The sequence below is a fragment of the Ostrinia furnacalis genome, unplaced genomic scaffold (assembly GCF_004193835.3).
Source record: "Ostrinia furnacalis isolate ACB-3 unplaced genomic scaffold, ASM419383v2 OfSCF4655, whole genome shotgun sequence".
NCBI lineage: Eukaryota > Metazoa > Arthropoda > Insecta > Lepidoptera > Crambidae > Ostrinia > Ostrinia furnacalis.
In genome coordinates, this window is record NW_021134894.1 from 70,583 (window position 1) to 213,725 (window position 143,143).

A 143,143-nucleotide genomic window follows, 5' to 3' on the forward strand; every position below is an offset into this window, starting at 1 on the left:
TACAATACGAAGCGAATTAAAAACGATACACCAGAGCTTTTCACACTTTTGTTGAACTTTCGTGATAATATTAAATTATTACGTTCTATACTACGAGTAATTATCCCGTTCCAATTAATTACCTAGGTAAATACTTCATTTGTAAACTCATAATGTGAACTAACTATCGAGTTTTTGCACATCGGTGAACATAACTAGCTCTATCCCGCGGCTTCGCCCGCGTTAATTTCGACTTGTTAAAATGTTTTTATCCTTCCAATTCCATATTTTAATAGCCTATATTCATCAGGTATAATGTAGAATTCTAATGGTGAAAGAATTTTTCATACCGCTTAAGTAGAGCCTATTCAATACAAACAAACGATTAGATCTTTCCTCTTTAAAATAAATATTAGCGTGGATTAAATGTGTTAACTTTTATTTTTAAACTCTGTACATTTCAAGTTAGCCGACAACCCTGTGTTGAAGCTTCATAACACTCACGACGCTTAAAACATGAGCAGCTAACAAAACAAAGTCCTCATCTTAAAACAACTTGAAGAGCCTCATGCAAAATAATGCAAAACTGGGTAATTACGAAAGAGTATCTACATACAAGACTTAAGAAGTTCCACTTTGAAGATATTAAAGAAAACTGAGCCAAAACTGGCGAGTTGTAATAGATGCGATGTTGCAAAAAAGATGTAGAGTTTTTAGGTTAGGTGTATATCGTACTGGAAACTTCACCTAATTGAAAGACTAATTTAGTAGAGTTCTGTAAAATGTATTTCTTAAAAGTGGGATAGAGAGAGTCGCATCTACCTTTTTCTTACATTTTTGTCAATCGTCAGATAATTTTAACTGAAGAATGTTTGATAGTTTCTATTAGCATGGGAAATATATCAAAATGACAAGCTTATTCTTCAGTTATAAGATATCTGACAATGAAAAATCAGCCCTTAGGTAGGGTACACAACCAAATATTTCTGTTTATACTTTTGCCCGCCCACTTGAAATTCAGTTTCTCACAGAAAGACTTCACTTGACACTTTTCCTTGTAATTTGACCAATAATCTCAATATTGTTTATCGCAGTCCATATTATATCATTCTGCTGCTGCTGTGCTGCTAATGCTGTGAATTTTCATCAAAAGCCGTTCAGTAGTTTTTTTCTGAAAAAGTAACAAAAATCCAACCACTCATCATCAAAAACTTTCACATTATAGGATAGCTTAGTAGGATATTTAGTAGAATTTATACGTCCCAAAAGAATCATAATGCACATCACTAGCGCCAAATGACGTCGTTCCCAGTCCCAGCGGTCGTAAAGGGCTGCAACCTCGCAACTGCACTAAATGCAAATGCACTCGTATAGTTTTAGGGTACGTGGCGAGGGACGGTGGACCGATGACCCTGGGTGAGATGCTACTACGGGTTGCAAACTCATCCGACTTTCTGTTAAAACCTTTTGAATAGTTGCAAGATTTTTCAGAATTAACTCCCCTAAAAGGAGGAAATGGGATGACAAAGTCAGATAATCACATACGATCCGTTAAAATACTAGTTACAAAAACAATACGCGATAAAAACTTGCTGTGACAAAACGAAATTTCACAAATTCACGCTGACGAAACCGAGGGCAAAAGATATTGCCATAATACCATGTATTCTTCATCACCATAATCATCAAATCAGCCACAGGACGCCCACTGCTGAACATAGGCCGCCCCCAACATTTCCATGGATCTGAAAGTCCCTATTTTTGTTTTACACTACTTTTGAAAATAAATCTAAGGTAAGGTAAGGGACCCGCAGCTCAATAACTTTAAAACAAGTTTACAGCTCGCAGCTGTAAATACGAGCAAACTAGAAGATAAACCGGATCTTTAAATTCTCTCCAGTCTTCCATTTTACAAACAAGATCCAGCGAAAAGTGATCGTGAATCGTGATAGCACATAGTGACGTTTGTTTCCAATTTTCCAACTTATCTAGAGTCAGTTTATTTTACTTTAGGTACACCATTATTATACTAAAATGTGCGGACTTGCTTACAATCTTGTAAACGTAAATATAAATCGATAACAACCTAGAGTCCTACTTAGATGTGTCATGGCAACTTCGTAGGTAGGTACTTACGCGTGAAAGTGAAACATTTTTCTTTACTGCTCCGCCTCTATTGGCTGTATGTTTATGATATTTATAGCCTTTCTCGATAAATGGGCTATCCAACAAAAAAAAGAATTTACAAGTAGGACTGGAGTACTTCCTGAGAGTAGCAAACAAACAAACTCTTCAGCTTTATAATATTTGTATANTTAGTATAGATTATAATATAATATATATATATAGAATATAATATATGCCGTATGGTGACGGCAGAGTAGAATACATTTGTCACCAACCCCTACTCTTCCCGCGGGTGTCGTAAGAGGCGACTTAGGGACTACACATCAAACAGAGAACGGGCAGCAGCGCTCTCTGACAAACATCAATCTTTTAAACTGCGATCTCCAACCCGCCTGCCAAGCGTGGGGATTATGGCAAAACCCTCCACTATAGTGGAGGAGGCTCATAGTCCAGTAGTGGACTGTAAAGGGCTGTTGATGATGATGATAGATTATAAATTATGGTCGTCACAACTACGTATCTTATCACTCTCGAGTGATCTACGAGTATGTAGGTTTAATAATAGTATTTTAACAATAAATCTATGTGTCATTTTAACATTTCACATTACGAGGTCTTACCGCAATTATTAACATCAGATAACAGCTATTGAAGATAGAGAACCTATTGTCCTTTATAGTACCTATTGTCCTTTTGTCAAACATTTTGCAATACAATAAGATAGTAGTACAATCAACAACAAGTAGGTAGATACAATCCCTAATTTCGAATGAAGTATCTATAATTTTACTCGTATTATTATATTATCAAACTTGGATTTTAGCAAAAATAAACAAAAGCAAATATAACTTTCTATGTTAATTTAATAAAAATTTTAAGATTAAACCATTGAAATTGTACTCAGTTAATTAGGATTATTCAATGGACAAAGGAAACTCAATACCTAACCCATCCTGGCTTTCGTACAACAAACTAAATAGAACAAAACCGCCGGCCATGTTTTAGAATAGGTACACATCGTATGCTGCTGCAGTCGGTGCACGTTTGCGGGCCGATTACAAAAGGCATTTATTTAACGCAATAGCAGTAGTCTCTATAAGTAATGTAATGATAGAGACAATTCAAGAAACAGTTTATAATGTGTGTGAGCCACACCTTTGCGTTAGGAATTAAGTAGGAGTAAGTAGATTGATCTGCTGCCTTCTCCACTCTCTGTCATACGGGTCCCCTACGTAGGTTCGCAACAGCGTTCGTCGCTACATTTTTCGAACCTACGTAGGGGACCCTTACATAAATATTATGTCAAATGATTTGCTTCTGCATTGAAAATTAGAGAGGCTGAATGCCCTGATAATTCTTTTCAGGTTTCTTTTTCCCTTAATACCTACTTATACGAGGGATTATAAACTCAACTGACCACTAGTCTCCTTCTATTTCCATAATACAGCCTCTGCTCCCCAACATGTTCTGTCTGGGAGTTATTGAACTTGTTGGTGCATTTTCCGATAGTTTCCAACAAATGACTCTGTTTTATGTATTGTTTATATCAGTTTGTACTCATGGGATTTTCTCTATTAACTCGTAATTAGAATTGGAAACGGCGTTCTGACCAAGCGACTAATTACGTATCTACTGTTATTCTTCTTTTTAAATGTTTAGAATGAATTAGAGCAGAATTTAGTTTATTTATTTTTACCGTTACCTTTAACGTTACGCTTACGCTACATTTATGAAAATAAAACAACGGAAAATGCTTGGATTACTTACTTCATTTTACGGTTCTATTTTCCCTCAGAACAGGTCTAGCGGAAAAGGGCTCAGCCGAGCGAGGTCTTGTCACATACAAATAAGCTACAAAATTATGTGTGTGAGACTGAAAGAAGCGAGGAATGCCAGCTTACGAGTACCTACAATGGTCACATAGAAGGTGTCTTTGGAACTTTCAGCTTTTTAGCATTCTTGTACAAACTTTAGTGGCATGTGTCACACTCTCACACTGTTTCACAGGTCCGCTGACCGCTACGCATTTTAGCACGAATTCTCTAAATAATGTAGGTAACTCACAGAGCACGGAAATTATGAAACATTTATCTTCCTTGAATCAAGACCATTCAAATGGTTTCTGCCTAAATGATATCAGAAAATTTTTGATAACTAGGAAGCTCTCAGCCTGCATTTCACCTAATGGAAAATGATCATCATCAATGATGATCAGGTCAAGTATACTTATTATTTAAAAAAGAATTACATAAAATGTTCATCTTTAATGATAATGTCCATTATCGAAATAAAGTATGTCCTACTCTAGATTTGAAGTTTCGTATCGTACCAGTTAAAAAAACAACCACTCACACTTTCATAGTTCATGGACCAGGGCCAGGTAACTGCTTTTTGCACTTTTTTCTAGTCACTCTGTGGTCATTAAAATCAATAAGTATTTTGAAACCAGAGCCTATTTTATGACAGTAAACAAACAAAAATTGGGTCAATGCCTCAGTGGCGACCCCTAGCGGTCGATACCGTTCAAGGGCGGGATACTGCATGCTGGGCGGAAAAGCCTGAGAGTGACAACTCACAGAATAACAGTGTGGTAACTAATTAAGAACGAATGAGGGTTACTGAAAGGTCGTCTTATTTAATAATTTTGTGTAACTTAAAGTATTTTCAACTTTTCAAATAATTTAGAAAAAATGTGGCCGAAATCTTTAGTGAACTTCGTAAAACATATTTTAAACTTTATTACACATAAGATACAGGAACAAGGAAAAATTTGCGCTATTGCGATATTATTATAGATTCAATAATTAAAAATAATGATAATTAATTTAATTATTAATTATTGGCATTTGGCACTGTACCTACGAGTAAGTACGTATAATTGTGTTTAATTGTTTTTAAAATTTTGAACATCTGCCACCCTTAAAATTTGCTTGGGTCTACTTGCAAAATCGGGACTATGTCGGCTTCGCAGCTGGGGACACCGGGACAGACTGGCTGAAACTGGGACTGTCCCGCTGAAACCGGGACGTATGGTCACGGTATTAAGATCTGTGTTCTCCCGGCAAAAGATCGTATTCCCCCGTTCAGAAATGTGAAGGGTTGTTCAGGCAACAGCTTGAGTTCGACACGACACGACTCTCCAAGAGCCTTGAATAATAATGTGCATTGCCCCTGGGAAATGCATGAAGCTATGACGTAGAAGTATCGTTTGGATTCGTTGTACCCAGTTTAAGTTTTTTTTTATATCAGATTATCTGCAATTAGAATAGTAACTTTGCATATCTTCATTCATTTCATAAAGGTAGCAGAAAAGCGGTGGACGCAGGCCGCTACCAACCGGGCAACATGGAAAGCATTGGGGGAGGCCTATGTTCAGTAGTGGACGTCCTATGGCTGAGAATTACTATTTATCTGAATATTAATTAATAATACATATCGCATTTATGGGCATAAACTGTGTGATTTGGTTGAAGTATAATAACGATTAACGTTATTCAGTATTGTAATACAACTTTTGAACTTTTACAAACCACATTACCGAACGAACGATTATGACATCTGTCATCTGTCAAACTTTGTTGTTTTAGATCCATGCTTGTTCTTGTCTAATTTTTGCATTCTATTTCTTTTCTGGATTTTATTTGGCCCTCGTTTATCAATGACATAAACCATGGATTTTATAATTGATACAGCTGGTGATGAAGAACTTCAAGTAAAAACAGAATTGCTAAATGAAGAGGAGACACCTTACTTTATAGGTTAGTTTTGTGTATCAAAAAAATAACATGAATCCTAAATTATGTTGAATTCAAGGGAAGTTGTAACATATTTTGACTTATTTCAGATAAAGAACAAAGAACACATGCGATCCTACAGTTGTTTGAGAAAAAGAAAGAAGAACTGGACTCCAAAGCTTCAGCAGAAGAGGAATTGCAAAACAAACTGAAGGGTTTGAAAATCGACAGCGTCTTTGATGAATTCTTCGATGAAATGAAATGGAATCATGCTATTGCAGTCAAAACAGCGAATAAACAAAGGCTGTTCCACTTTGAACAGTTGGATGTTGAAACTGGCAAGCTCAAGTCTAAAATAGGCTCGGTAGATGTTGAGAAGGAAATGCAAAAGTCAATTCTCCACCCGGGAATAGAAAAAGAACACAGTTTACCTGCATATTATGTTAGCCAGAGGAAATTAAAGGCTATGAGGAAGGTATGTATCATAATTTAAACTTACTTTGTCGTATTATTCTAACTTTCACTTTTGTACATTATTTTGCGCTTAAAACGGCCTCTACGTGTTGGATCTGTATCCCCACGCAAGCCTTATAAAGGACCGGGCCACTTTTGACCTGTGAGCTCCAAAGCGTACAAACATAATAATATTAGCCTTTATTCAGACATACAGTTTAAAATTGATTGAGTATAATATTATTCTAATTGACACTTGTCTGTGTGCCTTTTTTGGCAAAGGCCTCCTCCAACTGTTTCCACTCTCCTCTATCTCCTGCAACTGTTGTCCATCCACCTCCAGCTGTGGCCTTTATTTCATCTACCCATCTTCTTGGTGGTGGTGGCAAAAATAATTAACTTGTGCCTAATGAAGACCCAGCTCTATTCTATTACTGTCAATTTTAACATCTGTCTGTGTTAATTGTATTGTTATTGTTTGTTCTCTGTAGCTGTGCCTTAAATACATAAATAATTTTATTTACCGTATTTTACTTTTGTAATTTTCAGAAAGAACGAGAGAAGACCAAGGGTCCTGAATGGTTCAACTTACCGGCCCCTGAGATGACTGAAGAACTCAAGAATGACCTTGAGGTCCTGAAGATGAGGTCAGCCCTCGATCCTAAGCACTTCTACAAGAAGAACGACATGGAAGTGCTGCCTAAATACTTTCAGGTGTGTATAAAAAATCTATAGTTACTATAACAAGTATAAGCTAAGGGTTAGATCTGTATGTTACCTCTTGCTAGTAGGATTACCCTTCTGCCATGTTGCTTTATTGATTGCAATATTGACTCACCTATACTTCATTTTTAAGCGATTAAATTTTATGTACTTATCTGACACTATCTAATCTCCTCTTTTATTATGCAATGGAAGTAAAGCAGTAAATAAATAAAGTCATGGAAAATTTACAGGTTGGTCGTATAATGGATTCCCAACTTGACCATGTCAATGAGCGGTTAACCAGAAAAGAACGGAAGAGGACTATGGTGGATGAACTGCTGGCCGATGCTGAGTTCCAGAAATACAACAAGAAGAAATACAAAGAAATCATAGATGAGAAAAGGAAATCTGAGTACAGAACGTTTATGAGAGATAAAAGACAGAAGAATAAAGCTGAACACAAGAAAAATAAGTTAAAAACAAATAATAATAATAAGAAAAGTAAATAAATGTTGGTACCATTACTTTTTAATAGAGATGAAACGGATATCCGGTAACTATCCGGTAGGCCGGATATCCGGCCTAAATTTACTATCCGGCCGGATACCGGATAGTAATTCACTATCCGGCCGGATACCGGATATTAAAAAACTACATTTTCCTATTAATAAAATGAAATACCTACATTAATCTTTGACGTAAATATCAATAAAATGGCTTATAATAATGACTGCTTTTATTTAAAGTCCAAAAAGTTGCAAAAAAGCCATATTCAGGCCTTTAAAAAATTTTTTTTTCTGGGCTAATCACTCTAATGACGAATACATAAATAGTAAACATCTGATAATGTCGAAATATTGCCAAATAAAAAGGCGATTTTTTCTTCACTGATGGTCTGGTGACAATAAAATATGATGCATGCAGTTCAGTCAGATTACGCAGCAAGTAAACTAATTTAATTTTCGCTATTTAATCACACTCACTATAGCAACCACCTGAATATACAGGGTGTTTGGCGCATCGTGTGCCAAAATGATTTGGCGGATAGAATGGGTCATTTCCTATATTTTCAGCCCCCATAACACGTTCCATGCCAGGCGGCTACTTTTAAANTTTGTATAGATTACCTATAATTTATCGTCGTCACAACTACGTATTATCACTCTCGAGTGATCTACGAGTATGTAGGTTTAATAATAGTATTTTAACAATAAATCTATGTGTCATTTTAACATTTCACATTACGAGGTCTTACCGCAATTATTAACATCAGATAACAGCTATTGAAGATAGAGAACCTATTGTCCTTTATAGTACCTATTGTCCTTTTGTCAAACATTTTGCAATACAATAAGATAGTAGTACAATCAACAACAAGTAGGTAGATACAATCCCTAATTTCGAATGAAGTATCTATAATTTTACTCGTATTATTATATTATCAAACTTGGATTTCAGCAAAAATAAACAAAAGCAAATATAACTTTCTATGTTAATTTAATAAAAATTCTAAGATTAAACCATTGAAATTGAACTCAGTTAATTAGGATTATTCAATGGACAAAGGAAACTCAATACCTAACCCATCCTGGCTTACGTACAACAAACTAAATAGAACAAAACCGCCGGCCATGTTTTAGAATAGGTACACATCGTATGCTGCTGCAGTCGGTGCACGTTTGCGGGCCGATTACAAAAGGCATTTATTTAACGCAATAGCAGTAGTCTCTATAAGTAATGTAATGATAGAGACAATTCAAGAAACAGTTTATAATCGAAGTAAAATGTGTGTGAGCCACACCTTTGCGTTAGGAATTAGGAGTAGATTGATCTGCTGCCTTCTCCACACTCTCTTTCATAAGGGTCCCCTATGTAGGTTCGAAAAATGTAACGTTTGTTGCAGTGAAAACGTTTTTCGAAGTAGCGTCGTTCGCGACTAGGTACCTACGTCATTCGAGTCCATAAGCTTTCGGACCTATGAGGCAGTGGAAAAAAAATCGCAACAGCGTTCGTCGCTACGTTTTTCGAACCTACACAGGGGACCCTTTCATAAATAAGTCAAATATTTGCTTCTGCATAGTAAATTAGAGAGGCTGAATGCCCTGATGATTACGCTATATCTTTTTAGGTCTCTTTTTTCGCTTACTAAACGAGTTATATAAGCTCTACTAACCACTAGTCACCTTCTATTTCCATAATACAGCCTCTGCTCCCCAACATGTTCTGTCTGGGAGTTATTGAACTTGTTGGTGCATTTTCCGATAGTTTCCAACAAATGACGCTGTTTTATGTATTGTTTATATCAGTTTGTACTCGTGGGATTTTCTCTATTACTCTTAATTAGAGTTGGAAACGAATGCGTTCTGGCGAAGCGACTACGTGCTGTTATTCTTCTTTTTAACTTTTTAACTAGAATGAATTAGAGAAGCATTTAGTTTATTTATTTTTACCGTTACCTTTTACGTTACGTTTACGCTACATTTATGAAAATAAAACAACGGAAAATGCTTGGATTACTTACTTCATTTTACGTTTCTATTTTCACTCAGAACAGCTCTAGCGGAAAAGGGCTCAGCCGAGCGAGGTCTTGGCACATACAAATAAGCTACAAAATTATGTGTGAGAGACTGAATGAAGCGAGTAATGCCAAGTTACGAGTACCTACTTAAGTAAACGGTAAAGACAAAACCAAATGGTCACACAGAAGATGTCTTTGGAACTTTCAGCCATTCAGCATTCTTGTACCAACTTTAGTGGCATGTGTCACACCGTTTCACGGGTCCCCTGACCGCTACGTGTTTTCGCATGTACCTAACTCACAGAGCACGGAAATTCTCTCATTCAAGTGGTTTCTGCCTTTAATGAGAAAAGTGTTTGATAATAAGGAAGATCTCAGCCTGCATCTCACCTGATGGAAAGTGATCATCATCAATGATGATCAGAGGTGGAATTGTGTAAAGCAATCGTAATCATTTGACAGTTCATAACGTACGATTATTCTGTCAAACGCTTTGTTTAACTGACTTAATCGTACGTTATGAACTGTCAAATGATTACAATTGCTTTACACAATTCCACCTCTGGTCAAGTATACTTATTATTTAAAAAAGAATTACATAAAATGTTCATCTTTAATGATAATGTCCATTATCGAAATAAAGTATGTCCTACTCTAGATTTGAAGTTTCGTATCGTACCAGTTAAAAAAACAACCACTCACACTTTCATAGTTCATGGACCAGGGCCAGGTAACTGCTTGTTGCATATTTTTTTTCTAATCACTCTGTAGTCATTAAAATCAATAAGTTTTTTGAAACCAGAGCCTATTTTATGATAGTAAACAAAAGAAAATTAGGTCAATGCCTCAGTGGCGACCCCTAGCGGTCGATACCGTTCAAGGGCGGGATACTGCACCCTGGGCGGAAAAGCCTGAGAGTGACAACTCTCAGAATAATAGTGTGGTAACTAATTATAAGAACGAATGAGGGTTACTTTGAAAGGTCATCTTATTTATATAATTTCGTGTATTTCGACTTTTCAATTAATTTTGAAAAAATGTGGGCAAAAATTTTAGTGAACCTCGTACTTTTACTCGTATATTTTAAACTTTATCATACATAAGATACAGGCACAAAAACGACTGGCCACAACAAATAATGAAAAAAAAAACATACGGGTCGAATTGAGAACCTCCTCCTTTTTTGAAGTCGATTGAAAATATGCGCTATTGCGATTTTGCGATATTCTATTCTATAAATCATTCTTTTACAAAGCGTTTTGCAATTATTGTTCGTTTTTGACACTGTAATACGCATAGGACTATTATTTTTACTTTTGTTAATTGTGTATATCGATACCTCTGGGCTCAAAGGTCGTAAAGGACAAAATACCGAAAATGAGTTATTTATACAGTTTTACTCAGAATTTAATTCTCTATCGATCTGTATATTTAGTTTGTCGAAATTAACAAAAAAAGTGCCTTTACGACCCATCATATTTGATAAGCTAAACAGAATTCATCGTGAAAATTGGGATGTAAATACCATTTGATTTTTTAGTACAGTTACCATGGTAGTAAATAACAAGTAAACACAAATTTTTGGGCGTATAATGTACATGTAGTCTATATAATGTACATATATCTATTGTCCTATACAACCTTACATTTTCATACCCAAGTCTAAATAATTTGTCCTTTACGCCCTTAGATTATCTAAACAAATATTTTAAAAATCTACACAGTGAGGATATTAGAATAACTGTGAAGGTAAATTTTATAGACGTTTCATATAGTATTTAAGTATGTGCGTTTGGAACAAATGAAAGAACCTAAAAAATCATCAAAAATATATAATAAAACTATTTTAAAGTGTAACATTTATGTCATTTGTACATATAAAATGATGACATCTACCCACATCGGGTAAAGTAATGTTGCTTTTTATTATTTCTCATATTTGAAGAAACTAGGTATTTATCAGGTATAAGATAATTATTAAAAGATGATTTAAGAAAATAAAAACATGCTATAAAATAACGCATTACCTAATTAAGTTAGGATAGTCATCATAAAAATTTAAAAAATGAAAAAGCTATATTTGTTAAAAATATTATGAAATAAAGTCACCTTACTGTAGTACCTTAGGTGTCATTATTTTGTATGCACAAATCACACAAATACTACACTTTACAATTATTTTTAATGATTTCCTAGTAATTTTGACTAACGCCCTTGGTCAAAACCACTTTTGAGTTTTGACTGTTACAATTATAATAAATTAGTATACCTAGTTTCTAAAGTTATTTGGATCAGCTAATAAAGAATAACTAGTAGGAAAAATATTTACACAACATGGGAAAATATATGTTGAGACTTAATCTACTAAAAAGCGTGAATGCAGTTTTTTTCGAAGTTATATGTTTATATTAAAAATAATTGGCTTTTAAAAACGGTATTATGAATGAAAATCTTCCTACTTGTAATCTTACTTACCTAACTTTTTTACTTTTATACCAGGTACAATATACAATGACATCACTTTAAGCTACTATGAATTAATAATGTTTAGTTTATTTAGAATAATAATTATTCTAAATTCTTATTAAATAATATAATAAATAATTAATATTGTTTGGTTTTCGTTTGTCCTTAATAATTCTATTCTATCTGCATTATCATAAGGTCAACTGGTGGACAGTGTTGGGAACCGATTGGTGGACCAACCTCTTTTTTTATATTGTCTATGTTTTTTATACTTTTTTTATTACTTTTTAATACCTTTTGTTTAGTTTTGAAGTTGAAGTGTTTTTTGATAGCCGTTGTGGGCAATATTTTGCAGGAATATATCTTCATTTTAACCGAAGGTTTTTCTTATTTCCGCACGCCCGAGCGGCTGTCCGCAACATAGTTCGAGCCGGATCTACATAGCCGCCCCGAACCGAAGGATTTTGGTAACTATGATAACGCGGAGCAGAGGTAAGTCCACTGCGACAGCTTCCACACATCAACCTGTAGAGGCGACTCCCTCTGACCCTCATTCTGCCCATCATGCCATTGGGGAGGCGTCAGATCGCCAGTCAAATTCATCCCATCGATCANAATAAGCGACACACGGCACGAGCGCTCCTAGATAACGGGAGCCAACATTGTTTCGTTTCGGAAACATTTTGTAAACGAATTAAGTATACGAAGTTTTTACAGTCCACTGTTCGAATATCAGGTGTGGGACAATCGGTGTCACACTCTAATAAATTATGCGATTTGATTATTCACTCAAAGTTAAACGATTTTTCTACGAGCGTTCAATGTTTTGTTTTACCGCGTATCACGTCATTCTTACCGCCCGTGAGTATCGATGTTGANATGAAAAAAATACATTATTCCCAAAAAAAATTTTAAAATAAAAATTTTGCCTGGTTTAAACTGACTGTACTGAAAAAAAATTGTACTACGCGATTGTGGCAAGTGATGTCATAATTTGGCGCATTTAGTAAGGATTCCAAAATGGTATAACACTTGGTAAATGCCTGCTGTGATTGTCGACAATTTTTGTTTTGGCAGCGCGGCATTGCAGCTGCGGCATGTATACTGCAGATTTCATAGAGTTTTGCTGTTTGGAAGAGTACAACCCTTAAGACTCCGCCTTTATCCGAAACTATCCGTAACTTTTGAATCAGTTTCGGTTACGGTTATGGATATTTTTTTTATTTCGGATATCCGATAGTTTCGGTTACGGTTACGGATTTCCATAACATCCCTGCTTGGTAAGATGGCCCTCTTCGTTCCGCTCATACCTTTTAAAATGGCTTCTCCACCTCACTTAAGCCAGAAACTTGAATTTTGGGCACATTAGAATAATAATTTTTAACCAAGGTAGATAAAGTTAAAAACGGGATTATTTCAGAAAAAACAAAAATTGTCGACAATTACAGCAAGAATTTACCAAGTGTTATACCATTTTGGAATCCTTACTAAATGCGCCAAATTATGACGTCACTTGCCATACTCGCGTAGTACAATTTTTTTTCAGTACAGTCAGTTTAAACTAGGCAAAATTTTTATTTTGAAAGTTTTTTTGGAATTAATGTTTTTTTTTCATCCAAGTTGGAGCAGCTGGTTTTGTAATTTTGATAACAATTTAGAGAAGCATTATTCAGGGTTACATAATAAAAAAAAATTGGAAAATGTTAAGATTTGTGACAACACGAGTAAAAAGACCGTCACCGGGAGAAGATTTTTTTGTTTTTTTTTAAATGCCTATTATTTTGACAATATGACACATAGATTTATTTTTTATTTTTTTGATAACCAGCATAACTTGCCTCAACACCCAGTTCCGGCTTGACGTTGCATTACGGGACACCCTGTATACATTTACAAATATTACACATATACACAATTATTATTATTTTAATACGGGTATTATTTTATTATGTAGCATCTTTAATCTATATATATAAAAATGAAACCCGTTTCGCGTTGTCACGGCATCACGTGTGAACGGCTGAACCGATTTCGATAATTCTTTTTTTTAAATGTTTGTGGAAGTCCAAGGATGGTTCTTACGGAAAAAAATATTAAGAAAATCTCTACGCTAAGGCGGTACGAAGTTCGCCGGGTCAGCTAGTTTACAATAATTATGTTTATTCAACAAATGTTTGCACATTATTATTATTGTTATATATTTATATTTAAACGGCCTTGTTGATATGCAGTTTAGGTTAGTGTCTGTGACTTCCACTCGGCATGGGGCCCACTGAAAACCAGCGTCGTGGCCTTCCCCACCGTGGGCCACGGCATATGCTGAGTGGAATCTAATTGCGATGGGCATCGCTGTTGCGACAGGATAGCACTGCTCGCTCACTGCTCAGTTCACTTTTTATTTCCTTGTAATATTTATGTGCCATTTCTGTCTTTTTTTCTGTGTACATTCTCTGTCATGACATAAGTGATGTTCATCGTAATAAATTTTTCTTTCTTTCTTTAAACGCCACTTATATTTGGGAAAACGCACTTTACTTTATCTATACTAATATTATAAAGAGGAAAACTTTGTTTGTTTGGTTGTAATGAATAGGCTCAAAAACTACTGGACCGTTTTTAAAAATTCTTTCACCATTTGAAAGCTAGGTACATTACTCACGAGTAACATAGGCTAAATCTCGATAAAATGTAGGTATGAAATGAAACGCCTCCAATTCCATCGTCTGCTGGCGCGCCAGCAGACGATGGAGGCCCCTGGAGAACAGGGGCCCCAAGCACGTGCTTGTAGTGCTTATACGTTAATCCGCCACTGTATGAAAGTGCGCACATTACACCGATTTGGTATCGGCCGATTCTTCATACAAATTAGAATCGGACCCAACTATCGACCAACTAAAAGTCTGTGGTCTGCGCCTAGGCTTACAGTTTATTGTATTACGGCTACAACCTTTGTTTTACTACCAAGCTACGGATTGGCTGATCCAATTATTATCCCAGACATAAGAGTTTGCCAAATCTACAATTAAGATGTGAAACTGTGGCGTGATGCGATATGACGGTCGTTTTTCTATTGCCAAACGTTCTTCAACACTCATCATCATTAAAGTTTCAGTGTGCAGACATCCGACTTCTTTTTTTCACATCCAATTATCTGGTCCAGAAATTGTACGATGGCATTTAGAATAATTATTTTAGGTAAGTAATACTGCGCTAGATCTCAAGCTAAGGCTGAGTTGCACGACCTAACTTTGACCGTAACTTAACTTTAACGATAACCGGNAAACACCCTGTAGAAATCACCTGAATTGATCTGCCCCCTAGACAAGTGGCAAAATCTGACATTCTTTTCGGACGGATTCGATTTTCGAAAAGTGTGACTATAGGTCTACCAGAATCTCATGGCAAACAAAAATATTGGAAAAGTGTGTTTTTCATATGGCATTTGTCTATGGCTTTATTGTCATCTGTCAAAGAAAATTATGAAATCTGTCAGCCGCTGCAGAAATTTTGTGAAAAAGTCGAAAAAGCTCAAGCAAGTCATATTGTTTTCAATGTGAATTGGAAAATAAGGCATAATTCAAAGTCAATCGTTGATTTTATAGCACGTCGTCGAGTTGACAGTAAGTTGGACTGAAATGTTTTGATACATTTAGTTTACTACCCAACTGCGTCAGGAGGGTTGTGTTTTTTTTATATTCTTCTTACTTAATAGCTGCTTTATCGGGATTTTCAGGTGTATCTCACAAATTGGTGCAGAGGAATGGTGAAAATGTTATGACCATGTAAAGGAAATTGAAAAAGATTTCATCAAGCAAGATTGAATAATGGAGAAGTTTCAAATTTTATTATTTTAATAAAACTTGAAAATATAAGTAAAACTAATAATAATTGTGAAATAATCATGAAAATATCTCTACAAATAAAGAAGTTACAGGGCCCTACAGTTGCGCATAACAAATATTCGCGCCATTTTGATCGGTGTAGTCACGACAGTCATTCGGAGTACAAACCGTAAATCACCCCTGGCCCGTTCCCTGCTGTTGGCAGATCCATTTTTTTTAAATCTAGTAGTTCTTAATTTTTCAGCTAGGGTCACTCAAGATTATTTGTTAGTAAAATTTTGTAACCTTTTTTTAAAATATCCCAGACCTGGCCATATACAAAAAGAACGACACAGTAGCCTATGTTTGAGTTCCACGCGAAAATATGTAGGTATAGCCTNGACGTTGGAGGCGTTTTATTGCACGACGCGGCGCTCCATTGAAGATTTTTCCCGACAATGGGACGGTTTTTGTCGGCGTTTCCAACATATTGAAGTCCATGGCAGAAGCTGGAGCCAACCCTGGCATTTCTTGGTCCTTTCAACCGCCAGTGGCTCCGCACACAACGCCACGTAGAGACTGCCTTGTATGCCATGCTCTGAGAAAAGCAGAAGCTCTTATTAATAGCCGCCCACAGCCCACTGTAGAGATACCAGCCGACCCCGATTCATGCCATCTTAGGTGCTTCATTCATTCCCATTCCATCCAAGCTGATCCACCTGTCGGTGCACCCCTAGAGTAGTGTGGCTTCGCCACAGGAGGGGAGGATGTTGGGAACCGATTGGTGGACCAACCTCTTTTTTTATATTGTCTATGTTTTTTATACTTTTTTTATTACTTTTTAATACCTTTTGTTTAGTTTTGAAGTTGATGTGTTTTTTGATAGCCGTTGTGGGCATTTATTTGCAGGAATATATCTTCATTTTAACCGAAGGTTTTTCTTATTTCCGCACGCCCGAGCGGCTGTCCTTAACAGACAGACTGCCCTATGGAATTACATCCGCTATTTGCAGTTTTTCGAAACAATAATAATGATTAAATAAATAAATAAAATTAAATTGGTTTCGGTTTTTCCTATAAAGTAGACATTTATGAAGTTTTATTTAAAAGCATCATAATATTTATTTTCTAAATTAGCTTTTATATCGGAAATAGTTTCTTCTAGTTCGAAGATATCAAAACGTCTACTTAAATAGTTTCATAAATTGTGTGCATTAAATTATGAAGCTACGGAAAATCATTTTATTTCATTTAAAAGACCATAATTCATTAAAACTATGTGAAGAAATGGTATATTACATATGAAATACCATAAAATTAAGCTAAATCATCAATTTACCCTTTCATAATACCTTACCTGGGTGTCCCGTTACGACCCATGAAAACCTGCAAAACTATGTAAATTGACATTTATTACCTTAGTTTTGTAGTTTTGTGAAATAAAAATAGACTTACGTCCTGAGTAACTTGCCTAGGACGAATATTTGAGGGGCGTAAAGGTCTTTTTATTGTAATTTTGAGGGCGTAAAGGAAATCTATCTCAGTAAATAGAGCTCTAGTCCAGTTTTTCAACACCTCTTCGGAAAATGCCGTGAATTCTAAGCACTTTCTTCATAAGTCATAATTTAATAGCTCAAAAAACAAAAAAGTTATCTTCAAATAAAAAAACGTTTTTTGCTTCTCCTGAAAAGTCGTACTTTGTCCTTTACGACCTTTGAGCCCAGAGGTATCGATATTTCTTTTTTATAATTTTGAAGATCTGCCGGCCCTCTAAATTTGCTAAAAAAACTGTCGTAAGTAAGTAATGGGGTCTATTTTGGCTTCTAGGGACATCGGGACAGACTGCCTGAAAACGGGACTGTCCCGCCCAAACCGGCACTTATTGTCACGTCACGTTATTATGGGCTGTATTCTCCTGGCAAAAGATCGTATTTCCCCGTTCAGAAATGTGAAGGGTTGTTCAAGCAACAGCTTGAGTTCGACACGACACGACTTTCCAAGAGCCTTGAATAATAATGACATTTGTGCATTGCCCTTGGGAAATGCATGAAACTATGACGTAGAAGTATCGTTTGGATTCGTTGTACCTAGTTTAAGTTTTTTTATTCCAGATTATCTGCAATTAGAATAGTAACTTTGCATAACTTCATTCATTTCATAAAGGTAGCAGAAAAGCGGTGGACGCAGGCCGCTACCAAGGGCGACATGGAAAGCATTGGGGGAGGCCTATGTTCAGCAGTGGACGTCCTATGGCTTAGCCCTTTTGTACCCTTTGCACCACCGGCCTGCACCACTGGTGGTGCAAAGGGTATTTTTTAATCCCTTTTGCACCACCAATAGTGCCGCCCTACCATTAACTGTAAAACGATTATCTATAATCATATAATATTAATATTATAAAGAGGAAAGATTTGATTGTTTGTTTGTACTGAATAGGCTCCGAAACTACTGGACAGATTTGACAACATAACATAAAAATTAATAACAACCATTCATAGTCATAGTCATAAATGTACATACAACGAATAATTCCTAAAGTACCAGGGCAACATAATCATAAAGGAGCTATATCAAATTCTTCTTGGTTGATCCGAGAAATAAACATGCATCATAAAATAGCTCCTTTATGGTTATGTTGCCCTGGTACTTTATTCGTTGTATGTAGGATGTAGGCCCGGGGTATCGTGGGTACACAAATTAAAACTTTTAGGTAGGTTTTGATTTATTTATAACAATTAAATATAAAGTATTTTAGTCTACTACTAGTTTTACAGTCGATGGTAGCACAGCACTATTTGTTGGTGGTGCAAGAGGGATTTAAAAATACCCTTTGCACCACCAGTGGTGCAGGCTGGTGGTGCAAAGGGTACAAAAGGAGAATTACTATTTACATATCGCATTTATGGGCATAAACTGTGTGATTTGGTTGAAGTATAATAACGATTAACGTTATTCAGTATTGTAATACAACTTTTGAACTTTTAGAAACCACATCATTACCGAACGAACGATTATGACATCTGTCATCTGTCAAACTTTGTTGACTAGATCCATGCTTGTTCTTGTTTAATTTTTGCATTCTATTTCTTTTCTGATTTTATTTGGCCCTCGTTTATCAATGACATAAACCATGGATTTTATAATTGATACAGCTGGTGATGAAGAACTTCAAGTAAAAACAGAATTGCTAAATGAAGAGGAGACACCTTACTTTATAGGTTAGTTACGTGAATCAAAAAAATAACACGAATCCTAAAGTATGTCTAATTCAAGGGAAGTTGTAACATATTTTTTCTTATTTCAGATAAAGAACAAAGAACACATGCGATCCTACAGTTGTTTGAGAAAAAGAAAGAAGAACTGGACTCCAAAGCTTCAGCAGAAGAGGAATTGCAAAACAAACTGAAGGGTTTGAAAATCGACAGCGTCTTTGATGAATTCTTCGATGAAATGAAATGGAATCATGCTATTGCAGTTAAAACAGAGAATAAACAAAGGCTGTTCCACTTTGAACAGTTGGATGTTGAAACTGGCAAGCTCAAGTCTAAAATAGGCTCGGTAGATGTTGAGAAGGAAATGCAAAAGTCAATTCTGCACCCGGGAATAGAAAAAGAGCACAGTTTACCTGCATATTATGTTAGCCAGAGGAAATTAAAAGCTATGAGGAAGGTATGTATCATAATTTGAACTTACTTTGACATATTATTCTAAAGAATAGGCCTTAAAAATAATAAGTCTAACTTGTGCCTAATAAAGTCCCAGCCCTACTCTATAGTTATCACTATTAATTTTAACATCTGTCTACAACACTAATCAATTGAACGCTTTGTATTCAAGATTATTTACCGTCTTTTACTGTTGTAATTTGCAGAAAGAACGAGAGAAGACCAAGGGTCCTGAATGGTTCAACTTACCGGCCCCTGAGATGACTGAAGAACTCAAGAATGACCTTGAGGTCTTGAAGATGAGGTCAGCCCTCGATCCTAAGCACTTCTACAAGAAGAACGACATGGAAGTGCTGCCTAAATACTTTCAGGTGTGTATAAAAAATCTATAGTTACTAAAACAAGTATAAGCTAAGGGTTAGATCTGTATGTTACCTCTTGCTAGTAGGACTACCCTTCTGCCATGTTGCTTTATTATTGCAATATTGACACTCACCTATACTTCATTTGATAAAATTTTATGTACTCATCTGACACTATCTAATCTCTTTTATTATGCAATGGAAGTAAAGCAGTAAATAAATAAAGTCATGGAAAATTTACAGGTTGGTCGTATAATGGATTCCCAACTTGACCATGTCAATGAGCGGTTAACCAGAAAAGAACGGAAGAGGACAATGGTTGACGAACTGCTAGCCGATGCAGAGTTCCAGAAGTACAACAAGAAGAAATACAAAGAAATCATAGATGAGAAGAGGAAATCTGAGTACAGAACGTTTATGAGAGATAAAAGACAGAAGAATAAAGCTGAACACAAGAAAAATAAATTAAAAACTAATAATAAGAAAAGTAAATAAATGTTGGTACCATTACTTTTTAATCATTTTCATACTATGGAAAACCTTACACCTTACATAATTTGATGATATACATCTCTATCTTCACAATGACTATTGTTTTATAACACACTAGATAAACATTTTGTACACTGAATAATCTGATAAGATATAATAAAAAACCATACAATATTTTTTTAACTCATTTATTTGCAAACTATCACCAAAATGGCATAAAATATGACTCATAAAATACATTCTATTAAGTATCAAAAACCATCAAAATTAATATTTATTTCGTCGCAAGATAAGTAAAATATCACAGTAAGATGGAAGTTCACTTAGTTTAGACTTGAATATTGTAGCATTAGATTTATATTATTTTGTAATAGGTATGTTGACTTTGTTTAATGCCCATAGACATGATTTATTTAAATAATTTAAAATCCACCAGTCACATCAATTGCAGCACCAGTTACAAACGAACTCTTGTCAGATGCTAAAAACGTGATCACTTCAGCTAACTCTGAAATAAAAAAATCAATTATTAAAACATTGTTACAATATGTGTACAGTTGACAGCACATCAGAAATTATAAGAATACTAGCTTTCCGCCCGCGGCTTCGCCCGCATAGAATTTGTCTGTCACAGAAAAACTTTATCGCGTGCGTCCCTGTTTCAAAAACCAGGATAAAAACTATCCTAGATATCCTTTCCCAGGACTCAAACTATCTCTATGCCTTTCATCAAAATCAGTTCAGTGGTTTACGCGTGAAAGCGAGACAGACAGACAGACAGTTACTTTCGCATTTATAATATTAGTATAGATAACAAGATAAATCCATTCTTCTGCACTAACCTGAGGGTTGACCCATTCTACCCAGGGGCACCAATTTCAGCATGCCTTGTATAACTTTCTCAGGTACTGTATCTACCATAGGTGTCTTTATAAACCCAGGCAAAATTGCATTTACTCTGTAACAAAAGCATTTAATTGAGATTTCCCAATTAATATTAAATGACTTAATAATAGTTTAAGTAAAATTTAACCTTATGTTACTCTTCCCTAACTCTTTGGCTGCAGACTGGGTCATACCAATAACACCTGCTTTACTTGCAGCATAATTTGTTTGACCTGAAAAAATAGACCAAAAAATAATAATCACAGCCTTTTCAAACCAATTTTGCTTTTAGATATTTTATAAAAGAACCTAATAATATTTTGTTTGTTAGTTCTATTCTATTTAAATTAAAAGAAACAAACCCATGTTTCCATATTTTGCTATGATACTAGATATGTTGATGATGGAGCCAGGCAATGAGGCTGCAGCCATTGCTCTGGCAAAAGTTTGCATGACTAGGAATGTTCCCTGAAAAAATCAAAAGTTGAAATATTGATTTATCTTCACTTTCCCACCACACTTCGAAATAATAAAAACAGACCTTCAGGTTAACGTCAATTACAGCATTATAGTCTTCTTCTGACATCTTCAGGAGCCAATTGTCACGGGTGATTCCAGCGCTGTTGACCACAATAGTAGGTGGTGCCTTATACTGCTTCAAGATAGTGTCCAATAGGTTCTGTACTTGCTTTGAATCAGCCACATTCAACTCTACGGCACTGTGGTCTCCAGTTGCTATATAAAAATAATTTTATACATTAGTTCTCCACAGTCACTTTTTATTGTAAGTGTAATTTATCAAAATTTTTATCTAACAGGTGAAGAAGGCGTATACAATACCATTAGCTCCTGACGCCAATGCAGTATGAGTTTTGATGGTCTCCAAAGCACTTTCATAGTTCTTGTCTGCTGCAATAACCGTTGCACCTTCACGAGAAAGGAGCTGACATGCTGCACGCCCTAATCCAGACCCAGCACCTAAAATCATTAAAGGTTTGGAAAAAATGCATTTTCAAAAGAATAATGAAAGAACACAGGTAAATGCTCTTACCAGTCACTAAGGCTAGACGTCCAGCAACAATTCCGGCGACCATTTTCGTGAAATAATTTATGCTTACTGTAATATCTGTTAAATTTTATTTTTACCAAAAAACACTGTGCCCAAAGTTTGACTTTGAACTTTTGACTTTTATCAGCGAGTTCAGTGACGTTATCGCTTTCGTTCAGAAATCACAAAGAAACCGTTTAACGTGGTAACGTTATTAGTTACAGGTTTGTAGCGTTTGTTCTAACATTTTGTTGTGTTGATTAAGAAATGCATTGCTAAAAATCAATTTAATTACTCCAATTAATAGCTTTTTACGTACTTTCCAATGGGAAAAAAATTAATTTCCACAAAAAAAAATTAAATTAATTTAACAACTTTGATAAAATTACTTCTTTTTTTGTACTTTACCTATCATATTTTTCCACGTCCCTAATTTTGTGTATAAATGTAGGTAGATAGAGAATAGAGCACATCAGATCATAAGACTACAATATTTTTTTTGTAAAATCACCTTTGACTGTAAAAAATATTTTTACTTTTGCAAGTAATGATAATAGAGGGACAAAAATACAAGACAACTACAAGTTAATAATATTAGTTTATTGCTATATTTTTAAAGATATAATTTGTTTAACTTATTTATTTAACACAATCATTTTCTGAAAAGATCTTGTCACTTTTAAAGATAACCCTTGTATTTCACTTAACAAATTACAAATACCCAATCATATCAGGCATGTTTTAGTTAACAAGAAAAATCAAAACAATATGAATTAATAAAATTTTAAGTCAGGAGCGACCACAGGCTTGAACTCTTTCCAGAGCTTTTCAAATCGGGCCTTGTACTGATCCACAATAACTTCTTGTGAAGTGACGATTACATCTTCCCAATTCCCATAAAGAGCTTGGTTCGTCCAATTCAGAGAACCCGTCATCACCACCGGTGTCACTTGCTCATCATCTGTCGACGCATCTATCAAGTAGAACTTATGATGCATCAGTCTAGTGGATTTCATCCAACGGACTTGAATACCTTGTTTTTCCAACCTTCTAACCATAGAGCCTTGAGTGTAAGCCATATCTGCATCAATTAAGACCCTCACTTTAACACCTCTGAAGTGAAGCTTCATCACCGCATTTGCTACATCCATATTGGTCAACACATACATGCAAATATCCAAGGTCTTTTTAGCGCCATCCAGGTATCCCAGCAACTTGTCCATACTGTGGGTAATCTTGCATCTTGAGTGCTTGCTTTGTCTGAACTTTCCTTCCATGTATTCAAACATAATGACATCGTGTATCTCTTTACGGGTCTTCTTCTCCTTCTTTTGGTAGAACTTGTAAAGATAATGCGATGTAAATGCAAACGAAACAATTAACAGGAAAGGCCTGCTATAAAACAGCGACAGAACCATTTTGTGACTTAAAAATTACTGCGGTAGTAGAAAATATATGTACATTTTATTCTAATAAGTATTCTACACTACTTTACTAATTTCAACTAAATATTTTACATTTTCTAAACTTTGCCAACTTTCGGCGCGGTAGTTTTCTTTTTGGATGTCACATTTGACATATGTCATTATCTGACAGCCAATACATTTTTTTAAATTAAGTAAGTACTCATGGAATCAAATATTATACAGCTTNTAGGTACAGCTTTTCTGTATGTATATCGCGTCTATAATATGTTTTCAATAAATAAAACACAAACTACGTCCAGAAAATGTTATTTACTCACATAATTCATAATAATGTACATCTCATAAAGTAATATTATTTATACTAAAATCATGGGGGCGTAATCGTAGATTCAAGTTGTAAGAACTATGATGTGCGGGTTGTAAAGAGCCACTATAGCCACTAATAAGTGCGCACGAACCGTAAGAATTTTCCGTTGAGCCTCCGTAGCCCATTACACCTTGGCTCATCAAAGTATTTGAGTTAGGAACATATTGCCTGTTTCCCATATTTTGCATCATCAAGGAATAATCGTTTTGGTATAGCCCTGAGTTTGGGATGGGGATGCCGATGTTTAAGTTCAGATTATTAGCTTGAAAGTGATGTAGCCAGGGTTCTTTGGTGTTTCTGTTGTAATCTGGTCGGGGGTCAGCTTGGTTTGGGATTCCGATTGGAACTGGTATAGGTTCAGGAGATCCGTGACTTGTGGATGACCGGTGACTGGACAATGCAGATCGTTCATTTCTCCGGAACTTGGCCCGTCGGTTTTGAAACCATACCTAGAAAGAAAAATTAAAAGTAATGAATATCTTTATTTTTATACCTTGTAATTTCCCAGCATCAATATTAATTGACAGACGTACCTGAACTCTAGCTTCAGTCAAATTGACTCGCGCCGCCAAGTCCTCTCTAACAAAAGCGTCTGGATAATGGGTTTTTTCGAAAACCTTTTCCAATGCTGCCAGCTGTTGGCTCGTAAACGTGGTCCTGTTCCTCCTTGGCTTCTTTCTGTCGTCTGTTTTTCCTTCTTTTTCTTCTTCTGACTCTTTCTGGCTTTCTCTTTCTTTAGTGCCTTTTGCTTCATCGTACTTCCTTCTCATTTCGTCGTAGGTGTAGCCAGGTTTGATGTATTGTCGTTGGGTGTCTTTAGGGTACCACATTAGGTCGTTTTGGTAAGAAGGGTCATAGGTACCGTTCATCTGGCGTCCAGCTGTGAGGTGATGGAGCCTCAGAAGACTGTCTTCGTGGCATTTGATCATCTGGAACAGGTTGTGATTGGTCTCAGTGTAGTTCACGTGGTTTATCCCGTAGTTGGCTTGAGCTGCTGCTTTCATGTCGTAGTTTTTTACGGCCTCTGGTCTGATGCCGTTGGGAGTATCTGAAGAAGAAAAGGATATTTAAAATTTTGTTTTTCAGCAACCAAAATTTAGGTATCAATTTAATTTAATCTACTTATAAATTGGAAGGTATGTTCTTTGTAAGGAAATAAAATAGGAGTAGGTGTACCTACTTCGTAGTAAGCTACTAAAAAATAAATCTGTAATAAAAGTTCTCATCTGTTACTAGGGAATATTAATTACTTTTAATTCGTCGAGTTTTTATGAGATTTTTACAAACGGTATAATATGATTGATCAAAATAATACCCTTCAATTTTATTCTTAATTCCACATGGACTAACAAGACGTAGGCTACGGCTTACATAGGTAAAGTTTGCGAAGGTCTTCTATTAATCACAAACAAAGATCTTTGAGTGCGCACGCACCGACGATCGTTCTCAGTGGGGCGTTGTTGGGCGGCGGACGCAACCCTATCAGTTTCGCGGCACGAGGTAATGATTTGATGCTTGTTTGGACACGAGGTAGTCAAGAGTCTTTATAAAATCATATGTATTAGATCATTATGATTACCTAAGTAGGCGTATTATAGTTAAATCAAAGTCTTCTGCCGCGTTTGTGTCTGCTCGCGATAAACTTAAAAACTATTAAAAGGATTATATCCATGCAGTTTTCACCAATTACTCAGACTAATGATAAGGCATATAGGTAGGTCTTCAGATAACAAGTCATTTACTTGACTTAAATTATAAAATTATAATTCGTTAAGTTGAGACTGGCTGTGGCGTTCCTCAAGGATCTATCTTGAGACCGATTAACAAACCGGTGTTTAATTTTTTTATTTCTATAAGGGTTGTAGCTGGATAAATAAATTATTACTACCGAATACCTATTATGTTTGTGAAAAAAATAGTATTTCTTTCGTAAGTTTTCGTAAACGAATATAAATCTGCATAATAAACTTTATTTTTTAAACTATTAATATTAATAATGTGCTATGTTGTTGTATTATTTGTATTGTTATTGTTTGTTCTCTGTAGCCGTGTCTTAAATAAATAAATTCGTCATACTATCAATTTTTATTGAATTTTCCCAGCGGCTCCTTTCATGTGCATTTTTTCGCGGGAAACCTGATGCGGGTAGCGCAAGAACGGGTCGTTGTGGAAATACTCGGGACAAGTCTTTGTCCAGAAACGGATAATCTTTTAGTTGAAACGAAAGGAATATTTCATCTAGGTAGGTATGCAAAGATACAAGCCAACTCGGAAATCTGTTATACAAGCCAACTCGGAAATCTGTTACTTTGGCTGGATTGAAAACTTTTGGGGATTGTTAACCCATGACGCATACTTTGCTCTTCTTTGGTCTTCCCATACTAACACCTGAAATGCCCTGAATAAAAATCTAAAAGTTCAAAATAATGCTAAATTAAAAAATAGACACTCACACGACATAAAAGAATACCTAAACAACCTACTTCCTGATTTCTGGACTTTGTAAGGTAGTAGTAGGACAAATAATTTTATATTATCGCAGATAATTTTATTCAACTTACATTTAATTTATAGAATGAGTTAGGTAGGTTTAGGTCATAATAAATTTTTATGTCATCATGAGTAGGTATAAAATGCGGCCAGAAATTCAGCTTTAGGTACTTAATTTTATACATTTAATTTTTAACTATTTTTAAGTAGGTAAGTAAGTAGTTTTTCTCAACTTACCTACTTACCAAAGTTTTACTACTATCCGTTCGCGATAAGTTTGCCGCTGGCGATATGACGTCACTCGAAAAGAAGTGTCTATAACTATATTAAACTATATTGAAAATATGTTTTATTTATTAATATTGATAAATATTGTGTATTTGCGTAAAATAAGACACATTAATTGCGTTAATCTCTAACTAATTGCGTTTAATCGTGGTTGGGGGGAGGGGACGCGCATTCCACGGACCGGCAAACTTAGCGCGAACGGGTAGTACTTAATTTTCAAATCTTTAGGAGAGAAGTATAGGTAGGTACTATCCGTTCGCTTTAAATTTGTCGCTGGCGATATGACGTCACTCGAAGGGTCTATAACTATAACAAACTATATTTAAAGTATTTTTTATTTATTATTATTGATAAACATTGTGTAGGTATTTGGGTAAAATAAGACACATTAATTGCGTTTAATCGCGGTTGAGGGAGGGGACGCGCATTCCACGGACCGGCACAAACTTAGCGCGAACGGGTTGTACGAAAGGTTTCTGTAAGTACACACCATTTTTATTTGGCAAATTACTATCTGAACGACTTAAATCTATCTAAGTAATGTGAAATAATTACTTTATGATTTTTTAAGTAATAACCTGCTTTGGAAGTTCCGCGACGGCACATTTCCGTCAAGTGTGACAATGGCCTAAGTAGTTTAGTAACGGAAAGTGAGTTTTTAAATAACAAATCTACTACTTCATAGATTAAAAATATAGACATACCTTTATTCTGCTCCATCTTCACGAATTAAACTCAAAAATTAATTTAAAAAGTCGTTTCTTTCAATAAGTAATCGGGCACTGTCACTTCATTTCAAAATAAAATCTTCACTTGTCCACTTCAACTTGGATGAGAGCCGGCCGCATCGAATAATCGTTATTAATTCACTAAGTTATTCAATTACTTTATTTAATTAAATAATTCGACTAACTCGGCCTAATGTGCGAACTAATGGAGTCGGTGCCGTGATCTGGCTCTCTTTAGCACTGCTCTGAACATGTGGGGGTTAAAAAATGTCTTGTTAACATCTTGCCGCCTAAATACTCCCACAAACGCGCAAAAATTAGGAATCACAACCCTATTACATCCAGCTAAGATTGAAAGTTTAAAACTTTTATTGGCTGCGAGCCTTTTTGTTCTATCGATCGAAAATGCACTTTAAATTGAAGACGCAGAATTTAAATTGCTTTTGAGTTGATCTCGATGGGTGTTCCTCTTGGTTCTAATTTTGATTTTGTCTGAAACAGTGCAACCGCGAGGCGTGGTTTTTCTTCAGCCCGCCCGCGAGCCGATAGAAAAAAAAATTAAGCGGGAACGGATTTGAAGTAATAATTGACACGTCAACGCGTATTATTTATAGTGGGCGACGAGAAAATTAAAACAAACCTTTAAAGTAATTGGTTCTGATAAGTTTATGTCCGGGATTCCAACGCGGATGTGGAAATTAGTTTTTATGATCAACAAAATTATGCTACAATGTCGGGCGGGTGAGACATCGCGTTTTACGCCGACGGATTTGAAAATAGTGTTCCATTTATAATTTTGATGATGGAGCAGAAAAAAGTTCCGAATCCCGGCTGGTTTTTATTTTGTAGGCCTGTGAAGCTGGTAGCGCTGCAGCTCATTGCACTAGTTTACGATTTTCTACATTACGGTGCCGCGCTGGACCAAAATCTCAGGTAAACCTGCCTGTATCCATACGTTCCTATTTTTAGCAGGCATATTAGGTACAGAGTTTCACATAAAACGCCACTGTGCAAGAGTCCTTTAAAAATTTTACTCAGAGGTAAATGCAGGATTTGGCCTGAAGTCTTCGCGGTTGCAGGCTACATGGCTCTCCCGTTTTTAAACACACTCAACAAAAGAATATAAACCTTATGAGAAATTATTTTGTTCTCCATACAATCCCAATTTCACAACCATTTATGAATTAGGTACTAACTATCCCTTAATTTTGGAAAAAAAAACTAAAGCCTGAAAATAACTTATAGGAACTTTTTATTTATGATGTTTTTGTTTTAGCATAGGCGCACACCACCGACCTTTACTTGGCCGATAGTTGGATCGGGCTGTTGATCAGTATGGAGATAATATGAAAGTGCGCACATTACACCGATTTGGTATCGGCCGATTCTTCATACAAATTAGAATCGGACCCAACTATCGACCAACTAAAAGTCGGTGGTCTGCGCCTAGGCTTACAGTTTATTGTATTACGGCTACAACCTTTGTTTTACTACCAAGCTACGGATTGGCTGATCCAATTTTTATCCCAGACATAAGAGTTTGCCAAATCTACAATTAAGATGTGAAACTGTGGCGTGATGCGATATGACGGTCGTTTTTCTATTGCCAAACGTTCTTCAACACTCATCATCATTAAAGTTTCAGTGTGCAGACATCCGACTTCTTTTTTTCACATCCAATTATCTGGTCCAGAAATTGTACGATGGCATATAAAATAATTATTTTAGGTAAGTAATACTGCGCTAGATCTCAAGCTAAGGCTGAGTTGCACGACCTAACTTTGACCGTAACTTAACTTTAACGATAACCGGTGTTTTTGTATGGAGTTTGACAGATTTTTGACGTTTATCAAAGTTTAAGTAAGATGATGCAACCCAGTCTAGGTAAGAAAAACTTATTTAAGGTAGCAGACAACAGCAGCCGTAGCATTTAATGGCATAATATAGCATTAGTATATTTAATATTAAACCTAATACCTACTNTGAGTCCCGGGAAAGAACATAGGATAGTTTTTATCCCGGTTTTTGAAACAGGGACGCGCGCGATAAAGTTTTTCTGTGACAGACAAAATTCCACGCGGGCGAAGCCGCGGGCGGAAAGCTAGTACTTAATAAAATTAAGATAATAATTTCCATAGTTCGGTTCCGCTTAGAAACTATTAAGTTATGCATCATCACCATCGTTTCAGCCACAGGGCGTCCACTGCATAAAGGCCTCCTCCAATAATGTCCAGATTGGCCGGTTGGTAGCGGCTTATAACCAGCGCCTTTTACACTTTTATGAGGTCATCTGACCACCTTGTGGATGAACGTCCCATGCTGCGCTTGCGCAGAATATAACTTCAAACAAGCGACGATTATGAAATGGAATCAATGACAAAATTGTCTAGACTAGAAGTTCTCAGAAAAATAAGTAGACAAGTATTCTCGCCTGCTGAAGAAGGCAGATGAACTTAAAAGCATCATTGGCGATCGCGCGTAACACGCGCGGCATCCGCCCGCAACGAGCCAGCTCTCGCCGGGAATAGAACGGGCGACCCGTCGCATCGAATTAGCGGGAAACGTCCAAAAACCACTCGTCTGCGCCCGCGCGGCTACGAAGTCGCTCGGGGTTCTGTAGAAGATAAATTAAATCTCGAAATAAAAACGTTTGATTAGTTACGTTTTAATTAAAGGGTTTACTAGCTTCTGTGTATGGTTTCGCCCGCGCTGAACCGCTTATCATTCTTTATTCGTGGAAGCAGATTTTGAAGCGGTCGCCATTGACTGTTCTCAAAGACGCAAGCCGTGGCCAATCTTAATTTTCTTTATCCAATCTGATGCGTCTAATTTTTTAAAAACATCTTTATTCAATAGTTACGTTTTTGTCGAATCGGTTACTGATCTGTTCTTTTTTTCACGGGGAAGAATGTTGCTTCCTATTTATCAACTCAAACGATGACGCATTATTACAGTCGCTGGAAGACACTAGGCTTCACTGCCTTAGTACGAGTAGTGGAGCTCGCCATCATAGACAGGGCGGCGAGTACAGAAAGTTAACTTAATTGGTTAAAGTCATGTTGAAGAATTGTTGTTTTTAAATTAACCGTTGAATTTTCCCTTTGTTTGTTTTGCGACGTTTTGGTGAACGATCAGGGATCATTAAACTTTATTCTACCTACCTTCACTTTGCAAATGTCTTAAATATTTCAACAGCGAAAAATTGACAAAAAAAAATTATGATGTTTTCCATTCCAAAATACTCCACCATAAACAAATGTAACAAACCGAAAATTTTACAAGGAGCAACAACATCTTCAAAGCTTGGCAGTACGTTAGCAGATGCTGTGTCATTATTTCGTCGGGAAATAAAATAAAAAAGAACTGTTCTATATTCAAAAGCAAGCGCGCAAAACTGTCATGGACGCCATAATTGGGGGTGACAGTTGCCGGCGGAGCGCGCGCGTCTCGTTGGATGGCGCACCGCGTAACGAAACACATCTTGTTCTTTGATTATTATAAACGGATCAACATTAAAGCAATGTGATTCAATTTGTGTTTGTAACGGTGCCAATAGAGTCGTCGATGTATCTAGTTTCGTTTTTCAGACTAACAATATAATTCAAAATGGAGGAGGATATGTCGACGAACGGATAGCCGTCGTATTCGATTTGAAACTTCACTAAATTGAAAGCCAAAGTTTGTAGGTTTCAGACCATCTGGTAGGGAAATTTTGAGGGAAAATATCCCTGAAAACTGTAGGTGGAAACTACAATAAAACTGTAATATTGGAACTGTACCTGTGCCTCAATGCCCAAGTATCAGAAGCAAGTACCTACATAAGTAGTTAAAGACCACATAAAAACTTTAAAAAATTACAAATCCTTACCAATTTCTAGATAATGATAGAAGGCATTTGAATGATAAATGAAGGTAGCTAAACTGCTGCTTTCGTCCAAATATGTGAAATCACATACCAGTATTCATTGATCCTTTGTTTAGAAACCCTAACGTAAAGCTGTTTTTCAGAATTCACGTCCTAATTGGACCTTAGTAGGTCGACCCGCACTTTGCGGGCACACAAATCATCCACACGTCAGTTTCCGAAGTTTATTGTCGTCGGTTGTTCCGACACGGTGTGGTCTATTGCAACATGTTCATCCTCACGCAATAGCCCGTGGAAGAACGCATTTGTCACGTGTTCATCCGGTGTGGTGACCATGATTTGGGAAGGTGACTACGGTACTAAACACCACAGCCGCTGAACTGTTGGGACATTTTTTTCAGTGAATGTAGGATCTGAAAAATGCAAAACTCTAACATAATTTGCTCCCTAACAAAATGAACCAGAAACAGGAACACACGGAAGTAAAGTAAGCAGGTATCCCTGCAAATGTAAGAATTTTCAGAACAGTTAAACACTTGGGCAGATTTCCTTCCAAATGGAAATGATGAATCATAAATAAGTATGATGAAGAAATTAAATCTTTTACCTAGCTATAAACATATAAGAGATTGTTGCCTAGTTTTACGTCACCTGTCCGCCATAACCCTTAAATCGTGGTGACAAGCTCACGCGCATGACAATTACGGCAAGTCAGTGCGGCCATCGCTCATGNAGCTCATGTCTGCTCGCGCAGGCGCCTGACGATTAATTAACGACGATTTTAGCGCTCGCAAGAAAAATACCCAAAACACACAATTAACACGCAAATAGAATAATTGATGACGGATTGTGCGCACGATTCGTTCGGCTTTTGCGGGAACTCTATATTTGGATCAGTATTTTTGTTTAGTTCAGTTAGTTTTGTTTCATGCTTTTCACACACATCTATTAAGTAGTCTCTTTTAGATCGCAATTTTGGAACGTTACGTTTTTTATTAGTTTTGCAATTTCGTCGGCTTTAAACTTATTGACAAAAATTCTTCTTTCCTACTTAGCTAAATTATTACTACTGAGCATATTTACAACACCTAACCCAATTTGAGATGATAATGAGTAAACGAGTTCAAAAAGTAAAGAAAATGGTTCATTTGAAGTGTGTTCAGTTCTGAAAAAACAGTATTGTCTAAAATTTCTTAATTTTTATTATGTATCATAGTGGATTCGATTTCTCCATCAAGTATCAATAATTTGCCTACTTTAGTAACGTAGTTCAAAAAACCGCCTACACCACCTACGAAGCCCGACACATCCAAAAAACTTAATTGGTTGGAATATTCATCATTTTTGGGGTCACGGCTCATCGCTGCGCACCGCCGTGTTGACATGCGCGATAAATGGCGACGCTAACGGTCCGTGCGAATCGCGACGCACGCGCAACCGGAAGCTGCGGGCGCCACTGGTGGCGAAAAAAATGAACTTTTTGCGAGTGATACGAGAGGTGAGCGATAGCTTCACCTAAAAACTTTTACTACCATTAGGTACCTATATTGTCATAATCAATCGGGAGAACACAGATGCACAAAGTTGTTTTTTAATTTGTGCGATCCATAATAGGTATGAGAATCGAACGCAAGGTCTTCAGATTTCCGAATCGAAAAGTTGTTGACTCTCTGTTCTCATCCTATCCTTAAAAAAGTAAAGGAGTTGAAAATCTTAATGCAGAGTTTTAGGAAGGCACCACTTATTTCCAACCATGATTCAGAAATTTGAACGCAACAAACGAACACACTCAGATATTTTTGCATTAGCTAGTTTTTTATGAAATCCCAACGAGCCCAGAGAATTTGTTTTCAGACTTTCAAACTACAAACAAGTCGAGATAAAAGTAAATAGATAATTTGATAATTAGATGTTTCCTGAGGAAACATTAAATCGGTAACCTCGTAATTTGTAGACAGATAAGTTTAATTCAAAACACTCCACCGAAACTCAGAGCAATGAAAATAAAAAACTGTGTTTTTAAGATGGTCGTTAAGGTTTGACACTTTTTTACTGTTTTATCTGTAACCTATGTCACGTTAAGTGCATGTCAGTGTCATGGTGTTTTACCACATTTGCAGTTGTCATCCTCTAGAGATTTAAAAGTCCTGACGTACCTTTTTGTCCCGCCATTCCACTTTTTGCTGCATAAGTGGGTACTAAGTAGCTGAACTTAAAAAAGATACAAATATTTATAAATTAGGTAGGAGTCTGTAATTTGAATAATTCTCTTAACCATTGCATCAATCAATTTGTGCATTTGCACTCGATTATTTATAGAATTCATTCAATATTTTTTTAGTAATAACGTGAAAAGTCCTTTGCCAATCATATTAAAATACATTTTACTGAAAAAATAAACTGAAAAATATTTCCGTTTTTCTTTGTATCGCGAATTTACACGAGTGTTTTTCAGCTTTCAAACAGAACGTAACTTTTCACTCAGCACCACATTCAAATTTAGCGATTACTAAAGTTATTCAAATTTATGTATGCGAGTCATTTCTACTAGTACCTTAATATGTAAGTCTAGACATTAGCACGTCACTACCTTGTTTAATATACCACGCAATCTTGTATACCCATTCTTATGATACACCATACAAGAATGCATGGTAAATTCAGTGAACTGCTCCTGAATCGAATGTACCTACTACTACTATTTCTATTTATTTATATTAACCGGCAGACAGTGGTGACTGAGTTTGTTGCGGCGCTTCTTCTCAGCACTTGCTAAATGTTGGTCTCGAAGCGCTGGTAGGGTAAAAAGATTATGAGACATGTAGAGGCTCCTTAAGAGCAAATGACGATTTGTAAGAACAATTATTAATCTAAACAAATAAAGAAATTTTGACTTTGACTTTGAAAAAATTATTCAAAAATAAAAACGCCTTGCCATTCCCTAAACATTAATTCTCAATGGGTATCATTGTGCAGCAAGTGTAACCGAATCCGGCGTTCGGCGAATCGTTTAAAAACGGCGACCACCCCGCCTTTCGGCGATCTCACAAGCTCGTCTGGATGTCAGCGCCGGCGGGCCGTGACCTGTCACTTTGACTGACATGACATGCCACTGAAACTATGATACCCCTTGGATTTGCTTGAAAAACATTCTAAGAAATTAGCAGAATATAGCACTTACATACCTACATTTATTTTCAGATCTGTATATCGCATTTAATCTAAAATCCGATAGGTCCCCACGACTCCCGCGTAATCCACGTAAATCACCAATCTGCATCCTGGAATTCCTGGACTCCCCTACTGTTATTTTGAAAATTTTAACTTTAGTTAATGATTAGTACCTACTTACCTACTTCTTGTGTAAAATCGATTGCAAGTGTTTACGCATACGGGCATTTTACCGATCATTCAATAAATACATTATCTTTGATAACGTAACAAAAATGCCAGCTTGCCGCCAAAATAGCTGAGTAGTATTTTTGTACTTTGTACTATCAACACAATGTCTTAGTTCCAGGATCTGTCTTGCATGCTGATCATCATCATAGATTAAAGGGTAAGTATGTTCACCAATCAACAATGTTCCAGAAAATATCAGGGATATTTTATTTTGGTGTACCTACCTATAGTTTTTGAAGTACTGGATCGCTGAAATTGACAAATACCACCGGGCCGGGCATTTCCTAAACACTATTTTCTTAGGCCGATCATTTAACTGACCTGGCACCTTACCCTATTCATAATTTAAAGTAAGCTTATTTATTTTGTCTTTTAGCTAAAAAGAGATTCTTTCAATAATATCACACACAGACAATTGCATTACACGTGCAAGTAACTAAAAATCACGATATTATAATTACTTAAATGAGCATAATAATATTATCAGTCCCCTGTCAAAATTAAGGCCGGGTAACAGAGAAAATGGCGAAAATGAGGTTTTCATTTTTCATTTTTGAGGTACTAAACAGTAAAATAAAAGGCTAAGATTTTTTTTGGGCATAGTTGAGGATATTTTCTAGGGCTATTAACGGATGGAAACACGATTTGATGAAGTTGACTCGATAGAATAAATTCCCAAAGTTACCTCTATTCGTTTTCTAATANAATATCGGAATCTCGGAATCTCGTAATATCGGAATCTCGGACTGCGAGATCCGATATTTCAATTCCGATATTGAGCGACTCAATATCGTAATATCGGAATCAGATAAAAGTTTTAATTGAGATTTTAAACAAAGCGTTTTAACTCGCCACAACCTGCCACAAAGTACATGATTGGCAAATACCAATGATTTTCTCATGTCTCTCACCATCACTTTTTGTTCCACTGCAAATATTTTAATATCTTTACGATTTATGGTTAATTTAACTTGTTCTAAATCAATTTTAGCATTTGCCATAGGTACTTGGTCAACAAAGAACGACATCTCAACTCCCTTTCAAACATTAATTTTACTGGCCTATGGACCGTCAGTTCTGCGTTCTATGTGCCCTGCCCATTTCCACTTCAGCTTGCTAATCCGTCAGGCTATATCAGCGACCTTAGTTAGTTTACGGAGCTACTCATTTCTGATTAGATCTCGTAAAGAAACACCAAGCTTATCCCTCTCCATAGCACGTTGTGCCCTATATTCAAAGGCCACGTTTTCGAGCCGTATATCATCACTGGTAACACACACTAATTGAAGACTTTCGTCTTCGTATTCGACGATTTATTTATTTTTATTTATTTATTTTATTTACCTCATTCTCGAAATAGCATCTAACTACCTAGCTGATCGTTTGTCCGAGATAGACATACTTACTTGTCAACAATCTCGAGAATCGAACTGCTAACCGAATCTGGGTAAGGAGCAACATGGACATTCGACATAGGCTTCATTTTTTCCATATTCATCCGAAGGCCTACCTGTTGGGAAACTCTATTAAGGTCTTCTCGAGCATTGTGATAAGGTCTTCCAAAGGTTCTGCCTTAGTACGCAAAACAGACGGACGAAGATGCAGCAAGGTTCTGAAGTGGAGGCCACGTACCGGAANTACCTAGATTCTTTGCCAAAAAGTGAAACATCATGTATCAAGTCCCTAACCTATCAAAACCCAGACATCGTTGCGGTTAATTCTCAATTTAAACCCAATAAATCTGATCAAATCATCGGCTGAGCGCTCCGTTAAGTATTTCAAAGAGTCGAAATTTGTCCTGACAAAATTTACGACGCGCGTTCGGTAGCGATCAAAGCGGGCGCGCAGCCACGTGGTAACAGAGGGCGCTCCTCGGGGAGTTTAAAAAGAAGATTGTGTGTTTTGTAAATAATATTTTATTTGCGCCCTTTTGAACAACCCGACGGGAATGTTGTCATTTTTTTGTTGCCATTTCGGGCGCTAATGTGAAAGTGTAAAAACTAAAAAGATTTTAAGTTGTCGTTGAGGATGAAAGTACGTCAGGCTGAATAGTGTGCAATCTAATGTACCTAGTTCGTAATAAGGTCGTGGGTTCAATTCCCACCTAAATAATCTATTTCTGAACTACAAATTCCAATTGTTTTTAAGGAATGTTTTATAACAATTTGTATCTTACCTATATGTGTATGCCACAAATTACTAACAGTCCCGCTAACTCCTCGTGCTAAGCAAAATACCCACCAGTCCAGCAGCGGCGCTGGGTTCGAACCCGCGGTCCTCGGATCATGAGTCGGCCAGTCGGACACCCTCACTCACTCACCATTTGGGCTATTTATCGACTCAGTCCAACTATATAACAAATAGGGGAGACTGGCCCAAAGCGGGCACTCCGCCTAAAGCGGGCACCCCCCTCTAAACTTACACTTATTTGCTCGTCTTGTTGTCTTGTCTTGTTAACGTTATCCCCCGCCCCCGCCGCTCCCGCGGAAGTCGTGTGCGCCACCTCCGAGTGACAACACCACGCGTGGACAGCGATAAACGAAATTCGTCAATTTTATTTGAAAAAACAAAGGTATGTTCGTTGTGTATTGGATTAAACTGAGTGACGTACGTTATTATCAATGTATGCGTAATGTGTTGCACCTACTTTATCGTGTTTTAAGGATATTTCCTTGAAAATTATTTAAAAGGAATTATAGTTTATGCTTTATGAAACGTGGTGTGGCGCAAAAGGCAAAGTGAGCAGGGCATAATGAGCATGCTCACTTTACCCTCTTCATAGCCATATAAACTAACTTGCTTTTATTGTTAGTCCTCTATATTTATCGTGTAGGTATAGTCCGTTTTTCTTTGCTATTCGAACAATGTAAACAATCTTTTTATAACTTTTAAAGTGATATCAGTGAAAAAAATTAATAAATTATATGATTGGAAATGATATCGGTGTTCAACGATGACTTACCTATGATGTAGGTTGTGAGCTTTGTGTTTATCTTATTATAAAACGAATTATTTCGTTAAAAAGGAATATTAAGATTGTTTACAATATTGGACAAGCAAAGAAAAACAGACTTTAGTGTAGACATTAATCTCTTATTATTTGACTTTTTAGATGGTAAATAAATATAAAAGAAAATCACAACAAGGTTCTTGGAGTGAAGTTGTAATACTTCAGCTCAAAAGCTTCAAAATACTAGAAGATAATGATTCAAGACTGCATTATTCAAAGAGAGTTACTTCTGATTAGTTCTATGTTTTAATTTTTATGTTGTTTGATGAATTTTTATGTCTAGAATCTATTTTTTCGCAATAAAGAAAGTATGATTCTCATTCTGTGTTTGAATAGAGANATTATTCACTCAAAGTTAAACGATTTTTCTACGAGCGTTCAATGTTTTGTTTTACCGCGTATCACGTCATTCTTACCGCCCGTGAGTATCGATGTTGAGACTATACGAATTCCAAACAACATCGAGCTCGCTGATCCTACTTATTATCTACCTTCGGAAGTCGATTTATTAATAGGTGCGGACTTATTTTGGGAAATTTTAAACGATAATAAAATACGATTAAAAAGTGGTCCGTACCTTCAAGATACGAAATTGGGCTGGTTGATTTCCGGACCAATTTATACGAATAAAATGCGTTGTAAACAAAACATTCAATGCAATTTTACACAAACTATCGATTTACAATTACGTCAATTTTGGGAATTGGAGGATAGTGGCCCTCGCGAAAATATACTTACCTGTGATGAACGTAAATGCGAGGAAATATTTAAAAATACGACAAAACGGGAAATAGATGGTAGGTTTTCAGTTCGAATACCTCTAAAGGAGTNCCCTAAAAAGTAAGCTTATTTATTATCTTTTAGCTAGAAGAGATTCTTTCTTTCAATAATATCACACACAGACAATTGCATTACACGTGCAAGTAACTAAAAATCACGATATTATAATTACTTAAATGAGCATATTATTTATCAGTCCCCTGTCAAAATTAATCGGATAATGTAATAATTAGGCACCTCCCACCTACTTAAAATGCTATCATTTCGCGATGCTTATAAGTAGGTGTTCTCGTGGAAAACCCACCAAACGTCACAATGATCAGGCTCCTTGCTCTGTCTTGCTTGCTGACGCTGGTGGCTGCTGGCCCCAGGTTTATGAAGACCAGGGCTGAGATTGAGGAGTATAAGACGCTCCTGGAGAAGACTAGAGAAGGTAGGAACTGGATTAGATATTTTGAACCACATAAAACCATGATTTTAGACAAGAGTTTAAAGGTCCCAACAAACCTAGAGGAAGAAGTGGCGTGTACTGAACAGTTCCGCTATTGTGTATAATGACGTCATAATAGTGAAATGAACTGTGTGTCTAATGCCCGTTTTCACCATGAATCCGTAATTTTTAAGTGACCGCTATGAAAACAAAATTCCTGTTAAGTGTTACCATAGGGGTCACTTGTGAAAATGGGCATAAGACTCCGAACCTATCAAAGTTTGCACCTCTACTAAAAGTTCATTAAAGCTTTTGATATTAAAAAAATATAGGGACTTCCTTACATCATACAAGATTAATTGTAGATTCTAATTAACTATAGTTTTCACTTCTAAGTACCTACGAGTACATATTTAAGTTTGCATTTTGTGAATGTTCATGGTGTACAAATAAATAAATTCATTTTGAACAAAGTGTCCTTTCCCTATGTTGTCTGGTAAAGATTGCTTCCTAGTTTTTCCTCCTGAAATTAGTTTACACAGTTGCACATTATTTCAGACGATGGCCTTACTCTCGAGGAGCGCATGGAAGCGCATCCCCAATCGAATGCCTGGGAGAACAGTGGCAAGTTCCAGGGTGACATCTACCTGGATGACGACATCATTGAGGACCTGGTGGACAGCTATGCCACAGGAGATGAGGAGGGCCGCATGGCGTTCACCAGACCCAACAGCCGTTGGCCGAGCAACACCGTCGTGTATGAGTTTGGACACAACGAGTTTAGTGAGTGCAATCAATTTGTATATTCAAACTTTTAATTATAATACGGGACTATTCCCTCCCCTCGTTCCCACCGCTGCAACTCCTGTGTAGCCAGGATCTACAGCTTGCCTGCCAATAAAAACCCAACCAGTGAAGGTCAAGTTTGTCCCGGGGGAAAGTTAAACTGTCATTGGATCTGCAACGAAATTAATCAGAAGAACATAGGAGAGGAGTTCAATGTTAAGGTTCAACTTCCCTCCATTGCAACTTTTAATTATGAATATTATTAGTCTTATCATACTATTATTAGTAAATTCCACGGTTGGGGGTATACCACGACGTAAACATCAACATTATTCGAACCAAAAGCTATCGCATGGCACGTTTTAAAGTGCAAATAAGTTACGTCACGTGTAAAAAATTCAATTTTTGATTTTTTTGAATTTTTGACCATTTCCATTTTGGGCTTGCGCTATAATATTGCCATAATCTTGAGAGTGGTAACTAAACCTAAAACTCTATATTTTATAGTTTTTATTTTCACTTGCCAACAGTCTTATTTAATGGATGGGCTTCCTTACCAGTCATCTGCCTATATTATTGAAGCTTTTAATCACAATATAACTCGAGAGAGCCATCTAATTATGATGAAAGATGTATATTCTGTTACCATAAGAATTATTATCAAACTTAACCCATATTACAGCCTTGGATCAACAAAGATGGATCCTAACCACCATCGACACACTCCAGCAAAGAACCTGCGTCCGATTTCGCGTCAGGACCGCTGCTGACCGCAACTTCGTCAGGCTGACCGTAAGCACAGAATAAGTAATAGTACCAAGCCGTAAGTTAATGAATAGCTTACAAAATCAAAACAATCAGTTGAATCGCATTTCTTAGCTCGTTGTTCTCTTGTATTGGCTCTTGTTAGAAAGTCCGATGCCCTAATTTTGAAGTGACCCCTATGGTAACAGGAATTTTGTTTTCATAGGGGTCACTTAAAAATTAGGGATTGATGGTGAAAACGGACATGAAGCTCCTCCTCTCAGTCACATACGATTCGCTCAGCCCCTAGCGGCCATCCTTTGAGCTAAACTCAGGGGTTTCACACATTGATGCAGTCAAGCTGTCAAACGGCTGGGTCCTTGTCTAAAAAGACAATATTAAAACACAATAATCTTAAACCTACAGGGAAGGCCAACTGGTTGCTATGCCAGCGTCGGCTTCGACCAGAACAGGGGCATTCACACGATGAATGTGGCACGTGACCAGCCTGGCCAGGGCTGCTTGAACTGGGTCGTCATCGTCCACGAGTGGTACCACTTGCTTGGATTCTTCCACATGCAGTCCACCTACAATAGGGACGAGTACGTCCGGATCCACTGGGAGAACATCGAGAGAGGTACCTTTGGAAACAAAGTAGCATTAGGTCGCGCAGCGAGAATTGTATCTGTACTTATACGCTTGTCGCGCTGGACGTCTTGCGTAGTCTGACTGAAAAGCGCTTTCTGTCTCCCTTGCAAACGTTTAGCAAGCTATAAATCGTTTCATCCACGAAGACGCGCCCCACCATTCTTTCGCGAATGTTTGAATGTTATCGGTACACGCTAAATTATCAATGAATGCACACGCACACTACAATAATGACGCTCAGATTGCTTGGATAAAACTCCCCGCACCCCGCGCTTCCCTCGACCAAAAATTGGTGGGGCGCGTCTTCATGGCGTGGATGAAAATGATCTTAGTAGTGTAGTCGATATTTAAACTTGAATGTGTTATTTGTTTTCAAAATATTACATCAGTGTGAGTATCGATAAAATTATAGATTTTACTGCCAACGATGGCATAAAATTTAAACATATTCCAGTATACGCTGCTCATTTTGGGGGACTTTGGTAGGCAGGAGTTCGATCATGCAAGCATCATCTTAGACGTATAGTAGGCAATGCTCACCTAACATATGAGGAATTTAGCACTGTTTTAGTACTAATTGAAGCCATCCTGAATTCCCGTCCTCTATCAGCTATGTCTACAGATCCTTCCGACCTCTTACCCTTAACTCCCGCCCACTTTCTCATCGGCCGACCGTTGACCGCTCCAGCCTGCGAAGACATCACCGAGGTGCCGAGCAGTCGCCTGGCACGCTACGACCGAGTCGAGCAACTACGGCAACATTTCTGGAGGCGCTGGTCGACAGAATACGTGGCGGAGCTTCAACTCGATTACCAGCAAGAAAACACGAACGAACAACGGTTGTAAATTAATCTAAAAAGTAATCGAAATACACGAATTATTTCTTCAATCAGCGTTATTAATTCAAATAAACGTCGAAACATTGAAGCGAAATTGTGAATTGAAGCGAAAATTGAAGCGAACGCGTAGGCGTTCGCTTCAATTTTCGCTGCGCGACCTATACCTACTATAAAGGCAGATTTCGAAAATATTGCTTGATTTTGAATTGATTTACTACGAATTTTTACAGGGTACGCCTTTGCCTTCGACCGTTATGATAACAGCATCGTCTCCAACTTGGGACTTCCTTACGAATACAGCAGCTGCATGCACTACGGGGAACCCACTTCTTCAGTGCCAATGGGCGCCCCACTATTTCCACCACCAGGGTAAGAACTTGGTTACGAAATGGCACCGGTCGTCTGTCTGTATGTTTCTTTAAGGCGTCAAAGGCAATTTCATTTATGCAATAAATGAAATATTTTTGTTTATTAACTAAAATGGCATGTGACATCGAGGAGCGCAGGCCAGATGTACGGCGATTCATTTTATTTTTTGTTCAAGATGCAAACCAAATTACAATACATTGAGTAACACACAATTCTGATAAATACCTAAAAATTAATAGGAAAAATTTACTTGACCTTGCCTGGATGCGAGCGGCGCAGGACCGGTCTTTGTGAAAATCCTTGGGGGAGGCCTTTGTCCAGCAGTCAGTGGACGTCTTTCGGCTGAAACGAACGAACGAACGAACTTGACCTTCACTGGTTGGGTTTTTATTGGCGGTCAAGCATCCTGGCTACAAAGGATTTGCAGCGGTAGAAAAGAGAGGTGGGAATAGTCTCGTGGTAGGCACATCTCATCCCATTAAAACACCTAAGAGATCCAACAATTACTAATAATCAGCAAAGGAGGACCCCTACCCACTTTTTAACAGGCTATTCTTCTTCTTCCAGCACTATGGAGGAGTATTAGGCCAGAACTCAGTCATCACTGGCTTCGACATCTGGCGCCTGCAACGCCACTACAACTGTCCCGGAGCTTGGAGCGCCGCCGCCGAGATGAAGGCACGGACCACCAACTACGCGATGGAAGATGGAAAAGTGGTGGAGGTGCCTGCTGACAACAAGTTCGCTGATGAATACGAGCTGATCGAAGAGAATGAGGAAGAATAAATGTTGTAGTTCAAAAATAATGACCTATTAACCCATGTTTTTCTTTTCTCACCTGATCTTTGCAAACTTCCTTTGAACTGATGTTTATATCGAGCATGAATAAGACTTTTAAGGGCGCCAAACACAATAATAAAGACATGGATTAGTCCGTGATTCCCTCTATATTTATTAAAGCAATTTTCGCTCTTGTTCTAACTTAACAATAACAACTAAACGGAAACATAGTATCTACTAACTACTTAATACAACAGAAATACTAAGAAATACAACAAAAACATAGTACTTAATAAAAGTATGACTACTTACATTTATCTAATAATATCAGTACCTAGATTCTTTGCCATAAAGTGAAACATCATGTATCAAGTCCCTAACCTATCAAAACCCAGACATCGTTGCGGTTAATTCTCAATTTAAACCCAATAAATCTGATCAAATCATCGGCTGAGCGCTCTGTTATTTCAGACACTCGAAATTTGTCCTGACAAAATTTACGACGCGCGTTCGGTAGCGATCAAAGCGCGCGCACAGCCACGTGGTAACACAGTGCGCTCCTCGGGGAGTTTAAAAAGAAGATTGTGTGTTTTGTAAATAATATTTTATTTGCGCCCTTTTGAACAGCCCGACGGGAATGTTGTCATTTTTTTGTTGCCATTTCGGGCGCTAAATGTGAAAGTGTAAAAACTAAAAAGATTTTAAGTGTTCGTTGAGGATGATAAGTACGTCTAGCTGAATAGTGTGCAATCTAATAATGTACCTACCTAGTTCTCGGTAAGGTCGTATGTTCAATTCCCACTCAAAGGCAATCTTTTTTTTTAACTAAATATTCCAATGCATTTTTTTTTAAAGAATGTTAATAATTTGTACCTTATGTGTATGCCACACTCGTATGACACACATTACTAATAGTCCCGCTAACTCCTCGTGCTAAGCAAAATATCCACGGATCCACCAGTCCAACAGCGGCGCCGGGTTCGAACCCGCGGTCCTCGGATCATGAGTCGGCCAGTCGGACACCCTCACTCACTCACCATTTGGGCTATTTATCGACTCAGTCCAACTATATAACAAATAAATACACGTGTAAGTTTTTGCGTTGAGTACCTAAGTATTAATAAACAATACCTAATGTAATTCAGTTCTTAAGGCTTGTAGTAATACCAAACTGCGTGCGATATCCACAGTAAAATCTACGAACTCTCAATAGCAATTCGTATCAGTTTTGTGTACAAGCCCTTACGTAAATTCATATGAGTGCATTCCTGACCCTGACTGCATGACATGTTGATTTTAATCAATCAAGTTTCATTGATGTTTAGGATTCCGTACTAGTTTTAAGTAAACGACAATCAATTTTTGTTTCGTCGTTTCAGCCGAAAGACGTCCACTGCTGGACAAAGGCCTCCTCCAAGGATTTCCACAAAGACCGGTCCTGCGCCGCTCGCATCCAGACGCCTCCCTAATCGCCTAATGTTTGTTTATGAAAACAAAAATAAACAAATAGGTAGGTAGGTATATGAAAAATAAAAATAAGTCGGTAGCTACCTACCAAGTAATTTACCTGTAAAAGTAATGGATCAACACCCAATGTTAGTGAAAAATAACTAACAAAATATCTAATACCTACAAAATCACAGACAAACACTTAATTATTTTTATTTGTTTATTTTTATAGATAAAAATAATGAATTAGCTTTATCCTTTGCAAAAATGATTAATCAAAGTAGGTACCTAACAGATATTGATAAGATATTGTAGAATGCAAACTTGCCGCGATACACCTTTGTTTTGGTTCCTGACTCTGTCTTAAATAAATTTTATAAATAAATTCATTTATTTGCAATACTTACTTTCAGGCTGTATACTTGCAAAAATCTCTGGATTCTGGAACAAGTCTGATGATGGAAGAAGCAGCACTTGTGATGGGTAGCATTGCACCAACTTAATTCCCGAGGGCTGGTGTTAACTAATCTCTACAAAACGTGCGCACAGGACCAGAAAAGGAAGGTAGGTTTACAAATTGTCATTAGATAAGAAGTAACAGTACTTAGTTAAGTATTTATAAATGATTACACTTGTATTTTATCTGCGGTGCTTATAAACCTGGTGGTGGTGCGCACCTGTGCTGAAGTCTATTCAACGTAATTCAAACTTTATATTATGTACTTCTACGCTATGTGCCTTGCTGTGCTGTATAAGTACCTAATCACAAACAGACACTTTAATAAACTGACATTATTATATTTATAAAAATAACAATATACATAATTTGATTTATCAATCCCTTGGCATATTTAATCGGATTAACAATTAATTAGGTATAACAAATGCAATCCGCCGCCTTATAAATAGGTGTTGAGCTAAAATCCACCAAACGGCACAATGATCAGGCTCCTGGCTCTGTCGTGTTTGCTGACGCTGGTGGCTGCTGGCCCCAGGGTGCTCAAAACCAGGGCAGAGATCGAGGAGTACAAGACGATCCTGGAGAGGACCAGAGAAGGTAGGTGCAGTTTGTGGCAATAGAATCGGGAGATCTTGTGACAAAAGTGGGCTGGTACAGCAACTTGGATCATCATAGTCAACCGTCTCACACTATTTACCTAGACTGCATCTCGTGCACTTAACATCAGGTGCGACTGCGGTCAAATACCTGCCTTGTCTTGCAAAAAAAAAATATGACTTCCGTTTCCATATCGGAACTAGCCCCATTGCTTGTTTTGTAGGCTCACAAAATCATCCTAGCTTTTACCCACAAAGTAGACACGCAACACGAAAGAAATACTTAGTTAAAAAAATGGTAAAATTAGATAAAAATCTCCTTTTAAACAAAGGCTTAACTGTATCCGTCATTAAATAATATTTTCCTATCTCTATCTCTGATAGCAATGTTTAGACCAACGAAAAGATAGTTAATGTTAATTAGAAGCAGAAGTACCTATCATCAAATTCTTATTACAGACGATGGCTTGACCCTCGAGGACCGCATGGAAGCCCACCCCCAGTCAAACCCCTGGGAGAACAGCGGGAAGTTTGAAGGTGATATCTTCCTGGATGATGACCTGATCGAAGATTTGGTGGACAACTACGCCGCTGGAGACGACGAGGGCCGCATGGCGTACATCAGACCCAACAGCCGTTGGCCGAGCAACACCGTCGTGTATGAGTTTGGAGCCAATGAATTCAGTGAGTGCATGCACTTTTTAGCGATCAAGTAATCATGGCCACAAGGTGGATAGACGACCTCATAAAGGTTGCACGGAGACGCTCCGAGGACGTATCAACCGACCAATCATAAAATTATTGGCCAATGTTCAGCAGCGAACGTCCTGTGGCTATTTTGATGATGATAATGATCATTTTATCTAAGTTTTTTTTATGTAATTTAAAATTTCACTAAATTTATTAAATTTAGATGTGTGTTTTGTCTTTCTTACATATTTTTATTTTTTCAGACTTGGATCAGCAAAGGTACATCATCCAGACCATCAACCTGCTCCAGGAGCGCACGTGCGTGCGATTCCGAGTCAGGAACAACAACGACCGTAACTTCGTCAGGCTCACTGTAAGTACGGACGACAGTACGTCAAGCTACACACGGTGGCCTCGAATGTAACAATGAAGTCAAATTATTCGTATAATCTTAACAAGGCTAAAACTCTACGTTTTGGGAGATGGCATGTTATACTAGATGTTCGAGCTGAGAACGCACCTAACTTTCTTCGCCCATCCAGTAAATAACGCTCGTATACACAAACATTACTATGAGGTCTCACAGATCGCGTGGACGCTCAGGATAACACACGAACCAATCACAGAGCTCTATTCAACGCTGTGCGTTCGATTTGCTGCTTCACTTAAGCAAGCATCGTTTGTGAATACGGGCGTTAGTCAATAATTAAGCCTTGACTGCTAATGCGTTTGGAATATTTCACAGGGAAGGCCCACTGGTTGCTACGCTAGCGTGGGCTTCCACCAAAACAGGGGCATCCACACGTTGAACTTGGCTCGGTCGCAGCCAGGCTGGGGCTGCTTCAACTGGGTCGTCATCGTGCACGAGTGGTACCATGTGCTCGGCTTCTTCCACATGCAGTCCACCTACAATAGGTACAACTACGTCCGGATCCATTGGGAGAACATCGAGCGAGGTACGGAAAATAGAGTGATCAGATGAAGGAAATTATAGGGTTAGGTACCTAGTTAACTTAAACTTCAACCATACCAACACGTGCAGATCGCCATCGCTCGATGGGAAGCGAGGTTACGCATTCACATTTAAATATTACTTATCCGTGAAGCCACAGTCACAGTTCCGTCAACGTGTTCTTTCAGTTCAGTTACGGACGGGTAGTCACGGACGTATCACTAAAGAACGAAGTACTTCTGATATGTCAGTACACTCAGTTCTTGAATCATCGACGCTGCAGCACCTGAGCGAAACTTTGATTAACTGTGGCTTCACTGTATTTGTGAATAGACTTTTAAACGGTTCCATATTATGGATTAGGAGTGCATTTCCTTATTTATCTACTTGAATTAAAATATCTTTAAACAATGTTTCACAGGCATGGAACACAACTTCGACCGCTATGGGAACGACATCACCTCAAACTTGGGTCTACCTTACGAGTACAGCAGCTGCATGCACTACGGAACCCANGATAGTAAAAAATGGTTATTTTAATTATCACAAACAAGTCCTACTACAGCTACGAGCTGTATAACAGTCTAAACCAAGTAAACATAACAGCCTTTGGCTTTATAAATGACCACGTGTGTTCTATAAAATGATAGCTCTATAACATCGTACAAGTAGGCCGTTAAACAGCGGTTGCCGTATCTCTACCCTCCTATAATGCTCTTAGTCAGATGGCTGACTAAAGGATAGTTATTAGAGTATTATAACACCAACAATCGTATAGGTATAACTCTACTAGTCTACACTCCTATAAGTCCCTTAGACAGGTATAGGTGTAATTAATTGCAATAATACAGCTTATACATCACGAGTGAACTGTACTAATTCTTTAAGTACACATTGGAACTAAATGTGAACTCTTAAATGGAGTAAAATGCTACTTGGGAAAGTTTGCAGGAAGACGCTGGATGCATGCAGGCCGCTAGGACCAGTCAATCTTGAAATCATTGGTCTACTCGTATGTTCAGAAGCGGACGTTCTATGGCTGAAATTTAGATGATGATAATGATTCATTTTATAGATGTAAACTTTTACTAGTATAGTAGAACCTAATTACTTATTCTGTTCTCTTCTTCTTCAGACTTGGATCAGCAAAGGTACATCATCCAGACCATCAACCTGCTCCAGGAGCGCACGTGCGTGCGGTTCCGAGTCAGGAACAACAACGACCGTAACTTCGTCAGGCTCACTGTAAGTACAAGGTGGCTGCACGTCAAGCTACACACATTGACCTTGAATGTACCAATGAGCTCATGTTATTCATAAAATCATAACTAGGCTGTCTACGTTTTGGGAGATGATGAACTAGATGTTCGAGCTGAGAACGCTCCTAACTTCGCCCATCCAGTAATTAACGCCCGTATTCACAACCATTACTATGAGGTCTCACAGATCACGTGGACGCACAGGCCTTGACTGCTAATGCGTTTGGAATATTTCACAGGGAAGGCCCACTGGTTGCTACGCTAGCGTGGGCTTCCACCAGAACAGGGGCATCCACACGTTGAACTTGGCTCGGTCGCAGCCAGGCTGGGGCTGCTTCAACTGGGTCGTCATCGTGCACGAGTGGTACCATGTGCTCGGCTTTTTCCACATGCAGTCTACCTACAATAGGTACAACTACGTCCGGATCCATTGGGAGAACATCGAGCGAGGTACGGAAAATAGAGTGATCAGATGAAGTAAATTATAGGGTTAGGTACCTAGTTAACTTAAACTTCAACCATACCAACACGTGCAGATCGCCATCGCTCGGTGGGAAGCGAGGTTACGCATTCACATTTAAATATTACTTATCCGTGAAGCCACAGTCACAGTTCCGTCAACGTGTTCTTTCAGTTCAGTTACGGACGGGTAGTCACGGACGTATCACTAAAGAACGAAGTACTTCTGATATGTCAGTACACTCAGTTCTTGAATCATCGACGCTGCAGCACCTGAGCGAAACTTTGATTAACTGTGGCTTCACTGTATTTGTGAATAGACTTTTAAACGGTTCCATATTATGGATTAGGAGTGCATTTCCTTATTTATCTACTTGAATTAAAATATCTTTAAACAATGTTTCACAGGCATGGAACACAACTTCGACCGCTACGGGAACGACATCACCTCAAACTTGGGTCTACCTTACGAGTACAGCAGCTGCATGCACTACGGAACTCACTTCTTCAGCAGTAATGGACGCCCCACTCTTTCCACTACCAGGGTAAGCAGAAAATTAATAAATATTTTCCCTGTGGAGGTATAGAAGTTGCACGATTTACAGGCAGATAAATTGGTACAGCTAAGCAGATGTAAGAGCAGTAAAAGCTTTTGGTGCCCAGAAAAAGCTTAATCGTTTTATTCTACATTTCAGAATAGTTCAGTCAGATCATTCCAATCTTAGCAGTTTCTTTGTTGATTCATTAAAATGTCATCTTTAACATCTTATTCATTACTTATATCCTGGTAGATTCGAATAGGCATGCACATTTTGCCTTCATATCAGAAAACTGTCAACCACAATCTTAACTTGGACCCTCACTTCAGATTTCGGAGCAATCCGCTTCCTCTTATGAAATTGGGCCAGGTCCGATCTGAACGAACGAAGGTTCAGCGCATGCTCTGCTCCGCTTCGCGAGCGACGCAGGCTTGGTGGAAAGTCACCACAAACCCTTCGCCCTAATATTTCCATTATCATTCATCTTCATCATCATCATCATCTCAGCCATAAGACGTCTACTGCTGAACATAGATAGGCCTCCCCCAATGCTTTTCATGTTGCCCGGTTGGTAGCGGCCTGTGTCCAGCGCCTTCCTGCTACCTTTACGACGTTGTCGTTCCACTTTGTGTCCCACGCTGCGTTTTCCGTTACATTACCATTATCTTCAAGTAAATTGTAGTGTTTTCTTTCCTGTATCTTATTGTTCGAAATATTCCAGCATTACGGCGGCGTATTAGGTCAGACCCACATGGTGACTGGGCTCGACATCTGGCGTCTGGCCCGGCACTACAACTGTCCCGGGGCTTGGAGCGCCGCCGCTGAGATGAAGGCCCGGACCACCAACTACGTAATGAAAGACGGACAGGTTGTTGAGATTTCCGCAGACAACAAGTTCGCTGATGAACTGGAACTGCTCGAAGATAATGACCAGGTGTAATGTTAGGATTTCTGTCTGAATAAAAAAATATTCCACTCCATTTGTTTTTGCTTTTAATGTTCATAATAAAACTCTGAAAATAACGTTAGAGTCCCAATTAGAGTCCCTTCTTACAATGGTTTAAATAGCTAGATGCTGGAAATCCCCTTAAAGGTTAATAAAAGTGACTGAGTTTCTTCCGACACTTTTTCTTAGCACCAGCCAGCCGATGTGTTGTCCCGAAGTGGTGGTAGGAAGCTATCCAAAAATCCCTGCACTCAGTTCACATCTGCCGAACAAAACATATTGGCGACGTACTTACGATTATATTTCATCAAGAAAATGTTTAATTTTTATCCAATTCGAAAGCTTCACTCTTCACTATCTCCATCACTCAAAGCGATAAAGGACGAAACTGTTCCCTAAGATATATGTTCCTTTATCTCCTAGTGGCTAGTTTTTAAGATAAAAAGCCAGTCTAAGCAAATTATATGTAGCCAGAGTCTTCAGCATGACCGCCAATAAAAACCCAACCAATGAGGTTAGTTGGTTCCAGGCTGAGGTTCCAGGATTGGGCCCGCTATGAAAATAAAAGAAAATTTTAGGATTTTCCGGGACCTCTCGGCATAGTAGTCCGTTCTGAACCACTACACCAAATGGCCGACAACACAATGACATTTAGTGCGTACCTAGTTTCCATTTGCGATCTAGAAAAGTCCATATTCTACGAAACTTAGTTAACGAAAACACCATATTTTCTAATTAATAAAACAAGAATTATATCAAATAATTGTTTTAATTGTCAGTCGGTACAAAAATAACTAGTTAAATGTGGAAAGTTCTCAGTCCCAGGCATGGGGACACTCGTAGTGCCTGTTGATGCGCAGCCAGTCCTTGTCCGTGATGTATTCGCGCTGGCCCATCACGCCTTCATGTTCCTGTAATAAATGAAAATTATGAAGAACATCTCTTCTAAAACATTGGTCGAACTAAATTGCTTTTGTTTTACGAGCCTGTGAGGTTTAAATCCCTGAAACTGTGTTTCAAAAATACTTCTTAACGTTGAACCACTGTGACTGTGATGTCTCCTCTCCTCTCTATGATGCACTAAGCAAAACAGTAATATAAACCAATTCTGTGGTCTAAACAGTACTAAACACCAAGATCATCATGGATCAATTTTATCGACCAAGCCGGGCTGTGATGCGCGCCGTGATAAATCTTATCGATGATTTTATACGAATAATGTATGGGCTTCTCGCGTAAAATCGATAAAATGGCATTCAGATTAATTTACTGTTTTAAGTAGGTATTTCGAGTAGTTGAGTGAGCTCCGTAGCTTACGAGTGTTATTTAGTTGAGCTGTGCACCTTAGGTATGACCAAAATGTGTTCTTTTGTGTTCCTTATTTGGAAACTGACCTGCAAAGCGACGATGGTCTTCTCTCCGTTGTTGCTGAACGCGTAAGGCCCGTAGTGCAGGCAGCTCACGTAGTCGTACTCCACACCCAGATTGTCGACCAAGTCCGACGTGTAAATGTCGAAGTTGTGCTCAGTTCCTAAGAAAATATCATAGAATCTGTCAATAACATCATCTTACTGAGTGCTGAATACGTCTCTGACTAAATCTTAATTAAAGACAAATTAAATCGACTCAGAAAATTAGACGAGACTGTTTTAATAAACATCGGATTCCCTTTAACCTGCATCATACAGTTGTCTATTGGGGGTTGCGCTCGTTTCACACTGTGAAGTGAAATAAGTCTAACAACACTTTTTCATTTACTTAATTAAGCGAGGTTAAGGACGTAGCACATTTTATCAACCTGGAAAAGAATCGTAACGTAACCGTATCAACTCGAGGCGGTCAGTTCTTTGTATGAAACTCTATACTGCAACGCACACTGAAAAGCGATACCGTGGTCCGTGTTGATCCCTTTCCGAGTAGATAAGTCTGCCATGACCTTTACTCTGAAAGAAGTTTCGAATGTTGCCATCTCTCTCATCCAAAGCCAGATGCCAGGAGCGATGGTGACACATAGACCTGAAACTACTTAACCTTTAGCTACTGAGGTAGATTTAATTTCACGTAAACACTGACGTGGGGGCAAGTTAAAGCCACTCCAGCGCGTATTTTGTCCTACACGACATAATATATCAACATTCACCAAAATTTTCTAGAAAAAATGTTGAATATTGTCATATTTTTGTTGATTGTGTAAGGCTAAACATGGACTGGAGAGCCGGCTTAAACTTAAGTGATTTGTTGCCAAAAAATTGTGAAAAATAATTAAGTACAGAAAATATGGATGAGGATCTTTTTTAAAAAATACTTTTACCTAGATATTGTTGCTAATAACTGTAATAATTGGTATTTCAAATAATAATTTAACAGAAAATTAACAAATTGAAGCTAATATAAGCATTTATTTAAATTTAAATAGGTACAACGTACACGGTCCAAGGTACATCTGGTTTGTTGTACCTAGGACAGTTTTCCCTTTTTTTTTCTAGCAGCTAGTATGCCCAAATTTTTAAAATTATACACAATTTTATGAATGAATTATGTAGCTAATTAAATGATCTTTAAATATAACAGCACTAGACAAGTTTAACTATCACCATTATTTTTCAAAAAATCAAAATTTGAAAAACTGGCCTAAGTACAACAGGTTCCCCTACTACCTACAATAGGTACAACTACGTCCGGATCCATTGGGAGAACATCGAGCGAGGTACGGAAAATAGAGTGATCAGATGAAGGAAATTATAGGGTTAGGTACCTAGTTAACTTAAACTTCAACCATACCAACACGTGCAGATCGCCATCGCTCGATGGGAAGCGAGGTTACGCATTCACATTTAAATATTACTTATCCGTGAAGCCACAGTCACAGTTCCGTCAACGTGTTCTTTCAGTTCAGTTACGGACGGGTAGTCACGGACGTATCACTAAAGAACGAAGTACTTCTGATATGTCAGTACACTCAGTTCTTGAATCATCGACGCTGCAGCACCTGAGCGAAACTTTGATTAACTGTGGCTTCACTGTATTTGTGAATAGACTTTTAAACGGTTCCATATTATGGATTAGGAGTGCATTTCCTTATTTATCTACTTGAATTAAAATATCTTTAAACAATGTTTCACAGGCATGGAACACAACTTCGACCGCTACGGGAACGACATCACCTCAAACTTGGGTCTACCTTACGAGTACAGCAGCTGCATGCACTACGGAACCCACTTCTTCAGCAGTAATGGACGCCCCACTCTTTCCACTACCAGGGTAAGCAGAAAATTAATAAATATTTTCCCTGTGGAGGTATGGAAGTTGCACGATTTACAGGCAGATAAATTGGTACAGCTAAGCAGATGTAAGAGCAGTAAAAGCTTTTGGTGCCCAGAAAAAGCTAAATTGTTTTAAATTATTCTACATTTTTTGATAATTCAGTCAGATCATTCCAATCTTAGCAGTTTCTTTGTTGATTCTTCAAAATGACATTATCATCTTAAATTTTATTCATACTTAAGCTATATCAAAACACCTAATCCTGATAGATTTTAAGAGGCATGCACAATATCAAAAACCTGTGGTGACTGTCAACCACAATCTTAACTTGGACCCTCAATCCAAATTTCGGAGCAACCCGCTCCCGCTTATGAGATTGAGCCAGGTCCAATCTGAACGAAACGAAAGTTCGGCGCATGCTCACTGCTCCGCTGCTCGAGCGACGCCGCAGGCTTGGTGGAAAGTCACCACAAACCCTTCGCCCTAATCATCCATTACCATTCATCATCATCATCATCTCAGCCATAGGACGTCTACTGCTGAACATAAATAGGCCTCCTCCAATGCTTTCCATGTTTCCCGGTTGGTAGCGGCCTGTGTCCAGCGCCTTCCTGCTACCTTTACGATGTTGTCGGTCCACCTTGTGGGTGGACGTCCCACGCTGCGTTTTCCGTTACATTACCATTATCTTCAAGTAAATTGTAGTGTTTTCTTTACTGTATCTTACTGTTCGAAATATTCCAGCATTACGGCGGCGTATTAGGTCAGACCCACATGGTGACTGGGCTCGACATCTGGCGTCTGGCCCGGCACTACAACTGCCCCGGGGCTTGGAGTGCCGCCGCCGAGTTGAAGGCTAGGTCCACCAACTACGTGATGGAAGACGGACAGGTGGTTGAGATTCCCGCTGACAACAAGTTCGCTGATGAAATGGAACTGCTTGAAGATAACGACCAGGTGTAATGTTAGGACTGTTTGAATAAAAACTAATTCCACTCCATTTGTTTTTGCTTTTAATGTTCAAAATAAAACTCTGAAAATAATAGAGAAAGTTCCCTTTAGTACTCCGGACCTTCAATGGTCTAAAAAGCTATGCCAAAAATAAGATGTCAACAAAAGTGACTGGTGGTAAGGCAAGCTATACTGGGACGTGTCTAAAATTCCTACATAAGAAAGAATTTGAAATGTAATAAATTTTTTTCTTCCAAAAAATCCCAGAACTCAATTACATCATGTGCTGAACCCTAAGCAACGCACTATATGATGTTGCATTGAGAATAATATGGTTTACATATTTTTATCCTATTTGAAAGCTTTACTTAGATTAACTGTCTCCATCACTCAAAGAGAAATGCGATACTGTTCCTATGATCTAGAAAATTCCTTATCCTACGAAACTATGTACGAAACTTAGTTTACGAAAACACCATATTTTCTAATTAATAAAACAAGAATTGTATCAAATAATTGTTTTAATTGTCAGTCGGTACAAAAATAACTAGTTAATTGTGGAAAGTTCTCAGTCCCAGGCATGGGGACACTCGTAGTGCCTGTTGATGCGCAGCCAGTCCTTATCTGTGATGTACTCGCGCTGGCCCATCACGCCTTCATGTTCCTGTAATAAATGAAAATTATGAAGAACATCTTCTAAAACATTGGTCGAACTAAATTGCTTTTGTTTTACGAGCCTGTGAGGTTTAAATCCCTGAAACTGTGTTTCAAAAATACTTCTTAACGTTGAACCACTGTGACTGTGATGTCTCCTCTCCTCTCTATGATGCACTAAGCAAAACAGTAACATAAACCAATTCTGTGGTCTAAACAGTACTAAACACCAAGATCATCATGGATCAATTTTATCGACCAAGCCGGGCTGTGATGCTCGCCGTGATAAATCTTATCGATGATTTTATACGAATAATGTATGGGCTTCTCGCGTAAAATCGATAAAATGGCGTGATAAACGCTTATTGCGACGCGCATCCTAGGCCTACGGGGTCGTCGTCACAGTTGGACATTCTGTGCATAGTCTATTATACTCTCAACCAGAGTCGGCGCCTTCTTATACCAATGGCATTCAGATTAATTTACTGTTTTAAGTAGGTATTTCGAGTAGTTGAGTGAGCTCCGTAGCTTACGAGTGTTATTTAGTTGAGCTGTGCACCTTAGGTATGACCAAAATGTGTTCTTTTGTGTTCCTTATTTGGAAACTGACCTGCAAAGCGACGATGGTCTTCTCTCCGTTGTTGCTGAACGCGTAAGGCCCGTAGTGCAGGCAGCTCACGTAGTCGTACTCCACACCCAGATTGTCGACCAAGTCCGACGTGTAAATGTCGAAGTTGTGCTCAGTTCCTAAGAAAATATCATAGAATCTGTCAATAACATCATCGTACTGAGTGCTGAATACGTCTCTGACTAAATCTTAATTAAAGACAAATTAAATCGACTCAGAAAATTAGACGAGACTGTTTTAATAAACATCGGATTCCCTTTAACCTGCATCATACAGTTGTCCATTGGGGGTTGCGCTCGTTTCACATTGTGAAGTGAACTAAGTCTAACAACTCCTTTTTATTTACTTAATTAAGGTTAAGGACATAGCACATTTATCAACCTGGAAAAGAATCGTAACCGTATCAACTCGAGTTCTTTGTATGAAACTCTATACTGCAACGCACACTTATCCGTACCGTAACTTAAACGCCTCGCCTCGCGGTTGACAGCGCGCGAATGGCGATTACAGCTCGAAAAAAGCGATACCGTGTTAATCCCTTTCCGAGTAGATAAGTCTGCCTTGACCTTGACTCTGAAAGAAGTTTCGAATGTTGCCATCTCTCTCATCCAAAGCCAGATGCCAGCTTGAGCGATGGTGACAGATAAACCTGAAGCTACTTAACAGAGTACCCTTGAAGACTATAACAGGTGGTGTAGCAGTCTTACCAGCAATGAGGTTCTCCTCGACAATCTTGACGTAGTTGTCCCTGTCGTAAGTGGACTGCATGTGAAGGAAGCCCAGGATATGCATCCACTCGTGGACGATGGTGGCGTGGCGGAAGCAGGCCACTCCGGGGAAGTTGCGAGCCAGGTTGAGGGTGTGGACGCCTCGCTCCTCCCAGTAGCCGACGTGGGCGAAGCAGCCACCAGCTCCACCCTAAAGGAGAGAGAAGATAACCATTAGAGGATGCGCGTTGTTGATGGAACAAATAAGGTGTCCGCAGAAGATCAGCGTCCTAGTGTAGATCGTTTAATCCACGAAGACGCACCCCACTAATTTTTAGTCGAGGAAAGCGCGGGGTGTGGGGAGTTTGATCCGAGCAATCCGAACGTCATTATTGTAGTCTGCGTATGCATTTACGGATAATTTAGCGTAACCGATAACACTCAAACATTAGCTGAAGAATGGTGAGGCACGTCTTCGTGGATGAAAGGATCTATAATAAGTTAGGTATAATAAGCTGCCACGAATAATACTAAAGTTTTTTTGTCTACCCTTATTTTGTGACTTTTTTACAGCTGTTTCTAGCTTGGTGGTCCGCGTGCAAGTTCGTCCCTCTGGAATAGTTTAAACACATTTTCTGGAATTCACGGGAATTCTAGACGCCTAGTTCAAACTGGGCGGAGTCATGGTTGTTTATGTATTGGTACCTATGTGTATATTCTATTTATCTTTGTTAGTCGTCAATGTCATAATCTACTTACGGTAACTCTCACGAAAACGGTGTCTTCAGGCTCACGGTAGCGGAACTTGACGCAAGTGTGCCTTTCGATGTCCCTGATGCCTTCGAGAATAGCTTCCTGCTGCAGGGGTCCTGAAAATATTTATTAGTTTAAATGTACCAGATACAGCTAACTGTTCATATTTCATTGATACAAATGTACCCGAATCTGGATTCTGGAATCAATCGAAACTTTTACAAAACCAAACATAGACTTTGAAGTAACTTGAAAGTGCCTTGTAAGTCCTTAATTCAGGTATGGAATCGAAACTCCTGACTTTTAGTAGCTACAATTTTGTTACATAATATAATAATAATGAAAACAAAACTAGCCCATCATTCTCAATCTGATTATCAAAACAATCAATAAAAACCCGACGATAAGACAAACGACCTCATGTCTAATTAGTTTAATTACTGATAAAATAAATATCTGTTTAAAATCTAATTAATTTAAATTTTATTGTCATGATTTCGTCACAATAATGTCATAGTCCTTTTTCAGGTTCAAACGTAATTGTGACATTTCAGTATTTTAAAATACCTACGAATGTATGTGACATTTCAGTTATTGTGACGTTTTCATACCCCTGAACATAATTTTAAATGGACAATGCGCACTTTTTCAATTCCTACTCTGATGAACGTTAAATTCTGATACTTGAAAGATTTTTTTAAGGAAATAAACATACTGACAGTAGCTTCACAGTTCATTTATGAAAACCTTTTATATGTCCGCAAAAATATAGAGCAATTCACGAAAAAGAGCGATTTGCATAACTTTAATACAAGAAACAAAAATAAACTTGCCGTTCCAAATTTCAGATTGCATAAGATTGGTAATTCATTTATGGGAAAATGTNAAAGTATTTATTAGTTTAAATGTACCAGATAGAGCCAACTGTTCATATTTCATTGATACAAATGTACCTGAATCTGGATTCTGGAATCAATCGAAACTTTTACAAAACCAAACATAGACTTTGAAGTAACTTGAAAGTGTCTATGTTAGTCCTTAATTATTCAGGCATGGAATCAAACTCCTGACTTTTAATAGCTACAATTTTGTTACGTAATAATAATAAAAACAAAACTAGTTCATCATCCTCAATCTGATTATCAAAAAAATCAATAAAAACCCGACGATAAGACAAACGATCTCATGTCTAATTAGTTTAATTAGTACTGATAAATATCTGTTAATAATGTAATTAATTTAATTTTTATCATGATTTCGTCACAATAATGACATAGTCCTTTTTCAGGGTCAAACGTACCTAATGTGACGACTTCAATATTTTAAAATACCTACGTAGAGTTATTGTGACATTTCAGGATTATTGTTTTCACACCCCTGAACATTATTTTAAATGTACATTGCGCACTTTTTCAATGCCGACTCTGAAAAGCGTTTAAATGCTGACACTGTTACTTGTTTTATTTATTCATCAAAGCACGGACAACAGCACCAACTAAAATATTTCTTAAGTTTTTTTTATTAGACAGGAGGCAAACGAGCAAACGGATCACGATGGTAACTTTTTACCGCCACCCATAAGTAGACACCCTCAGACCCGGGAGACTACTATGTAAGTTGTAATGTTATTGGTGCTATTTTGTACTAAAAGTGTCATCTGAAGTGAAGTATCTACAGACGACGGCACCTCAAGCTTTTGAACACATTTTATACTGTTTTTACGGGCTATTTTGCTACGAAAATGTTTAGTCCAATGTGCTGTCGTCTATACACTAGGCAGTTACGGAACTATTCCCATTGCTGCAACTCCTGTGCAGCCTGTTTCCAGCTTGACCACCAACAAAAACCCAACCAGTGAAGTTCAAGTCCCCGGGAAAGTTAAACTGTCATTGGACCTGCAACGAAATTAATCCGAAAAACCTAAGAGGAGCAGGCCCCTCTTTCCCGCTGAGCACTTTGGGCACGTGCACAAGGAGGCTCCCGTCTGCTCAAAAGACCTTTTTCCAGATGATAAGGGCCTCCCTATCCTTAAGTGCCCAGGGCCTCTTATAGGTTAAAGACGGCCCTGAGAAGTTCGAAGTTAAGATTCGACTTCTCTCCAGCGCAAAGCGGACGTCAGGTGACAAAACCTCGTAACCCTGAAAAGAGTATTAAGATAAGGCACTCACCAAACTCGCCCTCTCCGAACTCCCAAATGACCTCGTTCTTCGGCCACTTGGTGTTCGGCCAGGTGTACGCGTTTCTTCCCATGGCGTACTGCATCAGCATATCCTTGATGATGAAGTCGTCGAGCAGAATGTCTCCCTGGTACTTGCCGCTGTTCTCTTCGGCGTTCGCCATCGGAGATGACTTGAGGAAGCGGTGGCCCTCCTCTAGAGAATTAGGATAGTGAAGAAAAAACAAAAGAGAATAAACAGAGTCCTTTATAGTGCTAAGGGCCCTCGCCCACGGCGACTTTTTGTAGTGATGCAGTCGCGCTGCTGTAGCGCGTTAGTAGCGCGTTGGCATCACTTCTGTGTGCTTCTGTAGTGCGATGCAAATGCGACTAACGCGCGTTAGTAGCAATGCTGTCGCGCGTTTCTTAAACGTTGCCGTGGGCGAGGGCCCTAAGAGTTAGTTGTATTGTTTGGTGATTCTAGAACTATAGTTGCAGAGCTTTTTAAGTTGAGGTGATTTTAGTTTAATTTCAGCAGCATAGCCTAGTAAAATAGTAATGTTACTTGAACTTGGCTTGACACGCTATCGCGTATTTACGTCGTTTTTCATCTAATTTTAACTTTCAGCTCTACATAGATTAACTCACCACTGTGCACAGTGCTTAAAGTTAGTAAGGATGGATGGTCAAATTAATGGTCTTGGATGTTTTCACTTTCATGCAAAAACTAACTGAAAGTTTTGAAGAAACTTGACAGTATTAATAAAGTAGGTACCTTTTATGGTTTAAAAGTCAAAATACTGTAACTTTAAGTCTGTAACTTTTAGCGATCTGTGTCAGACTGAATTTCACGTGGGTGAAGCCAATAAGAAAAAGAAAAGGGGCAAAATATACTTCTTAACATGCTTCTTAATAGACAATATTATTTTAAATTCGCTCACCATTCTGAGTGCTTTCCAAGAAGTGCCTGAAGGCTTCGATCTCCTCCTTGGACCTGACCACTGCAGGGGTAGCCAGGGCTGCCCCCACCACACACGAGACCAGAATTAGCCGCAACATCTTCGCCTAACCAGGGTCCTCACAACACAGGCGTAGTTCAAACAATCACCTCATATAAATAACGCCATCCTTATCATAATTTTTAACTAATTGATTATCTAAATGCGTTGTCATGTATCAATGAAGTTGATTTATTAAATTAAGTTTTGGCTAATTGAATAGGTAATTGGTTTTCCGTCAAATGGTATTTCCATATCGCAATCAGTGGGTTTTCGTGGATAGCTTCAGGTGATGAAGATATACATTTACACATACCTAGGTACGAAAGAGATGAATGATCTCTATAAAAAGTTATAGACATTAAAATACTGAACCCAGAGCCCTGTACTTTCAGCAATTTACCCGCGCCGTTCTGCTATAGGGTGGAGTTAAAAATACGAAAAGGGCAGCAGTGTGGGGCGAAGGGGAAAGGTCGACTCTTGTAAAATAGAAATAATCTCAACAAAGAAATTACAGGACCGTATTTTTATAAAATACTAATCATAAATCATTTTCATCTTTGCCCCAGCACCATAGAGGAATTAACGACTCTATGCCCAGCACCGAAGTTTCAGTCTTCGCTCTACACTAGTAATGTAATTATAATCTGTGGCTCTACTTAATTATACCCCTTTTTTTGGCGAACAAACACAACCCATGTAGTAATTATGTCTCCACCACTTACGAGACCAGAGGTTTTCATGGTTTTCAGTTGATTATTTTCGAAGGGAGTCCCATATCTATGCTAATATTAAAGCTGAAGATTTTGTTTGTTTTCATTTAAGGCGCTAATTTCAGGACCACTGGAACGTTTTGAAAAAATATTTTTGTATAGGATGTAGCCCATTTATCGAAGAAGGCAGAGCAACAATAAAAATGTTGTGAAAGCGGGAAAACTTACTCAAACAATTTTCACGCGTACGAAGCCGCGGGCACAGCTAGTAACCTCTATCGGCCTTTTACCCTTCATATCAAGAGATAAGTATCAAATAGGATGGAAAAGGATTTTCAATAACGTAATAACAATACTGACTGCATAGGCTTTATCGGTTTAATTAATTGATATGATTTGATTATTAATCAGATACCATAAAGCGTAATTTTAATTCATATTAATATAGTAAATGGATAAGAATGTTTGTAAATATGTTTGTATCGTAGGATGCGTAAGAGCCATAGTATTAAAGTTCTCGAGTGGCGACCACGGGCTGGAAGACGTAGCGTGGGCAGGCCTCCTACTAGGTGGACCGACGATCTGGTGAAGGTCGCGGGAAGAGCCTGGATGCGGGCAGCGCAGGACCGTTCATTGTGGAAAACCTTGGGGGAGGCCTTTGTCCAGCAGTGGACGTCATTTGGCTGAAAACGTGACTCAATTGTTTTAATTATTATAAAGCTGCTTTGTTTGTTTTGAAGAACCAATCAGTCTAATGCCCGTATTCGCAAACGATGTTTGCGAAGCAGCAAATCAAACGCACAGCGTTGAAGAGCTCTGTGATTCGTTCATGAAATGTGTACCCTATGCGTCCGTGATCACTGTGAGACCTCATACATATTCCTCTATGCCTCATAGTAATGTTTGTGAATACGGGCGTAAATGTCTCGGGAATTTAGGTCATAATTCCTAAATTATGCCTATTTTTGGATTCTTTTGTGATAGATTTACGCTTTTCTAAAAGCTTCAACGTGCCATTCTGCAAAAATGTATTGAATTTTAAGCTTATGGCTTATGCTTATGGAGTTAAGACCACGGGCTATTGTTTGTTATAGCGTAAAAATGCATTGAACATACTACTACAAGAGTTTCGTCCCAGCATTTGTACTTAGGGGCGTCCTTTAGTAGATGATGATAATAGAATAGAATAGAATAGAATACCTTTATTCAGCATTAACATTTATGTGCATACATGTACAGAGGTTAAATATTACTAAGCCATGCTGAAAAGGCGCCCGCTCAGCGAAAATCGTGACATGACACACACAAGTCGTCAAGTCACGAAGCTGGTTTTCAGCGGGTACCAACATGGGGGTTATTACGCCAGTTATGCGTCCTTTTGACAGTGACGAAGTTTATCAATAAAATTCGTGTCGGTTCGTAACACTTCCTGGCAAAAAGAAAAAAAAAAGATAAAATAATCGGATTAACTAACTGTTGCAACATCGTAATTAATGTGTAAACGATTAACTTTGATATAATTTGCGTACGTCAAGACTTTGTATTTATTATCTGTTATGATTTCAATCTATCGTGGGCAGGGCCGGATCGTGAATTTGTGGGGCCCTGGGCTGAAACTACTTGGGGGCCTTTCATAGTACTCAACTAATAGCCATGCCAAAAAACTGTTTCTATAATGATATACACTGGTCATCACAAAAATCGGCCCTCCCGCGACAAGCACTTTCAAACGTATGCATTCCCACTTCCCACCAATACTGTCACAATTTAAAAGCCTAGTTCTAAACTTCATTTCATTAAAGGAAAGGTTTTTACCCCAAAAATGTGTCTGTAGAAGAATCCAGAGTCACTTCTTCAAAAAATAGGTAGTTACGCTTGAGCCAACTTTTATGGCTATAAAACTGTTGGTGTGTCGCCTGCTGGGGCACTGGCCATACGGCCTTCAAGTGCACAGCTGGAATTGACCGCAGTGGATTCTGCTTCCGCTGCGGAGAAGAGGGCCATAGGGCCAAGGTGTGCTCGGCCAAGGACCCCCGCTGCCTTTTATGCGTAGCGGCTGGGAAGGCACCGGAGCACATTCTGGGGGCAAAAAACTGCCCCCAGCCGCCGCAAAAGCCTAAGTCGGTGCCACAGAATGGCACGGCGGCTAACCTTATGGAGGTGGACACGGGGGTGTTCGCCTCCTAACGATGAGGCCCGAAGTGCGCGCGGAGTCCCCGCGCGCTTTGGAGAGAGGGCGTCCTATTTAGATGCCTTATGGGAGAGGCTGCGGCTGCAGCGTGGGGGCACGAACCCGAACAATTTGTTTTGTGTGCTCCACTAAGCGCGACCAGAGGGACCCGACTGGTTTTTAGTGGGTATGCCCTGTTCTTCTAGCAGGGAGAGCCCCACATAACCCATTGGCCCCCCCGAGCCATTGGGTATGCAATTCAATGCATTTTCCAGTCGAAAAAAAAAAAAAAAAAGGATTAATATCCATCTGTTAAGTTAGGATTAGTATCATCAATGATCATTGTTTCCGATCTCTCTAGCTACGTCCTTGACAGTGTGCTTGACTCTCTACTAGATAAATATTTAAAATCACATGATGCTCAATTCGGGTGTAAGCCTGGACTGTCGACCGAGAGCGCCATCCTTAGTCTTAAGCACACTGTCAGGTACTACAAGGATCGGGGGACTGCCATTTACGCATGCTTCCTCGACCTCTCCAAGGCGTTCGATCTTGTGTCTTATGAGTCTTATGACATCCTTTGGGATAAGATGAGGAGGCAGGGCGTACCGTCAGAAGTATCACAAATATTCCATTATTGGTATGCTAACCAAATTAACGGCGTAAGATATGGGCTAACGCTTTTTCTGAGGAGTATGGGTTGCAGTGCGGGGTGAGACAGGGTGGGCTGACGTCTTCCAGGCTTTTCAACCTATACGTAAATGACCTCATTGTTGTCCTTAGCAGTATGCGTATCGGATACTGGGTAGATGGTGTTTGTATCAACAACATAAGCTACGCTGATGATATGGTACTGCTGGCGCCAACAGTGGGGGCTCTCAGAAAGATGGTGGGTGTGTGTGAAGCGTATGCTAAATGCCATGGCTTATTGTATAATGTGAAGAAGAGCGAATACATGGTATTTAAAGCCGCCAGTAAATGTGCAAACGTGGTACCCGACCTCTTGCTGAATGGGGTAAAGTTAAACAGAGTCACTAAATTTAAATATCTCGGACACTACGTTACTGATGACCTTAAAGATCATGTTGATATCGAGAGGGAACGAAGGGCGCTGGCAGTAAGGTGTAATATGTTGGCTCGCAGGTTTGCCCGATGTAATGACCATGTCAAGATCACTCTGTTTAAAGCATACTGTCAGAGTCTATACACGGGAAACCTATGGACCACGTACTCGCAGAAATCGCTTGGCGTCCTTCGGGTCCAATATAACAACGGTTTCAGGGTGCTGTTGGGCTTGCCTCGCTTCTGCAGTGCTTCGGAAATGTTTGCTCAGTCGCATACTGACGGCTTCTTTGCTGTCCTACGCAAGAAGACTGCCTCGTTGCTCAGTAGGATACGGGTGAGCCCCAACAGTATCCTGAAGACCGTGGCGGAGAGGTATGACTCTCCTATTATCCGACATTTCCTTCGGCTACTTCTTACCGAACGGGTTGGATAATTAGTGGTATGTTATAATAAATAAATTACCTACTAACATAGTTGTATTAGGCACCCATTTACTAACCATGTGGATCATTGTTATCTTTAAATTTATAAATTGAATTGAATTGAATTATTTGGTTTTACGAGTATAACCATAAAAATTGGTCTAATTGATCCCAGAGGTGAGCCCAAAGTGAGGTCTTTTTTCAAGTCACATTTATTGTATATCGCGTTTATGTTAATCGTTCATTAAGAAATTAAATGTGTTTTTCTTTAAGGATATTTATTGGGCTTTCAAAAAACACCAATATTGTTGGGGCACCATGATTGTGTCAGTAGAAACGAGTTTTCATGTAAAACGTAGGTGGGCCGATTTTTGTGATGACCAGTATATTATTCTTATACATATATTTTTTATTGCACAAAAAACATAAATATTACTTAAATCTACGCAAGTATTAGTTGTACAAAAGGTGACCTTATTGGTGTGTAGCAATCTCTTCCAGGTAACCTTTAGGTGAGAGAGAAACCGAAATAGAGATGTACAGGGTGGCCCAGAAGAAAGTTCACTTTTGAAAATTCAAGGAAACGAAAGCTCTACATTTTTATAGAACTTTAACTATTGCAATTTAAAGGAAATTTTATGCAATTTATTTTAAAATTTACCTTTATTAAATTACATCGGTCCACCTAGTGGGAGGCCTGCCCACGCTACGTCTTCCAGCTCGTGGTCGCCACTCAAGAACTTTCCTGCCCCAGCGGCCATCAGCTCTTCGAGCTATGTGCCCCGCCCACTGCCACTTGATTTTAGCGATTCTGCGGGCTATGTCAGTCACTCTGGTCCTCCCACTAGGTGGACCGACGATCTGGTAAAGGTCGCGGGAAGTACCTGGATGCAAGCGGCGCAGGACCGGTCTTTGTGGAAGTCCTTGGGGGAGGCCTTTGTCCAGCAGTGGACGTCTTTCGGCTGAAACGAACGAACGAAATTACATCGCCCAGGAGATTTACTTGACGCTTACAACATTCGATCAACGTGTATCAAAATCTTGGAATGCGTTCGTTAGAAATTACCTCGAAACCTATTTTCAATTTTTTGCCGAATGCTCGGCTTCAGTTGCTGCATGGTTGTTGGATTATAAAAGTATACTCTATTCTTAATGTGACACCACAAAAAAGAATTTTCTGGAGTGAGATCAGGGCTTCCTGGAGGCCAGAAGATGTCACCCCTGACTGAAATTATTTTTTTGTGGGAACATGTCTTTTACCATCTAAATGCTCTCATTTGAAGTGTGACACGTAGCCCCATCTTGATGAAACCAAGTGCTCCGGTCATAGCCTTGCGAATCTTGCAGCTTTGAAATCAAAAAGCTTTTCAGCCTACCAGTATAGCGCTCTCAAAATCCTTTCAATGCAACAAACCAATTAAGCAGGGGTGAAATCTCACTGCCTCTAAGAAGCGCTAATCTCATTCCAGCAGACTTCTTTTTGTGGGGTTACCTTATGAGCAGAGTATACTCTAATAATCTAAAAACTCTGAAGCATTCATCCATCCTAAATCCATTTCGAGGTAACTCTAACGAAAGTTTTCCAAAACTTTTATGTATGTTGACCGAATGTTGTAAACGTCAAGGGAATCACATGTACGATAAAATTTATAAAAGAAAGTTAATTTTAAAATAAATTGCACTAAATTTCCTTTAAATTGCAATAGTTAAAGTTCTACAAAAAATTACAGTTTTCGTTTTCTTGAATTTTCAAAAGTGAATTTTCTTCTGGGCCACCATGTACATTGTATAAAAGAAACATTTTAATCAATAATTATTTTCTTATGACGTTGTCACGTAAAAATATCGTCCGTAAACCGACTCCGACTTTACAGACAACTAGGTATATATTAGCGGGATCTGGGGGCCCCTTGTAACCCCGGGGCCCTGGGCTGCAGCCCAATCAGCCCATAGGTAGATCCGGCCCTGATCGTGGGGAATCAGAAAACTTTGATTTTCATATGTAGGTATACAAGATAAAAGACAAAGAACTAAGGTTAGGAAATAATGGAAAAACAGATATTAAGTCAAAGTTCTATTTATTTTTTGCTCTATATATAGAAAAAAAATCTTTTCATAATCTACAAAATAAAAGAATAATATATCACTATAATACTTATTATAGATTATAACAAAAATACAAATTACAAATTATTGGACGTGATACCATTCTTACGTTCCTCTTAATTTTTAATATAAAAATTATTCGGATTTACAATCATCTGTTGCCACACATACTGCTTTACTGAATACAAAAATATCTTACGGCTAGCATCTTAAATTATCAGTTCAGTAAAGAGTTTAAACTATCATAGATGCCAAATTATACAATAACTATGTATTGGCAAAATGTTGCGAATTGCAAATTACAATCACATAAAAATCTCAATCGTGAATTATATCAACTTTCTTTATTTTTTATTATTGTTTTTTCATTAAAAAAATTAAAATAAGTGTTTTTACGCAAAACACGTAGAATTTACACTTTTTAGTTCATCCAGATAAAAAAAATCATAGTAAAATAAAATAAAAAGTAAAGTTGATACAATTCCTTTTTTTGTGGCACTTTGTTTCAGAAACAATTATTCAACATTCCCTAAACATTATACACAAGTGTCTTACAATTACAACTAGAAATCAAGTACTTGTGCCCTTTAAATTACATTATCATTCTATAAGGACAACTATGTCAAGTCTTATAACGTCGATAGCACTACAAAAAGCCGCCGCAAGCTTTACAAAAGCTAGTGGACACCACCGGTCAATTGACATAATATTATGTACTTTTTACTACTTAATTAGGGAGAGAAGTTCTCTAAAACAACTTTTTTTAAAAAACTTAATTTTAGTCCTGAAAACTTATTTTTTTAATTCATTTGAAAATGACGCATGACGTCATTTTCAAATGAATTAAAAAAATAAGTTTTATTACCATACAAAATTACATGGGGAAATTGCGTTTTGACAGCTCATAATTATGTCAATTAATTAGTGGTGACCACTACCAAATTGCCTGCGTAAGCGCACGTGAAAAGATAAAGCAATAAATATGAAATATTTGATAGTTCTCAGTCAGTTCAGTATTTTAGAATTATCCATCGAATTAAAAAAGTTCATGTAACAAAAAATGCATGCTTAAATTGTTAATCACTCTGGTCAATCTGGACCCTTACATAAGTCACATACGTCTTGGTTTACAGTCTCTGTCTTGCATTGATTTGATTTAATCTGGTGTTATTAGTTTGAAAATTTAATTAAAAAATATTGGCACATTTTTTCTGTAAAAAAAAATACAATTTACAAATCTTATGCTATACAGTAAATTATGAAAGCAATTGCCGAATTTTTGACCAAATTTTCATGAAACGTTCCACGTTAAGGCAACTCCCGAAATTTTTACGCCTAAAATATTTTAACTAGTTCTAAACTAATGCACTAATCTTAGCTACGCATAAATGAGAATATTTTTTTCATAAAACAAAAAGTATTGCAACATTATACAGATGCTCATAGCAACGCTATATTTTTACAACGGCAGTGTACGACTGGTTTTAACTATTCAAAAATAGTTTTTCTTTTAAACTCTACATATAGTGCAAAAGCATAGCATAAAGAAAAGATAAACCTACAGACAAACGAAGCCGAAAATTACAATAATAATATAAACTTTATGCTATGTATTGCACCGAGAAATCTATATATATAAAAGAAAGTCGTGTTAGTTACTCCACTTATAACTCAAGAACGGCTAAACCGATTTAGCTGAAAATGGTCAGGGAGGTAGTTTAGAGCCAGGAGAAGGACATAGGATACTTTTTATCCCGTTCGAAATTTAAAAAAAAAGTCTGCTTATTTATTGCCATTAAGGCGGAACAAAGTTCGCCGGGTCAGCTAGTAAAAATATAAAAAACAAAAATATTTCTAGTCTACGTGAAGAAATTCATTAGAAAATTTTAAAAATATGTATAATTTATAAAGAAGAAATAAGTGTCAAGAAAATAAGAAAGTTAAAATATTTAGAAGAAAATAAAGTACGTACAGCGCGAGAGTTAAACTCTCGGCAATTTCTTACGAACTAAGCTGCAAAAACTACATAATCTAGCTATTAAGTAACTTAACAAAATGGCAATGATTACAATTCAGCCCCTATGAAACAGAGCATTTTACACACATAATTACAATAAATAATCATGAAAATATCAACGTCTTTTAAATAGTAGAGCAAAGTGTTGAAAAATATAGGATTTGCTTATATTTTTAACCTGTTTTTCAGTGAAATGTCTGTTAAATGACAGCATTCAAATTGGCCATTTAACACCAGGAATGAGCTACTGAATATTGATTTTTTTTAAGAAATAAATATTATTTTTATACTCCATATATTATTTTCACTTGAATTTGAATAAACTGCGTATTTTTAGATATTTACATTATGTATTTTCTCAGCATGTTTTACCACAGCGAAATTATCAATAATAAGTCCAAGAACTGAGCCTGTCAGTGTTTGCTATAAGATTGTCTTTATAAACAGACCTATGAATATAATTCATAACATTGTTGTATTTTTTTCTGTTAAATAATTTACACCTTGCCAGCAATATTTTTTATGAATTATTTTAACCAGGGCCATTTATAGAACAAAAACACTAATTGAGTCAGTAATTTATAACGTACGTACTTGTTAGATAAAATGTTATTTACGTACATGATTCAGGTATTTATCTATTTATACACATACACAAAGTAGGTATGCATTCAGGCATCGTCTTAATCATTAATTGTTCCCTTGGCCTTAAAATATAAATATTACAGTATAAAAGAATAATGGCAGTGCAACATTTACATAAATATCACCGAAAAGCCCTACCCCGTTACTAATAAAAATATACGTGAATTATTTTAATTGTTGAGTGTCAAACAATTTTTCTGATTAACTGAACAGAGGGCGCCACTTCCAAGCAAATCTGTCAAACTATTTTTAAAAGAATATGTAATAACCATAGCCTCTGTGCCTTACTTTATATTTGTGTGCCAATTGTATAGTTTCTGTCTTAGCACCTAATCCTACTTGTTTTGTAAATAAATATCGTTTAACTCAAATTCATAAGTACATCAAAATAAAACCTATTTTTATGAAAAAATGTACTAACCCCTGAGTAGGTGTATAAAATATGTACAGTTTTATTAGTAAAGGAGTATTATCTTTATTATGTACAAGTAATATAAAAATTACATAAAAATAGAGATACTGTATCGAGTAAAGAGTCCAAAATATAATCTAAATAGTTTGGAGAGCAACTGTAAAATGGATCGAAAAATAAATGCATTTAAATTGTATATGTTATTACATAAACTACATTGGCACGATATATTTACTAATATAAAGCGAATGTAATGATATTTACACAGTCTTTTATAAAGGCCGAAACAAGTAATGATTTTTAAATTATTTTTAATGCAATAATGATTGTCGCCATTATTATCAGTTTTAATGCATTTCTGTGATGAGTATTATAATATTTTTAATGCCAAACACACAGAGAATACAATAAAAATAAATGTTGGAATATACCTACTCGCCAAATTCATCCTTAAAATACGAGATAAAATAGCAAAAATAGCAAGATACCATAAACAAGTTTGTTTCCAACGATTTTTTCATCCCCGAATTAGACGAGTATTGATTCACCGATAATCCAAATCTGAGTACAATATGACACAATTTCATCAATAAAGTTCATAGCAGACTTATCAACTCGGAAAGGGATCAACACCGTATCGCCTTTCGCGAGCTGTCATTGCCTTTCGCGCGCTGTCAATTGCGAGGCGAGGCGTTTACGTTATTAAGTGCGTTGCAGTATGGAGTTTCATAAAAAGAATACTTGACCGCCTCGAGTTGATACGGTTACGATCCCTTTCCGGGTTGATAAATGTGCGACGTCCTTAAATGATCATTTCAAATCTAGGTGATGATGCGATGTTGATGATAGACACTCTGTCTATGATGACAATGACGTGACTAAGATTAATCGTCGTAGAAAACTAGAATTTCATTTTTACTCTTGAGCAATATGTTTCATAAACCTGTCAACAGGCTCGAAGTTTGACCGTAAAGTGGGGGGTGGGGGTCAATGGTCCCCCCTTAATAGTTCCATAAGGAGGTTGAAGCTTGGCCCCTCCCCATCTTTACCTTTGTTCGCCGGGTTGAGCATTTCTTTGCCGACTTGCATGAAAAACTGTAACAAAAGCAAAACATGATGTTAACACTGGAATATCGACTCTAAAACTACTACAATAAAGATTGTTTTTATTCAGAAAGTCAGTAGCAGTAATAAGAAACTTCGCCTTGACTGCTTTGTTAGTCCCAAAGGAATTAGACTTTCAGAATACTAGCTGTTGGGAAGAAAATCTCTGGAGACGGTAATGTTGGTGCGGACCGATCGATAAAAAGCAGCACGCACAGATGTAGCGCCATCTATGTCTCATTGTATGAATTAGCTTCGCTTTCTTTCGATCCCGACTCTCGGTATAAAGTAGTTTAGTTATAGTCTGGTCCGTGAGCACGTAGAATTTTGTCCAATGACCCCTAGCTACCCATCCTTATCGCTAGCGCGTAAATTATGCTGCAATCGCGCTCGCACACACTGCGGGTGCCAGTCGCACAGTCGCGACAGCAATATAATTACGCGCGAGCGATAAGGATGGGTAGCTAGAGGTCATTGGACAAAATTCTACGTGCTCACGGACCGGGCTTTAGTACAAATATTGGTTTACAACACTAGCATAGAGTGTATTCTCACCTGGCAAGTCCGCTGTAGCTCCGGTATGCGCAGGAGCAACTCTCCGAACTTAGCGGGAGTATCAGGCGAGTGCGCCGCTGTGTATGCTTGAAGCGCTGCAAGCGCTTTCTCTTGCGACGCTCGCACTTTTTCTGACTCGCGGAGTTCGGGTGTATCTGTGGAAACAGTGTTTGTTGAATACCTACTCTAATCTTTTTATTTATAGGGTTCATCGCTATCTACCAATGAAGACTATTGCATTTGCCCTCATCAGTTGGCGCCACTATAAGATCCTGTCGTTCGCTAGTGGCTAAGACAGTGGCGCCAACTAGTGAGCGCTGAAGCCGTAGGAGAACTATCGTAATAGCACTCACTATAATAGAGTGGCGCCACTGTAGAGTTAGGACCTGTCACTAGCCGGTTGCGTCAAGCGTTGAGCCCAAATACGATTCCTCTCAAAAAGGATAAAGCACATTTATCAACCCGGAAACGAATCGTAACTGTATCAATTCGACGTATTCTTTGTATGAAACTCCGTACTGCAACGCACACTTATCTGCACCGTAACGTAAACGCCTCACCTCGCGCTTACGTAGGGTTGAACGCGCGGAAGAAAAGGCGATACAGTATTGATCCCTTCTCCGGGTTGATAAGTGTGCTTTGACCTTAACAAGTCCTTAGACTATTTACCTGACGTCAGAAGTACGATGACTTTCAGCGCAACATATTCGTATCGGTCTACTCGTAGTCTTCTCAAGTGGTCGGTGAAGCTTAACATTCTTTCTATACACGGTGTCAAGCCCAGCCTGCAAACATAAATAAAATAAAGGTGAGTTTGTGGAACTGTTTGCTGTGTGAATTGTTTGCTAAGTTTTAAAGCTTCCATGAAGGAATCGCTTATTAAAAAACAATTAACTTTGAACGAAGTCGCATATAGGTAATTATTCTTCCTTTGTTTTTGATTTTGTTTTAACGAGCTGACGGTGTGACGGTGTGGGAGAGGCTTAGTGACTGGTGATGAAAAATGTGTGGTTTTTTATTTTAATCTTGTTACTCTTTTTTATATCACTGCACCTACCTATGTACGCTGTATTACTGTGCAGGAGACTGGCACCGGCTGAAAACCAGCGCTGCATGGACCTAGTGCCGTACAGCTCACGCTGAGCCGGATGCCCTTGTCACCTTATTTTTAATTGTTAAGCTGTGTTAAAGTTGTATTTTTTTGTTATGGTGACAATAAAGGTTTATTTATATTTATTTATTTATTTAAAAATTAGGGATTGATGGTGAAAATGGGCATAAATGACCAGAAGATGCTGTTTCCTTAGTTGGCGCTCTGGTCCAGCGTGATCCCCACGCCGCGGTAACAACACGACAGCACCAGCAGTTCACAGCACCTGTTACAGTAGGTCCCTATGACCTTTTCTTAAAGGTTATTAACCTTTATTTGTCACCTGTCATCGGCTTTGCAATGGAGGAAGGTCGAACTTTAATTTCGAACTCCTATGTTTAATAATTTAACTTTCCACCGGGACAAATTTGACCTTCTTTGGTTGGGTTTTTATGGCGGTCAAGCTGTAGATCCTGTCTACACAGGAGTTGCAGCGGCGGGAACGAGAGGTGGGAATAGTCCCGTATATTTTAAGGTCCCTATGACCTGCTGATAGTTCACTTACTTGGCACTCTGGTCCAGCGTGATGCCGCGGCCGCCACCCACGCGCACTTCTCCAGGAGTGCCCACGCCGCGGTAGCAGCAAGACAGCACCAGCAGTTCGCACCAGCTGTTGATCAGCAGGCAGATCTGGTCGTCGATCTGTGGATCAATAAGCGTAGTTAATGGACCTGGTAAATGAGAGGTTCGACCTCTTGTAATGGAGATTAGATGAGATGATAATGATTATGGCCTTGGGGGCTTGCCTAAGGTAGGTATTGAGAGACAGATTGCCAATCCCTCATCATCATCATTTCAGTCACAGGACGTCCACTGCTGATTATAGGCCTCCCCCAATGATTTCCATACTGACCGGTTGTAAGCGGCTTGCATCCAGCGCCTTCCTGCAACCTTTTTGAGGTCGATTCACGCTGCGTTTTCAGTACGTGGACACTTCAGAACCTTGCGGAGACTCTTCTGGAGATACAATTTTACTCCTAGCTAATATCTGCTTTAAATAGCCAATAATACTCACAGAAATATTCTTAAAGAGCGGCAAGCTCTTGCACCACTTGACGATCTTGTACAGCCTGTGGTCCGCGATGTTGCACAGGTCGGCCAAGAAGTCCGGGCTGGAGTTCTGCGCGGTGATCCCGCTGGCGGCCAGCAGCGGGTTCGCTGAGGGACTCCCCGGGGACTTGCCCAGTCGGTTCAGTTCAGACTCGTTGTATTGCCATAGATGCTCCACTTCCATTATTTCCTGGAGGATGTAAGGTGTTATATTTACAAAATAGACAAAACACAACACAACAAGCCCATGTTGTATACAGTTTAGTTAGGTAAGAAGAAAGGTGAATTGAAATAAAAACTGCTTTCGCATACAAATAATGTCCTTGAGTGTAATTTTTGTCATCGACTCGTACTTATATCATACTAGCTGTGAAAATTAGTTGTTTGTCTCTCTTACATACAACTAAGCATAGGTAAAGTCCGGTCGCCGAGCAGATAGAAATTTGGCCAATGACCCCAAGCTACCCATCCTTATCGCTCGCGCGTAATTATATTGCTATCGCGACTGTACGACGGGCGGCCGCAGTGAGTGTGCAAGCGCGACAGCATTATAATTACCGTGAGCATAATCCCATCATTCGGACACAGTCAAAATATAATACATTCGAATTTCATTGAATAGGGACCGCTGTGTAGTTTTTAGATAAAAAGTACATCGCTATAAGAACTCTGGGTTTTTTGTTTAGTACGAACCTGCAATAATGGGGGTATGTCAGGCGTGAGTCGACTGTTACTCGATTCCCCTCTACTGTTGTATGACCCGGGGCCATTTACCTGTAAACAAATAAAATTGGTTTAACTAATCTCAATCGTTTTGCAATTATGAGAAAAAGTTTCAATGCGATTTTTATTCTTACTTCACACATATTTGAAACAAAGTAGTACTTTCACAGAAGAAGTAATCTGCATTAAACAAGATAATGCAGTTTTACGTGGTTTTACGCATCCAAAAAGATTATATTTTTTTCTTCCGAATGGTATCAGACCAAAATTCGGTTAAATTCAGGTTAAGGTAGTTTTTTTTCGTTACTTACGTTGGACCCCTATTTCTTCTATTTCGACTGAATTTCAGAAAGTTTCTTAGCTGATGCTTACGTTATAATAACTATACAAAAGACTGTGATTGCCTTGTCATGAAAAATAACAATGTACACTTACGCAAGTGAGACTGTTCGCATGTCGCAGCGTAGACGGCACGTGCGCGGATAGCAAAGAGCCCGTAGACGCGGCACCCGATAGCGAGTATGAGCACTGGTACGTCGAGCGACCGCCACGCGTTCTATCCTCTCGTATTGCTGTAGGAATAAGGATCAAATTAGAATGTAACAAAATAATACGTGTTTTTCGTATTGCTATGGAGATAAGGATCAAATTAGAATGCAATAAAACGGCAAGTGCTCAGATAGTTGTAATCCGGTAGACGCGGCGCCTGAGTGCGAGTACGAGCATTGGTATGTAGAGCGGCCGCTCTTATTGCTATGGGTATAAGAATCAAATTAGAATGTAACCCTCACAGCGATCGCCAGCCCGTCTGCCAAGAGTGTAGATTAAGCAAAAAGAACCATGACGGTGAAGAAATCCACAGTATGACCCAAGTCCCCAGCAGCTCCAGTATCCCGGATTATGGCTTCCCACTTAGTACACTGACGATTTTGTAATGCAGGTCGCAGGAAGCACTTGGCAGCGCAGGACCGGTCAATAAGGAAATCCTTAGACGAAGTCATTTGTCTAACAGAGGACGTCTTGAAATAAGTGTTACGAAGCAGTGATACGTGATATAAGATGCTTCTAAGACAGTTGCCAGAATTAGGAATTTGACTAAATTATAAACAGCTTGAAAAAATCGAACTGCCTAACTGAGATATTAAAAATGAGAGCTTAAAAATTTAATAACTAGGAATTTGACATAGGACAAAACAGAGTGTTTTTAAACTGAGAAAGGATCTGAGATTTATCCATTGTAAGCGTTGAACATTTACTATTTTTATGCAGTTTTAAGGTCATCTCGCTGTAAACAAGGGGTACTTACTCTAGGAACACTTTTAGTATTGCACAGGTAAGCAGCTATAAGAATTCCTCACCTTCCAGCTTCATCCCGCACCCTAAGCACTTGTCGAATCTACACGCCGGGCACTTCTTCCTCGTAGCCACGGTCACCGGACAGTTCCCGCCGCGCAAACACATGTAATTCTTGCGGTTCTGCACTGTTCGCTTGAAGAAACCCTTGCACGACTCGCACGAGAATATGCCGTAGTGGAAGCCGCTTATCTTGTCGCCGCAGATGGGGCAGGGGCTAGAATGAGAAGAAAGGTCAGAAAATTTAGGGAAAATGGCGCTACGTCGTTCTCCAAAAGATTGAATTTGATTGGAAATTGATATTGTTGGCGCAAAACATGAGACTGTGGAAATATCGAGAGGTGCCAGGCTTTAGATACGGGAGCAATGTCTCACACTCGCACCACGATATGTCAAATGGCAATCGTATGTATCAAACACGCACGAAACGTTAAGTCACGTAGTTACTGTACGTAACATAACAATCGTACATAACAAAATCACCCATAAATCAAATATGATACGCACTCACGCCTTTAGCACAGAGGAAGTTTTTAAGTTTAATCAAGGTAAGTGCGAGGATATCCTGCCAGTATCTCTACCATTTTAAACTCAATTTTTTCTTTTTTTTCTCCAGTTTGAATTTAGAAGCAGCTCTGTTGCATGTTTTATTTTTGGTTTTCTACCTTTCGAAAAAAACATATTTTTTTTCTATTCACATTTTTCTCCTTTACCTGTTGATAAGCTGCTGCCTGCTGATCCCCTGGTGGTGGTGCAGCCTGTCATCAGTTTCCGTGTCTTCATCATGCGCAGGCGACGCGGGAAACACCGGCGCCGTCGCTTCTCGGTATACCGCATGCGGATGTCGACCCTGGGAGAAAATTATAAGAGGTTTTTGAAACTTCGTGATATTGTTGATATTTAATAATCTCAGCAACTACTGAGCCGGTTTTGAAGAATCTTTTAACAGTAGAAAGTGTCATTATTCGTGAGTCACTTTCGCCATGTAGAGAAACCAAAATAAACGTTTGACGAAGACATGGGAAAAACTGTTGTGAGTCTTATTGGACAATAGGTAAGTGGCGCTGCTAAGTTTTCTTTTCTTTTTTTCTGGCTAAGCAAAGGCGAAGGTAACTAGGACAAACTGTATGTAATTTAAGAGGCAACAATAGCCCAAGGACATGTTACTACAGCCGTGGTCTCAAGCAGAATGCAGTAATCTATATTATAAAAGAAAGTCGTGTTAGTTACTCCACTTATAACTCAAGATCGGCTGAACCGATTTAGCTGAAAATTGTCAGGGAGGTAGTTTAGAGCCAGGAGAAGGACATAGGATACTTTTTATCCCGTTATTTATTGCCATTAAGGCGGAACAAAGTTCGCCGGGTCAGCTAGTATACAGGGTGTCCCAAAAACAATGGATAACCCTGTAACCATCGAAAGGCCTCGCCATGGTCTCCCTAACGTCCAATTTTGACCCCAGTAAAAATATCACCGTTTTCAAGATTTTTAAGTTTTTGTGCATTTTTAGAAAATTGCCACCTGCGATTACTTTTCCTCATGCCATTTCTACAAATGAGGATACTTTTCAATATAGTTTTTTTTCTTATCACAAGGGATAGTTGGGCTATCAAAAGAAAAGATTAAAGTTCAACAATCTAGTTTAAAAGTATGAAAATTTTAAGAAATTGCAGAGAAGAAGGAAAAATTAATTCATTGTCTTGCACTTTTGATCAGCCATCGTGTAAAAAAAATGTAGGAAGACCATCGTGCCCATTACCTTAAAAACTTCCTTGGTTAATTGAGATTCTAAAAAGGTATCACAAGCCTATGTATTCTGTATTATTTTTATCTTATGGCTACTTGAATAGCAACTAGTATGAAAACTGCAAAAATGAGTTTTTCTCGTAATAGTTAAACTAGGACTGCATAGTGGCATTAAATACAAATGGATAATTTTTAGCGTAGGAATTTTAATAAAGCAACATTTTATCATCATCATCATCATCATTTCAGCCATAGGACGTCCACTGCTGAACATAGGCCTGTACCCCAATGATTTTCATAATGACCGCTTGGTAGCGGCCTGCATCCAGCACCTTCCTGCTTACCTTTATGAGGTCGTCGGTCCACTTTGTAGGTGGACGTCCTACGATGCGCTTTCCGGTACGTAGCCTCCACTTGAACCCTGTTGCCCCATTGGCCGTCCGTTCTGCGTTTTTGTGATTACTTATTTTTTGTTTTACACCTTATAAATGTGCCTATAGACAGATGCCCGTGATGATACACGGCTCGGAAACGTGGATTTTTTGCACAGCGTGCTATGGAAGGGGCTATGCTCGGGTTTCTTTACGAAACCATATCAGAAATTAGGAGACCTGTAAACGAACTAAAGTCGCTGACATAGCCCGACGGATCAGCAAGCTGAAGTGGCAAAGGGCAAGGCACAGTAGTTCGCAGAACTGAGGCAGCAGGGTTCAAGTGGAGGCTACGTACCGGAGAGCGCATCGTAGGACGTCCACCTACAAAGTGGACCGACGACCTCATAAAGATAAGCAGGAAGGTGCTGTATACAGGCCGCTACTAAGCGGTTATTATGAAAATCATTAGGGTACAGGCCTATGTTCAGCAGTGGACGTCCTACGGCTGAAATGATGATGATGATGATGATAAAATGTTGCTTTATTTAAATTCCTACGCTAAAAAGTATCCATTTGTATTTAATGCCACTATGCAGTCCTAGTTTAGCTATTACGAGAAAAACTCATTTTTGCAGTTTTCATACTAGTTGCTATTCAAGTAGCCATAAGATAAAAATAGTACAGGATACATAGGCTTGTGATACCTTTTTAGAATCTCAATTAACCAAGGAAGTTTTTAAGGTAATGGGCACGATGGTCTTCCTACATTTTTTTTACACGATGGCTGATCAAAAGTGCAAGACAATGAATTAATTTTTCCTTCTCTACTGCAATTTCTTAAAATTTTCATACTTTGAAACTAGTTTGTTGAACTTTGATATTTTTTTTTGATAGCCCAACTATCCCTTGTGATAAGAAAAAAAACTAGATTGAAAAGTATCCTCATTTGTAGAAATGGCATGAAAAAAAGTAATCGCAGGTGGCAATTTTCTAAAAATGCACAAAAACTTAAAAATCTTGAAATAGGTGATATTTTTACTGGGGTCAAAAATGGACATTAGGGAGATCATGGCGAGGCCTATCGATGGTTACAGGGTTATCCATTGTTTTTGGGACACCCTGTATAATAAATGTCACATTTAGTTCCATAGCTCTTAGGTTTAGGACCTACGCTAGCGTGTAGACCCATATAGTCTGGTCGCCAAGCACGTAGAATTTTGTCCAATGACCCCAAGCTACCCGTACCCGCGTAATTATATTGCTGTCGCGACTGTGCGACGGACGCCCGCAGTGAGTGTGCGAGCGCAACAGCAACTTAATTACGCGCGAGCGATAAGGATGGGTAGCTTGGGGTCATTGGACAAAGTTCTACGTGCTCAGAGGTGCATGAGCCCGCGCGAATTTTAGTGGAGGCCCTAAATACCTTGATATACGTCGTTTGTACTCAAAAAGCTAAAGATATGTACCTGTACAGGCGAGTGCGTGGGCGAGAACTCCGAACTGTACGAGTAGCAAGAGGAATGCGAGGCGTCGCTGTTGTTGCGCGACAGAGACGGCGTGTAGTGCCTCGAGGCCCGAGGACTGGCCGAAGGACTGCTGTATACGCTGCGAAAAAAAAAATGTTTAAAATTAAAATAATATTCGTAACGTTACACATGACGTGCGAGCGATACCGTTAACGTTATGTAGATTATTTTGTCTGTGGAACGATTCGCGCCCTTTTCTTGGCCATCAGCGCGAGGTACTCCCGCCGCGTCGCGACGTTTCTAGATGCTTACCTTTTTTTCACGATGTGCGAGAATAAACGGAAGAGTACCTATAAATTATTTTGATTGATGGAAATAATCTAATTTACGCTAACGGCATCGCTCGCGTGATATAAATACGCTCAGTAGTGTTCGATACAAACAATTTCTAGCCTTAGTAAAGAATCATATTTTTTCGGAGTTCATAGCGTCGTTGCCAAATTGTAACGTAAATATTTTTATGTTCTGCAATTTGTCCGTTTGTGTTTGCTATACAATAAGGAGTATCTAATATAATAATAATAATAATAAATCTTTGGACAATTTCACACAGCGCCAGCTAGCCCCAAAGTAAGCAACTTAATGCTTGTGTTATGGGTGCTAGCTTAACGGATATACTACTTATATACTTTTTTTTTTAAATACATAAATATTATACATAGTCACACCCAGACCCGTCACAGAAATTAAAATTCATCATTTCAATTTCTGCCCGGCCGGGAATCGAACCCGGGACCTCTCGGCATAGTAGTCCGTTCTGAACCACTACACCAAACGGCCGATTAATATCTATCAATGCTATAGAAAACATATGACGCTAACTATACCTGTGCGTGTACATGGAATGCACTGCAGAGTCTGTACTGGCGCTAGACTGCACCCGTGGTAGCCGGCCCAGCAGGGGTGAACCGTGCAAGGCCCCTAACAGCTTGTCCATGCCGACAGAGGGCTCGCATTTTAGCTCTGTAAGTAGATGAGAATAAGGGTCATTATAGCTTGACGATTAGGCAGTTCTAAAATCCTCTGGATTCATTTACTTGGCGAAAAGAAAACACTACATTGCTACAAGCAATGGCTTCAAGGTCATAAAGCATGCTCTCCTATGGATGACCATAGTGAGTCATGAGACTCATGATCTATTTTGTTAAGATCGCCAGTCCATCGAGCATGGGGCTCTTCGTTGTATTTATCAAGAGGCGTTTTCTATTGTACTCGGCCGCAAGTTCAAGTTACTCCAGTACCAATTATTTTAAAGAATTTTAGGATTTTGTATTTCATAAACACGGATAGTTCCTTTATTCTCCCCCCCCAGCTAACTTTAAATACGAGTATGAACTTGTGTTAGGAGCACAATACGAGTAGTCCAGCGGCAGCAGAGATCAAATCAACGTTCCTGGGGTCTCGAGTCAGCCAGTCCGTACCTTCACCGTTGATTAATTGTCTTCATTGAGCTTTTTGAAGAAGTTAGTCCATTGAGCCGGGCGTTTTACACCACGTTTGCACAGAAGCAGTCATTAGCTACTTAAGTATCCATTTACTCCACCTTTTTTCTAACATACCTGACAGCTGTGTTTCCTTCTTGATGGTCAAGTTCTGCACCTCCCCTAGCGAGGTCTGCGGCATTATCGGCACGTTGTTCTGGTCGAGGACCAGTGACGTGGCGCTGCTGGGAGAGGAAGGCCGCCTGGCTAACGAGAGGGAGGTGTTGTCTGTGAGGACTGATATCTGAAATAAAGATTATAAATGAGCGTTTTGCTGAAGGTCGGTCGGTCCTTTTGACTGGGATTTTGTCTATTGCGAGGAATTCAGGGAGCTTCTATCTAAAATGTACTCGGTACTCTTACAGGATTTATTAGTCGATTGCGAGGAGAATTTGGGGTTTTGAAATACACCCAATTTGTGATACTCTGCATACCTACTTACGAACGAATGTTCTTATTCTAATTCTGAGAACGTTAGACATGGGAAGCGTGCCCTCTAAAATACGGATTCTTGCGATTTCCTAACAAAACTAGGCAACAAATACAAGTTATTTACACTCAGAATCTCAATGTCTAAACAATCTCATACTTCGCACTGGACTCATACTTCGAGCCTCGGTTTTGATGGGCTCCGTCTTGATGGTGACATCATTGTTTCAATAAATGAATGATGAAGTACCAACCCTGTTCATACTGAGGCTCTTCTGATGCGGCTGCACCGCGGGGTACTTGAGGTTCAAGGCTCTGGAAGGGTATCCTTCCGTTTGGCCAAATTACTTTTCGCCAAATTTCACTTCGCAAACAACTTATCGCCACAGTTTCATTTCCCAAATGAACTTTTAGCAACTGTACTTTTCGCAACTGATTCATTTGGTCAAATTATCATTTGGCCAAATTTTACTTGGCAAATGTTTATATAGCAAATGTTTTATGTTGCCAAATATTATATCCCAAATAATTTGTTTGGTCAAATTGACACTTCACATACTTACCCACCGTTACCACAGAATAAGTAATAGTACAGGTACAGAAGGATTACTCCGCACGACGATTTAAATAAATGCGAGTCTTGCTGCGACGCGATACAGTGGAATTCAGCTCGCACAGCACTACGTACCTACAATTTTATTCACCTACAAGTTTTGTCTCTTTCTATCGCGTGCCTCTGAACTCTTCTTACGCTGTTAGGGTTGCTGTCTAGTGAAAAAATAATTAATCTACTTATTTGTAATGAGGTACGTATGTAGGTAAGTAAAAATAACATTTCAAATATACCTAATTAGGATTAAAAAAACTTGTTCTATTACAATGTCTTCATTCATACCTACCTATTTTAACATAAGACAGATAAATTAAACATACTATTACAGAAAAAAAACTGTGGTCATCCAGGCTCTGGAAGGCCTCGGTTTTGATGGACTAAGGTGGCTTCTTGTCCCTAACACATGATGATAATGCAGTACTATGTACCAGTATGTTCATATTGAGGCTCCTCTGATGCAGCTGCAGCGCGGGGTACTTGAGGTCCAAGGTTCTGTGGTCATCCAGGCTCTGCAAGGCCTCGGTTTTGATGGGCTCCGTCTTGATGGTGACATCATTGTTTCAATAAATGAATGATGAAGTACCAACCCTGTTCATACTGAGGCTCCTCTGATGCGGCTGCAGCGCGGGGTACTTGAGGTCCAAGGCCCTGTGGTCATCCAGGCTCTGGAAGGCCTCGGTTTTGATGGCCGAATGTGACTTCTTAGCCCATACACATGATGAGAATGCAGTACCAACCCTGTTCATACTGAGGCTCCTCTGATGAGGCTGCAGCGCGGGGTACTTGAGGTCCAACGCTCTGTGGTCATCCAGGCTCTGGAAGGCCTCGGTCTTGGTGGGCTAAGGTGGCTTCTTGTCCCTAACACATGATGATAATGCAGTACCAACCCTGTTCATACTGAGGCTCCTCTGATGCGGCTGCAGCGCGGGGTACACAGAATAAGTAATAGTACAGGTACAGAAGGATTACTCCGCACGACGATTTAAATAAATGCGAGTCTTGCTGCGACGCGATACAGTGGAATTCAGCTCGCACAGCACTACGTACCTACAATTTTATTCACCTACAAGTTTTGTCTCTTTCTATCGCGTGCCTCTGAACTCTTCTTACGCTGTTAGGGTTGCTGTCTAGTGAAAAAATAATTAATCTACTTATTTGTAATGAGGTACGTATGTAGGTAAGTAAAAATAACATTTCAAATATACCTAATTAGGATTAAAAAAACTTGTTCTATTACAATGTCTTCATTCATACCTACCTATTTTAACATAAGACAGATAAATTAAACATACTATTACAGAAAAAAAAAGAATCCTATACTATCCTAAGAATTTTATTATTGATTACCTACATGGCCAACATACCTTTCAGCATCTTTGGGAAGCGAAAAAAAAAGATAAATCCGGTAATTTCTTTTCGAATTTAAACACCCGAACGCCGCACAATATTTCTTTCTATTTATGTCCATTTTTAAATAATACTTCGATCATAGAATTATAATCATACTAAAACGCAAGCCAGCGTCCTGACGGGCGAGCGCGTGACACTCGACTGATATAATACCCGCCGGCGGGGCGCTTCGCTGTAGGTAATTATCGGATGTACCACGCGGAGTGAGCCAGGCCTGCCGTTACCCACAAATCAAAGCATAAGGCACATGATCATGGTTTTCACAATAATTTTATGTAAAACATTGCAGAAAATAGTATGGTTGCAAAAAGTAGGTATTGCAGAAAATAGTAGGTTAGGTTAGGTTAAAACAGTGACCCTTAATGCGCGAAGGCAAGCGAAGCGTGCCGCGGCAGCGGCCGCCGAGCGCTAGAATCACCTCTATTGTTAATGAATCATTTGGAAATTTCGATGCAAAGAATGAAATAAGGAAATTAATGTAGAACAAATTTTATATTAACTCCCCACTAAACAAAATAATAACCATAAGCTAATTTGTATACCATTCTATTCACCAATCAAATTATTTTGTAAATAGTTTGTCGTGAAATATTTTTGCCTAATGAAACATTTGGCAAACCATACTTTGCCAAACAATAATTTGCTAAACAATAATATGCCAAAAAAAACATTTGCGAATTAAAAGTTTGCAATAAGTTGCTTTACCAAATGAGAATTTGCCAAATGAAAATTTGCGAAACGTTGTTTGCGATGTGATAATTTGGGAAACGTTTTTTGGCCAAACATTAGTAATCCCTCTGGAAGGCCTCGGTTTTGATGGGCTAAGGTGGCTTCTTGTCCCTAACACATGATGATAATGCAGTACCAACCCTGTTCATACTGAGGCTCCTCTGATGCGGCTGCAGCGCGGGGNATAAATATCACCGAAAAGCCCTACCCCGTTACTAATAAAAATATACGTGAATTATTTTAATTGTTGAGTGTCAAACAATTTTTCTGATTAACTGAACAGAGGGCGCCACTTCCAAGCAAATCTGTCAAACTATTTTTAAAAGAATATGTAATAACCATAGCCTCTGTGCCTTACTTTATATTTGTGTGCCAATTGTATAGTTTCTGTCTTAGCACCTAATCCTACTTGTTTTGTAAATAAATATCGTTTAACTCAAATTCATAAGTACATCAAAATAAAACCTATTTTTATGAAAAAATGTACTAACCCCTGAGTAGGTGTATAAAATATGTACAGTTTTATTAGTAAAGGAGTATTATCTTTATTATGTACAAGTAATATAAAAATTACATAAAAATAGAGATACTGTATCGAGTAAAGAGTCCAAAATATAATCTAAATAGTTTGGAGAGCAACTGTAAAATGGATCGAAAAATAAATGCATTTAAATTGTATATGTTATTACATAAACTACATTGGCACGATATATTTACTAATATAAAGCGAATGTAATGATATTTACACAGTCTTTTATAAAGGCCGAAACAAGTAATGATTTTTAAATTATTTTTAATGCAATAATGATTGTCGCCATTATTATCAGTTTTAATGCATTTCTGTGATGAGTATTATAATATTTTTAATGCCAAACACACAGAGAATACAATAAAAATAAATGTTGGAATATACCTACTCGCCAAATTCATCCTTAAAATACGAGATAAAATAGCAAAAATAGCAAGATACCATAAACAAGTTTGTTTCCAACGATTTTTTCATCCCCGAATTAGACGAGTATTGATTCACCGATAATCCAAATCTGAGTACAATATGACACAATTTCATCAATAAAGTTCATAGCAGACTTATCAACTCGGAAAGGGATCAACACCGTATCGCCTTTCGCGAGCTGTCATTGCCTTTCGCGCGCTGTCAATTGCGAGGCGAGGCGTTTACGTTATAAGTGCGTTGCAGTATGGAGTTTCATAAAAAGAATACTTGACCGCCTCGAGTTGATACGGTTACGATCCCTTTCCGGGTTGATAAATGTGCGACGTCCTTAAATGATCATCTCAAATCTAAGTGATGATGCGATGTTGATGATAGACACTCTGTCTATGATGACAATGACGTGACTAAGATTAATCGTCGTAGAAAACTAGAATTTCATTTTTACTCTTGAGCAATATGTTTCATAAACCTGTCAACAGGCTCGAAGTTTGACCGTAAAGTGGGGGGTGGGGGTCAATGGTCCCCCCTTAATAGTTCCATAAGGAGGTTGAAGCTTGGCCCCTCCCCATCTTTACCTTTGTTCGCCGGGTTGAGCATTTCTTTGCCGACTTGCATGAAAAACTGTAACAAAAGCAAAACATGATGTTAACACTGGAATATCGACTCTAAAACTACTACAATAAAGTTTGTTTTTATTCAGAAAGTCAGTAGCAGTAATAAGAAACTTCGCCTTGACTGCTTTGTTAGTCCCAAAGGAATTAAGACTTTCAGAATACTAGCTGTTGGGAAGAAAGTCTCTGGAGACGGTATTGTTGGTATGCGGACCGATCGATAAAAAGCAGCACGCACAGATGTAGCGCCATCTATGTTGCTAATTAATACAATGGTATTAATTAGCTTATCCCGACTCTCGGTATAAAGTAGTTTAGTTATAGTCTGGTCCGTGAGCACGTAGAATTTTGTCCAATGACCCCTAGCTACCCATCTTTATCGCTCGCGCGTAAATTATGCTGCAATCGCGCTCGCACACTTACTGCGGGTGCCAGTCGCACAGTCGCGACAGCAATATAATTACGCGCGAGCGATGAGGATGGGTAGCTAGGGGTCATTGGACAAAATTCTACGTGCTCACGGACCGGGCTTTAGTACAAATATTGGTTTACAACACTAGCATAGAGTGTATTCTCACCTGGCAAGTCCGCTGTAGCTCCGGTATGCGCAGGAGCAACTCTCCGAACTTAGCGGGAGTATCTGGCGAGTGCGCCGCTGTGTACGCTTGAAGCGCTGCGAGCGCTTTCTCTTGCGACGCTCGCACTTTTTCTGACTCGCGGAGTTCGGGTGTATCTGTAGAAAAAGTTTTATTTTATCTATCTGTTGGTAGTGGGTTACCCCCTTTTTATGGTCACTTTAGTATACTATACCTATAGATTTTTATTAATCCATAGACAAATGATAACTTACCTGACGTCAGAAGGACGATGACTTTCAGCGCTACGTATTCGTATCGGTCTACTCGTAGTCTTCTCAAGTGGTCGGTGAAGCTTAACATTCTCTCTATACACGGTGTCAAGCCCAGCCTGCAAACAAAAAATAAAGGTGAGTTTATGTAACTAATCCTATCACTCTTTCCCACCATAGCAACTCCTGTATCGTCAGGATCTACAGCCTAACCAATGAAGATTGAGCAGTCCCAGAGGATAGCTTGTTGTCTTAAAGCCCGCAACGAATTTAATCAGAATACTATAGAAATCCAAAATATATCAAAGATAACTGAAAACTACTGAAAAGGTGGAGGTGAGTGTGGCGTTGTGGTTCCGGCAGAGTAGAACAGGACCACTAAGAGGACACTAAGTGGAGAGTCTTATAGACTAATGCCCGTTTTCACCATCAATCCCTAATTTTTAAGTGACCCCTGTGAAAACAAAATTAATATTGTTTTATTACCCTAGGGGTCACTTAAAAATTAGGGATTGATGGTGAAATATGACCTTTTTTTAAAGGTTATTAAACCTTTGTTTGTCACCTGTCATCCGCTTTTCAATGGAGGGAGGTCAAACTTTAATTTCGAACTCCTATGTTCTTCTGATTAATTTCGTTGACCAATGACAGTTTAACTTTCCCTCGGGACAAACTTGACCTTCTTTGGTTGGGTTTTTACGGCGGTTAAGCTGTAGATACTGTCTACACAGGAGTTGCAGCGGTGGGAACGAGAGGTGGGAAGTCCCGTATATATTAAGGTCTACTTTAATTTCGAACTCCTATGTTTAATAATTTAACTTTCCACCGGGACAAACTTGACCTTCAGTGGTTGGGTTTTTATGGCGGTCAAGCTGTAGATTCTGTCTACAAAGGAGTTGCAGCGGTAGGAACGAGAGGTGGGAATAGTCCCGTATATTTTAAGGTCCCTTTGACCTGCTGATAGTTCACTTACTTGGCACTCTGGTCCAGCGTGATGCCGCGGCCTCCGCCCACGCGCACTTCTCCAGGAGTGCCCACGCCGCGGTAGCAGCAAGACAGCACCAGCAGTTCGCACCAGCTGTTGATCAGCAGACAGATCTGGTCGTCAATCTGTGGATCAATAAGCGTAGTTAATGGACCTGGTAAATGACAGGGTCATCCTAATGAGTGAGTCGACCTCGTAATGGAGATTAGATGACCTGATGATGATGATTGTGGCTTGCCCTAAGGTCATTGGTATCGAGAAAAAGTTTGCCTATTCCTCATTATCATCATCATTTCAGATACAGGACGTCCACTGCTAAATATAGTCCACCCCCAATCATTTCTATATTAACCGTTGATAAAAAGTTTACCAATCCCTCATTATCATTTCAGCCACAGGAACACTGCTGAACAATGATAGACCTCCCCCAATGATTTCCATACTGACCGGTTGTAAGCGGCTTGCATACAGCGCCTTCCTGCTCCTTTATTAGGTTGTCTGTCTACCTTTTAGGTGGACGTCTCACGCTGCACTTTCCGGCACGTAGCATCCGATCCAAAACCTTGCTGCTCCATCTGCCGTCAGTTCTGCGTACTTTTACCCTGCTAACTGCCACTTCAGATTGCTATTCCGTCGGGCTATATCAGCGACTTTATTTCATTTACGGATCTCATTTCTGATTCGATCTCGTAAAGAATCAGCCAAACTTGCAACAAATACTGGCCGGTTGAAAGCGGTCTACATCCAACGGACACGTAGCCTCCACTGTAGAGCCTTGCGGAAACTCTTCTGGAGATACGAGGTTACACCTTGCCTGCTCTATCTAAGTGACAAATAATACTCACAGATATATTCTTGAAGAGCGGCAAACTCTTGCACCACTTGACGATCTTGTACAGCCTGTGGTCCGCGATGTTGCACAGGTCGGCCAAGAAGTCCGGGCTGGAGTTCTGCGCGGTGATCCCGCTGGCGGCCAGGAGCGGGTTCGCTGAGGGACTCCCGGGGGACTTACCTTAAAGTCTAAAGTATCAAGAGACAGTGTGCCAATCTCTCATCATCATCATTTCAGTCACAGGACGTCAACTGCTGAACATAGGCCTCCAATGATTTCAATACGAACTGGTTGATAGCAGCCTGCATCCAGCGCCTTCATGCTACTTTTTTGAGGTCGACTCACGTTGCGCTTTCAGTACGTGGCCACTCCAGAACCTTACGGAGACTCTTCTGGAGATACAAGGTTACTCCTAGCTAATCTCTGCTCTATCTGCAGACAATACTCACAGAAATATTCTTGAAGAGCGGCAAGCTCTTGCACCACTTGACGATCTTGTACAGCCTGTGGTCCGCGATGTTGCACAGGTCGGCCAAGAAGTCCGGGCTGGAGTTCTGCGCGGTGATCCCGCTGGCGGATAGGAGCGGGTTCGCTGAGGGACTCCCGGGGGACTTACCTAAGTCTTAGGTATCGAGAGACAGTGTACCAATCCCTCATCATCATCATTTCAGACACAGGACGTCCACTGCTGAACATAGGCCTCCCCCAATGAATTCCATACTGACCGGTTGTAAGCGGCTTGCATACAGCGTCTTCCTGCTCCTTTATGAGATCGTCTTCTACCTTGTAGGTGTACGTCACACGCTACGCTTTCTGGTATCTGGCCTCCACTCCAGAAGGTTGCTCATCGGCCGTTAATACTGCGTACTTGTACCCTGCCAACTGCCACTTCAGCTTGCTAATCCGTCGAGTTATATCAGCGACTTTAGATCGTTTACGGGTCTCCTCATTTCCGATTCGATCTCGTAAAGAATCAGCCAAACTTGCAACAAATACTGACCGGTTGAAAGCGGTCTGCATCCAACGGACACGTAGCCTCCACTGTAGAGCCTTGCGGAAACTCTTCTGGAGATACGAGGTTACACCTTGCCTGCTCTATCTAAGTGACAAATAATACTCACAGAAATATTCTTAAATAGCGGCAAGCTCTTGCACCACTTGACGATCTTGTACAGCCTGTGGTCCGCGATGTTGCACAGGTCGGCCAAGAAGTCCGGACTGGAGTTCTGCGCGGTGATCCCGCTGGCGGCCAGGAGCCGGTTCGCTGAGGGACTCCCCGGGGACTTGCCTTAAAGTCTAAAGTATCGAGAAACAGGTTGCCAATCTCTCATCATCATCATTTCAGCCATAGGACGTCCACTGTTGATTATAGGCCTCCAATGATTTCAATACGAACCGGTTGATAGCAGCCTGCATCCAGCGCCTTCATGCTACTTTATTGAGGTCGACTCACGTTGCGCTTTCAGTACGTGGCGACTCCAGAATCTTGCGGAGACTCTTCTGGAGATACAAGGTTACTCCTAGCTAATCCCTGCTCTATCTGCAGAGAATACTTACAGAAATATTCTTAAATAGCGGCAAGCTCTTGCACCACTTGACGATCTTGTACAGCCTGTGGTCCGCGATGTTGCACAGGTCGGCCAAGAAGTCCGGGCTGGAGTTCTGCGCGGTGATCCCGCTGGCGGCCAGCAGCGGGTTCGCTGAGGGACTCCCCGGGGACTTGCCCAGTCGGTTCAGTTCAGACTCGTTGTATTGCCATAGATGCTCCACTTCCATTATTTCCTGGAGGATGTAAGGTGTTCTATTTAGAAAATAGTCAGTGGGCTTGTTGTGTACAGTTTAGTTAGGTAAGAAGAAAGGTGAATTGAAATAAAAACTGCTTTCGCATACAATGTCCTTGATTGTAATTTTTGTCATCGACTCGTACTCATGTCATATTGGCTGTGAAAATTCGTTGTTTGTTTCTCTTACATACAGCTAAGCATAGGTAAAGTCCGGTCGCCGAGCAGATAGAATTTCGTCCAATGACCCCAAGCTACCCATCCTTATCGCTCGCGCGTAATTATATTGCTGTCGCGACTGTGCGACGGGCGGCCGCAGTGAGTGTGCCAGCGCGACAGCAATATAATTACGCGTGAGCATAATCCATCATTAAAAAAAGGGACTCAGTCATACGAGTACATCAAAATACATTGGAATCTCATTGCATAGGAATCACTGTGTAGTTTTTAGATAAAAAATAGATCGCTATAAGAACCCTGGGTTCTTCGTTTAGTACGAACCTGCAATAATGGGGGTATGTCAGGCGTGAGTCGACTGTTACTCGATTCCCCTCTACTGTTATATGACCCGGGGCCATTTACCTGTAACAAATAAGATTGCCTTATTTACCTTATCTAAACTTATTATGTACTTATAAGCACATGGTTCTAACTTCTAAGGTGTCTATTGTATACCAAACTTTAAACTTTACATTTAGCAATAAAACACGATTTTTTGCCATCATCAAGATTTCTTTTTTCGGTCAAATCAAATGTACAAGGATGTTTCAGATAGTTTCAAACCAGTTAGACTAACCGCAGTCATAATTTATTTATTACAGTAGTGTATTTATATTGTTTTTAGGTATTTTATTGTATTTTTCGCGGCCAATGCCGCAGGCAAAAGCTAGTAGGTTTAGTATACGTACGCAAGTGAGACTATTCGCATGTCGCAGCGTAGACGGCACGTGCGCGGATAGCAGCGAGCCCGTAGACGCGGCACCAGATAGCGAATACGAGCACTGGTACGTCGAGCGACCGCCGCGCGTTCTATCCTCTCTTATTGCTGTAGGAATAAGGATCAAATTAGAATGTAACCCTCACAGCGAGCACCAGCCCCTCTGCCAAGAGTAGAGATTAAGAAAAAAATTACCATGATGGTGAAGAAATTCACAGCATGACCCCAAGTCCCTAACAGCTAGCCCCGCTATCCCGGACTATATGGCCCACTCGATGGGCCAACGATTTCTCCCTGGGACTAAACTTTCATACAGCACTTGTAGGTAAATGGCGAGAAATAGACATGATTTTAGTTCATAAAGAAAAATCATACACGTAGATAAACCTTTTAAATGTCTGATCCCAGATCTAATCCTCTCGAACTCTGTCACGTTACGTTTTTTTTTCACTCAAAGAATCAAGGAATTTAGTACTTTTACGAAGTTTCAAGGTAATCTCACTGTAAAAAGGAGCACTTTTGGCACAAATCTTTATTTGCAGTGCTAAAAGTGCTCCTTTAAAGGTAAATAAACAACTTTATGAATTCCTCACCTTCCAGCTTCATCCCGCACCCTAAGCACTTGTCGAATCTACACGCCGGGCACTTCTTCCTGGTAGCCACGGTCACCGGACAGTTCCCGCCGCGCAAGCACATGTAATTCTTGCGGTTCTGCACCGTCCGCTTGAAGAAACCCTTGCAAGATTCGCACGAGAATATGCCGTAGTGGAAGCCGCTTATCTTGTCGCCGCAGATGGGGCAGGGGCTGGAATGAGAAGAAAGGTCAGAAAATTTAGGGAAAATGGCGCTACGTCGTTCTACAAAAGATTGAATTTGATTGGAAATTGATATTGTTGGCGCAAAACATGAGACTGTGGAAATATCGAGAGGTGCCAGGCTTTAGATACGGGAGCAATGTCTCACACGCGCACCGCGATATGTCAAATGGCAATCGTATGTATCAAACGCGCACGAAACGGTAAGTCACGCACGTAGTTACTGTACGTAACAATGACATAACAATCGTATATATGTTACGGCTAAAGATAGTTGTTAACATAAACTTAAGATTAGCCGGCTAAACTTAAGTTTATCTTCGAGAAGCAGCTAAAGTTCGATAACATGTTAGTTTGAGTCGTGATATTCCATCTTTAGCCGGCTAATGTGCACATTAGCCAAAACGAAACGGCTAAAAATGTATTCGATGGGCGCTCCAGGTCGGCGGAGGGCTTGAGGGGGCGGTGGGCAGACAACGCGCGCGCTGTTTTATTTTGTAATTTTAAATACCTACAGAAGATTCTGTAATGACCAAATGGTTCCTTATTATTTTATTTTAATGATTAGGTATATATTGTTTTAAGTAATTTTTTTTATTGTAATTATTGTAATTTTGAATACCTACTACATAGGTACATAAAAGTATGTATAATGAAAGCGATTATTTTTTAATAAAGTTTTCGTGTCTAAATAGTAAATATTATTACATTGTTTCCTTTTCCATTTCCTTCTACATTTTTAGCCAAGGGCCTGCGGTTACACTTAAGTTTAGCCGGCTAAAGATAGAAGAAACTAACATTAACACCTCGTCGAAGATAAACTTAAGTTTAGCCGGCTAATCTTAAGTTTATGTTCACTCCTATCTTTAGCCGTAACATATACATAATAAAATCACCCATAAATCAATTCATATGATACGCACTCATCAAGCTATTAGCACCGACGAAGTTTTTAAGTTTAATCAAGGTAAGTGCGAGAATATCCTGCCAGTATCTCTACCTCATCTTAAATTCAAGTTTTTCTTTTTTTTCTCCAGTTTGAATTTAGAAGCAGCTCTGTTGCATGTTTTATTTTTGGTCACATTTTTCCTCCTTTACCTGTTGATAAGCTGCTGCCGGCTGATACCCTGATGATGGTGCAGCCTGTCATCAGTTTCCGTGTCCTCGTCGTGCGCGGGCGACGCGGGAAACACCGGCGCCGTCGCTTCTCGGTATACCACATGCGGGTGTCGGCCCTGAGAGAAAATGAGGTGCAGTTTGTAAGTTTGTGTCTTGAATTAAGTACTAAACTGAGTTTGAAGAATCTTTCAATAGTAGAAAGTCACGTTACTTCGTGAGTGACTTTCGCCATGAAGAGAAACCGAAATACACGTTGACGAAGACAAGGGAAAAACTGTTGTCCGCTTTAAGGAGAGATGTTTTTCATTATCTGAATGTTATTGGACAACAGGCGGCGCTGCTAAGTTTCTTTTTTGCTGACTAAGCAAAGGCGAAGGTAACTAGGACAAACTGTATGTAATTTAAGAGGCAACAATAGCCCAAGGGCATGTTACTACAGCCGTGGTCTCAGGCAGAATGAAATACTAAATAATAAATGTCTCATTGAGTCCCGTAGCTCTTACTTTTAGGACTTACGATAAAACTTGCGTGGGTCCACGGGGCGGATATTCGTGTAGACCCATATAGTCTGGTCGCCGAGCACGTAGAATTTTGTCCAATGACCCCAAGCTACCCATCTTTATCGCTCGCGCGTAATTATATTGCTGTCGCGACTGTGCGACGGGCGGCAGCAGTGAGTGTACGAGCGCAACAGCAACATAATTACGCGCGAGCGATAAGGATGGGTAGGGGTCATTGGACAAAATTCTACATGCTCAGAGACCGGGCTTTACCACGCGTGCATGAGCGCGCGCGAGTTTTAGTGGAGGCCCTAAATGCCTTAATATAGCATGTACTGTTGTTTGTACTCAAAAAACTATGTACTCGTACCTGTACAGGCGAGTGCGTGGGCGAAAACTCCGAACTGTACGAGTAGCAGGAGGAGTGCGAGGCGTCGCTATTGTTGCGCGACAGAGACGGCGTGTAGTGCCTCGAGGCCCGAGGACTGGCCGAAGGACTGCTGTATACACTGCGGAAAAAATGAGATAGTAAAAAAAAGCTGAATTGAGAACCCCCTCGGATTCATCATCATCATCATCATCATTTCAGCCACAGGACTAAAAGTTAAATATTATTTGTAACGTATTAACGTTAAACATGACGCGCGAGCGAAACCGATAACGTTATGCAGATTATTTTATCTGTGGAACGATTCGCGCCCTTTTCTTAGTAATCCCTCCGTGCCATTTCTTTTCTCCCCGTGACCATTGCCGTGACTCGGTGTGTACAAAAATAATAGGACAAAATTAATTACCTGTTTGATGGAAATAATCTACTTAACGCTAACGGCATCGCTCGCGTGATTCAAATACGCTCAGTAGTGTTCGATACAAACTTTCTAGCCTAGCACAGAATCATGTTTTTTCGGAGTTCATAGCGTCGTTGCCAAATTGTAACGTAAATATGTTTATGTTCTACAATTTGTCCGCTTTCGTTTGCTATACAGGAGTATCTAATATCTATCTATGCTATAGAAAAATATAAAGCTGACTATACCTGTGCGTGTACATGGAATGCACTGCAGAGTCGGTACTGGCGCTAGACTGGACCCGTGGTAGCCGGCCCAGTAAGGGTGATCCGTGCAAGGCGCCTAACAGCTTGTCCATGCCTACAGAGGGCTCGCATTTTAGCTCTGTAAGTAGATGAGAATAAGGGTTATTATAGCTTGAAAATTAGGCAGTTCTACAATTTGGTCTAAGTCACTTTTTGGCGACAAAACAATTGCTGCAAGTCCATAAAGCATGGTCGCCTACTATGATCATGACTCATGATTTCATGTTAAGGTCATCAATGCATCGAGCATTGGGCGATCTTAGCTGTATTTACCAAGATGCGTTTTCTAGTGTACTTACTCGGCCGCAACGCGCCCTGTTTACGTTACTCGAGAACTTCTAAACGAGAGATCTTTTAAAACAATATAAAGCTAAGCGTCCACTTGTCGGTATCGTACGCAACGGACGCATCGTACTAAACACATCGTATCGGATTTGCGATGCGTACGATGCGGACAGGTGGACGCACTTATATGAGTTTCTATTATAAATAATACTACGATCCGTTGCGTGCGATACGCCCGATGCGTACGATACCGACATGTGGACGCTATTCTTTATAGTTTGTTTGCACAAATGACTGATAGTCTCGGTAACCCCACGTCGTTTATTAGGAGTGGCTTCACCAGAATAATCCAGGAGATGACGGAGTTCGAACACTTCGAACCCACATTCGTCGTATCTCGAGTCGACCAGTCCGAGACCTTCACCGTTGAGTTATTGTCTCCGTTGAGCGTCTTACACCCCGTTTGCACAGAAGCAGTCCCTACTCAAGTATCCATTTACTCCACCTTTTTTCTGACATACCTGAGAGCTGCGTTTCCTTCTTGATGGTCAAGTTCTGCACCTCCCCTAGCGAGGTCTGCGGCATGATTGGCACGTTGTTCTGGTCGAGGACCAGTGACGTGGCGCTGCTGGGAGAGGAAGGCCGCCTGGCTAACGAGAGGGAGGTGTTGTCTGTGAGGACTGATATCTGAAATAAAGATTATAAATGAGCGTTTTGCTGAAGACCTTTGACAGGTATTGCGAGCTTCAAGGCTTCAAGGTACTTCTATAATGTACCCTATTTGTGATACTCTTACAGAAGTTTGTCGATTGCGAGGAGAATTTGGGGTTTTGAAATACGCCCAATTTGTGATACTCTGCATACCTACTTACGGACGAATGTTCTTATTCTAATTCTGAGAAAATTAGACATGGGAAGCGTGCCCTCTAAAATACGTATTCCTGCGATTTCCTAACCAAACTAGGCAACAAATACAAGTTATTTACACTCAGAATTTCAGTGTCTAAACAATCTCATACTTCGCACTGGACTCATACTTCGAGCCTCGGTTTTGATGGGCTCCGTCTTGATGGTGACATCATTGTTTCAATAAATGAATGATGAAGTACCAACCCTGTTCATACTGAGGCTCCTCTGATGCGGCTGCAGCGCGGGGTACTTGAGGTCCAAGGCCCTGTGGTCATCCAGGCTCTGGAAGGCCTCGGTTTTAATGGGCTCTCTTGATGGTGACACTGTATCAATAAATGAATGATGAAGTACCAACCCTGTTCATACTGAGGCTCCTCTGATGCGGCTGCAGCGCGGGGTACTTGAGGTCCAAGGCTCTGTGGTCATCCAGGCTCTGGAAGGCCTCGGTCTTGGTGGGCTAAGGTGGCTTCTTGTCCCTAACACATGATGATAACGCAGTACCAACCTTGTTCATACTGAGGCTCCGGTTCAGCACGGGGTACTTGAGGTCCAAGGCTCTGTGGTCATCCAGGCTCTGGAAGGCCTCGGTCTTGGTGGGCTAAGGTGGCTTCTTGTCCCTAACACATGATGATAATGCAGTACCAACCCTGTTCATACTGAGGCTCCTCTGATGCGGCTGCAGCGCGGGGTACTTGAGGTCCAACGCTCTGTGGTCATCCAGGCTCTGGAAGGCCTCGGTTTTTGGCTCCGTTTTGATGGTGACGTTGCGCAGCGTGTCGATGGAATCCCGCGACGACTGCAGGTCTAAAGAACTGCTGTTTTCGTCTGTAAATTTAATTGTTTTGGTAAGCTGTGGAAAATTTGGTTGACGAGCGGATGAATATTTTATAGAGTTCCATAATATGTAAAACTTCGCACTTCTCCTATGCTTTTCTGATTAATTTCGTTACGGGTCCAATGACAGTTTAACTTTATTCAAACTTGATCTTCACTGGTTGTGTTTTGATTGGCGGTCAAGCTGTAGATCCTGGCTACACACGAGTTGCAGCAATGGTAACAAGAAGTGGCAATAGTCCCGTTCCATGTGTACATTAATTCAACCCGCGAGCGATAGTTAATCAAACTTTGAATACCACATTTCCTAAATTCAGAAATATAATCTAGTATGCTAGAGTCGAAAAAATATTCTGTAATCCTTGGCAACTGGAGCAGTGAGAAAAAAAATTGAAATATCTCACATATTTCATGATTTCTTTTTCGGTTGGCTATTTCTTGGCTGCAAAGCTTAATCCAGGAAATAGAAAAGTTCTAAGGAAACTAAATATCTACCTATCATTGTAAATAGGCCAAAGACAATCTTTAACGTTAATTTGCTTACCATTATTGACGCTGGTGTCTATAACCATCTCGGAGTCCGACAGCTCTCCCTCCCAGGACATGGGCCTCTCACGGTCGCTGGACTGAGGCTCGGCCTGTGCGCCGCTGGCTGGCCTTTTCTTCTTGTTGCGCATGTTCACCTGTAAGAAAACAAGTTTGATTATGTTATGAAATAAAACAATACATTGTACCTACTCCATCGGTAATAGAATTCCATGACATAAGCACATAGACACCACCTCCAACCAAAAGACGTTAATGTTGACCTTCTCCAGATCTTCTGTCTACTAAGTGAAGGCCTGCTACGTCTACGATTTCCGGTCCTTAGTTGCCACTCGAAACTTTTTAGATAGAACCTTAGATTAAATCTAAGGATAGAACCTGATAGACCTGATAGATAAATTAGTTTTACGAACTACGAGCTTAGGGTTTAATTTACAATAGTATCTAGGGTCATCTGAGTGACTTTATTGGAGTTCTGAAGGTCTACAGAGAGGAGATACAAGATGTAGTGATCATCAAAGACATTGAATACTTATGACTATAATTTGTATATTTTAAAGACTGTAAACCCTTGAAAAGGAGGCTGACAATAGTGACTGAATTTCGTGCGCTGCTTCTTCTCAGCACTGGCCCATTTATTGTCCCGAAGCAGTGGTAGGGTTAATATTGGGACATGTAAAAGTGCTTTTTAAAAGCCTATTTGCAAAAATAAATTAGTTTTTTGAGTTTTTATTGTGATTGTGACCAGCAAACGCAGCGGTGTTTTTGCTTATTTTATCAGTGACAAAATGATGATTCATTTGTTTTTAATACAAGTTTCTAATTACCTCGTTTTGATGTTGTGTGAAGTCGATCTTGGAGACCTCGGCGTCAGTGGAGTCCTCATCGTGCGGGTCCGAGGACACACTGATGCGCACCCCACTTGAGCTGTACGAAAACTTCACTGAAAAACACAATATTTTATATTTTAACAAAAATAATAAGTAACAACAATAATAGGGCTCAATCTAGCTGACTAACAGAATCTGCTACAAGGCCATATCAAACATTAATAGCATTATTTTACTAACTTTTCGGACACCAATCCTAATAGGTGTTAGGCTGAGTTGCACCATCTTACTTAAACTTTGACAAACGTCAAAAATCTGTCAAAATCCATACAAAAAGCACCGGTTACCGTCAAAGTTACGGTTAAAGTTAGGTGGTGCAACTCACCCTAATTGTTCTACTTTGCCTATAAATAGGGTCTTCTTACAAAGGGCAAACTACAATAATTTCAAGAATTTATATTGCACATGGCCCTAACTTCCTATCCTGGTAGATATTGATTAAATTTTTATTCTCGTGTTTCTTCCCTTCGTATAAATATAGTGTAATCAAAATTCGATTATCATAATGGAGTCCGCTTCGTATATGGTAATGTAGTTCAGTACCCTTAAGTGGTGCGCGTGGTGCGTATATTTTTATCGATATGAGGGTAACGGCCTCTCCCTTCGCTTATCTTTTTTATTATGCAACGGAAAATAAGATCCTCTTTGGTGTTGACAACGTTAATTGGGAGTGAATCAAATAACATTGGAACACGAAGCTCTTATCTTTAAAAACAATTATTCACGCCTTCCAGTTAGTTTATTGTTTGGATACTCGTTATCTAGGTAGGTACGCACTTATTTCCCTAAACCTTCGTAGCTTGATTATTACCCTGATTTTAACAATTTTAAGGAAATTGCTTAAATAATCTTATGGCTTTTAGTCTTAGGACGCCTGATTGTTTATAATTTCGAAGCCTTTATCAAAATGCTNTTGGTGGTAGGGCTTGTTCTAAGTCCGCCTGGCTAGCCACCACCATCTTACCTAAGTCTGTCGCCATGTGTTCCGGCAGTTGAGGTAAGATAGCCAGTTCCTCCGTGGTTGAGGATTCCGGGTGAAGCTCGCTTCCACCTTCGGCCTGATCATCACTTACCATCAGGTGAGATACAGGCCAAGAGCTTCCTCGTTGTGGATAAAAAAAAGTGTAAGTATTCATTCATTATCATGGGCTATCTTACTTTTATCACCTCAACTGTGATTCTTATGACACCACAATATTCACCATCATCAGTTCGATAAATTGCTTAATATTCACTAGATTGCCTTCAAATATTGCTGCTATTTCATGAGCGATACACGAGCTGCCAGCTATCGATAAATACTATTATTTTTATTTTAGGTAACTTTCTATCCGCCGATGCCCGATGGGGCTGCAAGGTTCTGGAGTGGAGGCCGCGTACCGGAAAACGCAGCGTAGGACGTCCACCCACAAGGTGGACCGACGACATCATAAAGGTAGCAGGAAGGCGCTGGACGCAGGCCGCTACCAACCGGGCAACATGGAACATTGGGAGAGGCCTACTATGTTCAGCAGTGGACAATCCTATGGCTGAGATGTTGATGGATGATGATTGATGAACCTTCAATCATAATTCATAGGATATCCCATTACTTACCTAGTTTCTTTACGGTCTTCGGTTGAATGCGTTTTATCAAAACTGAACATTAGGCAATGGAAGATTTGCATAATTATCTAAAAGCGCTAAAATATTTACCCATATGGGACATGACATAGCGTAGGTAAGAAATACCTATATTTACTTACTACATACAAGATAATCTGTGACATTAATTATGTTATAATTGAACATCCTGTATATTGGCAGTGCAGGTCGTAACTAAATATTAGACCTTGTGTTCATTAATTAAATATTGAAATGTAAACCGTTTCTTTTTAAATAAATATGAAATTAATCCTAATATACTTAAATTGCACGGCAAATAAAAAAGTAAAAGCGATTTAATCCCAAGTTTATTTTTAAAAATATAAACAAATTACATACTTAGTTGCACTTATAATAATATAACATATACTTACCACTAATATGAACTGAGTATAGGCTAAGGGAACTGCCTCTGTGACACTGTGAAAGTAATTATTTTGCTGTGAAAGTCATCTTGAAAACTACATAACCTCGATCAAAATAATAATTATCATCTTCATTCTGCTTTTATATGAACAACGCCATCTATTAGCGTTTCCCTGAACTAGCTGTGCACCTTTTTGACTGCTTTCGGTTGAACTTGTCATAGTTTTGATTACATGCAACAGAGGGATCTTACCTGTATAATTAATATTTAGAAAGAAATTACTACACAAGAAAAATGTCTAAACCAACATCTGCTTCTTCTGACTGTGCTAGCTGTGGAAAGTCACTACCTAAAAGTGAATTCATGCGATGCTCTATATGTAAGGCTGGTTATGACCTTGACTGTATTAATCTAAGTACTCAACGCTACTATTCGTTCTACAAGCTGGATAAGAAGCGACGCGACAGTTGGAAATGCCCCAAATGTGACAAAGCTACTAAAAACATCCCCCTTACCCCAGCGCGCCCTATCAAATCACCTGAGCCAGCTAGTAATATTACCCTCCGACGGCCGAAGTCAACACCCACGGAGGACTGTTCTGGCGATATGAACGAGGAATCGGACGAGCTGACGGACGAAGTTGTATCCCCATCGGATATGAAGATGTTCCTCAAAGAAATGCGAGCAATGCGTACTGAAATGAGCATGTTTCGTGCGGCAATCTCAGATCTAACGTCGACAATCAAATCCCTAAACTCGCGCCTGGATTCCCTTGAAAGCAGGGTGGATGTTCTCGAAGTCAGACAGACCGAGGAGCATGATAACTCAGTAGTTGCTAAGTTAGAACAAACAATTACGCAACTTAAACTAGACATCGAAGAAAGAGAGCAGGAGTCGTTGGCCAATGACATCGAGATTGCCAGCTTTCCGGAGACCCAAAACGAAAACTCCATCCATGTCATGCTCACAGTAGCGAAAAAACTGGGCGTGGAGCTTGAGGAGAGCGACGTGGTGAGTGCGCAGCGTGTGGGCGGCCCGCGGGTCCCGACGGCCGGCGNCTTCGGTTTTTGGCTCCGTCTTGATAGTGACGTTGCGCAGCGTGTCGATGGAATCCCGCGACGACTGCAAGTCTAGCGAACTGCTGTTTTCGTCTGTAAAATAAATTGTTTTGGTAAGATAAGGAAGGTTATGCTAACTGCTAGACTTCCATACATATTTAATCAGTGTATTTATTTAATCCGCGATTGTTGACCTGAACAAAGATTGAATTACCACACTTGATTTTGTGTTCCTGATGCGAGAATAGGATTTAGGAGTCCAGAATCGAAAGCATATCTACAGATCTTTGAACATTAGAGCAGAGATAACATATTGAAATAACACGTACGAGTATCTATACTAATATTATAAATGCGAAAGTAACTCTGTCTGCCTGTCTCTCTCTCTTTCACGCCAAAACCACTGAACCGATTTTGATGAAATTTGGCATAGAGATAGTTTGAGTCCCGGGAAAGGACATAGGATAGTTATTATCCCGGTTTTTGAAACAGGAACGCACGTGATAAAGTTTTTCTGTGAAAGACAAAAATCGACGCAGGCGAAGCTGCGTGCGGAAAGCTAGTATTTCATAAAATAAAAATTTGAGCTCAAAGGCTTCAAAGTTTAAGCCAAGAAATAGCAAACTTCTGAGGAAACTAAGAACCTATCGTTGTAAATAGGCCAAAGACAATCTTTAACGTTAATTTGCTTACCATTATTAACGCTGGTGTCTATAACCATCTCGGAGTCCGACAGCTCTCCCTCCCAGGACATGGGCCTCTCGCGGTCGCTGGACTGAGGCTCGGCTTGTGCGCCGCTGGCTGGCCTTTTCTTCTTGTTGCGCATATTCACCTGTAAGAAAACATTTTTGATTGAGTTATTTATGGAATAAAACAGGACTCCATCGATAATAGAATTTCATGACATAAGCAGACACCATCTCCAACCAAAAGACGTTAATGTTGACCTTCTCCAGATCTACGGTCTACGAAGTGAAGGCCTGCTACGTCTACGATTTCCAGTCCTTAGTTGCCACTCGAAACTTTTTAGATAGGACCTGAGGTGGAATTGTGTAAAGCAATCATTATCATTTGACAGTTCATAACGTACTTACGATTATTCTATCAAACGCTTTGTTTAACTGACTTTATCGTACTACGTTATGAACTGTCAAATGATTACGATTGCTTTACACAATTCCACCTCTGATAGACCTGATAGATACTTAGTTTTACGAACTACGAGCTTAGGGTTTAATTTACAATAGTATCTAGGGTCATCTGAGTGACTTTATTGGACTTCTGAAGGGCTACAGAGAGGGAGATGCAAGATGAAGTGATCATCAAAGACTGTAAACCCTTGAAAAGGAGGCTGACACTAGTGACTGAGTGTTCTTGCGCTGCTTCTTCACAGCACTGGCCCATTTATTGTCCCGAAGCAGTGGTAGGGACAGTTAATATTAGGACATGTAAAAGTGCTTTTTAAAAGCCTATTTGCAAAAATAAATTAGTTTTATGAGTTTTTATTGTGAACCAGCAAACGCAGCGGTGTTTTTGCTTATTTTATCAGTAACAAAATGAAGATTCGGCCTTTTGTCGGATTTTTGTCGGCCGTTTGGTGTAGTGGTTCGAAACGGACTACTATTCCGGAGGTTGCGGGTTCGATTCCCGCACAGTACAAACATTTGTGTGTATGAACATATTTGTTTGTATTGGACTGGGTGTTTTCTATGTATAATATGTATGTATTTACAAAAAAAAAAGTATTTATGTATGTTTATATCCGTTGTCTAGTACCCATAGTACAAGCTTTGCTTAGTTTGGGACTAGAAGCGCAGTGTAAAATGTCCAAGGATATTTATTTATTTATATTTATTTATTCATTTGTTTTAATTACGTTTCTATTTACCTCGTTTTGATGTTGTGTGAAGTCGATCTTGGAGACCTCGGCGTCGGTGGAGTCCTCATCGTGCGGGTCCGAGGACACACTGATGCGCACCCCACTTGAGCTGTACGAAAACTTCACTGAAAAACACAATATTTTATATTTTAACAAAGTCCCAAGTTAATCGAAAATGTCTTAACTAAATGTAAAAATAGTGCTCTATCTAGCTGACTAACAGAACCTTCAAAGTCAGGTTAACAAACATCATTATAATTTACTAACTTTTCGGACCCCATCCTAGGCATTAGGCTGAGTTGCACCACCTTATTTTAACCGTGACTATAACCATAACCGGTGTTTTGTATGGAGTTTGACAGACTTTTGACGTTTGTTAAAGTTAAAGTAAGATGGTGCAACCCAGCCTTAATGTCCTACTTTGCCTATATTTGCCGAAAGACAAACTCTACTATAATTTCAAGAATTTATATTGCACATGGCCCTAACTTCCTATCCTGGTAGATATTGATTAAATTTTTATTCTCGTGTTTCTTCCCTTCGTATAAATATAGTGTAATCAAAATTCGATTACCATAATGGAGTCCGCTTCGTATATGGTAATGTAGTTCAGTACCCTTAAGTGGTGCGCGTGGTATGTATATTTTTATCGATATGAGGGTAACGGCCTCTCCCTTCGCTTATCTTTTTTATTATGCAACGGAAAATAAGATCCTCTTTGGTGTTGACAACGTTAATTGGGAGTGAATCAAATAATATTGGAACATGAAGCTCTTATCTTTAAAAACAATTATTCACGCCTTCCAGTTAGTTTATTGTTTGGATACTCGTTATCTAGGTACGCACTTATTTCCCTAATCCATCGTAGCTTTATTATTACCCTGATTTTAACAATTTTAAGGAAATTGCTTAGTTTTAGGACGCCTAATTGTTTATAAAAAGCTTATGAAAAATACATACCGTTATTGGTCTCCGGGCCGGACATGCTGATAGTGGTGACTGACACGTGAACCCCTTCCACCTTCACGGGGTCTACCTCGCTCGACATCGCGCTCATCACCACCCCGAGCCACAGACACTCATTACACAACTATCGATATCGATAATCGACGCTTTCACTTCACTACACTGTAAAGCACCATTCACATGTGTCTACTAAAAATCCTCCAAAAATAGCGTTTTAAAATTTTGCTCAAAAATTATTGATTTCTCCACATTATAAACTCTTGATCATCTCGCGTCGCTGCTCATGGTTAAGGCAGATGAAGTCAGTCTTGCGAAATAGGCGCTGTAGGCTGTGCATAGTCTTATTCCTTTGCTTGTGTTCAGGGATGGTGTTCTATTCGAAGCCAAGTTTAGAAGCGGATTATAGCCCGGTGACGGTAAAATCATCTTGGTTAATCTGGAAAGAAAAGAAAAATTTTATTAGTTAAAAAAATAAAACCAAATTAAAAAAAATAAAACCAAAACAGATAGTTAACTGCACCAAGAAGTTAAAATTAATAAGAACCTTAATCAATCACATAAAAACAAGAGCTCAAAACTTTTAAAATTAAAAACAAAAGCTTTAAAAAACAACGAACGCGGCAAACGTCATACACAATTCAAATTTGGAATGAGCGGTCTGTTTCGAAACCGTCGTGTTTGTGTACACGTACGAGACGCGTCGCGCCGCGGCCTTGCGATCGACTAGTGCTGCGAGATAGCGCACGATAATAATATCGATACCTACGCCCGACCTCGTGTCATTGGCATTTTGTTTACAGCGCCGAGGGCGAAGCTCGCCCGCGATAACGTAGATACTGCGTCAGAGCATGTTGAATGAATAGTCATTTTAGCGTTGTTGCCTAAACGGATATTTTTATGTAATTTACTAAACTGGTAATTTATACGATCCTTTGAGTTGTATGTTAAAGCAACAACATAACGTTGTGTTTAATATTTTTTATCGATAATAGCTTAGACACAAGCGCAATGGGAAGAGAAGGGGGGAGGTGTAGCGGCCTTCACGAAGCCGGTTGTAGCGACCGGCCGGCCGCCATTTGAGCATTTCGCCTTTCGCGCAGGCAGGACTGGTCCGCCGCTCCCATTACTCCAACTCGTGGTAACGCAGCTAATAACATTGGTTTGATGCGAAAATCACGAGGATCGCTAGTTTTATTACGACTTACAACGTTTTCATAAACTTTTTATGCTAAATAGTTGTTTGGCTCATAGGTCTGTCACCGTACAATGAACTTTTCACAGAGGACGTTCACTTTTGTAATGGGAAAACTATGAGCAATTTTTGGCAAGATAATTGTTTAGAAACGATCAAAGTTCAAACATATAAAATATATTTGCGGAACAACGTTGCTTTGGTATTCAGCAGCTATTGCGAAGAGAAAATACTAAAAAGGAAACGATAGATATCAGACGCGAACGTCTGGCAGGCCAATTAGCATCCAATAAAGTCCTTTGCCCCCAGACATTTCTCAGTTATCGCTTATCAACAGACAGTCTTGGGGACACCATTTAATTGCCAATTGCATAATGGCTGACATTATTTTGCAATGCTACTAATTTTAGTTTAGTTACTAATAAATACAAAGCTATGAGTCTCTAAGCTTGGTTGAAGTTAATAGATTGAAATTGTCACAACACTTTCGGATTAATCCTTTGATGATAATATTAAATAAATCAATTTATAAATAAATTATTTGTTTATAATTTAAGTGATGATTTAAGTATTTGGACTAATAAGCCCTATATCAACAATATTATCTAAATAAAGGCGACTTATATTATTATTGCGTTCTTTAATTAATTCAAGGAACAATCGAATTAATGCCGTTTCTTTCTACCCATTGCCACGTGGAGCAGTGTGAGCGAGATAAATATAAATTTTGTGTCCTAATAAAAGGAGTTCATCTGCACGCAAGATGGCGTCATCGTGGCCTAGACAAGGCCGAGCGGTCATTTGTACGATACACCAGACATGCGGCTTTGTCCGCGGCAAGATCTTTTATGTTGATTTTTATTCGTTTTAAGCCAGAATTAACACGTTTTTTTTATCTTTAACTTAAAGAACATTATTTTCATACAAAAAGAGAGTTTTTATGTCTCTATCATTCGGATTCTTAATTTTGAAATTAATATTCACGTCCAGCTGACAGCATAAAAAAACTGAATGGTTTCAATCAAGGATATCAAAACACATAAATTGTTTGATATAATGACGTTATTTTTAGGTAACAGGAGGATTCTTGTTTATTAGATCAAATAAACAATAAAACAGCTTGATTCAATTTATTGCAATTAATATTCACGTCCATCATCAAAAACTGAATGGTTTCAATCAAGGATATCAAAATGTTACTATAATACTGTTTGATATAGGAAGGTTCGAGCAATGTCCTTGTGTTGTTATTAAAACTTATCAATAAGGTTGCTACTTGAGACGAGGCGTCGACCGATAATTATCATAAGGTCACAGCTTTATCTATGTGACGTAAACATCGTGCCATGCATTGTGATAATGTCAGCAGGTGCACGTACAGAAAACAGGATTATAAATATCAAAATTATCCTTTCATGATACCACCAAATTGATCTAGTATTTTTCCGATCGATTACATTTAAATTCGTGACATTTGCAGCTGCTAAAATTCAAAATAGGCACGTGACTTGAATTGCAACTATCGTAGTTAGATTCAGATTAGATTGGTGGCACGAGACTTAAGATNTTTAAGATATTTTTCAGTTACGCAAAATAAATTTTAACAAGTATCATATCAATTGGTACAGACGATAGCTTGGCTAAACAACTAGGATCCATTAGAAGTTAGAACTAACAAGGTGTTGACCAAACTAATTTGAGTTGTTTACATTCACACGTAGCTGCTGAAAATCTATGCGCGTCATTTTCCTATGTCCTTGACACCTATGACTGATGTGAGGTCGTGAGTCCCCTAGAGTACGACGCACCCCGTCGCCCACGCGGTACTAAAATAGAAGAGGTTAATACTCTCCAGTTTCTACGATCCTATCAAGGAACAAAGAATCCTGATCGATTCACACCTGCCAAGGAAACACGCAACGGCGAAGGCAACAAACTTTCCTTCCTACTCGGCAAGGTTATTAGTTTATGTAATATTTATATGAAATATCGTGTGATTTTTGGACGTGTTGCTTTGCAGTGGCATCAATCATTCACTATGTTGCCTCCTTCCATTAACCTTTGAGTGCGAAAACCTGTCTTAGAAGCAAAGCTCGCACAGGACTCGACTTTTGTCTTCAAATCAGCTATTTTTAGAATGTTCGTAGAACGAATTTGAAAGTCTTCAAACTGATCGAGTAACAGAATGCGTTGGAATTATTGGAATCACAGCAAACTCAAGGCGAACCTGATTTAGAGCTGCAAAAACAGCAATAAAACCGATGAGATTAATCAACTAAATAAGAAACTTTATGCAAATGGCTCATAAGTCAAAAATATTAATAGATAATATTGTTGATGTTCAACAATATTTAAACATTTAACTTATTTATTCACCCAGACTCTTCAACAACAAAATCATTTTCTTTTTTTTCTGCAGAATATTTTAACGAACAACTGCAAATTCCTTAGAAGTATCATTAATGACAAATTAAGTTGAATGAAAATAGGTATGACCTTACGATAAGACCAACGCATCGATGTTTTAATCATTGAACGTGTCAACAAAATTCAGATTCTCTATTATTAGACTAAAATTAGACATCATTATTTGGCAGCTGAAAATTTTAAATCACTAACATAATAATAATAATACCAACAGATGTTTGCAGTTGGATTTAGTGAACTCATAACAAATGTAGCTTTATTATCTATCAAATATTTAACTAAAGTAATATATTATGCAAAAAATAACACATTGCTTAGAAAAGCGCAAAGCAATTTTCACAACTTCCTCTGAACAATAAATAAATGTCGCATATAAAGAACATAAATAGTTGATAACAAAAACAATTGCATTGCGAAATTTGTCGCTCTAGACATGATTGCCTTTCAGTAGCTAGCACAGAGACAAATTAACCTAGTTTTATTTGAAATAAAATGCTTTTTTTATTTAACATTTACATTAGGATGGCATTAATATAACATTGAAATTAAACTGATGAAATAACACGTTATAATCAGAATGTAGCTTAATCGGCCTTCAGTCTAGTTAGTGCTCAATATAAAGTGTATTTTAAACATAAATCAGTACCGTCTTTTAAATATCATTAATATAATTTAAGTCAAATTATGCGTCGCAAGAACACGTTCTTCATCGGCAATATTATTTGTTTAACTTTCAGAAACCAGACAGCAGCTGTCCAAACTGTATGAGCAAACACGAACGCGAATATTGAGGCTGTAATACATTCATTATACTCGTAGTTAGCAATTATCCAAGGCTAAAAGGTTTATTTGTTCAATTCATAGTATCGATAAATTACTATCGATATTTTTTTGATGCGAGAACATCACTTGCGAGTTGCGTCTTAGGTAGGTAAATAAAATTTCAATCCTAAAGTAGGTATTGCATGACGTAGACTGCTTTAGCAGCTGTAATAAACCAATTTATAAAATCAAATAAATTTAAATTGTTTGATTGATTTTGATTAATTCTATCCAATTACGTACTTGAAGTTGCTGTCTGTCTAGCGGTTAATACAAAATTATTGCAACTTATAGCGTACTAACCTACGTTGTGTCATAGACAAGTTGCCTTAATGAACTGGTTGGACCATAAATAACAAAAGGTACAAACTGTAGGGTCTGTTCTCTGTTGCGAATTACAATTTACAATACAAAACGCAGCTGCAGTTTGATTTTAGAGTTGTTGTAATTTTGGAACGATCGAAATATTTTAATTAAACACTGAAGTAATATAACATAGGAAAAAAATTAGTAATCTAAAGTTTTCTAATCATCGTATTTAAAAAGCTAAACTATGAAATACTTTGAAGCTAGTTGCTAAAAAATATATGCCTCTAAATAGAGGCACATCTTTTGTTTTTTACACCTACAAGGTGTAGATTAATGAACGCTTCTCTACATAGCCTAATAAAGTAAGTTAATATTGTACAACTATTGTCAACCCTAGTGTTACTCGTTAGCAAGAACTTCGAGAAATGAAGCTTTGCATGTCACAGGCCTATTTTGCAACTAAATTGCCTTATGGATTTATTGGAAGTTTATCGTTATAGGGAAACGAAATAGTAAAATGCTGGATAAGTACCTACAGCTATAAAACATAACTTTCCTACTACAGCTATAAAACATTCCCTAGACCAACTTGGCCTCCAGCGATTAGTTTTTGCATCAAGGTGTTAAGATACTGGCAACCTACCCAGAAGTTGCAGTAGTGGGAACGAGAGACTTCATCTAGAAATAAAATCCAATCCAGTTTTTTGTGATTTTGTGGATGTTTATTCTTGAATATAATAAATTACATTTTGAAGATAATAAATAATAAACGATAACTCATTGATGCAATACTAACGGATTTAGCTTAGCTAGAAGTAGGTAGGTACCTACCGAAAAACTAAAAATATCCTTTCAAATGACGACAAATGGTTCATGGCTCATAAAATAATGGTGTCAATTCATTGCGGATTTCACCATCACCACATTAAGTAAATCATGTTTTTCCATCGTTATTAACTAAGTCATGGATTCTCAAACTCCTCTAAAGACTCATGGGTTTAGTTAGCAAATCATTTTTGTACAAGTAGGTAAGTACGAGTTTAAGAGCGCTCTCTTCGTCTTTTTATATTGTTAACAGGCCAACTTGCCAAAGGAAAATTAAATTAGATCAACATAATAATAATGCTCTACATTGTAAACTATTATCGTTTGGTGACGCTATTCCTTGATTTCTTTACAATTTTTTAGACGATATTAAACTATCATGGCGACGCTACTTAAAAAATCTTTAATTTCTTTGTAAATGTTCAAAAAAAATTTAAGAAATGAGTCTCGACTCTCGACTATACGGATTGATGAGAAAGAAAAATTAAACCTTATTTTACTAAACATACCAAAAGTTTGAGAAGCGATGTTCTCTCAATAACTGTTCACTAATGCCTCAGCAATGCTGGTAATGTCGCCGGTAAATGTTGAACACCTTGGCTGAGCAAGAAGTTTAAATGCTACGAGATTTGTCTGTTTTGCTCTAGGTAACTGCAGTTACAAGATAGCTTTGCATGTTCAAGTAAATTAGAATCCAGATGCATTCCAGAAGTAATAGTCGCCGGTGTGGTGTCTGATGTAGGTATTTCGTGAAAGAAAAAAAAAATCAACTATTACCATAACCTTGCTTACAAAATAATGTCGATAGTGTCGATAGTTTCCAAGCAAAACCTCGCACGAACAGACGGACATGACGAAACTATAAGGGTTCCTTGTCAGGACTACGGAACCCTAAAAATGTTAGGCTACTGTTTCTTTAAAATCGTTTAAGTTGGTAGAGTTTAGTTAACAATAAAGATTGGGTTCTGACTTGGGGAAAGAAATAAGGAGAAAGAATATTACAGATTTTGATTGAAACTGATAAGGTGATTCGTTATCAGAGAACATTATCAATTTGAAAGTAGTGATATGCTCTTTTTCGCTATTTTAATCATGATGGATGGTATTCCAACATAGTATTAATATTTCACTCTATCATCCGAACTCTTTATTTAAGCACAGACTAAATAAATATTTTAATGCAAACTTACGTGACTAGGGCCGAGTCGCACCAACTTACTTAAACCGTAACTATAACAATAACCGGTGTATTTTGTATAGAGTTTGGACAGATTTTTGACGTTTCTAAATTAAAGTAAGATGGTGTAACTCAANGTTGTATCCCCATCGGATATGAAGATGTTCCTCAAAGAAATGCGAGCAATGCGTACTGAAATGAGCATGTTTCGTGCGGCAATCTCAGATCTAACGTCGACAATCAAATCCCTAAACTCGCGCCTGGATTCCCTTGAAAGCAGGGTGGATGTTCTCGAAGTCAGACAGACCGAGGAGCATGATAACTCAGTAGTTGCTAAGTTAGAACAAACAATTACGCAACTTAAACTAGACATCGAAGAAAGAGAGCAGGAGTCGTTGGCCAATGACATCGAGATTGCCAGCTTTCCGGAGACCCAAAACGAAAACTCCATCCATGTCATGCTCACAGTAGCGAAAAAACTGGGCGTGGAGCTTGAGGAGAGCGACGTGGTGAGTGCGCAGCGTGTGGGCGGCCCGCGGGTCCCGACGGCCGGCGACGGCGTCGCAGCGCGACCGCGGCCTATTGCCGTGCGCTTGGCGCGCCGCTCGCAGCGCGATGCGCTTCTGCATGCCGCGCGAGTTCGCCGCCGTCTTACCACTGCCGACTTAGACATCTCGGGAGCCCCCATTACCCCTCGTCCTTTCTTTGTCAACGAGCGGCTCACCCGTAATCATAGACTGCTGTTCCTGAAATCTAGAGAGGTTGCGAAACGATTGCAATGGAAATACGTGTGGACGCGAGATGGCAAAATATTCGCCCGCCAGGAAAATGGGAAGGCACGTCATCGACTTCGCACTGAGGCTGATCTCCCGCGGGTTTTTGGGGCTAATGCTGTTAGTGATGCTCAGTCTAACGTGCAATAATAATGCTACTTGCCCAATTTTGCGGCCTGTTACACGCTTCACGTCGTTTTTAAACAAATATAGGACAACTTCTTATTATGTTTCAGCATTTAATTTTATTTTGTTTTTTAAAATTATTATTCTAACATGGAGAAATACTTTTTATTTTCATTGTTTCTTGTTTGAAATAAGTTTATTTTTGGAGAGTTGTTTATTTTGGTTGCAATGCTTTATTTTATTTAAGTTTATTGTGCTATGTGTTGTTTACATGTGTGTGCTGGTTGCTACATTATTATGTAAGAATACTATTAGAGACATAATACCTGCCTTGCGTATTGGAATGTATAATGGGTGTGATAAGAGGTGGTTTACCTCCTTTGTATTAAACCGATTACTATTATTATTATTATTTCAAAATATATGCATGGTTACTCCTTTTATTCGTGAAAAGTATTTGTGTAGTTATTACATAATTAATGACGCTGTTGCTGTATGTTATACATACTCTATTGGATGTGTTGTTTGTGTTGCATGTAAGACGTTACGTTTTCATACCTTAAATGTACTAATTTTAGTTCTATCTCATATGGATACTACCATGAACATACAACTCTTTAGTCCCATTATGAACCTTGATAAATATAATATAAATTTCCACGTCGATGACTCTACAGAGTTTTATCAATACCCATGTTTAATGACTCGCCACAAATGTGTTCAAATTTTATTCGTCTTTCTTAATATACGTCACCTAACTATGGTTAAAAAATATCTTAATAATTCAAAATTAATACTGATTTCTTGTTCTTTTGTTTTCCAATTCATCAAAAATAAATTCTTGACATTGGGGTTTCTTAATCCTGGATCTCTTGGTACTCGACACGAGGAATTTTTAGTTGCACTGGAGAGACATTCGGTTGACATCATGGCCATAAACGAGACCTGGCTCAGAGACGGTGAGGAAAAGCGGGCTCCTGCGCCTCCAGGCTACAGGCTCCGGCACATCCCGCGCCCGCCTAGCGTTCGAGCGCGCGGCGGGGGCGTTGGTTTCTACATACGTAAAGGTGTCTATGCTCGACAAATCAAACCACCAAATATTAATTCTGTAGAACAAATGTGGCTGAGTGTTACTCTAAACGGCCTCAAGCTTGCGATCGGAACTGCATACCGACCCCCGTGGCTTAACGTTGACACCTTTATTGATGCACTTACTGAGTCAGTTAGCTCTTTTTCTATGTTCGATCACGTNGAGGAATTTTGTGACAACTGTGTACTTCAATTTCGTACATTGTGCGGATGACTGTGACATGATGATGTTTAGGAATTAATTACTAAAAGCGTGATGACGCTAATGAAATGAAACTTTGTACATATACTAAGGAGGTTATTGGCAAATTAATTAAATTTAGCGCTAGTCAATAATAACACTTGAAGATACTTAGGCTCAAAACTTTTCAGCCGCCCCTCGTATATTATATATATATATCATCATATAATATATATTATATCGTCACTTACCATCAGGTGAGATACAGGCCAAGAGCTTCCTCGTTGTGTATAAAAAAAAAAAAAAATTAACTTTTAAAAAAAATAAAACCGACTTCAAATGCGTTAACACAAAAAAAAACTAAAAATTAAAAATATTGCGTATAAAAAAGTTCATCCCCAATTTTCCACCCTTGGGGGTGAAATATTTTCTTCAAATTCGCATGAAACCACCCTTTTGATAATACCTATTCAACAAAAAAATAATTGTTCAAATTGATTTATAATCGGCGGAGATATTGCGTATAAAAAAGTTCATCCCCAATTTTCCACCCTTGGGGGTTGTTTTTTCTATTATTAAATTTAAATGGGACCACCCTTGAGGTATTACCTATACGCCGAAAAAAGATTTTTTCAAATCGGTTCATAATTGGCGGCGTTATCGCGTAACAAACATAGAAAAAAAAAACATACGGGTCGAATTGAGAACCTCCTCCTTTTTTTTGAAGTCGGTTGATTACTCATTTAAGTTACTCTAAAATTAATCCAGGTAAGGTATTTACTTAGTTATTAATTACGTTATGCTTATTGCTAGCTCTACTAAAATATATGGGTTACCGTACTTTGATAGCTCATAAAGTATGACGACGAAATTGTAGAGTAGTAGTTCTCCTAATTATCTCTGTAAATCCTACTGAACGGTAAAAACATAGTTTACAAAATTATGTACATGGTCCATGACTTTTCAAATGAAATCATTCGATATCTTATTAACTTCAGTTTGTGTACTTTTTTCAGTTTAGAAAATAATTGCAGTCACGTTATAATATTCTCAACTCGTCCAAAGCTAACGAACAGGCACTGGAGAGAAGTTTGAATTTGAGTTTATCACAAACATTATGTTAACTCGCAAAATTCAGCCAAATCTAGTTGTTCACTTCCTCACATATCAGGCACACGTGCGGACACTGTCGAGTCCTATAGTTTTACCTTTGAGTTAGATTCATACAGGGTGAAACATTTCATATTTTGAATGATATTTGGCGATAAAAATCGTATCATAGATACCACGTATTAGAAGTAGGAAGTGTCCATAGTCCAGACTGCTGTGATGGTTGGAAATTAATTGGTGTCATAATTGTAAGAAATAAATTGACTAGCTTTGCCCGCAACATCTTACGCGTGAAAATAATTTGAACATTTTCTCTCGTTTTCTTTTTATCTAAAAATGGCCGGCCGAGACTGTTTTGACGTTTTTCAACTGAATAATTACAAAAAATAAAAACACTACTAAAAGACATCCCTATCCTCTTTAGTTAATCCAATTAGACTACAGGCCAACTGCAGTTGGACTGTTGGCAACTAATTCACGCCGAACTATGAGCCACGGGCGACAACTTGTCAAACTTTGGCTTGGCGATGGCTGCTCGATATCTCCAGTTATACAGGGGGATAATATAATTTTGTGATAAATTGAATTCGCATTTTGCTTTATACCCATGAATAAACGGTCTCTACAATTATTTTAGGTGTACATATTGGTATTTTTCGTCAGATACAAGCGTCAACTACTTATGTATATTCTTATTCATCTTAGATATCTATCTATAAGTAATATTAACCGTGTATTTAACACACAAAATTTTACATTATTTTCAATATACGAATACATACACATAATGCTCTTGTCCTTTGTATAATTATTTAGAAGAACTTGCACCCTGGACAGGGTTACACCCTGTATTCCAACTGAATTCGGCTTTAACGCAATAACTGTAATGCGACAAACTAACTACTTCAATTCCGGTCAAACTATGAGATGGGTCGCCGCGACGACTTGTTAAACTTACCTTGGGAAGTCCGCCAGGCTAATAAAAATTGCTTAGTTTTGAATCCACTTAAATCAAAATTTTTTGTGCTTGGTTCCGACAACCAAATAAATAGAATTAACAACTTCAATCCTAATATTATAGTTAATAATGAGATTCTCCAACAAGTAACTGAAGCACGAAACCTTGGAGTCCTTATGGACAACAGGCTTAGGTTCCACAACCATGTTTTAGAGACGGTTAGGAACTGTTATTATAGGCTCAAAGTATTATACCAAGTACGAAATTTCTTGGATGTCGACTTGAGCGTTAAACTATGTGAATCCTTAGTTTTGTCCAAACTTAACTACGCCGATACCGTCATAGGCGAATGTATCTATGGCTATACCAAGAAAGTCATACAGCGGGTTCAGAATTCCTGTGCCCGATTCTGTTACAACATCCCACGTAGAGCCCGCGTCTCGCCGTACCTCAATCAAGGAAGCCTACTTAACATGAAATCAAGGCGTGCACTCCATTACGCGTGTTTACTGTTTGGAGTTGTACCTACGTACCAAAAGTCCACCATATTTATTTGAAAAACTTATATTTTCGCATCGGAGTGTGAGGCTTGCTTCACAACTTGGATGTCCGAGCCACAGTACTGCAGCATTTCGTGGTAGTTTCCGTTATTCTGCCACGAAATGCTGGAATAACATACCACCACCTTTTAAAAGTTGTCATTCATTTAATTCTTTTAAATTAAATTATAAAAAGTATCTTTTAAGCTTGCAAAAACATACATAATTAACAATAGTAGTACTTGCCTATCAGTCTTGAATGCAATAGACACCACCTATCCCTCCATGTCATAATATAGTCTAAACTTATTTCACCCGTGCATGAGTTGCTTGTTCTTGGTTGTCATCCAATGATTAATATCATTGTTGTCATCTGTCTTCTATTTTATAGAGCTTAGATATAGAGTTTATAAACTGTATAAAAATATGTTCAAGTTTCACGTAGGTAAATAATGTTGATTGATGTTTCTGGGCGGGCTGCGCCCTTCTGCTAAACTGGCATCCGCAGAATACCAGTGGTCGTGACGTGCTCTCTGCCGTCACGGCTTATACTGAGCAGATGCCATTTTGGTGCGTGTACTCTGTTTTTAGTGTTTAAGTTGTTATTTATTTGTAACGCTTTTAATACTCGCATCAAATAAATACTTTCTTTCTTTCTTTCTTTCTTTCTTTCTTTCTTTCTTTCTTTCTATATTCAATCCTTATCCAAATCCGTTCGTCAACTGACAAACAATAATTGTTTTTGATTGGAAAATCTCGATCGGCGGTGTACGATGTTTTTACATTTTGAAAATGAAAATGAAATATTTTATTCAGCGACACAAAACAGCATTTTCATATTGTTTTTAAGACTATTTAAACAATATCAAAGTTGTGGATATTTAATCTAAAACTAATTAAATTTGACAGTTGAAATCCGGATTTTGACAAGGATTGAATATGAGAAACGGGCGTCAGTGGTACGGCGATGATTGAAAAACATAGTACTGGGCCCCAATAGAATCCAAATTTTCCCTTTTAACATAATTGTACAAATAGGCACAATGAGATTTATGTACACAGAAATGAACAAGAAATATTTGAAATACTTTTTCTCACACGGACCATTTTCGCATTATTTTAACGAATTTGAACAAATAGGCAAACATCTCCAGTTTCCTAAAAAACAAATCCCCACTATTTCTGGGTCCTCCTTCTTAACACCCCATTGGTATTTATGTTCCCTAAATTAAAAAAAAATAAATGTATTTTGCTCATTCTAACAAAATTTTCACTGTAAAATTGTTCAGTCAGAAATAAGTTTACATATGTGAGATTTTTAAACTAGTGGCATATCCCGTAACTTTTGATAACCACGTCACGTCCAGTTTCCTTGGAGGACTTTATGTAATGAACGGAATGTGCCCCCGGGGCGTCTTTCCATTCTATACATAGCCAGAACGCAAGGGTGTGAAACTAATCGAGTATAGTTTGGAGATGACATTTTTTACTAAGCTCCTCCAAACTATACACGACCAGTACGCATATGCTGCGTACTGCTCGCGTATACTTTGTAGTGACTTAGGTCAATTATCTTCCTCCAAAATATACATCGCCAGTACGCATACGGACTAATCATGTATGTATTGTAATAAGTGCGTGGTTACAATTTATACGCGAGTAGTTGCATGCTAGTCATTTTGTCTTATTGACCTCTCTTTCTATTACATATTCTATTCTATCTATTAATATGAGTTTGTTCCGGCGTTTCTTCTCAGCACTTGCCATATGTTTGTCTCGAAGCGCTGGTAGGGCCCAAAAGATAAGGAGACATGTAAAGTGCCCCATAAGGGCTACCTTTTTCTTTTTTTATTATTTTCTATTGACGTTCATAAGTGCCACTTGTGGTCTAAACTGAATAAATATTTTTGATTTTGATTTTGATTTTGATTTTGATTAATTCATATCTGCGTGTCTACTTTAAACATTGAATCATCTTTCGACACGGGCCATTGTTTTGATAAAGGATTTTTTGGTGTTTCTTATTCTGCCATAGAAAAGATATTTGTTTTGGGGCTGATATTTAATTTTCACCAATTCTCGAATAACTCTTAAATTAAGAATTATGTAGGTATGGAAATATGTCAAAATGGTTTTGTTCTTGATATAAAAGTTAATAAATAAAATAAATAATAAATAAATATCCTTAGAAATTTTACACTGCGTTTCTAGTCCCAAACTAAGCAAAGCTTGTACATAATAATAATAATTAATAATTATAGGCAGATAATGCCACCTGGCATTAAGTCCGCCACTGTACAATTGTATGTGCAAAAGTGTAAATAAATAAATAATACTAAGTATTAAACATTCATACTTAAATACTTTTTTTTTGTAAATACATACTACTTACTATACATAGAAAACACCCAGTCCAATACAAACAAATATGTTCATGCACACAAATGTTTGTACTGTGCGGGAATCGAACCCGCTACCTCCGGAATAGTAGTCCATTTCGAACCACTTCACCAAACGGCCGATAATACAAACCTAGCATTTAAAGTCTCGCATAATGTATTAATAATGCACGTTGAACTTTCTTCTCTCACTCTCTCTCATTTTAAATGAATTTATGATTACACTAATAATTGTTATTGAATTTGAAATCTACCTAATCAATTTAATTTCAAAAACCACTTACAATAGTGTTAAAAATCTAGATTTATTATAGATTCAGTAAAATAATAATATTTTATGTAATAATATCGAATAAATGTAATTTTAAATATAATTCCATATTTTACTAAATCAATATCAACTAAACACACTCTAGTCAAGTGTAAGTGGTGTAGTAGAAACTAATCGAGTATAGTTTGGATATGACTTTTTTTACTAAGCTCTTCCAAACTATACACGATCAGTACGCAAAATTCGTGTATAGTTTGGAGTCACAGATTTACAAACGGGCACTCCGAAATATACACGAGCAGTTTCCTATGGGTGCGTTCTGGCCATGTATAGAACGGAAAGACGCGCCCCCGGGACGGCAAGTGTGCAGTAAGCAGTATCGGACCAATAACAATACCACCCAGTTCGTTTCTTTGCGGAACGGCCTCATGGCTGTGGTGTAAGGATAAGCTCTGAAACTATGGAAGGGTTTTAGCTAAACATTTTTTTATCCGCTAAAAGATTAACCAAGATACAAAAACCGTTACAAGCTCAAGGCAAACAAAATGTTTAAGACAACAATCAAAGAATACATTATATAGGTATTTTGTCGGCCGATAGTTCGGTCAGGCCACGGGTCGGGCTGTTAATCAGTAAGTATGGATTGGACATGTGTGAGAGTGCGCACACTGGATCGGCCGATTCTTTATACAGGGTGGAAACGATAAGTGATCTCACGCGATTATTTATAAACTATACAAGATATCGAAAAATTGGTTACTGATCCTGAAAGAGCTTCACGAGCTCTTTCCAACGGTTTATGTAATAGGTTACAGAATTAACTGGATTAATCCGATAATTCAATGTTTTCAGCCTCCATACTAAATGTATGCCAGCCACACAATATTAGAAGTGTTAATTTTTTTAAATAAATAATAAACAATATGAACTCGTAAATTGCATTCTTATTTAAAATTATTCATGGAAAACATTGGTTTTAGGCTTTACTTGCTATAATATTATCAAGACATGAGTGCCATGACTGTTGTAGTACTAAATGTATGGAAGCAGGCAACATTGAATTTTCGGATAGATCCAGTTTATTTTGTAACTTATTATTGGTACCGTTGGATAGAGCTCGTGAAGCACTTTCAGGATCAGTAACAAGTTTTTGGATACCTTGCATAGTTTTTAATATTATGTGGTTTTACTAAATGTATGGAAGCTGGAAACATTGAATTTTCGGATAGATCCAGTTTATTTTGTAACCTATTATTGATACCGTTGGATAGAGCTTGTGAAGCACTTTCAGGATCAGTAACCAGTTATTGGATATCTTGTATAGTTTCGAAATAATCGAGTGAGATCACTTATCGTTTCCACCCTGTAGATATTAGAATGGGCCCAACGCCTAGGCTTATGTAGTTTTTGTACATTAGGCACTTAAGCTTCTCAAAGAAAGTACCCACGTAAAAAATATCTAAATACCTACTCGTTCGCTAACTGCTTATAGCTTAAAGCTCTCTCGTAAGCTTATAAAAGAGGCCATAGAGCTTCTGCGGTCATAGTGGCCCCTTTCTTTGTTTCTGCACATTTAGCGTTGCCGTTTCAAAGAGCAATTCTTCCTAATCGGTTTCTGGAGCATCGGTTTTTTGTGAACATTACGGAGGAAAACTGTTTGAAGAATATACTTTCATTTTATAGTTGCAGGATTAGTGAATATGAGAGTTGGATTAACTAATTGAACGCTAGCGCTACCAAAGTATCAGCATTGGGCTCTAACTTTGTGTACTTTCATTATGTACCTATGTCTTGCCTGCTTGTATACCTTTCTTTCAAAAAAAAAACTATTCTATTCTAGCGACGATACTAAATTTTATAAAATCCGATTTGTATGAAAATTAAAATAATTTAAATGAAGATATCAATTTTCTGACTTCACCATACCATTTATATGACTATGTTAACATGGGCTAGTGCCGGCTCATATACCCATTTACCTAACACCCTGTATAAGTAGGCAGTTATGCGATGTAGAAAAATTCACACATACCTACCATGGTATTTATACAGTAAATCCCCCGATCAAAGGCGTCTAACTCATCACTTGTTTATAGATTCCGTAGTGTGTGGAATAGAACTTCGTATGTATCGCCTAGGGAATCGTATTAGCGCCGCTTATGGCGCTCGAACGCGTCGAAAGCGCCAATCTCTAGCCGAGAGGATACTCCTACTCACCCGTAATACTGGTTTATACTTTGCTATTCCGCATTTGTGTGACTACTTAGATAAAGAAAATAAATCTGAATAATGTACACGTAATAGGTAATTGACATAGTTTAAAAATGGGTGGATTCGACCTAACAAGAGTAAATATTAATCTCAGAATAAATCGTCAGTTATGAAACTGTCAATGTGCCATTTATACCAGGAGTTATTCTCTGATAAAAGCTTGGTCGAATCGGGTTTAAAGCATCCAAATGTTATAATCCTTTATATGCTCTTTTTTTAATTGCAGAATGATGTTTTCTGATTAAGCTAATTTAGTCAATATACTCACACACGTCGCCTTTTGATTTCACCTATCATAATATATGTATTTAACACTAAAAGCCTTTGTGTGTACCTACTTAAACAATTCAGGAACACGCCTTTGCTTTGCTTCAGTTTAATACATTGTTGGAAATCCTGAGCTAAGATCAAATGGCATATTATTATTATTAGTTACACCAAGGAAAAGGCAAATTCTCGAACAATCGAGTTTAATTTCAAGGTTTTACAATAACAGAATAACTCTGCCTACCCTAAAGTTTCGAATAAAAACAGTCATTTCTGAAAAGGCCAGTATTTTTACAGAGCCGCGAATTTTTTCAAACGTTTCCATAGACTGTGCTTTTAAAACCAGTGCCATTTCAATTTCCTGTTTGAAAACTGGTTTAAAGGTTACAGTTTCATAGCGGAGTGGATGAATTCAAATTCAATAAGGATAGTGCCACATGCGTTTTCCGTCCGGTTTGCTTTTAAGGCTTGGTATTTCTGCTAAAGTAGGTATTTCGCGCTGTCAAAATCTGCGCGCGCAATACTTCGCCGAAGACAGCGCGCCAAAGAGCTCTCGCGGCTACACAGTATAGAAATGCGCAGTTTAGAAATACGCAGTTGGTTAGGTTAGGTTGACTTCCTTCCGTTCAAGCGTCACACTCACAGCACTTTCTATTACAAATCATATCCAAGTGATACAAATTAAAACAACTTTCAAATTTTTTAGGAATATATTTTAGAATCGAATAAATATAGAATATAACTGACAAAGTAAACACGGTTCAAAGAGGCGTGGCGTCACCCGACCTTTCCGGAAGTTCCACGCCGGCTAAAATAATTTCAAGATTACGTCACCCGACCTATCGGTAGATCCTCGGGAGCTTGAGCGATTGGAAAAACATTTTATGATCAGTTACTCGTAGTAGCGATTATTTAGAGCTTGGATAATAAATTATAGTTGTTGCAATTCACGAAACTTTGCGAGGTGGTTAATTACATTAATCAGTACACGCATCAATTTTGTTCAGTCTTTTTGTTTATTAAATAAAAATATCATACTAAAATTGCATACATATTTGTTTGTATTGGTCTGGGTGTTTTCTTTCCATAATTTATGTATAACGTATGTACGGGGCTCTGTATCGAAAATCACTATGAGCAATGAGCATCACACACGGTTTTTAAATGTTGCAAAATTTTTATANGAATCGTGTTTCCATCCGTTAATAGCCCTAGAAAATATCCTCAACTATGCCCAATAAAAATCTTAGCCTTTAATTTTACTGTTTAGTACCTCAAAAATGAAAAATGAAAACCTCATTTTCGCCATTTTCTCTGCTACCCGGCCTTAAAATATTCCTATACCTTTAACTTCAAGTACAGTCAACATCACATCAGACTATATTTCTGTTGAAAAATCGCACCTATTTCTACCAAATAAGATCCAGTACCTAAATCTAGCTATCGTCTGTATTTCAATATCGATAAGCGATTTCCTACCCTACTACGCCGTAGCGGAATACGTAAAGCTTCTCGTAGTTCGTAGTGCTCGTAGCGACTACGAAACGAGTGCTACAGCGTTACGAAACCTTGCAGGTTTGTGTTTGTGGTTGAATGCAAATAATAGCTTTATGTACCTAGGTTCTTCTTAAAAGAAGGAAGTTACTAGGTTTTAATTATAATTTCTATTGTGACTTTTATTTTGAATAAGCGCACAAGTAACGGAAATACAACATGCCAACTTGTAAATTACAAGCTTTTACGTGATTTGACTAACATTCACTTTTGAAATATTACAGCACAATTATGTTTTCACATGTATATTATACATATAAAAATCTTCTAGAAAACTACAATTGTTTAAAAAGCTCACAAAAATATAAAAAAAAAATGTAACGCTTCTCTTTAAGAACAAACAAGTATCACAGTTAAAGGTACTCGTTATTGTTTATGTTATCACTCGGCTCGCGTATCCAAAGAGCTGAGCAGTTCTGTTTTCGCGCATTCGTTTCTTTCTCTACTCCTTTGTCTGCAATCGGCTGGAATGCAAACGGTATGGCATCAAAAGTGGAATAAAGAAGAGTAAGTGGTATTAACGTCCAAACAAAGATTCCCCAAAGTAGATGAGGTTGAAAGTGGATCAAACTTTTATGTTTGCCCGGTTGCAAAGGAAAGGGTTATGTTTATGTAAGCGATGTAAGTATATGTATTGTATATGTTACAGGAAATGTATGAATTCTAGGAATTGTATACTATTCCTAGGAAATGTATACAATTCCGAAGCTATTTAGGAAATGTATAAAATATTGCTTCAGAGATTTTTTAATACGCACATATCCTAGGACATGTATACTTTTCCTAGGAATTTTATAGAATTCCAATATTGTATTAGGAAATGTATAAAACGGGTGCCCCTCAGTACGCCTAAAATTTCATTTAGCCAAACCACATTGGCCGATTAGTACTTTTAACTCACAACAATTAATGTTTAGCCTGACAGTTGTTACCGCACTATTATACTTTGGCCGAAAAAAAATACTTGCCTATTGGCATACCTTTCTTTCGGCATCACCCATATTACGCTGAAGTATTGGAAAACCCTAATTTTAATATCACTTTTATTAAACTAATATTGGCATGAAGGTTTTAGTACTCCTGTAGCTGGATAACTAAGTCTCGGTTAGGTTAGGTTAGACTTGCGACCTTACACATACACAGCTGCCGCGGCGCAGCAGCGCCATTTAAGTTTCGGAGAAAAAAAAGAAAATATCTTAATTACATTTCCGATTGCTGTTTAGGAAATGTGTAAATTTCCTAGGAAATGTGTCTAATATAATTTACATTACACATTTCCGGGTGATTTTAGGACTTATACACAATTCCTAGGAATTGTATACAATGACGGATTTCATACATTTCCTGTAACATATATATTTTTTATGAGTCTTGTAACCTATTGCTGCAGAAACGGGTACTCTAACGGTCCTTTATAACATGATTGAGTTTACTGTGCACCTCGCTGGAATGCGACTCTTCCTCGCACTTCCCGTCCATACCAGAGCGTCGATGTGACGTCACGGCTGCCAATTGCGCAGATAATTCAACCACGTTGTATATGTTAAGCTCTACCAGTTATTAAGAATATGGACATAATAATACATACTGGTTTTTGTCTTCGTACAGGTTTCATTGTGTCCCCGTAGATCTGCCAGAACTTCGTCACGTGTGTTTTGTCCAGGGTTCTCTTTTGGAGACACCATCGTTCTTCAGACACATTAGTCACTATACCTATAATACAGAAAATATTTATACTTCCTGACAATAATTTACATAAGGCAAGTGAAATATAGAAAAGTAATTAGTTAACAGTTCGCTTTTTTATGGTAAAAAATTGATGATTTAACAGATCAGTATGCCATACCAACAATAGAAGCCACTCTCAGCTTGTCTTCCAGCTCCATCAGAAGCTCCTTTTCATCACGATTAACTGGATAGTTTCTCTGAAAAAATAACTCTGATTAACAAATCGAGCTACATTGGTAAAAAAACAAACTATCGATAGTTAATATGGACGCAGAAGTATAAAATAATCGATTATACCATTCGCTAAGTGCCAAGTTTTTTATTGAGAATTGATGCAGAAGTTTGACCCAAATTATAAGTGACGATGAATTAAACCTTTTGAATTAAGGTAAGTTAATACCGGTCGCGGTCTACTGTCAAACACAATCGAATAATGCACAGCAATGTATGTCCAATAACAGCGTTCCCAACATTGGATGAGAGTCGGTGTGTGCCGTTACTAAGACGGAATCCGTTTGAAATGTACTCCGCCTGCAGAAATGCAAGGAAATGAAAGCAGACGCAATTTTACTAAGGAATCGAGGTTCCGTAGATTATTTTACTTTTATAGTTCAAGCGTTTGATATAAAACGATATTTAAATTGAGATTGCGTAGGTAGCTATTTTAACTTACTAGATCAAGTGTTTTAGATAAAACGATATTATTGGCAAAAACTTGGATCCTTACCTTAACTTGAATTTGGAATTTATGATTCCTTGCTTGTAAAAGCATAATAAACTACTTCATTCAGCTTTATAAATTCTGATATGGGGGCTGTGATCACCATTTTTACAAGCTAAATAAAGAAGATCGAAAAGCATTTTTATAGCCTAGCAAATACACACCTGTTATTTTGGACGAGGATTTGATTCGAAAATATTGGTAATTTTTTATTGTAGGTACCATATTAGACGCAATAAGAAAGCTGAATTATTCCTTCAACACATTAGATAAATTGTTAAATGCAGTGAAAAGTTCCATTCCAACAATTCCAAGACCCACTCATGCTACAAGATAAATTGCCCGCAGAAAATTGCCCCAATCTGCCGGTGCGGAATTTGATTGTTCAAGCCGCGGCTTGCGGTGCACATAATCAATGAAGCATACTCGTAGATCTGTGGTCTGCTCTGCTGGTTCATAAATGAAAAGCAATCCTACTGCCGGTAGAAATAAGTAACAATTTCATTGGTCCTATGTTTTTCAGATCCAATTCCATTATGACACTGATGGTACACGATTGCGTTAGCATGTCATCGAAGTAAACAAACGTAGCATCTTTTTTGGCGATCAGAATTTTGCATCATGCTTGCGTTTGGAAATAACGCAGTGTGGAGCCAACAAGCGACTCTAAATGCACGTCGCAGTGATCGTGACAACCGTTTCTGTGTGAATTGGTTTTTGAAAGCTGTTGATTGTGGTGTGTTTTATTTAATATGGGGAGTAGGTACTATTCCCTGCATCTATTTAAAGAAAAGTAGGATTAATCTTTGTTGGCCTATCAACATCCATCATTTTAGCTATAGACCACTGCTGACTGAACATAGGCCTTCCTCAATGATTTCCATAATGACCTGTTGTTAACGTCCTGCATCCAGCGCCTTCCTGCTACCTTTAAGAGGACGTCGGTCTACCTTGTGAGTGGACGTCCTACGCTGCTTGTTGGCCTATGCTAAAGGTATAAGAGTTGCTATGCACAAGTGCCACCAGTGGTCAAAATTTAATAAAATATTTTTGATTTTGATTTTATGCTTTTTTTGAAGCTGATCTTCTTTAAAAGATATACTAAGGTTTTTACCCCCAACAACTGATTCCTAAAGCCCCAGTCTTGTTCTGTAGTGGCTCTTTGTCCCCGCGCCCCAGTGTGCCTTTGTGCGCGACCGTAACAGGTTTCTACGAAATTCCCGCTAAGAAACCTCGTCGTATTACGCCAAATAAATTTGTTGCACGGCAAAAGGGTGTTTTGTTCGTCACAACCTTTCATTTTGGTTTATTTGAATAGAAGACATGTGTTTTGAAATCTGATGTGACGAAAATTGTCTTTGTAGTAAGTTTGTTTTCAATTTTAGGCTTCAGTCGGAGTGAAGATTTAGGGTGAATTGTACCATTGGACTTTGACCGTAACTTGACGATAACCGGTGTTTTTTGTATGGAGTTTGACAGATTTTTGACGTTAGTTAAAGTTAAAGTAAGATAGTGTAACCCAGACTTAGTCATTGTGATGACTCATTCACTTTAACACTAGGTTCGTTATCTCATTTATCATTAGATCTTTGTTAAAGCCGAACTTTTACCAGGCCTAATCTAAATATAACGGCACTTTTAAGTATAAAATCTTTCTTTAAACTTTATTTCAAGCACTGGCAACATCCCAATGCATATTTCGTATCCCAATCAAAGTAAATGCAAAACAAATTTAATATCGTGGGCCAATCAAAAGCAATCAAACTACGACGATTAAACTTCCAATTGATTTTGAACTCAAACACTCAACTCTAAGATCTCAAATAACAGTTTTGTCCGTTTGCCTCGTTATTGGGGTCCGTGCGAATAAGGGGCCGTAAACATTTAATTAGTCCGTTTCACAAAAAAAAACTAGAATATTTTGGGCTGAAATACAATTTAATTAACACCCTAGCGAGACTGGGTCGTTTTCCATAAAAAAAGGTTTAATTTAATCAAACTTTTTAAACGGCTTAATTGAAAAGTTAAGCCTCGAACGTGGCGAAATATTCTCAAAGATTAGTTCAATTGTTATAAATCTAATGTAGGGTAAACCGTATAGCTATTGCCCACTTAAAGATTTCAAACACATTGAGATGAAAAATTGTAGAAAGTATTTTAATTATCGACCATTTATGACTTTTTTCTTATAACTCAATAAACTGTTAAACTGAATATTAACAGTTTTTAGTTAAAACTTACGTAACTTAGAAAATATTGAAATAAATTTAAAATCCTCCAAAAAGTACAGTCATTGCCCATTACTTACACTAATTGCCCACAACAAAGCACAGTAATTGCCCAGTATCTTAAAACAAAATAATCAATTTACTGGGCAATAACTATACATTAACATATGGCAATAACTGAAATGATGGTGGGCAATAACTAAAAATATACAGATTTACGTGCAGTGATTACCCACCGTTAAAATGACCGTTAGAAATCAAATTTTATCAGTTATTTTCATTGATAATGAAGAAAACACTTATAATTTCATCATGACTATACACCATTAGTTGAATATTAAATAACTTGGAAAAAAAATTTAACCTCTAAGCAAGTAATTCCTTAGTAAAATTGTTAAAGTCTTTACCTGTTTGAGTAACATTTTCACCCGTCTTGACAAAATCCGCCATAACTGTTTTTTTTTAGTGTTTCCTACTGTAAATTTTAAATCTACTGTACATTGATCACGGAGCCATCTACTTAGTAAATTCAAATCTAACTAGAGTGATTCAAAGTCAGCACCTGACAATATTGTTCTTAAAGCGGGCAATCACTACCAGTGGGCAATCACTCTCTGGTTTACCCTATTTATTATTCGGCAAAGAGTAAGACATTCTAAGACTAATAGTAAATTATTATTCTAACTTTATGTTATGTCATCAAAATCTTAGGCATTATTTGAGGTTTGGTTGTGAAAATCTATAGACCTGTTCCTGTTAAGAAATGGAGCTCTTTACCTATAGAGAACAAGTTTTTCCTGCGGTTATCTCGTATTTTAATAAAAGGGTTTTTGTTACCCCATCAATCTCTAAGCAAGCGGTCGCATATGACCGCGTAACAATTGATTTATCTATTGTCTGGATTCGTAGGACTGGAAGGGTTAAATCATCAGTGTTTTGTTTTCTTTTATCAATATGGACAGAACATTATTATTATTCAATCCTTTTCGTTCATTCGTTACTAGCTCGTTCTAATATGAATGCGATTAAATACCAACTTCTGAGGATAATACCGCGACCCTCAATTTGTCACTAACAGAAAACGAGTCTCGTTCGAATAGCCGCAAAGCGAGCCGGAATGCAATTTGACGGCGAACCATTATGCAATGTTCTAACTAAGCTACGAGTATGCCGCAGGCTCTATTCTGATAGCGTTCGATACATTGCACATCTTTTGAAAATAGGTCTTTCATTTTTTTTAATTAAATGGTTATTGTACTTGATTATTAAAAGAAAGTTGCTATTGTTACATTATCTCGAGAATGGAATCAAAACAACTACTAATATTTTTGAACGTTCAGTATCTAAAAATGTATATGTATGCTGCTGCCAAATGTATTTTGTTACAAAAGAAGTTAAATCGTTACCTTCAAATAGTCCATAATAGAGCTGGTTAACACAAACTGCCTCCACATGGTGAGTCTTCGAAGTGCCTGGTATATCATTTCTGGGGTGACCTATTTTCATGAAAAAAGTAGAATAAAGGTTAAGCGGGCGTTCTCGTTCCCAAAGCATTCTGTGAATTTAAAGGGTTAACCAACCATGAGTTACTAGGAAATTATGAATGAACCACGCTTAAAATTACGTAGAAAACTGAATAAACTAAAAGCATTTGATGAACCAAGTGAATCCAATAAATCCTCATTTACATGGTTATCTCGTCCCAACGCGCCGATGTTTTCATAAGCTGGAGGCAAATAGGTTAATTAACTGCGTAGAAAATGTCCATTGCAAAATTAATTTTATTTTACCTTTAAGTTTACGAATGAAAAAAATATAAACTTTATAGTTTGTCGGCAGCTTCGCGTGCTTTAATTTTGGTCCGACTTATCATACATAATGTTACAACTTTTTTATTCAAAAACAAATTAGTTCCTAACTTTTTTATAAACTTTTAATGGGTATATTAATGGCTACTCCATAATGATCACTGTAGAAAACTTTCATATTTAACTCGACTAATGTACACGTGTCGTGTTCCCTTTGTGTCTCTACATAGGCACGTGTAGGCTGCAAGTATCAAATCAATTCAAATGCGTTTATTTGTGGAACATAGGTGTAACAATATTTATAGTAGGAGGAATTCTCTTGGCTCATTTATACCTCCCCTGATCGTTTCTATCTCCTGCCATTGCATTAGTTTGATCAGCTCATTACCGGCTAAGCCTTAGTGTGGTCTGTGAGTACGTAGAATTTTGTCCAATGACCCCAAGCTACCCATCCTTATCGCTCGCGCGTAATTATGTTGCTATCGCGCTCGCACACTCACTGCGGGTGCCAGTCGCATAGTCGCGACAGCAATATAATTAACAGAGATAAGGATGGGTAATTATTACAGCGATAAGGATGGGTAGCTAGGGGTCATTGGACAAAATTCTACGTGCTCACAGACCGGGCTTAGACATCATAATCATACATATTTACTTACTTCAATGTACGTATTCTTCTCATCTGGCAACTCTTCAATGGGTGTGGTATTAGTGCCGATGAACAAGGGCGATAGCATCATGCTCCGCGACCCCACTTGGATCATTTTTGTGCCTAAAATGTCACAAGTGTGCTATGTTTTGACACTGATCAAACTTTACTTGTGCTACCTACTGTACCCTGGCCCACATGAGGCACAGTCCACAGCACATCAGACTGTATTTTCATTTCAATATAGCATCTATGACAACTGAATAAGGTGTCTCAGTATAACTTTATGTGTACATTGAGATAGTTGTAGTGGAACGTGGTAATGTCCTCTTTCTGGGCCGTCTGGAAAATATAGCTTTTCTACCGGAGCAAATAAGTAATAGATTACATTTATTACTTTCCCAAAGTTCGTACGAATCCGTTTCATTGATAAGTTGGTAAACAGCCATCGATCAAAGTATTAACCCAGGGATAATGTTTCGGAACTTCTGTCGTTCACGAGTTTCGTAAAGTTACAACCTATTATAAGCCTTGACAAGTGTTAGCTACATGTTAAATTAAACGAGAGTTGTGTAATATTTCACCATTTGAAAAAACCCCTGATATGGATGTTGTGTAATTACTACTTCTTTTGTAACTAAGCAGCAACAACGTTACATTTAACATACAAAACCTTACTAATTGTTTGCTAAGAGTTTTGAGAAAGTATTCTGAGAAGTCGGGGATTATGAAAGGTATTATTCATTTTACTAACAAGAAAATAATTAAATGATATGAAAGCCCTAAATTGTACTACTTTTGTACCTATTTTCTTAAAACATTAAATAATATTAATCTAACCTTGGTTGGTGGGAAACAAGTCGTCAAGTTTGGGAATCACTCTTTTCCTTTTAACTCTTCTTGGTTTCCTTCTATTATAGTATTTCCTGCTATATCTCCTTTGGTACTCGAATCTGATAAAAATGGGCTATTCTACACTCAGTAAATGAAACAGGAACTTCAAAATAAAAAGTTTAATGACATTACAAAGTAAAAGACGTTACAAAACAACACGGAATTTACAATAGGAAACTAAAATCAGTCTACCTTCTGCGGCAGCATCGGTGCCCACAGAACTTACAGCCTGGAGTTCTGGAGCCACTCAGAGATGACAGTCTGGTGAATATGGTTGACACAGACAGCTCCCTTTCTTTTCTAGGTTTACGCTTGGGCACTCTTCGGAGCGCCGCCCGCCGCGTTGGCGATCGTCGCCGTTTCTCCACTCTGCCTGGTCGGCGCCCCCTCTTTTTCTTTTCCGGGGGTTTTGTCTCTCTCTTAACTATAGGAGGCTTCGGCATCTTTGGACTGCCATCCGCCATATCCAGTCGACTCCTCGCAGAATACGAAGCAGACGTAAAAGACTCGCTTCGAGTCATACTGTTCGAGCCATGGTCATCTCTCCTCTCCTCATACTTGCGCCTGTCGTTGTACAGGTCCTGTGCTGACGTCATCCTTTGGCTTTCTTTCTTACTTGCGGACGGCTGATTATCCTCCTTTGCGTTGTCATCTTCCATCGCAACTTTTTTCCAGAAGTAACTAATAATTTTGTACTGTTTATTTTGTAAAACGTAAAGGCAAAATATGTAGAACTTTGAAATGCAGCTGTCAAAAAACCAATGCGCTTTTGTTTTCTGTTTATGTTCTTTTCTTGGTTGCCAGCGCGCGACCTGTCACGCGTGATTTACATAATTCTGCCAAAAAAGTTTTAACAGGTCATTGAACTCCACATATTATGTTTATTTCTTTTCCTGTATTCTTATTTAAATACAGCTTTATGATTTAAATCCCAATTAAATTAACTTTTGATAGAAAATAACAACAATACATTCAACAAAAGTGTTGGTCTGTACTAGACTCAAGTCAGTTCTTCGCCTAGGTTGCCGGCAACCTTTGTGAAGAACCACAACCTGGTTGTTCATCTGTCATGCACCACCATAATATTAACGAATCATTTATAAACTTTCTAAACTGGACCTTCTCCTTCAGATACTGTCAACTGGACCAAAATAAGCATAGACCACGTATTTTTTAGGGTTCCGTCTTCCGTAGTCCTGATAAGGAACCCTTATTCCTTATTAATCTGGTTTTTCTTCCACAGATGCTGGTGCGGGCTCAGCAAGACGGCCCACGGGTCGAGCATTGCGGTGGCCACGGCGGGCGAGGCCTGGGTGCCTACGAGGCACACGCAGGCAGCGCCTACGGACGCGTATGGCACCGTCGAGTTCCAGGGCGGGCCGCATCCAACTAAGGCACAGGTATGATATGAGTTTTAAATGTTGAAAACCTTAGTGGTTGGTACATAGGTATGAGCTACTAAAGATCAGGGGAACAAAGGGAGGATAGTGCGACATTTTTAACCAGTCCTTCAGATCAGCCTCATGTCATCGTGATGTTGCATTGTAACGCGATTTAAACATGAATGCATTTCAGTTCAGCTCAATAGATAACGGTCGGATGGTAAGTGGGTCTGAACTTGCAATTATGAGAATTTTATTACGAGGGGAACTGGCCCTTGTCATCCAACTCCAACCAGCTCCACCGTGATGGAAATAATGTTATAACTTAATGAAGAATAATCTTATAACTTTTCCTTTATTAGGCAACTAACTTTCCCGGCGAACTTTGTACCGCTATATTTTTTTTTATAAAAACTGTGTTTTTTCACCGTTTAAACCTTCCCTGAACTTTCACAAATATTTCAAGACAAACATTAGCCAAATCGGTCCTGCCGTTCTCGAGTTTTAGCCAGACTAACGAAGAAGAAGAAGATGAGCTTCTAAATGCATGGTTAATTTAAAATATGGTAATTAATTTTCTTCATCACTAATTGGCTTGGTAAACACATACTTACTCGTATGTTACTCAAAAACAAAAATAATCCTCAATTCTCTGGAATCTCTATCAAACACTAAGGTTACTTCATACTTATCCTCACTAAAATCTTCCAGTACGTCCGCCTCTCCCACGACACTCGGCCCGAGCTGATCGTCCAGCTGCTGACCAGAGAATGGGCGCTGGACCGGCCGAAGCTGCTCATCACCATCCAGGGAGGCAAGGCCAACTTCGACCTACAGCCCAAGCTGAAGAAGGTCCTGAGGAAGGGCCTGCTGAAGGCCGCGAAGACCACTGGTGCTTGGATATTCACTGGAGGCACTAACACTGGTAATTGATGAAGACAGTTTCTTGGCATGATGACTTTATGGACATGGATTCTTTTAGACTTGGCGCAGCCCACCGATTTTTAGCTGGCCGATAGTTGGGCCCGATTTTAATTTGTATGAAGAATCGGCCAAATCGAATCGGCGTAATGTGCGCACTTCTATACATGCCCATACTGATCAACTGCCCGACTAAACTATCGGCCGACGAAAAATCGATGGTCTGCACCTAGGCTTAGAGTGAGGGGCGAGATTTCAATGTCCCTAATAGGTAGACGATTTTACGAATCCCAAGCCCCAACATATTCTAACTTTTTAAGCTTGTCACTGCTTCGGGAGAAAAATGTGGAACAGTCCTTACCTCAAAACAGAACAAGTTTTAAGGTAAGGAATATTGTGCATATTCCTTACCTTAAAACTTTCCCGGACAGTAACCCAGACACAATAGAAGTTTAATTGTTATGACGGCTATAGCAGTTCACTGTCCAGGAAAATTTTAATAAATCATTCTAGCCAATTGAAGATATTTGTCTACGGTATATGTGCTGATGAACACAATGTTTCTTATTCATAAATTACCTAAGTATTTTTTATTTACTTTTTTGCAACAGACTTATGAGAAAAGATCCGTGAAATTTTTGGGTTCCAACTAAAAGGGTCTCATCTCTCAGGGAGATGTACCCTGGCCACGTGTTCAGGGCATGCCCTTTTCATGAAAAGTCAAGGGTTGATATAAAAATACAACGTGTTAGGTCCCGTTTGTAATCGCTGCGGTTTGAATACATTTGTTATACAAGAACCAGGTCAACATAGGATTAGCCTTTTTCTCGTATAATTTGTTTTTACTCGTATCCAACCAATCGAGTGTTTTTCTCGTAATCCTTTTAACATCGAATTGAGAATTGCTGCTGCTGGAATATTTTTATTACTACTGACTAAATTTTTTTCTCAAATTAAGAGAAAGCTTTCTAAATTATTAAGTGCCTGAAAGAATTCCATTGCTAGAGGTGGGCCTTGAACCCCTGACCATTCTCTTTAAAAAGTCTAATAACTTTTCTATGCCGCTCATCTCGCTTCATAGAAAATAGTCCATCGTCGTTTCAGCCAAATGACGTCCACTGCTGGACAAAGGCCTCCCCCAAGGTTTTCCATAATGAACGGTCCTGCCATAATTTTGTTATATTCCAACAGGTGTAACCCGCCAAGTAGGCGACGCTCTTCAACTAGAGCGGTCGCAGCGAGCAGGGCGGGTGGTTAGCATCGGCATCGCCCCGTGGGGTATCGTGGAGGGTGCCAATGAGCTCATCGGGAAGGGGAGAGACGTCCCGTACCATGCTATCGCTTCGCCCAGGTAAGGAATAGGGATTATCTTATGTATCTTGTTGCCCATCAATTGGGTTGAAAATGAACAAGCAATATTTATCTTATTCCCCATCAGATATGATTGACTTTTCAAGTAATATTCAGTTATCAATGGCAAAAATACTAGGGCATCCGTATCAAGATTTGGATCAACTCGGACCCAGAGCGTAAATGGTATGTAGTTTTAAAGACCAATACAGTGCTTCTGTATCAAATAGAACTTGGTATAAATTATTTGCAAAGAGGATACAATACATGCTTTACATACATCAATCTTCAATTCAATTTAATCAAAAGTCATCTAGGAGAATTGTTTTACCCTGACCGACACGTTACCTTTACTTTACCAAAACATTTATCTTATAACTAACATTTTCAATGTATCGCTGTTGGTTTCTATAAAAACATAGCCGCTTCTAAGATTCTATTCAATTACTCGTACCTACGTAATAATGTGTACGACAATAAGATAATAGGTAAGACGTGGCATTCTAACCCGACTGTAATTCTATCCCTTGGTCAGACGTCTCAGGGGAATCCCGTACTCGTAAAGGTTTCAAAGGCCATATGAATCAGGGTTGCTACAGCCAGAGAATACAGAAATAGTATACAGGATCCTAGTTGTGAGTGGGCAGTTTATATTTACACTATCATTATACAAAAAGGATCGCGTTCCAAAAAGAAGGTCACACGATATAAAAAGAAGGCCAGACCACAGAAATAGATTTTACCCGAACAAGCATGTTTATAAAAAACTGATTAATGCTTGTGTGTGACCTTTACATAGATATACTGTTACAAGTAGGTAAGTCCGTGCTCTGTGTCCATAATAAAGAGAGAAATAAATTGGGTTTAGTTAACACTATCAACTATTCTTTGCAAAGCATAACTTTTCTAAAAACCATTTCAGCATCTGAGATTATTAGTTTTCAATTAACACGAGTTTAGTTGTCAAATCGATAAATAAATGAAATGCAATCTACAAGAGCGAATTAAGTTAAAGTACGGAAGAACCATGTTTAAAGTTTGGATATCTCGTAAATACTTTAATCTATAATGGTGGCAACTATCTAAATACACATTTAATATTTGTCATGTTTCTTTCTTGTGATTCCTTACAGGTATTAAGTATTCTTAATGAGGAGTTAAAAGAATCTTGATAATCTTTGAAGCACCTTCATCATTTAACTCCAAATACCCGCTTCCTTAACCTATCCTTCAGAGTGCACGCTCTCGCGAACTCCCCGGAGTCCCGGTTGAGTGCCTAGGAGTGTTCAAGCAATTATACGCTTGAGGGTATACGCTTACTGAAAGCATTTAGGAATTTATTTTTGATCTAAAATTAAAGACTAAAATTGTTTGCACCTGGAATACTGTAGGTGTAGAATGTAGAGCTAAAGCACGCTTATTATTATTATTATACGCTATGGTTAAAGGATAAAGAGCAGCTACTGTTAGTTGCCTTCGTTGAAAAAACAATTTCTTTTTGTTATACATTTGATTTATTTTAATCGTAATGTAATTCTGTACCTTACATTGACTTACATATTTTACTACTTTTATTAAATAAAGTAACTTGAGATGTAATATTGCGCGGAAACCTAATTATTTTTCATAATATCTAATGGCAAAGTTCTGTACAAACCTATATTATATTTTCTTAAGCACCTATTTAGTAAAAAAAATGTTTACAGAAACGTAGGTATAGGATCATTTAAAGAGTTGCTTTAAAAATAATTAAAAAAGCTCTTTAACTACAAACTTTAATAACAAAATTAAATGGGACTACTGATTTGAGGTTCGAAATCGATCTTGAAGCTTTGCTATAGAGCAGGGGTAGCCAACTTGATTAGACTGTTTACTAACAAAACCTTGGGCGATCTACCACTTAGGTACATACTTCTTGAAATCTTAAATAGTTTAGTTCACAATCATGTAGCATGTACCTTGCCACGAACGACTGGACTAATAGTTGCGATCGACCGATCGATCGTGATCGACCGGTTGGCCACCCCTGCTATACATAGAGGTTGCCAAGAATATCGTTAATTAATGCGCTGCAAATTACAATTACTATTAACTTTTAAACTACATAATATCTTGCTTAAATGGGTCAGCATTGGTTATCACAGTCGAGGAGTTGAGGGCATCCAGCTGTGCTTGGTACAGCACGTCGTTGATCAGCTTCTCAGCCAGGATCCTCTGGTTTTGGGGCAGGGTCCGCAGTTTGGCGGCCACGTTGATTCCTGGAGGAAAAATATATGAGTCACCATAAGAACCAAAGCACACGATGCGTTGCGGCGCCGCACCGCAATGATTTCATCATATTGCGCGGTGTACCGCCGCCGCAACGCATTGAATCTAAAAATAGACTGGTGGATAATGTCAGAATTTCGCTGATATCGGCAAACTCAGCCATGGTATAGTGAATCATTATTATTTGATCTTAGGGCACAAAAACTTTGAAATAAAAGTTATCCGTCATAAGAACACACTTTTTAAATCAAAAGTGAATTGATCGACTGGTATTTTTGAATATTTTCGCATTTTTGTGCTCTACGAAAAAATAGATTTTATGCCCCTGCACTACTATTATTACATTTTATCAAGACGTCTTTTTACACGACTGTGCCAGCTGAGGGTTATGTTTTTACCAGTTTTCTTATCGTCGCACCGCACACTAACAGAAAAAAGGTCTGTTGAACCCAGACAATTGAAATCAAAAGGTGCGCATTAATATTGAGCCCGCGAGATACCAGTTTATTTACGCGAATGGGCATCCTCAAGGATTTATAGTGTCTGGGTATCTTACTCATGGGAACGGTAAAATGGAGAGGGGTTCAATCGCTGGCTCCATAGTAATCATGTTCAATTTAGAAAAAGTATTTGTACGTGGACCGCAACTAAAAAGGATCTAAAATGCATTAGAAACAATAGTTGAACATTATGTCTCGTTTGCAGCGTCTTCTACGCTTTAACTTCTGTGACTAAAGCTACAAGCACTGTACAATGTACATGTGCATACATGGGATAATGTTGCCATTACGTTTTTATTTACTTGTTTTAAAAATACCGATTCAATTTAGAAACTAGGTACTTCTGTAAGTTTTATGTGCCTTTTAGTACGTTATTCACTGGAATTTATTTGGTGATCTAAATACTTCTAAAAGTATGATAGAACATGCATGCCAAAAACTCCATGTCAACAACTTTTGAGTCCGATTTAAAATCAAAATTTTGTAAATTTAGTTTTGTGACACCAGAGTTTTTAATTTACCTATAGCATCATATTCATCTTCGATCTCTGTACACAGCCGTTTATTCTTCGATTCATCTTCGAAGTTGTATCTCTTCGACATGGAGGGGCTTTCGGCTACCTCCACCATGTTGTGGTAGTCGGTGACGTAAGATGGCGGCTCGTAGGACGTGACGTCATCAACCGCGCTTTCTTCTTCATCTTCTTCCACTAAATCCTGCTGTGAATGAAAAGATTGGTCAGTTTTTAGAACAACTATCATGACATTAACTATCTTAATCGAACACGTTTGTTCAAGAATAGATGTTCGTTCTTTCGTTTCAGCCAAATGACGTCCACTGCTGGACAAAGGCCTCCCCCTAGATTTCCATAACGACCGGTCCTTCGCTGCTCGCATACAAGTTTTTCCTCTGACCTTCACAAAATCGTCGGTCCACCTAGTGGGGGGCCTGCCCACACTACGAATAGATACTCGTAGATGATAGATTCGTAAAAACATATTTTTAGAGAAAGGAAGCGCAGAGATATTATTATTTATTTATTTATTTATTTATATTAGGGAAACAAACAATTTTCATATACAGACAAATAATCACACAAAAAATAGGACAGAAATCAGCAAAGTTTCCACAGTTAAAATTAATACAGATTGCAGACTAAAAATTAATTGAATAGTAATAAATTATACATTAATTTCTAAATGTCAAATAAATACAATGTCAATTTTATAAAATGTCAAACAGTTAAATTTAATAAAAATTATAAAATGTCAAAAAGTTAAATATTAATAAAATTATATAAATTAAAAACACAATAATTATGTAGGTCAAAATTAAAAGCAAGTTATATATTCAAACATTCTCTCAATTGTTTTTTATAAGATGGTAAGGAAGAATTAAAAATGTCAATCGTGTTAAACCTATTATTATATTCCTTACAAGATCTAGGTACAAAACTGTTGCTAGTATAATTAGTCCTAGTGAGAGAAATAGAAAAAAGTTTTGTAGAACGCGAACTCGTCCGAGGGCACCTAAAACTAATAGTACTTAACAAAAAAGAGGAGTCAACATGGTTATTTAAAACTTTGTAGAGAAAGACTTGGTCTTTCTCAATGCGACGGTCTAAAAGAAATGGTACATTAGGAAGTGTTCCGCCAAACTTATCAGCTTTGTAACGTAAGTGTTTTTCAAACTTTTTGTTAATTTTTTCTATTGAGTCAATGTATATTTTGTATTGTGGAAAACAAATTATTATAGAAAAAACCGAAGGACTAACGACGAAGAAGACAGAATATTCGACTAGGGAATTCTCTATTATGTATGATCTTCGTGCTTTTTATTTCGGGAACGCAAGGTTCATAATAAATAATGTATAACTTCATATCAAAGTCTTGATTCATGTTTAACATTAATGGTAAGGAGAAACTAAGGTTTATTTTCTTCCAACTACATCAGTGTTTAAAGTTTTTGATCCTCCGGGCTAGGGTTGCCAATTTACCAGTCAGTGGGGTTAAAAAAAATAAACTCCCTTGGGCATACAGGCATACTACACTGTGTCATCGATTCCCGCCTAGTAGCATAGAAAAGGTCTAGACTAATATAAACATGATGCTGCAATCATCTGCTGCATCATGTATAAAAATGAGTACCTACGTGTTGCTTCTGTTTCTTTTTTCAAGGATTTTTATATCTTCTGGCAACCCTATCCCCAACATTGTTTCCCTTTCGCGTTACACGGCTTACACGGAAAGTTATAAGCGCCGAACTAACTGGCATGCTTAACTTCAACGCGTACGTTACTTTGTAGATAACTTATATCTTTTGTAATGACGAAGTTAGTTTAGTTTACCGTTAACTGTATGTTGGCAGACATATTTATGTCGTCTGATGTGCTATCCTTGTCACACAAAGTAATACATTTAGTTGCAAAATCGCTTATTTTGCAACCAGTTAAGTTTAGCATGAAGTGCTGTCGTCAGTACCTCCCTATTGATTTCAGAATACCGTTTGCTACAAATGATTGTCAAACCTCCCTATTGATTTCAGACTACCGTTTGCTACAAATGATTGTCAAACTGCCTGTTTCAAGTTCTTGTATTTCTTACACAGTTGTATTTTCTTGGTTGAATCCAATAAGACCTTGGATTAAGAAAATCGAATCAAGATTTAAGAGTTGTATTGTAATTCGAATCTACTATTTGTAATTCAGATTTATTGCCGCGAATCACTACTTCAAAAAATTAAAAATACAACCAATCCTTCGCAAACATTTTAATGTTTCAGAAACTTTTGTATTTTTTTGTTTATTCATTGAGAAAGTTCTGTTCATCGTGAAGAGCACGATCTGCCACTTCTTCATCCAGCCAGCTTAGTCATTATTTGATTAATAACATCATAATTTCAGTTACTAACAGAGTCCTCCACTTGTTATTACTATCACGTAATGGGTAGATATTATACAGGGTGACTTTTCCTTTTAAACTAAGACTACTCACTCATGGTACATTGTACATCATCATCAACAGCCCTTTACAGTTCACTGCTGGACTATGAGCCTCCTCCACTATAGTGGAGGGTTTTGCCATAATCTCCACGCTTGGCAGGCGGGTTGGAGATCGCAGTTTAAAATATTGATGTTTTTCAGAGAGCGCTGCTGCCCGTTCTCTGTTTGATGTGTAGTCCCTAAGTCGCCTATTATGACACACCCGTGGGAACCCCTACTCTTCCCACGGTACATAGTACATTCCCTGAATATGAAACAAATCCAATGAGTTGAAATTTCAAAAAATCAACCTTGTACAGATTACAACGCATCAAACTTAACACTGTGGCATCTTATTTCGATGTAGTAGATGTTATTCTGCAACAAAAATGTAAAGTCTGATGTGATGTTCGTTTTAAACTCTTATAAGAGCACAATAATACAAATAAATAGTAAAATTAAGATAAAAAGCTCATTGGATTTGTCTCATATTCAGGGAATGTATTATGTGTCATTGTGAGTAGAGTTAGTTTAAAAGGATGCCAACGATTTCGAAGTCACCCTGTATATTGCCGAATCTGCTCAGCAGCGGTTTGTAGTGACAAATTGTGTTTTTGCCACCGCTGGGATGGGCACGAGTTGAATATGAATTTGGATATTTTGTCTTCTTTCTTTTTGGATTACGAATCGTCGACTGTTGATTTGAAAGGGCCTGTTGTCCTTTTTGGTGACTTGTGTAGTGTTTTACATTTTAGTGCGTTAGATTTTGCAGCTCACTGTGTAATTTGAAAAAAACTAAACTACCTAATTAAAATTCAAATCACTATGGCTATAATCTTCTCTGTTATGTAGAAATAAAATTAATGTGAACCCTTCATACTACGCAATAAAAATTTAGGTCACTATAATGCGAAATGACTGAATTTATTGTGATTCTGAAAGGCAATTTTACTGGCTAATTGGCAGTTATTACACAAAATGTAGTTCAAAATTGAAATGCTAATTAAAATTGTAGAATTATTGTCGACCACTTCCGTATTCACATCGGATCATTACATGTTAATGGCATTATCAGTGGGAATGGACAGTTTATTTGCAGCTGTTAGAGCACATACTCGTAATTATAATTATTATAACAAAGACTATTATATTACATATTTCTAATTGACTACTGTACAAGCTGTTTTATCAAGAAGCGCGAGTTAGTGAGTGTCCGCTGGTTACATGCAATCGTGCCACTTAAAATCAAATCAAAGTTGTTTTCAGGACTATCATCATCATCATCATCATCATCACTTCAGCCATAAGACGTCCACTGCTGAACATAGGCCTCCCTCAATGCTATCCACGTTGATCGGTTGGTAGCATCCAGCGTCCAGCGCTTCCCTGCTACCAGCTATAAAAGTTCTGGTCGCTGGATTCAGGACTATAAAAGTAAAGTTTTTCTTAAAAAGTTAGAGTCTTTAAAGTTTAATTCTTGGTGTTACCCACTCAAATTCATATTCCCATTTCTACATGGAGTAGACAAGTTCTTTTATACAATATCATTTAATTTGCTTCTTTTTATATTCAAGTAAGAATTTATATCATCATTGTTCGGCGTTATACATATTTTATATGCCCCTAGATAAGTATGTTATAGAGACTTATGTGAACAAAAGATAAATACTCTTTAGAGGATAAATGCCACGAATACTATGTCTTTTGTTGGACAGAAATATTGGAGAGCACAGGTAGAACTATAATAAAATTCTGTCGTATATTCCCTGGCGCTCTGGGAATAGCCAAATTATATAAATGGCCTTCGTCTCGTCCTTTATTTGTCTTTTGTTTTCTAGTTTTTGGGACCAATTTACTACCAACAATGGATATTTATTAGAGTCTGAAACAAACTTTTAATTGTGATGAAATATACGACTGAAAGTGATAATAAATAGTTATTAAACTTTTTCTTTTGAAGTTTTTTTGACACGTAGCTTTTTTGATACACACAAAATTAATTTTGATGATTTTTTTTTTTCATAAGAGATGGTAGGTTTTCTTTTATCCCTAAACTGTTTCAGAGGCTGAAATAGGCAATGAAAGTTTGTATTTCTCAATATTGGAATCATTACAATTCTCTAAATAATTATTATATTTCTTTGAGGAAGAAAGAAAATCATCATAACTGAGGTACACGACAGGATTTTATCACGGGCAGTGTGCGCAATAATTCTATTGTGATAGTCTGATATCCATAACTGAAGCCGCTTAGTATTGTTGAAGTATTGTATAATCATTATAAATTTTGTAACATAGTTAATTACATTCGTTTTGGTGTTATTTACATAGTGTTTAGTCGGTTTTGCTCATAACAATAGCTGGACTAGCATTATCATATGTAATTAAAATTTATCGTGTTCTATTTAAACTGCCCTGTCCTTTTCTCCCATAGAATGAATATGTATATTCCGTCTCTCTCACACGTTTCCCACAGAACTTGTGTTCCGAACAGTCTGTTGTGTAAACTCGATTAGCTGATTGGTCCGCTGTAGTTTCAGCTGCTCTTTCAACCTTTTTCCCTTTTCAGTTGTTTTTTTGGCTGCATTCCTTTTAAAGTCCGCTGGTACGTATTTCAGCGGTAAATGCATGAAGGTTTATTTCAAACGCATTTTAAAAAGGATTTATCGCCCGTTTTCACAAACATTACTATGTGGTCTCACGGTGCGCGTGGACGCACAGGGTGACACACGAACCTATCACAGAGCTCTATTCAACGCTGTGCGTTCGATTTGCCGCTTCACTTATATTTCGGTTTCATGGACGTTAGTTTTGCGATGCTTCAACTGGGGATTGAAGTTTTCAACTGCTGTGCAACTGAGCAATGTGGGAATGTTTGAAGTATTGTTGCAACAAATTTTACAAAAGTATTTGTGAGGATTGAGGAATTTTACCGCTTTGCGTTGCAGTCCTATTTTTGGTTTTGGACTTTGGTATAGTTTTTGTTTGGGTATACGATACGATATCAACTCCACTATTCCGTTTTTATTCAGTAGATGGCCTAATGAACTAATCGAAGTTAAGAAAAACGTCAATACTAATGGCACAGTATATATATGAGCTAAAGCAG

General features: G+C 38.4%; 13 protein-coding genes across 15 annotated transcripts in view; 5 read left to right on the plus strand and 8 right to left on the minus strand.

Annotated features, from left to right (window-relative positions):
• The first annotated feature begins 5,679 nt into the window (after positions 1 to 5,679).
• LOC114359758 (deoxynucleotidyltransferase terminal-interacting protein 2-like) lies at positions 5,680 to 7,513 on the plus strand. Its single transcript, XM_028314256.1, has 4 exons — positions 5,680 to 5,864; positions 5,951 to 6,315; positions 6,843 to 7,007; positions 7,250 to 7,513. Exons 1-4 carry the CDS (start codon positions 5,777 to 5,779, stop codon positions 7,505 to 7,507), a joined length of 876 nt encoding a protein of 291 aa, XP_028170057.1. The 5' UTR covers positions 5,680 to 5,776; the 3' UTR covers positions 7,508 to 7,513.
• Positions 7,514 to 18,831: 11,318 nt separating this feature from the next.
• LOC114359759 (deoxynucleotidyltransferase terminal-interacting protein 2-like) lies at positions 18,832 to 20,480 on the plus strand. Its single transcript, XM_028314257.1, has 4 exons — positions 18,832 to 19,021; positions 19,108 to 19,472; positions 19,675 to 19,839; positions 20,074 to 20,480. The coding sequence occupies exons 1-4, from the start codon at positions 18,934 to 18,936 to the stop codon at positions 20,323 to 20,325; spliced, it is 870 nt and encodes a 289-aa protein (XP_028170058.1). The 5' UTR covers positions 18,832 to 18,933; the 3' UTR covers positions 20,326 to 20,480.
• A 130-nt stretch (positions 20,481 to 20,610) lies between these two features.
• On the minus strand, positions 20,611 to 22,417 carry LOC114359760 (estradiol 17-beta-dehydrogenase 8). Its single transcript, XM_028314258.1, has 7 exons — positions 22,259 to 22,417; positions 22,048 to 22,185; positions 21,749 to 21,942; positions 21,570 to 21,675; positions 21,356 to 21,440; positions 21,165 to 21,280; positions 20,611 to 20,830 (listed from the first exon to the last, which is right to left on the minus strand). The coding sequence occupies exons 1-7, from the start codon at positions 22,299 to 22,301 to the stop codon at positions 20,745 to 20,747; spliced, it is 768 nt and encodes a 255-aa protein (XP_028170059.1). The 5' UTR covers positions 22,302 to 22,417; the 3' UTR covers positions 20,611 to 20,744.
• Positions 22,418 to 22,840: 423 nt separating this feature from the next.
• Positions 22,841 to 23,811, minus strand: LOC114359761 (mitochondrial cardiolipin hydrolase). Its single transcript, XM_028314259.1, has one exon. The coding sequence runs from the start codon at positions 23,671 to 23,673 to the stop codon at positions 23,029 to 23,031; it is 645 nt and encodes a 214-aa protein (XP_028170060.1). The 5' UTR covers positions 23,674 to 23,811; the 3' UTR covers positions 22,841 to 23,028.
• A 171-nt stretch (positions 23,812 to 23,982) lies between these two features.
• LOC114359756 (paired box protein Pax-6) lies at positions 23,983 to 27,776 on the minus strand. Its single transcript, XM_028314254.1, has 3 exons — positions 27,532 to 27,776; positions 24,583 to 25,097; positions 23,983 to 24,498 (listed from the first exon to the last, which is right to left on the minus strand). Exons 1-3 carry the CDS (start codon positions 27,545 to 27,547, stop codon positions 24,022 to 24,024), a joined length of 1,008 nt encoding a protein of 335 aa, XP_028170055.1. The 5' UTR covers positions 27,548 to 27,776; the 3' UTR covers positions 23,983 to 24,021.
• Positions 27,777 to 38,906: 11,130 nt separating this feature from the next.
• LOC114359766 (zinc metalloproteinase nas-13-like) lies at positions 38,907 to 43,209 on the plus strand. The gene is made up of 6 exons (XM_028314265.1): positions 38,907 to 39,045; positions 39,601 to 39,825; positions 40,511 to 40,620; positions 40,999 to 41,209; positions 42,290 to 42,428; positions 42,996 to 43,209. Exons 1-6 carry the CDS (start codon positions 38,928 to 38,930, stop codon positions 43,012 to 43,014), a joined length of 822 nt encoding a protein of 273 aa, XP_028170066.1. The 5' UTR covers positions 38,907 to 38,927; the 3' UTR covers positions 43,015 to 43,209.
• A 2,356-nt stretch (positions 43,210 to 45,565) lies between these two features.
• On the plus strand, positions 45,566 to 54,814 carry LOC114359770 (zinc metalloproteinase nas-14-like). Its single transcript, XM_028314270.1, has 9 exons — positions 45,566 to 45,714; positions 46,173 to 46,397; positions 46,667 to 46,776; positions 47,149 to 47,359; positions 49,482 to 49,618; positions 50,334 to 50,548; positions 53,195 to 53,265; positions 53,683 to 53,819; positions 54,567 to 54,814. The coding sequence occupies exons 1-9, from the start codon at positions 45,597 to 45,599 to the stop codon at positions 54,783 to 54,785; spliced, it is 1,443 nt and encodes a 480-aa protein (XP_028170071.1). The 5' UTR covers positions 45,566 to 45,596; the 3' UTR covers positions 54,786 to 54,814.
• A 462-nt stretch (positions 54,815 to 55,276) lies between these two features.
• LOC114359768 (astacin-like metalloprotease toxin 5) lies at positions 55,277 to 60,777 on the minus strand. The gene is made up of 6 exons (XM_028314269.1): positions 60,612 to 60,777; positions 59,684 to 59,887; positions 57,522 to 57,631; positions 56,763 to 56,973; positions 56,038 to 56,174; positions 55,277 to 55,437 (listed from the first exon to the last, which is right to left on the minus strand). Exons 1-6 carry the CDS (start codon positions 60,727 to 60,729, stop codon positions 55,342 to 55,344), a joined length of 876 nt encoding a protein of 291 aa, XP_028170070.1. The 5' UTR covers positions 60,730 to 60,777; the 3' UTR covers positions 55,277 to 55,341.
• Positions 60,778 to 70,947: 10,170 nt separating this feature from the next.
• Positions 70,948 to 84,638, minus strand: LOC114359763 (nuclear hormone receptor FTZ-F1 beta-like). 2 transcript variants are annotated; one of them, XM_028314261.1, is made up of 13 exons: positions 84,602 to 84,638; positions 81,359 to 81,524; positions 80,627 to 80,762; positions 79,740 to 79,878; positions 76,867 to 77,003; positions 76,159 to 76,370; positions 75,236 to 75,372; positions 74,771 to 74,851; positions 74,043 to 74,267; positions 73,533 to 73,669; positions 72,547 to 72,662; positions 71,878 to 72,032; positions 70,948 to 71,313 (listed from the first exon to the last, which is right to left on the minus strand). In XM_028314261.1, exons 1-13 carry the CDS (start codon positions 84,608 to 84,610, stop codon positions 71,206 to 71,208), a joined length of 1,758 nt encoding a protein of 585 aa, XP_028170062.1. In that variant the 5' UTR covers positions 84,611 to 84,638; the 3' UTR covers positions 70,948 to 71,205. The 2 variants fall into 2 exon arrangements, with proteins under 2 accessions (XP_028170062.1, XP_028170061.1); XM_028314260.1 differs by lacking the exon at positions 84,602 to 84,638 and adding an exon at positions 82,910 to 82,999.
• Positions 84,639 to 85,649: 1,011 nt separating this feature from the next.
• LOC114359764 (nuclear hormone receptor FTZ-F1 beta-like) lies at positions 85,650 to 104,436 on the minus strand. Its single transcript, XM_028314262.1, has 16 exons — positions 104,309 to 104,436; positions 103,358 to 103,473; positions 102,163 to 102,301; positions 96,777 to 96,955; positions 95,743 to 95,908; positions 94,880 to 95,015; positions 94,214 to 94,352; positions 93,323 to 93,459; positions 92,003 to 92,214; positions 91,381 to 91,517; positions 90,974 to 91,054; positions 90,249 to 90,473; positions 87,848 to 87,984; positions 86,878 to 86,993; positions 86,606 to 86,760; positions 85,650 to 86,037 (listed from the first exon to the last, which is right to left on the minus strand). Exons 1-16 carry the CDS (start codon positions 104,403 to 104,405, stop codon positions 85,930 to 85,932), a joined length of 2,280 nt encoding a protein of 759 aa, XP_028170063.1. The 5' UTR covers positions 104,406 to 104,436; the 3' UTR covers positions 85,650 to 85,929.
• An 18,521-nt stretch (positions 104,437 to 122,957) lies between these two features.
• On the minus strand, positions 122,958 to 131,494 carry LOC114359752 (protein SON). Its single transcript, XM_028314249.1, has 7 exons — positions 130,825 to 131,494; positions 130,579 to 130,691; positions 129,749 to 129,861; positions 128,688 to 128,777; positions 124,451 to 124,529; positions 124,193 to 124,317; positions 122,958 to 123,068 (listed from the first exon to the last, which is right to left on the minus strand). Exons 1-7 carry the CDS (start codon positions 131,289 to 131,291, stop codon positions 122,958 to 122,960), a joined length of 1,098 nt encoding a protein of 365 aa, XP_028170050.1. The 5' UTR covers positions 131,292 to 131,494.
• On the plus strand, positions 131,374 to 134,383 carry LOC114359753 (transient receptor potential cation channel trpm-like). Its single transcript, XM_028314250.1, has 5 exons — positions 131,374 to 131,381; positions 131,876 to 132,032; positions 132,726 to 132,939; positions 134,127 to 134,286; positions 134,374 to 134,383. Exons 1-5 carry the CDS (start codon positions 131,374 to 131,376, stop codon positions 134,381 to 134,383), a joined length of 549 nt encoding a protein of 182 aa, XP_028170051.1.
• A 1,450-nt stretch (positions 134,384 to 135,833) lies between these two features.
• Positions 135,834 to 143,143, minus strand: part of LOC114359772 (uncharacterized) — a 10,094-nt gene continuing 2,784 nt past the window's right edge. The window contains exons 2-3 of one of the 2 annotated variants that reach the window (XM_028314272.1): positions 137,575 to 137,770; positions 135,834 to 136,543 (exon numbers count right to left, since the gene is read on the minus strand). In XM_028314272.1, the coding sequence (XP_028170073.1) occupies positions 136,386 to 136,543; positions 137,575 to 137,770 (354 nt within the window). In that variant the 3' untranslated portion in view covers positions 135,834 to 136,385. Of the gene's footprint in view, positions 136,544 to 137,574; positions 137,774 to 143,143 lie in introns of both variants that reach the window. The other variant, XM_028314271.1, reaches the window with a different exon arrangement.

Coding starts and splice junctions, on each gene's coding strand:
- LOC114359761 (XM_028314259.1), bottom strand. CDS start 23,673: ATGGTTCTGTCGCTGTTTTATAGCAGGCCTTTCCTGTTAATTGTTTCG.
- LOC114359768 (XM_028314269.1), bottom strand. CDS start 60,729: ATGTTGCGGCTAATTCTGGTCTCGTGTGTGGTGGGGGCAGCCCTGGCT. Junction 59,888..60,611: donor CTTGGAAAGCACTCAGAATG/GTGAGCGAATTT, acceptor CTAATTCTCTAG/AGGAGGGCCACCGCTTCCTC. Junction 57,632..59,683: donor GTTCGGAGAGGGCGAGTTTG/GTGAGTGCCTTA, acceptor AAATATTTTCAG/GACCCCTGCAGCAGGAAGCT.
- LOC114359758 (XM_028314256.1), top strand. CDS start 5,777: ATGGATTTTATAATTGATACAGCTGGTGATGAAGAACTTCAAGTAAAA. Junction 6,316..6,842: donor AATTAAAGGCTATGAGGAAG/GTATGTATCATA, acceptor TGTAATTTTCAG/AAAGAACGAGAGAAGACCAA. Junction 7,008..7,249: donor TGCTGCCTAAATACTTTCAG/GTGTGTATAAAA, acceptor GAAAATTTACAG/GTTGGTCGTATAATGGATTC.
- LOC114359770 (XM_028314270.1), top strand. CDS start 45,597: ATGATCAGGCTCCTGGCTCTGTCGTGTTTGCTGACGCTGGTGGCTGCT. Junction 50,549..53,194: donor CTCGAAGATAATGACCAGGT/GTAATGTTAGGA, acceptor AACTGGCCTAAG/TACAACAGGTTCCCCTACTA. Junction 53,266..53,682: donor TTGGGAGAACATCGAGCGAG/GTACGGAAAATA, acceptor AATGTTTCACAG/GCATGGAACACAACTTCGAC.
- LOC114359764 (XM_028314262.1), bottom strand. CDS start 104,405: ATGAGCGCGATGTCGAGCGAGGTAGACCCCGTGAAGGTGGAAGGGGTT. Junction 91,518..92,002: donor GTGCGGGATGAAGCTGGAAG/GTGAGGAATTCA, acceptor TTATTCCTACAG/CAATAAGAGAGGATAGAACG. Junction 91,055..91,380: donor ATGCGAATAGTCTCACTTGC/GTACGTATACTA, acceptor TATTTGTTACAG/GTAAATGGCCCCGGGTCATA.
- LOC114359760 (XM_028314258.1), bottom strand. CDS start 22,301: ATGGTCGCCGGAATTGTTGCTGGACGTCTAGCCTTAGTGACTG. Junction 21,676..21,748: donor TAATTGACGTTAACCTGAAG/GTCTGTTTTTAT, acceptor TGATTTTTTCAG/GGAACATTCCTAGTCATGCA. Junction 21,281..21,355: donor TTAGGGAAGAGTAACATAAG/GTTAAATTTTAC, acceptor CTTTTGTTACAG/AGTAAATGCAATTTTGCCTG.
- LOC114359752 (XM_028314249.1), bottom strand. CDS start 131,291: ATGGAAGATGACAACGCAAAGGAGGATAATCAGCCGTCCGCAAGTAAG. Junction 128,778..129,748: donor AGAAGAATACGTACATTGAA/GTAAGTAAATAT, acceptor TCATGAAAATAG/GTCACCCCAGAAATGATATA. Junction 123,069..124,192: donor CTGTACGAAGACAAAAACCA/GTATGTATTATT, acceptor TTTGCATTCCAG/CCGATTGCAGACAAAGGAGT.
- LOC114359759 (XM_028314257.1), top strand. CDS start 18,934: ATGGATTTTATAATTGATACAGCTGGTGATGAAGAACTTCAAGTAAAA. Junction 19,022..19,107: donor GGAGACACCTTACTTTATAG/GTTAGTTACGTG, acceptor TTCTTATTTCAG/ATAAAGAACAAAGAACACAT. Junction 19,840..20,073: donor TGCTGCCTAAATACTTTCAG/GTGTGTATAAAA, acceptor GAAAATTTACAG/GTTGGTCGTATAATGGATTC.
- LOC114359763 (XM_028314261.1), bottom strand. Junction 79,879..80,626: donor CATTCCATGTACACGCACAG/GTATAGTTAGCG, acceptor TTTTTTTCGCAG/CGTATACAGCAGTCCTTCGG. Junction 74,852..75,235: donor ATGCGAACAGTCTCACTTGC/GTAAGTGTACAT, acceptor ATTTGTTTACAG/GTAAATGGCCCCGGGTCATA.
- LOC114359766 (XM_028314265.1), top strand. CDS start 38,928: ATGATCAGGCTCCTTGCTCTGTCTTGCTTGCTGACGCTGGTGGCTGCT. Junction 39,826..40,510: donor GTTTGGACACAACGAGTTTA/GTGAGTGCAATC, acceptor CCCATATTACAG/CCTTGGATCAACAAAGATGG. Junction 41,210..42,289: donor CTGGGAGAACATCGAGAGAG/GTACCTTTGGAA, acceptor GAATTTTTACAG/GGTACGCCTTTGCCTTCGAC.
- LOC114359753 (XM_028314250.1), top strand. Junction 132,033..132,725: donor CGCATCCAACTAAGGCACAG/GTATGATATGAG, acceptor AAAATCTTCCAG/TACGTCCGCCTCTCCCACGA. Junction 132,940..134,126: donor CACTGGAGGCACTAACACTG/GTAATTGATGAA, acceptor ATATTCCAACAG/GTGTAACCCGCCAAGTAGGC.
- LOC114359756 (XM_028314254.1), bottom strand. Junction 24,499..24,582: donor TGACTGAAGCTAGAGTTCAG/GTACGTCTGTCA, acceptor TTTTCTTTCTAG/GTATGGTTTCAAAACCGACG.